Genomic DNA, 122,991 nt, shown 5'->3' on the forward strand with positions numbered 1-122,991 from the left:
TTGAGACACTGGGCGCGACACAGGTATTCCAGATTTTTGTGGTCCGTGTAGACGATTATTGGGTGCTGGGCCCCCTCCAGCCATTGACGCCACTCCTCGAAAGCTAATTTGATGGCTAGTAATTCTTTGACCCCAATGCTGTAATTCCTTTCTGCGGGAGAAAACTTACGTGGGAAATATGAGCATGGCAGGGATTTACCATTCTTAGAAAGTTGGGTAAGAACGGCTCCGACCGCCACGTCGGAGGCGTCGACCTCCACAATGAATTGGCCCTGAGGATCCGGGTGTCGGAGGCAGGTATCATGTAGGAATGCCTTCTTGAGATCCTGGAAGGCCTGTACGGCGGCAGGCGTCCATCTCCTGGCGTCGGCACCCTTCCTGGTAAGGGCCGTTAACGGGGCTACCAGACTGGAATAGTGCGGGATAAATTGGTGGTAGAAATTGGCGAAACCCAGGAAGCATTGTAGCGCCTTAACTCCCACCGGTTGCAGCCAGTTCTTGATGGCAGCGACCTTCTCGGGGTCCATATGGAAACCTGTGGAGGAGACAATGTACCCTAGGAAGGGTAGTGATTCTTGTTCAAATTGGCATTTTTCCAATTTGGCATAAAGCTGATTCTCCCTCAGTTTCTGGAGTACTCGACGAACGTGTTGACGGTGTGACTCAAGGTCCCGAGAGTATATCAGCACATCGTCAAGGTAGACTATCACCGAGGTATGCAGCATGTCTCGGAGTACCTCATTCATGAGGTTCTGGAACACAGCTGGGGCATTACAGAGACCGAATGGCATGATGAGGTACTCATAATGACCGTCTCTCGTGTTGAAGGTGGTCTTCCACTCGTCCCCAGGACGGATTCTTACCAGATTATAAGCCCCTCTGAGGTCCAGCTTTGTAAATACTTTGGCTCCTTGAAGGCGGTCCAGAAGTTCGGGAATCAAAGGAAGTGGGTAGCAATCACGTCGTGTAATGCGATTCAGGCCCCGGTAATCGATACAGGGTCGAAGAGACCCATCCTTCTTCCCCACAAAGAAGAACTCGGCCCCGGCTAGTGAATTCGAAGGCCTGATGAACCCTCGCTCCAGGTTTTCCTTGATATACGCGGACATGGCCTGGGTCTCTGGAAGGGACAGTGGGTATACTCATCCGCGGGGTGGCGTGGTGCCCGGAAGCAGATTGATCGCGCAGTCAAAGGGCCGATGTTCAGGGAGTAATTCGGCTTTCTCCTTGGAGAAGACATCTCGGAAGGCATGTTACTGCGGAGGCACTGCTAGAGGGGCCGCTAAGAGTGGAAGCGTGGGTTGAGGATGAGCAGGGAGACACTGACGGAAGCAGGTGGGGCCCCAGGATGTGATCTGGAGGGAGTCCCAATTTATCACAGATGAGTGTTTCCTCAGTCAAGGCAGGCCTAGGATGACAGGATGAATGGATTTCTCTAGGATGAGGAATGAGATCTCCTCAGTATGGAGAACACCGACCTGGAGCGTAAGAGGGCGAGTCCGGGTGGAGATTGTCCCCGGGAGTGGGGTCCCTTGAATAGAGGATACTCGTATGGGTGGATCCTGGGGCTGGCTCTGAAGTTGAAGTTGCTGTACTAGGTCTCGGAGGATAAAATTCCCCCCGGCCCCGGAGTCAAGCAGGGCTAAGGTGTCGAAACCTCCCCCCAGGAGGCGCAGTGTTACCAGAACGGTACATGGGGAGTTAGAAGTGGTATTGCCTAGAATCAACTCCCCGCTAGACTCTAGGTTCGGGCGTTTCCCGGGCACTCGGTGCAACGGACCAGGAAGTGCCCCTTACCGCCACAGTAGAGACACAGGCCCTGGGAGCGACGCTGTCTCCGCTCCTCTTGGGAAATAGGACCTCGACCCAACTGCATGGGTTCTTCGCCCTGAGAGTTAGGCGGAGCAGGAGGAGGCGGCCCGATACGAGGAGGTGTGGTCCTGGGGCCGGTATGTCCCTGCGTGGATCTCCTTTCCCGAAAACGACGCTGAATGCGACGGTCCACCCGGCCAGCCAAATCAATAAGTTCGTTGAGATCGTCCGGAAGATCTTGGGCCACCAATTCATCTTGGAGTCATGGAGAGAGCCCTTCCAGGAATATACCGTGCAGACTATCGGCTCTTCAACCCAATTCAGTGGCAAGGGTCTGAAATTCCACGGCATACTCCTCCAAGGGGCGGTTCCCCTGCCGTAGCTGAAGTAGCTCAGACGCAGCCGTGGAAGCACGGGATGGCTCGTCGAAGACTCTTCGGAAAGACTTGACAAACTGAACCAGATTGGCCAAACGAGGATCCTGGCGTTCCCAGAGAGACGAGGCCCAAGCCAAGGGCTTCCCATCCAAAAGGGAAATAATGTAACTCGTCTTGACATGGTCGGTGGAAAACTGAGCGGCCAGCAGGTTGAAGCGAATATAGCACTGGTTGAGGAAACCTCGACATGACTTTGCATCCCCGGAATACTGCGAAGGAGCAGGCATCTGTACAGGAACGGGCGGTCCGGAATCGGGCCCAGGTGTTGGAGCCGAAGGACTGGCGGCAGGTGCCCCCTCGACACGGTCCGCTAATCTTTGTACTGTCGTCATCAGGGTGTCGAGGCAATTCTGTTGCTGCTGTAGCCTCTGGGCAATGCCCGGGACGGCTTTCAGACCTGCGAGATCCGCCGGGTCCATGGCCTTGCAACCTGTTACGGGTGTGGACCCTTGGGCCAGTCGGAACAGGGGATGGAGCGCTGTGGAGGACCACAGCAAGCATCCCAACCGGGAGGCGGCTCGGCAGACTTGGGGAAGGCTTGGGCACTGGAACGAGGTGGAGTCCTATGCGACCAAGGACTCAGCAGCAGGAAGGAGGACGGACAACGTCGGGCCCTGGAGACAGAAGAGTCTTCACCCTGGAGACTGGTACTCCCCCGAGAGGAGCCCGTAGGAGTCTGGCCGCTGGGACTTTTGGAGATTCACCATGGAAGCCGGAGCCCCCCCAAGAGGAGCCCGTAGGGGCCCGGCCGCTGGGACTTAGGCGAATCTTCGCGGCCGGCGAACACCAGGAACCAAGGAACAACGAAGGTCAAAGAAGGGGTCCAGGGATGAAGCCGAGTCGAAAGCCAGGAGTCAGAGGAGCAGCCAAGCCAGGGGATGAGACAAGAGACGGAGTCGTGGATGGAGCCGGGTCAGAACCAGAAGTCAAAAGTAGATACCAGAACCAAGGGATGAGACAAAGGACAAGTCAGGAGTCAAGCCAGGTCGAAGACGAAGAGCAATCCAAGGAACGCAGCAACTAGCAGTCAGGAAACCTGAGGAACCTCGTTGCAAGGCAAGGGAAGGCTCCAGCTGCAGAGCTTAAATAGCCCTGCAGCGTCTGACGTCATCCGCAGGCAGGTTAGAGTTTTCCCGCGCTGGCCCCTTTAAATCTGGAGCCCTAGCGCGCGCGTGCGTGGCTAGGGGGCGTGGCCAGCCGCGGGAGGACGCCGGCTTCTCCTCCGGAGCAGGAGCGCCCCGTCTGAGGCCTGTGCAGGCCCGACCGTGTTGGAGGCGGCCCGATCCCGACTTGAGGGCGAGTGGCGGTCCTGGGTCCGACCCGGGATCGCAACAAGATCTTCCATTCAGCAGCTGATTTGAAATATTCTTTTATTAATATGTTTATGATATTATGATATATGTATTTATTATATTTCTTGATTTTATTGTTTAATGGCTAAGGATTGATGATGGTTCTGTTTTTCCATTGTTGTACTGCATACAGAGTATAACTTGTTGTGGTTTCCAGTTCAGTTTTTGTCTGCATGTTTCTATTATACTTTATGGTTTCTATTTTTCTGTATTTGGTGAGGGTCTGGCTGAGTTCTGCATATGTGACCAAGGAAATTAGCATGGAGGAATCTAGAGCAGCTTGGTTTGTTCTGTTTACCTAATAGAAGGTGTATTGGTCTTTTAGGGCCTGGTGCAATATTTGTGGTGTTGCCTTTTCATAGGAAAACTTGATACTTTTTTAGTGCTGGAAGTTAGTGCTGTTTCGGTGTGGTACATTTGTTATATTTTAATTGTAATTTACTCATGGCTTTCTGAAGATGCCCACACCTATCATGCATTACAATAACCCTAATGCCATATCAGTTTCAAGTGTCTTTTTTCAGGCTTTTCTGGATGATAACATAGTAGTACATGTAAATATAATATACATGTTTTGATATTTTACCTCAGAATACTGTATTTTGAATATTCTGTTTCATGTAAAATCTGTTATAAATGCATAATTCTTAACTGTGTGTGTGAAGGGGGAGCAGTCCCAAGAGTATAAGGTTTGCTTAGGGCACCTAATATTCTTGCACTGGCCATGGGTTCCAGGGGAGGGGGTGAAGACCTGGAGGGTGGTGGGAGAGGTGACAGGTTTTTAAAGTTTCGGTGGCTGGAAGTAGGTGGGCCTTTTTTGGTGGTCCCTGAGACAGTGATTTAACGAAAGCGGGGGGACAGGGGGGAGCAGCACAATAATTGCACACGGCAGCCAAAAAGCTAGCACCAGCCCCAATCTCACCACCCATAAACTTTAGGCCTTGCCACTGTTTTTCTCCTCCAGCAGCTGGCCAAACACAGACCTCATTTCCCTGCATAGCATTCAGCATCAATATGGCCCCCTTCCCATTGCCGCCCAGCAGACATTCTATGTGTCTGCACAGCCCCATATATATCAGTACATCCCCTCTATATGAAAGGGTGGGCACTGTGATTTAATGAGGCCTCAATGGCATGTGAAGGCCCAGGAAGAAATTGACAAATTCACATAAAAATATTTTTCTTTAAGAACATAAGAACATAAGAAATTGCCATGCTGGGTCAGACCAAGGGTCCATCAAGCCCAGCATCCTGTTTCCAACAAAGGCCAAAACCAGGCCACAAGAACCTGGCAATTACCCAAACACTAAGAAGATCCCATGCTACTGATGCAATTAACAGCAGTGGCTATTCCCTAAGTAAACTTGATTAATAGCCATTAATGGACTTCTCCTCCAAGAACTTATCCAAACCTTTTTTGAACCCAGCTACACTAACTGCACTAACCACATCCTCTGGCAACAAATTCCAGAGCTTTATTGTACGTTGAGTGAAAAAGAATTTTCTCTGATTAGTCTTAAATGTGCTGCTTGCTAACTTCATGGAATGCCCCCTAGTCCTTCTATTATTCGAAAGTGAAAATAACCGAGTCACATCTACTCGTTCAAGACCTCTCATGATCTTAAAGACCTCTATCATATCCCCCCTCAGCCGTCTCTTCTCCAAGCTGAACAGCCCTAATCTCTTCAGCCTTTCCTCATAGGGAAGTTGTTCCATCCCCTTTATCATTTTGGTTGCCCTTCTCTGTACCTTCTCCATCGCAACTATATCTTTTTTGAGATGCGGCGACCAGAATTGTACACAGTATTCAAGGTGTGGTCTCACCATGGAGCGATATAGAGGCATTATGACATTTTCCGTTCTATTAACCATTCCCTTCCTAATAATTCCTAACATTCTATTTGCTTTTTTGACTGCTGCAGCACACTGAGCTGACGATTTTAAAGTATTAGCCACTATGATGCCTAGATCTTTTTCCTGGGTGGTAGCTCCTAATATGGAACCTAGCATCGTGTAACTACAGCAACGGTTATTTTTCCCTATATGCAACACCTTGCACTTGTCCACATTAAATTTCATCTGCCATTTGGATGCCCAATCTTCAAGTCTTGCAAGGTCCTCCTGCAATGTATCACAGTCTGCTTGTGATTTAACTACTCTGAATAATTTTGTATCATCTGCAAATTTGATAACCTCACTCGTCGTATTCCTTTCCAGATCATTTATATATATATTGAAAAGCACCGGTCCAAGTACAGATCCCTGAGGCACTCCACTGTTTACCCTTTTCCACTGAGAAAATTGACCATTTAATCCTACTCTCTGTTTCCTGTCTTTTAACCAGCTTGTAATCCACGAAAGGACATCGCCTCCTATCCCATGACTTTTTAGTTTTCATAGAAGCCTCTCATGAGGGACTTTGTCAAACGCCTTCTGAAAATCCAAATACACTACATCTACCGGTTCACCTTTATCCACATGTTTATTAACCCCTTCAAAAAAATGAAGCAGATTTGTTAGGCAAGACTTCCCTTTGGTAAATCCATGTTGACTATGTTCCATTAAATCATGTCTTTCTATATGCTTTACAATTTTGTTCTTGAGAATAGTTTCCACTATTTTTCCCGGCACTGAAGTCAGGCTCACTGGTCTATAGTTACCTGGATCACCCCTGGAGCCTTTTTTAAATATTGGGGTTACATTGGCCACCCTCCAGTCTTCAGGTACAATGGATGATTTTAATGATAGGTTACAAATTTTAACTAATAGATCAGAAATTTCATTTTTGAGTTCCTTCAGGACCCTAGGATGCATACCATCCGGTCCAGGTGATTTGCTACTCTTTAGTTTGTCAATCTGGCCTACTACATCTTCCAGGTTCACAGTGATTTCGTTCAGTTCGTCTGACTCATCACCCCTGAAAACCAACTCCGGAACTGGTATCTCCCCAACATCCTCATTTGTAAACACGGAGGCAAAGAATTAATTTAGTCTTTCTGCAATGGCCTTATCTTCCCTAAGAGCCCCTTTAACCCCTCTATCATCTAATGGTCCAACCGACTCCCTCACAGGTTTCTTGCTTTGGATATATTTTAAAAAGTTTTTATTATGAGTTTTTGCCTCTATGGCCAATTTCATTTCAAATTCTCTCCGCCTGTCTTATCAATCTTTTGCACTTAGCTTGACAATGCTTATGTTTTATCCTATTTTCTTCAGATGGATCCTTCTTCCAGTTTTTGAAGGATTTTTTTTGGCTAAAATAGCCTCTTTCACCTCACCTTTTAACCATGACGGTAATCGTTTTTCCTTCCGTCCACCTTTCTTAATGTGCGGAATACATATGGACTGCACCTCTAGGATTGTATTTTTAAACAATGTCCATGCCTGTTGAACACTTTTAACCTTTGCAGCTGCACCTTTCAGTTTTTTCTAACTATTTTTCTCATTTTATCAAAGTTTCCCTTTTTAAAATTTAGTGTTAGAGCTGCAGATTTACTTATTGTCCCCCTTCCAGTTATTAGTTTAAATCTGATCATGTTATGATCACTGTTGCCAAGTGGCCCCACCACAGTTACTTCTCTCACCAAATCTTGCATTCCACTAAGAATTAAATCTAAAATAGCTCCCTCTCTTGTTGGTTCCTGAACCAATTGCTCCATGAAGCAATCTCCCCCCCCCCCCCCCCCAAACACTAGAAGTGGTGCCCTCCTGAATTCCCCTTTTGTGTTTGTATGCTCGTGATGTTCTTTAAGTATTGTTAAGGGAAGTTGGGGAAGGGCGCAAATGACAGCATTGGCTCCCTGATGATGGAGATCCACCGGGGAGGGGACACAAATAGTGCCTGGGGGCGGCTGAAACCTTACTTAATCCGTCACTGAATTCAGCTCAAATCTGAACAATAGATTCTTTTAGTAAAGAGATCGACTGAAAATACAGATCTTTTTTTTTCCCAGATGGGGAGAAAATTTGCAGGGTTTTCCACACCAGCAACATTTTTTTTTTTTCACAGAGGTTTCCTCCCAACCGCAGACAAAGCTCGCTGACCCTGATGAATTATTTTTGAGTTGCGATCATGTGTTGTTTGCCGTCACTGAGCTGCCAAAGGAGGAAGTGCAGCTTGTTTTCTTTCATTTTCTCGTGCCCAGTGAGATGCACGGAGCCAGCAACAAAATGACAAAAACTTCATGAGGGAGCCCTGAACGCTACTCTGGCCTTCGGCATGGCAGCCCTTCAGTGGGACCCATCCAAAAATGACTCCCTGCCTCCCACCCTGACTCCGGCTGTGCCTCCTTACGTGACGCTGGGCTTGACCGCCGTGTACACCGTCTTCTATTTACTGCTGTTCCTCTTCGTTTACGTCCAGCTTTGGCTGGTCCTGCACCACAAGCACAAGAGGTTCAGCTACCAGACGGTCTTTCTGTTCCTGTGCCTGCTCTGGGCTTCTCTCCGGGCCGTGCTCTTCTCCTTTTACTTCAGGAACTTTGTGGCAGCAAATTCCCTCGGCCCCTTTGCCTTCTGGCTTCTTTACTGCTGCCCGGTGTGTCTCCAGTTTTTCACACTGACCCTGATGAATCTTTACTTCACTCAGGTAAGTGAAAGGTACTTCACTTTTGTCTCTGGTGAGATAAAACTATAGAAAACTGCTCAAAGAAATACAAACGCTAACATTCAGCCTCTTACAGCATCATGTGTAACTGAACTATTTTAACCTTGTAAAAATTAGATATGCAAAAGTGAAGCATGCAGCTTTTTTTTTTTTTCTTTGCACAGGTGACTTGTTTCAAAAAATGTTTAGCACAAAATTCCAGAAGACATTCTGTACATAACCTATCTCATCACCTACCCCCAATCCCTCTCAGGCACAGATATTCTACCCCCTCCCTCCTCTCTCAACCTCTAGCTCTTCCTCTCCCTAATAGCCAAACCTCTCATCCTCCCAGAGCCTCTTCACATGCCCCAGCTGATCCCCCGCCCAGCCATACCCTCTCTCATCATCAGTGGGTCCTGGCCAGCAGGAGTAGGAAAGCATCATTGCTTCAGGCCACTTCATCCTCCTCTGCCACCCAGGGCCCAGCTAGTACTTTGAACTACCTTAGGTGCTGTGTGGTTCAAAATGGCAAGCAGACCCTAAGTGGTAAAGGAGTGGTAAAGGGTGTGGCTTGAGACTCTGCCGCTTTCCTGCTCCTTTTGCTAGCCTGGATCAGCGGCAAGTGAGGTAAAATATTTACTAGTGAAGGGATCAGTCTTCGGCCCAGAGGGATGGGCCACACAGGACTGCCTCAGTCTTTCCTCCTCCTAGGTCCCAATCTAAGTGAACGCTCCACATTACCCTGCGGGGCTTGGCGGGGAGATGCCCAAAATGTTTGCTCACGGAACCAATCTTAAGGAGAGAACATCCTTGATTTGAAGACTTCAAGGGGCAGCAGAGCATGTACAGCTTCAATGATGCGGTAATCCAAGGTTAGGAAACAGAGTTAAGTAGCGTGTGAATGGTAGTAGCTGATTTTTATTGAACCTGATAGGGAGCCAATGAAGGGCTTGAAATACTGGAGTGATATGATCATGAAGAAGTGTATTTGTTAACAAATGGGCGGCAGAGTTTTGAATTATCTGTAATGGATGAGTTACATATGTGGAGAGACCAGTGAAAAGAGTATTACAGTAGTCAAGGCCAGAAAATAACGGAGATTGAAGCGCCGTGCGAAATTCAGGAGGCTCTAGAAGAGGTTTCAGGTGTCTTAACAGCCGGAGTCTGAAAGCAATCCACAATGAAATGAAGTGGTACAGTTGTGGTAAATCAAAGGCCTTTCAGGGTTATCTGATTTACAGCCAGAGCATCCTTTCTTTACCACTTCATTTGCTAGTTCATTTCAATGTTATTAATTTTTTTTATTTAGGTGAGAGAATAGTAGTAAATCAGTTGTGCACTGCATGAACACAAAGTAATGGATTGCCCTGTAGGGTACAGTCTGAACCACTCTGGGAAGTGACACCTTATTTAATCCTCGGTACACAAGAGCCGGAATAATAATACGGCCACACTCTGAATAAAAAGTATAGGATGAAGTTGTCATGGTGTGTGATCGTGTGGCCTCGTTAGGCCATTTAGAGCAGTGATTCCCAAGCCTATTGGGGAACCTCTAGCCAGTGGGTTTTTTTTTATAATTTAACTTTTATTGTTCAACATAGAAATAATACAATATTTCAGGCTACAATAATTGCCCAACTGTAGCAAAGTGAAGTAACATCAGCTAGCTATGTGACAATAAAACTAATGATTATAAAAGTCAAAGTATCAAATTCTGTGTGAGTTTTTAATCAATGTATACCTCCCCTTACCCCCCTCCCCCACCCCCACCCCCCTCTTCGGTTATTCTGCAAAGTGCATCGTGTAACTATGATTACAATAAAGATTATAGGGAGTAAATAAAGATCTTGAGATGTTGCTGTTGGTGCCTTGGTGGCGGTTGTGGACCCTTGGCCTAGGTTGGTGTTGACGCTACCCACAAGGGCTGGCCCCTATGGGTCACCAAATCCAGGAGGCGAGAAGGGGCCAGCTGGAGCTTCGCCACTACCAGCCCTCGTTCCCCACAGGTTGAGCCCTTGGGTACCGGGGCCAGCTGGTCTTAGGAGGGGCCCCTGAGGAGACGCCGGAAGGCAGGACAAGGTCCAATTCAGAGGTCCAAGGCAGGCAGCAAGCAAATGAGGTGATGGCCAGTCCAAAGGTCGAGGGCAGGCGGCAAGCAGGCGAGGTGATGTCCGATCCAAGAGTTAAAGCCAGGGAGCTCCATCCGAAGGGTAACAAGAACAGGAAGGCAGGAAGGCAGGAACAGGTACTGGATGGCAGGAACAGGTACTGGAAGGCAGGGGAGCGCTCTGGAACAATGCTACAAACCCACAAGGATACCGCAGGAGAGAGACTCGTTGCCAAGTCGTCAGGGCTCCGATTCGATGGGCCTATATAGGCCTGGTTGGTGACGTCAACCGTTGGAGCCCGTGGGGGTTTTCCCACCAGTGGCCCTTTAAATCCCGGCTTTGGGCACGTACGTAGCGACAGCCCGTGTAGGGCCAGCAGCCGGCGGCGTTCCTCATGCCGGCGAGAACAGAGAGGCCTCGGCAGCAAGGAGAGTGGGGAGTGCTGTGCCGGAAGACAGGCTGCCACAGGCTGGAGGTGGAAAGCCAGCGGAGGGGAGGCGGAGGAGCCGCAGAGCAGGGGGACGCCGACCCAGAACCGTCGCGGTGAGTGTAACAGTTGCATACAAAGCATAACACAACATAACCGGGGCAAATTCCCACTTAGTCCTAGAGAGCGCATAAGGGTTGGAGAATGACAAAAGTGATGGAATGCTACAAGAATGCCCCAAATAAAAAGCAAAAAGGAAACACCAAATACAAAGCAAGAAGGATTCTGAGGGGAAAGTAGTGGCCATTGGCTCAGAACTGAGAATACTCTCTTCAAATGAGTAGGGTTACTGCCAAAAGTATAGAGTTATCCCGATTTCCAGTGTGAGTAGGGCATCCAAATCGTTTCATGAGATGCTAATTTATCATTACGAAGGGCTGTGCGTTTACTCATATAATATACCCTGTCCAATCTAGACTGTACAGCGCTAATGGAGGGGACTTCCGGTCTACGCCACCAAAAAGCTATTTCGCATCTGGCAGAGGAAATTACTTGTTGAGCCCAGTGTTGAGGGGGGGGGGGGATGGACCCTGATCAGGGAATATATTAAGTAAGCAGATTCTAGGGTCCCCTAGGGACCCTAAGACGAATAACTAAGTGATTAAAGTCAAGAACTGCTTCCCATAAGTGCGCAATGCTCGGACATTCCCACCACTGATGAAAGTAGGTTCCTATGGCCCCCACACCCTTTCCAGCAAAGGTTGGTACCGCCCCCTTGTATCCTGTTCAAGCGCATGGGAGTAAAGTACCATCTATACAGTACTTTATAACTGGGGGGGGTTTTATCGCCGAGGAGGCAGAAATTCTGCCGGTAGTGGTAAAGAATTGTTCCTAATCACTATCCTCAAATTGCTCTCCAATGTCTCGTTCCCAAGCTATTTGGAAGGACATTTTTCCCCGTGGTGCCCCCTTAATGAGAGCCATGATTTTGGAGATGGGTTTAGCAATCTTATCTGCATGGGAGCAATAGTTTTCAAAGAGGAATTTACCCCACTCTAGTTCCGTTCCTGTTTGTGCTGTGGAAAAGAAATGGAGGATCTGGTTTTATGCGAATACATCCTTACTAGATAAAGGATAGGTGTGTTGTAAAGCAGTGAAAGGGATCCATTTCTGACCATCCCATAATTGCTCCCACTTGTATAAATCTCTCTCATGCCAGCGTTGTATCATCCCTGGATCCACGCCTGGAGGGAAGGAAGTATCAAACAAAAAAGGATGTTAGGTAGAAGGCACTTTTAGCACCAGTTGGCTGGGAGCGCCATTTACCCCACACATTTCAAACCAGTCGAGAGTAAGGGGATAAACCTGTATTGTCCAACTTCCCTCTTTGCCAGGCTCTAATATGTAGAGGTGGGCCCCCAGCGCCTGAGGAAATTATTCTGACCCAAGGTTTTAAGACCCCCCGGGAATGCCACTGAATAAGCACGCTAAGCTGCGAGGTGCCAAAGTACCATGCCAGATTTGGCACCTGGAGGCCCCCCTTAGTCTTATCCTGATACAGAGTTAAGTGAGCTACCCTGGGGGGGCCTGCACTTCCAGATGAACCTGAATAGCTTTCGTTGCCACAGCGATAAGAGGGCTTCGGGGACTTGCACTGGTAAGGGCTGAAAAAAATAATAGAGGCGGGGTAGAATATTCATTTTAACTATAGCTATCCTCCCAAACCATGAAAAGTCCTCTCGGTCCCAGCGGTCTAGGTCTTTTTGGACAGCAAGAAAGAGGGGATCATAGTTCAGTCAGAAGAGATCAGGACCCTATGGTCCAATCTTCACCCCCAGATATTTTACCCAGTCTTTGGCTGCCCGAAATGGTAAGGTAGGTCTTATCGCCTCAAAGCATTCAGGTAGCATAGGGATATTTAAGAGTTCTGACTTGTTCTCATTTACGTTGAAGCCAGAGACTTTGCTAAAAGCCTGCATCTCCTGCAACAAGGTCTGAAGGGAGGGACCCGGGTCAGTCACTGTGAATAGGAGGTTGTCTGCGAACATGGAAAGTTTATAAGTGAAGGGCCCCACCTGCAACCCTCTGATCAGGGGATTAGAGGCAGTGGGGTTTTTAAGATATCTGCCATGAATATGTAGTCCCCCCTGCTTCACCGGTTAACAGGGCCTAGGGGAAGACGAGGGCGTGCTGGGGTCAGACTGCCACCCTTACTCCTTGGGTACTTTCCTGAAGGGGGAGGGGGAGAGTCAAGGCTCTAGGCCTAGAGGGTCTCTGCTTCTTACAGTAAGAAAACACAAGTCACACAGCTGTGGTTCAAAAATAATTCTTTTGCTGGTTAACTTGGTTGCTGATGAAAATTCACAGTGGCTGCACTTTGGAATAATGTAATTCCATACAGAAAGGAAACTCCAATAACTCACAGATGCAGTTACTGATCTGCATTTCTTGACAGTAGGTACTCTTGAAAAAGACCTACCCTGGGCTCTTCCCCTGGATGATAACATAGAAACATAGAAATGACGGCAGAAAAAGACCAATCGGCCCATCCAGTCTGCCCAGCAAGCTCCCACACTTATTTCCCCATACTTATCTGTTTCACCGACCACCTGCACTGATACCTGCAATCTGGATGTAGATTCCTTCCCAGAAGGAAGCCAGAAATTCTGCCTGCTACTTCAGATGAGTCTCTATTGACAAATTCTTTCAACAGCAACTCTTTGCATAGATTTCCCAGTCTGGCAGTCCTCAAGCTCACTTCAACTAGAAATCCACACTTCTAAACACTTTGGTAATCTCCTGTGGAGTATGAGGAATGCTGCACGAACACCCCTCTTCCTTTGGGTTACCTCTTGGTCCTTTCCATTTTCAAGATCCTTTGGATCCCAAGAAAATCTCCCAAGTCCTGGGGTGTGGGCAGCCCACCCTTGGATCCTAGCTGGCTTCTTAGGACAGGAGATGGAGGAAGTGGAACACGAGCCAAAGTAGAATCATGAGTTTTATTAAACACGCAGTCTCTGAAAAACACTTCCCACTGGGAAATGTCAGGGAAAACTACATGTTCCTACTTTCTCTGACATCATACCTCCAGTGACTGAAGAGTCTGATGTATATAGTAAGGGACACTTCCTCTTCATCCAGCCAGACCAGTTCAAACGCATGGATTATGTGCTCCAACCGCAGATGGAGGCAAAGAGTAACAGGCCTGCTGATGTCACCGTACATAGGGTCCTGTGCTGCCCTCAACCTGACAGTGTTCTCTGTCTCCAGCAGATGGAAGGAGAGCATGACCCATGTTCTGAGATGAGGCCTAGGTAGGCTTTTTTTTAAAAGGAGTGGACTGGAAGGGCAGCTCCTGCAGTGAAAGCTTTGTTCTCCCTCCCCCAATTGAGCATGGCCTTAGTCCAGGGGGCTTCGAAGGATTTGGTTTGGGCTCCATGTTTCATTCTGTATTGCCCTGTTTTCTCCCATCCTCCCCCCCCCCCCCCCCAACCTCTTTCCTCTCTTCTCTGACTGGACCTCCTCAAAACAGAAAAAAGAAAGGAAAGAAACCTTGGTTGGTTTCTGTGATTTTTTCCTCTGCCTTGTTAATTTTCATTAAAATTTAAAAAAAAAAGCAAACTTTCTGCATAGGATGGTGTTTCCTTTCAGGAGGTTCAGTGTTGGTCAGCAGTCTTCAGACAGCATGAAAGTGAGTTAAAAAATAAATACGTAAAAAAGTAAGCTTCTCTTTTTCACATTCTGGGAGTTTGTTTTGTTTTACATGGTGAAGGGGATATGTCTTCTCCAATAGAGGAAAGTCCACACTCTACGCATTGTGCAGTACAGAGGCAGATGGTGGGAGGAGGTTTAATGAGTCATGGCTGTGGAGAGAGAGAGCAATTCGGAGAGCAAAGAAGATATCTGCTCCAAAGTGGAACCATTCCAGTGGGGCTGGCAGGGCCGGTGCAAGGGTATTAGACACCCTAGGCAAACCTTCTGCCCACCTCCCCCCCACCCTGCCCCAGTCCAGGCCCCAGCTTCATCCCAACCTGACAGGCCCCCCTCTCTTGCACACACTCTTAGGTTCCTTGTCTCATTCCCACATGCGCTCTTACACAGGCTTCCTCCCTTTCTCTCACTAATACCATTGCTGTCTCGTACACATACAGTCCCTCTCACTCACACACATACAAACAAGAGGCGCCATTCATGGCCCGCCAAGACTCTGCTTCTCTCGTCTGCGAGCAGGATGGGTGCTGCTCGCGGTCCGCCGAGTCTGCTGCTCATGGCCCGCTGAGTCTCTACTCCTCTCTGCCGCTCATGGCTCGCTGAGTCTCTACTCCTCTTGGCTGTGAGTGGGATGGGCTCCGCTTGTGGCTCCACATGACTGCTCTTTGCTGCCCCCTAATGGCTGGCACCCTAGGTGACTGCCTAATTCGCCTATTGGGACGCGCTGGCCCTGGGGGCTGGTAGTGCAGTTGGTTCCCACCGGCAGTTGGTCAGGTCTAGCAGCCATTTTGTATGCGTGACAAGAGGTTTGAACTAGGACCTCCACCCTGGGATCCCGTGGTGCAGGAACCTATGGCCTGTTCTTCTAGGACCATATTAGCAGCTGGCTTTTATATTGGCAGTTTACTCTCCTTGATGTCTGTCTTTGCAGCCTGTCAGCATTTCCTCACATCTTTTAAGATATCTGCAATAGGCGTTCTCTTTGGGCAGAATACTGCCTCAGTTCCTTATCCTGGGATTTCAGGTGTTAAGAGGATGAGCAGGTAGGTCAATAAAAAAAAGTCCTTTAAATCAGGGATTCTCTCTGGCTCTAAGTGGCTTAAATGATAGTTCCAAAGGGGGAGAGTTGGAAGATGTAGAGTGTTTGCCCCTGAAAGGAAAGCCAGCTCTGTTGGAGTCAGACTGTTTCGTGAAGAAGAGCTGTTCTCCGTAATTTTCCATTCCTTGCAGGTGCAAAACATTTCTGGGGGAACAACTGAAGAAGGTCCCAACACCTCAGAAGATCCAATTTTTACTAATATTTTGTAGCCAGTGAGTGTTTTCCATTGCTTGAATCAGTCAAGGATTTTTTGGTTGTTTTGGAATGGCATTCTCCTGAAGTCAGTTTTAAAGGAGTTTGCTTGCTGAAAAAAAAAAAAAGGTGAGATTGCCTCCCCTTATCTCCCAAGAAGCAGAAAACAAATTTTCCTGAGGTGAATGCATTGGCAGTTCTCAAGCAGGTCTTTGAGACAGCTAGTATGTCTCTTCAGGTGGCAGGGAATAATTGTACTGTGACTGAAGCTAGTTTGTGCCTGTCTTATCCTATGCAGAAGGCTTTCCAGGTAAGCAGCTTTTCAAAATGGAGAAGGCAGCCCAACTGGAATGGGAGACAGCCTTTGAGTGGATGCATCTTTGCTTAGTTCACACCTTGGCTAGGAGCATGGCTTCTAGTATAGTGGCCAGACATTTGTGTGAATGCAGAGTTGGTCTGTGCATTCAACTTCTATGATTCCACCGACCAAGCTTCAAGTGCAGGCTTCTGCCTTGTTTGGTGAGGAGCTATAGAAGAAGGTCACAGCCTGGGGAGAATCTAAAATTCCCAGGCTCGCAGAGAATGAACAGCAAGGATCATCCAATCATTTGCTTTGTAAAAGCCTATGGAATGTCAAAGGTCTGGGTCATTTGGTAGATTTCAGTCCTTTTGAAGTTATAAGAGAGGGAAATGTTGAGAGTCTGGGAACTGCAGCACCTCAAGAAGCTCCCAAAGAAGGCGTAGGGATCCAGTCTTTGAAGCAAAGGTTAAATGGCCGGTTATCAGAATTTCTCTAGATATGGGCCCAGATTACGACAGATGCAAGCCAACACAATTTTGAGGGTTCTTTACTTCAGAATGGGGAAATATATAAGAGTTATGGAGACCTCTAGATCTGTTATAGTACAGTTACTTAGTGATTCATATATTTAATTCCTGCCTCACACCCTAGCATGTCAGTTTAAGCTCTTTTACTGTGCACCATGGTTTGAAGGAAGCATATCAGCGTATTTCCTTTTGAGAAGGCCTTCAGAATTTTCTCCATTTCTAGTGCTTGGGTTTTATTTTCAGTTTCGGGTCCTTCCTTTTGGTTGACCACCGCCCCTGGGACTTTCTTACATTGAGAGGGTCTCTTAATTTATCCTTATCTGGACGATTGGTTAGTCAGGTCAAAGTCAGCCCATGAGAATAAGGTTTAGTTGATCTGGGGCTAAATTGAGGCCTAGTGTGTTTGACAGTATAGAAGACTCAGAGGCTGCAAGCACAGTTGTGTTCCTTGAGTGCACCAGAAGATCTTCCATATGGAGATATCTTCAGGTGCTGAGGTCCATGGCAGTGGCTTTGTTGCTGGTTCAGTGGGCAAGAGTTCTCATGAGGCCCTTGCAGAAAGCCCTGATTCCAAGTGAGATCTTTAGTCACAAAACTATGCAATCAAATTTCAGTCCCAGATCAGGCAGAGGAGCAGGTTTCAGTTGGTGATTTATTTCCATGAATTGGAGAAGGAAGTAGATCTGGAGTCTCCTCTTAGATTGGAGAGCGCATTGTCACAGTCTTTTTTTTTTTTTTTGCAGGAAAATTGATCAGCAGTAGAAGCCAGGTGGCCAATCTAGTTGTTAACCAGAGCAGATCGGTTGGTGCTGCTCCATTTGGCGCTGGTTCTTCAAAATCAGTCTGTTTTTTGTCAGATAGAGCTATGGTAGTGGTGTATGTGATTCATCATGAAGATGCCAAGAGCTCTCAGGTGTCAGTATAGAAGATAATCACCTGTAACTTGGGAGGAGAAATGCCTAAGAATACTATTGGCATCTTACATACCTGGGGTAGAGAAGGCTCAAATGAGCTGTCTTAGCCACTTCATTCTGGACCTGGGCAGTGGGAACTGTCAGAAAAGGCCTTTCATCACATTGAGATGTGATGTGGGGAGCCAGTGTTGGGCCTAATGGCATTTCACAAGAATGTAGAAAGATTCTACAGCAGAAGAAGAGAAAAAGGGTTGTCTAGGCTGGATGCCTTAGTTTAGTATTAGCCAAAGTAGTAACTACTTTGTAGTTCATTCGTGGCCTCTTATAGATGGTCTCCTGCAGAAGATTTCTGATGTTTGATGGTAGGTAGCTCAAGTAGTGCCCAATTGATCAAAGTGGCCTTGGTATGCAGTTCCATTTCAGCTGTTGGATGAGAGTTCCCTCCCTCTACGCCAGAATTCAGGTCTCCTGAAGCAGGGTCTGATGTTTCATGGGATTCCAATTTGATTCTGTCTTGTGGCCTGGCCCCTGAGAAGTATTGTTTTACCAAGAGAGAATATTCTCGAGAGTTGGTGGATACCTTGTTGCCTTCTTGGGAAGGTTCAGGGTTTTAAGATCGGTGCATTGATAAGCAGGATTTTTCCTACAGAGAATTTGATCCCTTCCATTTGGCAGTTTTTTTTGCAAGGAAGTTGGATAACGTTCTAGCTCTTAATTACTTGAAAGTGAAAATAGTAGTAATTGTTGTTCCAGGGATTTTGTTAAGGGCACTCTTTTAGCCTCTCATCCAGAGTTTTTTTCATTCTCTGGAATGCATGAAACACATAGAATACCAGTAAAAGAACTGGTCTTATCTTGGAATTTGAATGTGGTGATATTTCTGGGGTACTTTTGAGCCCTTTAAATAAGGTTTTTCTGGCTGAGTTGCTAATAGCGATCTACTCAGTCAGGCAACTTTTTGAACTATAAGTTAATTTAATGTCTTGGTCTTTCAAAAGAGATGGTACAGATTTGTACAAATTCGGCATTCCTTCCGAAGGTGATTTGTTTTTTCACTTTAGTTCAGTAGAATATCTTTCTTCTTTTTGTAAAGAGTTGTGTGTGGAAATGTATTGACTGCTCCATTCTTTGGATGTGTGTTCTATTGTGGAATTAAGGTCATGAATAATTTTAGGGGATCAGATCATTTCTTTGTCCTCTATGCAGGGTCATTTAAGAGGGATGTGGCTATGAAAGCTTCATTGGTGTCCTGATTCAAAGAAGTCATAAGATCGACCTACATAGTTAGAGGATTACCATTCCCAAACAGGAAAAGTGGGTCAAGCTTTGATTGGTTTCACAACTGAAGAGTTAAAAAGAGGTAACCTGGTCTTCCTTGTATTCTTTTGCAATACTTTATCGTCTTGATGTTTGAACCAGAGAGGAAGCATCCTGTGGGTTAGAGGTTTTCAGAGGAGGTGTGGCAATGTCTCCACCCACTTGAGGTATAGCTTGGATACATCCCATGTGTTTGGACAGGTCTAGCTGGATGAAGAGGAAAGAGAAATTGAATTCTTACTTGATAATTTCCTTTCCTTAAGTCCAGGACCCTCCCTTATCTGCCAGATGTGTATGTTGTGGTTATTTCTTTTGAGAAAGTGTATATATAATTTTAATCAGTGGATAAGGTATTACTCTATTTGGTTTATCCTAATTGTATTGTTTTATTGGTATGTTCATTTGTTATTCCCCCTGGGAAATACCCTGGTATGGAGGAGGAGTGGGGAGCTTGTTTTTAAAAGTATGTTATTCTTAGCTTGTTACAGGTTGCTGGTAGGCTGAGGGCAGCATGGGAGCCTATATAAGATAACATCAGCAAGCCTGTTACCTCCGCCTACATCTGCTGGTTGTTGGACATAACCCATGGATCTGAACTGGTCTGGCTGGACTCAAGAAAAAGAAAATTTGTCAGGAAGGAACTTCGGTAATTTCTTCTTTGACAACCTTCCAAATATGCATATGGGAGATTTACGTGCACTGCCTCCTTTGCATGCAAATTTATCTCTAGCATATTCATTGTGGATTTTCTGGAAACCCTACTGACTGGGGGTCTTGCATGAAGAGCATGAGAGCCACACTGCTTTGGAGGATAGACTCCTTCAGGTGAAGGCTGAGACTAGCATAGGCTGGTAAGAGGAAGCTAGCACTGCAACTGTAAGGCTGTAACTAGGGCTGCCAGTGGTGGCTGGACTATTCCTGGAGGTCCATGATATAATGACTTTAGGGACTGGCTTTATTGAAACTAATTTATTAAAGAGAGAGCAGCTCATCTGCAGTTGGCAAGTTCCAAAGCATGAGTCAGATTTGACATGCAATATTTACACACATAAACACAAAAATATCAAAAAATCACTAATAATTCTGTAAGCAAAATATTGTGTCTGCCATGATAGTTTACTTGAATATGTAAAAAAAAAAAAAAAGTTGTAGATGAGACTACATCTGTGACAAACTTTCAAGAGCTATCCTTCCTGATGATGAGAGTATCACTCTCGAAAGCTGGTCATACATGCATTAATGTTGGCTAGGGGGTCCCCAAGCTACAGACCATGGATTGCATCCTGCCCCCAGAACAATTTCATTTGTCCCACTAAACACTGCCCTCTCACAGCTGAATCAGCCCTCCATGTGGCAGGGGAAGAAGCAGGACATGCTGGCAGGGTCCCCAACCCTTGCCAGGAGAAGAGAAGTCCTGTGAGATGGGAGGGACAACCTCCACTACCCCCAGCATGCCGCACGTCATTTAAAAAGTTTGGGGACTCCCGACTTAGGCCAACAAAAAGATGTCACCTACAGCTTGTTTGACCCTTATTTGTAAATAGCAATTCTGCAAATCTTATTTCTAAAAGAATAATGGACTTTCCTTTAACTATTTAATAACTGCTAATGGGCTGTGTATAGTAGTTCTTTTTCCTTTGAGTTAAGGAAATTAAAACTAAGAGAAAATCCTATTGTTTCTTTCTGTATGTTCCCCTCATATGAAGACTAGAATACTATACTATATATTATTTATTTTTCTCTGTTATATTTCTTCATTTTTATATTATTTATTTATTTATATTTGTATTTATTTATTTATAAATATTTATAAATATTTATTTATTTATTTACATTGCAGACATGTGATATCTAATTCCTTAATAAACTGTTCATATATTGGATATAATTTTATATTGTGCTAATAAAAAGAAAATGTAAAGGAAAAAAACAGTATATAATTGCAAAACAGCTGATTCTCCAGAGTGCATTCATTAGACTAGAAACAAATGTAAGTGTATTTTACCATTTAAAAGTAGGGTCTCTCTCAAGGGCAGTGTCTCCAAATGGTTTGACTAGCACATACCATGAAGGGAATGAGCATTACTCTTAAGTACAATCTTAAAGGCAAATTTTCAAAAGTTGCACTTGTAAAACATAGCACTCATATATGTACAATAGCATATACATGATTATATGCTATGTTAGAATCCTTAACATACATGAATAAATCAGGGTCCGTGAGTAAATAAATCAGGGTCCGTGAGTAAATTTCCACATGTAAAAAAGGAGTGGGCCAGTGGCGGCCCAGGGAGGGGCCAGTCAACATTTACACGCGTAAATTGCTATTTTATAAGCAATTCACGCAGGTAAATTTTGCACCTTACTTGTGTATACTTACACCTTCTCAATATCTGCAGAAAGTGATCGTTAACAAATTGGAAGTGAAAAAAATGACTGAGTAGGGGGTCTGGGTGAAATGGGGAGACTTCAGGCTGAAAAGCCAGGAGGGTCTTCATTAGCTGCAGATGGACTGGGTGAACTGGTAGACTAATTGGTAAAATTGGTTAGTTCAATGCCGCCCGCATGTTAGAAAGTGTCCCAATTTACACATGTAAAAGCCGACTTATGAGGGTCAGTAAATGCATCTAATTTACACGCGTTAAATCTATTCACATATCACTTTAAAATTTGACTTAAAGATATGTGGGTACACCAGATTTGTATGTAACCCCATCCCGGTGTCCCTGACCTGCACGGAGGGGGCCATAAAAATATTTGTAAGTTCTTTGGGACAGGAACCCTGAGTAGCTCTTCTCTTCCCAGGAGGGCTGGGGGGTAGAAAGGCGTCCTTTCAGGTCCCAATGCAGGGGTGGCTAACTTCCTCTTGTTTATCCCTGGAAGAGGGGGTCACTTCTCTTTCTGTGGGCTTTGTGCCTAAATAAAGACGCCCGAGTCACTGGGTTAGTGTCCAGACTTAAATTTACTGTATAAGATAAGTTGCAAATGGCACAATAAATATTTTACAGAGTCACAGTCTTTCTCTGGTTACAATTCCTTAATCCTTTATCTGTGCAGGAGTCTTTTCCAGTAGGCAAGGAAACTTTCCATCTGTCTGGATTTAGAGGATGGCAGTCCCAGTGGGCAGGGCAGCTCTTAGATGGTTGGAAAACCCCTTCCAAGCTGGCCAAAACCTGTCCTTGCACAGAGAGCAAAAATCTCTCTCTCTCTCCTCATGGGCTTTTGAAGATTCCAGTTGTACATAGTTTTTACTCACAGCTAGCTGGGTTTTCTTTCTGTTTCCTCGAGAGGGATCCTGGATGGAGCTGCTGCTCCACAGGTCCGCTGGTATGTAGGAAGAGGAGCAGAAAACACTTCCTCCCAGATGTTCAAAAAAAATAACTTTTGGTTCCCAGAGAGGAAATTGCACCGAAGTTGTTCCTCCACCCCTTCAGGGGCAGGTCTTCCCTATCCCTGGGCGTCCCAGATACAATTTTTATTTAAAATATTTATTGCCTGCACTTCCCATGTTCAGAGCAGGGTACAAAAAAAACAAACAACTTTGCGAGAAAAGTACAGAAGTGGCGCCCTCAACCTACCCTCAACAGGTAGGGCAAAAATATAACTAAGGTCAAAATTTCTAACCTTCCTCCTGAACTGCAAACGTATACTGCCCCCCGAGCCCGTGATGGAGTTCTGTTATAAAACCTCTGAGTGGGACGTCCATTCCTGCACTCTCAAGGGGAAGGATTGAACACAAATGTATCCTCCCCTAATTCTCTCTCTCTCTCTAACTGCACTGACACTCTTTCCCAGGGCTTACTGGTAATCCAAAAACGGGCCTGGGTTACAAGCTAAATTCCGACATATCCGGCTAAGTAACACCTTTGTTGCTACTTAGATGGACAAATTCAAACTTATTTGGCTAAGTATATATATATACTAGCCGTTAAGCCCGTAACAACGGGCTACATTTAAAAAAAAAATTTTCGGTCCATTTCCTTCTCACTCCCTCCCCCTCATTCTCCCTCCTCCCTCTAGTCTCCCTCTCCCCCTTCTCCCCTCCCTCTCCCCCTCTATTCTCCCTCCCTCTCCTCTTCCCTTCCCCCCTCCCCCCTCTATTCTCCCTCCCTCTCCTCTTCCCCCTCCCCCTCTATTCTCCTCCTTCTCCTCTTCCTCTCCCCTTCCCCCCTCCCCTCTTCCTCCCCCTCCCCTTCCTTCCCCTCCCCTTTCTCCTCCCTCTCCCCTTCCCCTCACTCTCTCCTCTCCCCCTCCCCTTCCCCCTCACTCTCTCCCTCCCTTCCCCTCACTCTCTCCTCTCCCCCTCCCCTTCCCCTCACTCTCTCCTCCCCCTCCCCTTCCCTCTCTCCTCCCCTCCCTCTCTCCTCCCCCCTCCCCTTCCCTCACTCTCTCCTCCCCCTCCCCTTCCCTCTCTCCTCCCCTTCCCTCACTCCCTCCTCCCTCCTCCCCTTCCCCTCACTCTCTCCTCTCCCCCTCCCCTTCCCCTCACTCTCTCCCTCCCCTTCCCCTCACTCTCTCCTCTCCCCCTCCCCTTCCCCTCACTCTCTCCTCTCCCCCTCCCCTTCCCCTCACTCTCTCCTCCCCCTCCCCTTCCCTCTCTCCTCCCCTTCCCCTCACTCCTCCCCCCCTCCCCTTCCCCTTCCCCTCACTCTCTCCTCCCTCTCCTCAGTCACTCCCCCTCTCTCAATCCCCTCCCCTTTCAGATCATCCACAACCGGCAGACGGAAGATCTCCGGGGGGGGGCTCCCTCCCGCGCGCGCGGTGCCGCTACTGCTCCTCCCACTCCTGCTCCTTGCCGCCGCCGCTCCTGCGGCCCCAGCGCCATTTTTTTTCATCGCTGCCACCGCTACTGCTCCTCCCACTCCTGCTTCTCGCCGCCGCCGCTCCTGCTCCTCGCCGCCGCCGCTCCTGCAGCCCCAGTGCCATTTTTTTTTCGGGCACGCTCGGCTCTGACCGACGTGCTCGCCCGCGCATGCGCGGTAGAACTGCTCTCTACTGCGCATTTGCGGGCCGTCGGTCAGAGCCCATTTATAAGGTAGATTTATGTGTATGCAATGAATTAAATACCCGTTAATCAGTGCTCGAGCAAATCATTTAGTGTAAATATTCATATATAAATTCCTAAATATACTTTATTATAGTAGTTTTATTTTTTACTTACTATAGAACGGATGAATTCTACATCAAACCACCAAGCTGAACAACTATTGTTCTAAGACTCTCTCACCACTCACACTAACCATTATACCTTGAAGCTCACACTCATTCAACACTTTAAAATGATTAAAAACAATCACTAGCTGCCTATTGTTCAGAAACACATCAGACTCATCAGAACAAACCTGAAAAACCTTTTTCACAAGCCTCAGCATAGGCTTGCCTTCAGCCTGGTCAAAGGTTTCTTCAGGGGGAGCTCATGCAGAAACAATTATAAACAGGTCACCATGACCTTTATATTGTGATATACTGCATATCATTCCATTTCAGGTACAGTACTGAATGCTGTTAATGTCCAGCCAGTAATAAATCTTGCATTTGTTCACTAGAAACAGCTTGAATAAAGAAATCTCAATTTCCTTGAAGAGAGCACATTGCAGCTGCTACTTAGTTCTATAGTGAGCCGTGTTTTTCTTTTTAACTTAATGTCATAAAGAACATTGCTGCATTTTGTACCTCCACTAAGAGATTGCTGTAATATTTCTAATCCCCAAGGTTTTGATATAGCTCGTTTCACTTCTTTGACTCAATGCCATAAAGAATTTTGCTGTATTTTGTACATCCACTGAGGCGGTGCTTCTCAACCAGTGTGTCACCAAGCACCAGCAGGTGTGTCGCAGCTTCCCTGTGTTCCGCTGCTCCGGTTGCACTTCCCTCCCTCTCCTCCATTGCAGTAGATGCAGACATTCTTTCATTAACCCTGCTGCCATTCCGTCCGGGCAGGAACGGCAGCAGAGTTAGTGGAAGCTAGAAACATTAGCGGGATGGCCCTTTCTTCTTCCTGCCCCCCATGGCCTGGAAGAGGAAGTGATATTGTGGGAACGAGCAGTGACTCCCAGAAGCCAGGAGACATGACCTAGACTGACTCCAGCCTTTCTTAAAACATAATCTTTATTCATAACTTCAATCATATATACAACAGTATACTGCCTTTATCTTCAGACAGTGTACTCTCTCTATTCACAGTTTGTACTGCTTCGACTCAGCTCAGTGTTTGGACAGTGATACGTTACAGGAGCTGACTTCCTCCTGGAGATCCGGGCGTGGTCTGGTTATCCCAACCTGGATCCCAGCTCTTATTCCATAGTCTCTGGTTATGCCCTCTGAGCCCCACCTGCCCCGCAGGATCCTGTCCTTAGAGCATACTCTCCTTAGTGGATTTAAGATGGACCAGGCATCTAGCCTGGTCCTGCACAGTTACATAAGCAAACTGCCTCACATACTCCTCCCCTCAGCTTGCTTCCATCAGGCCAAGTGTCCCTTCTCCTTCCTGGATTCCATCCAGGAGAGTCCAAGACATCCCATTCCCCTTCCTCTGGCTTCCCACCAGGTACGCTTGCGAACGGGGAGCTAGTGACATGCTTACCCCATCTCTTAGGGTTACCCTAGACAGTGTCACAACCACCAACCAGTGTGTGTCTTGCGCAGTGCACATCTCCAGTCCTTTAACTCAGTCTTTGCTGGCTCTGGGTTCGAATTCCAACCTGGCAGAGCTTTATGGACAGACTGGGGAACCATCAGTGCTGGTTCCTCTATAACCAGCTGCACCCACTTCCTGGTATCTGGTATATCTGATGTAGAGCCCCTACTTAGCTGCTTTGTATCCTCAGTTGATGGAGTCTCCACAGCGCCATCCTCTGGGCTCTCTGTGGACTCTTCCTCCAGGTTCTCCACAGCGCCTCCTTCCGAGTTCTCCACAGTTTCCCTCATCTGTAAACTCTGCAGTGCCTCCCTTTGGGCTCTCTGCAGTTTCCACCTCTGTACACTCTGGCCACTTGCCCACGTGGTTGCTGGCTGCTCTTCAGCCTCACTCACTGGGGTCTCCACAGCGCCACCCTCAGGGCTTTACATGGCATCTCTCGCCTGCCTTTCTGTGCCCTCTCTCTGGGCCTCTCACAGGAATTGTCTCTGGACTCCCAGTAGTGTTTGGGCACCCTACAAAGTCTTCCTCGAGACCTCGGGTAGCACCAATGTCCATCTTCTCACTACTACCTGGGCAGTCTGTGTTGCCCTCTCAATGGCTCTCTGTGACCCCTCTCTCAGGGTTCTTCTCGGCCCCCTTCTTGGGGTTTCTTATGGGAATAGACTCTGGACTTCTGATAGTTTTTGGGCACCCTGCAGGGTCTTCCTCAGGATCATCTGTAGCACCATTCTCTGGCCAACTGGTGTTGCAACCCTCTGGCCACTCTGTAGTGCCCCCTTCTGGGCACTCTTTGTGGCCACTTCTTGACAAGGCCATGAGGCTCCACTCCATATAGAAGTTGACCATGGCCAGTGTGCTTCCTGGTTCCGTTTTACTCAGCCCATGTCTGCTGACTCCTTGCAAGGTTCTCTTGTAACTTCCTATCTCCCTCCTGGAGATTCTGAATCAGTACTTGCCAGCTTCCTTCAGTTATGCTCTCAGACTGCTGCATTCTGCTGCTGCAATACCCTGGCTGCTCCACTCCAGATTGTCTCGTGGCTGCACACCTTCCCTGCAGAGAGGTTTGCTTGCTGGAAGAGGGCGCCAACCTGTTTCCATTCACCACACTCGCAGCCCACTCTGCAGCTTTTCCAGGGCCATACCTTGTTCAGTACATTCCTGCTGCACCAGTGTTCCTTCCTCTTTTTTCAAGGCAAAAATAGGTTAAAAAAAAAAAAAAAAGCCTGCATAACCAGCAATAACTAAATCAATTTTAATTCCCTATCTCCCTCCAGCCAGGCTTCTCCTGTTAGCGGGTACAACCGTATCACTTCCTGGTTGCCCCTGTAACTAAGCCCACTCACAGTTTCTTCTCTACCTGAAACTTTTAAACTTTTTTTTTTCTTCAATGCAGCTTCTAAACCACACCTTTTCACAGCGTTAGCCCCTGCAGCTGATGGGATTTTTCATTCTTGGGCCACAGAGGCTAGAGGAGGAGGCTACTGCAGCTGCCATTTGTGCTGGGGAGGAGAGGGGGTCGTGATTGAGAGCAAGCCAGAAGGAGAGGGAGCATTTGTGTGTGATTGAGAGCATGAATGTAAGTAAGAGAGAGCATGGTTGTGCAAGTGTGATTGATAGTATGTGCCTAAGTGAGAGAGCATGTGTACTATTAAGAGAGAGAGAGAGCGTGTGTATGATTGAGAGCATTTGTGTAAGAGAGAGAGAGCATATGTGTTATTGAGAGAGACTAGTCAGGGAGGTGACTGGTGTGTGTGTGTGTAAGAGAGAGACTGGTCAAGGAGGTGACTGGTATATGTAAGGAAGACAGACTGGTCAGGGAAGAGACTGGTGTGTATGTGAGAGGGACAGACTGGTTGGGGAGGTGACTGGTGTGTGTGTGAGAGAGAAAGACTAGTCAGGGTGGTGACTGGTTGTGTGAGAAAGAGAGAGACTGGTTGAGGAGGTCACTGGTGTGTGAGAGACAGAGACTGGTTGTGAGGTCTAATTGGCGAGTGTGTGTGTGTGTGTATGTGTGAGAGACAGGTCATGGGCACTAAGAAGGAGGAATGTGAGGACAGAGCCACTGCTGCTTCTGGTATATGCTATTGTCCTGCAAGGAAAAAGAGTAGGAGAGTTGCTAGAAAGGGCAAAAAAGGTGACTTTTTAAATGTATTTTTCTTGATTGACTCTCATTTTAATTATTGGATATTATGTGATGTGTCTGCTGTTTTGAAATATTTTATTAGTATTTGGAGATTTTTCAATAATTTTTATGAGTTTTTAATTGTTGGATGTTATTTTGTTCATCAGCTGTTTTGAAACATGTATTAATATAGTTTTACAATTATTTCTGTATGGGAGTCTATAGCATCTTGGCTTGTTCTGTTTTCCTAATAGGAGGTGTATTGGTGTTTAGGGCTTGGTTTAATATTTATAGTGCTGCCTTTTCATAGAGAGGGTTGTTACTGTTTGAGTGTGTTCCATAATACAGGTGTAACTTTGTGCGGATTAGTTTGTGTGCATTATTGCAGGCCCTGGGACTATGTTAGGTGATATATTTCTTTCTCTATTTTTCCAGTTTTACACTGTATGCAGAGTGGCTTTTTTGGTTTTCCATTCTAGTTTGTCTCCATATTTGTAATTTGTGATTTTTCTGTATTGGGTGAAGGTTGGTTCTGTGTGTGTGACTGAGGTGAGATATTTTATAGCATGTAGGCATTTGTATCAGTCTTATTTGTTGTATTTGATCTTCCCAGGTGATAAGAAATACCAGATGTCATAGCCTTTGATGTTCCCAGAGATACCAGATGTTCCTTGGGGCCATCCCAGTTCTTTGTTGCTAGAATGTCTCAGGGATGCAGGGAACTAATGGTATTAGTGTCATGCCTTTGTACAATCCCTGCATTCAAATCACATGCAATATATTGATTCATACTCATCAATCAATAGAGTCTGTTCTGATCCATAGCTTATTCGCAGTACAAAGTCTTCTGGAGATCTGTCTATAGCCAAATAAGTCTAAAAGCATAACTTATCTGGCTGTCTTTTACCTGTATCTTTTGCCTGTATAACCTTGCCCTTGTTCTGTACCTAGATCCTCTTCTGTTTAGATATTCCTAGCCTGCCCTGCCTTTGTCTTGTCTCTTTCCCTGTGCTCCTCGTCTTGTCCTTGCCTTGTTTTAGGTCTTTCTTGTGTGGGTGTATTCTGTGTCTTGTCTTGTCCTATCCTGTCTAGACCTTACTGTGGCCCCCTTGGTTGTGTGTTTCCTAGCTATGCTTCTGTCCTGTCTGGACCTCTCAGTGGCCCTTCTGCTCCCAGTGGCCCTTCTGTTTCCTGTGGATCTTCCAGTGGTCTTTCTGTTCCCTGTGGGTCTCCCAATGACCCGCCTGTGTCCTTTCTAGATCTCCCGGGTCTAACTCACCTATGTATTTCTTGCTCTGTGCACTGTTTTGGTTTTGCCCTATCTTTGTTCTCCTCACTGACTTGCTGCTGCACTACTTTTTCCTGTAAGTACCCTATTCCTGACCCAGTGCCCTGCTGTCCAGAAGATCTGCCAGCCACCAGCACCTGAAGGGAAAGCAGCTGGTCAGGCAGAAGATCTATGCTGGGCCTGACCACTGCAGAAGACCACAGGCCTGACCAGCCTGCTCTTGACTCCTCCTCCCTTCTGCTTGGGGGTATCCCCAAAGCAGCCCCTTTGGCTGTGATACCTATAAAAATGCATACTTGGACATCATACTTTTAAATATTACTTTGTTTCATATATACATATATATACACACACACATGTATCTAGGCATCATAGTGGATAATACATTGCAATCATTGGCTCAGTGTGCTGCAGCAGTCAAAAAGCAAACACAATGTTAGGGAATGGTGAATAAAACAGAAAATGTCATAATGCCTCTGTATTGCTCCATGGTGAGACCGCACCTGGAATACTGTGTACATTTCTGGTCGCCACATCTCAAAAAAGATATAGTTGCACTGGAGAAGGTACAGAGAAGGGTGACCAGAAAGGGGATGGAACAGCTCCCCTGTGAGGAAAGGCTAAAGAAGTTAGAGCTGTTGAGCTTGGAGAAGAGATGGATGAAGGGGGATATGATAAAGGTCTTTAAAATCATGAGAGGTCTAGGACTGGTAGATGTAAATCGGATATTTACATTTTCGGATAATAGAAGGACTAGGAGACACTCCATGAAGTTAGAAAGTAGCATATTTAAAAATAATCAAAGAAAATTATTTTTCATTCAGTGCACAATTTAACTCTGGAATTTGTTGCCAGAGGATGTGGTTAGTGCAGTTAGTATAGCTGGGTTTAAAAAAGGATTGGATAAGTTATTGGAGGAGAAGTCCATTACCTGCTATTAATCAAGTTGACTTAGAAAATAGCCACTTCTATTACTGGCATCAGTAGCATGGGATCTACTTAGTATTTGGGTACTTGCCAGGTATTTGTAGCCTGGATTGGCCACTGTTAGAAACAGGATGCTGGGCTTGATGGACCCCTGGTCTGACCCAGTTTAGCAATTTTTTATGTTCTGGCAGTATTTTACCACCAGGGATTCGCAAAGCCAAATACTGCCATTTTCTGAATTCCGAGGTATTTCCCTCTGAGAAAAACACCGCAGCTTAGTAAATGAACCACTTAGATTGTAAACCCTCTGGGGATAGGGAAATACCTACAGTAATTGAATGTAACTTGCCTTCAGCTACCAATGAAACGAAGTGAGCTAAATAAATAAATAAGTGTAGGATGTTCAATTGTGGGTTTTTAGAGGATTGTTCTGGTCGGGGTGACGGGGTGGGAGCATAATGATTTGGATTTAATATCAAATTCTTAGAGGTGCAGGGGCCTATGAGCCTGAAAACTAACTGGGAAGGGGGATGCAAGGTTGAAGGTTCCACAAAGGCACCTAATACTCTTGCATTAACCCTGCCAAAAGCACAAGGCCCACGTAGGCCAGAAGAAGGGAGACTGAGGTGTGCTAGCATCGACCAGTGTGGGCCAGAAGAAGACAGAGGTGTGCCTGTGTCAGCGTGCATGGTCCGGAAAATGTTAAAGGTGCCCATTTGTCAGCCCCGGCGGGCCAGAAGAAGGTAGAGGTGTGATTTCCTTGGCTTGAGTGGGCTAGAAGAAGGAGGCTGCTGTCCTGTCAGCCAGTGCAGAAGAGGAAAGCTGCAGCAGTAGGCCAGCAGCATCAGATTAACAGAGAAGGTTGGAGAGTGCTGGGGTCGGGGAGGAGAAGGAGTGCGACACTCAGTATGGAAAAAATAAAAACGGCCCATTCTTAAAAGTTTGCTAAAGGCCTCTTAAGTGGTTCAAGCAGTCCTGCCAGCGCTTTACAGGTACACTTAAGAGACAGTCCTTGCTCCAGGGACCTTACAGTCTCATCAAGACAGACAGACAGACGTTTGGAGAGACTGAGGGGAAAACATTTGGAAACTAATTTCCAATATCATGTGCAACTCAGCACATACATGCAGAAGTAGGTGCTCCTAAAATCACGTATGTATCTTGTAAACTGTACAGAAGGAGCCACGAAGTTTATAATATACCGTGTGTGCATACCAGAAGAATGTGTGTATATTTCAGTATGCTCAAATGTGTTTATTATGTAGGGATCTGCATAGTTTGTACACCTATTTTATAAAAGTATGTGCATATATTTTACATGCAAAATAATTGTAATGTATGTGTGTGTATACTAGCCCTCAGTTTATGCATGAAGGCAGAGCTTATTTTATAAAGTAGGCACTTATCTTGCATATGAAAAAACGTATGTGTACATATACTTTCAAATATCAATTTGGCCAAAACTCAAGCAGCTGACCCAGACCTTCACCAGTTCACCCACACCCTTCAGTGCTTACTCCAGGACCTCCTCCCCTGCAGACAAAGATGAAGTCAAATTTAATTTCCATGATTTAATTATTAGTTTAAAAACATGTGTGCTTAATGCATGCAGGTACTCTGCTTGTAAACTATGTGAGTGTGCCTGTGTTTTCTGATCTCGTCCCAGCATGCCCTCAAAATGCTCTTTTCCTCTGCTCATATTTTTCCATGTGGCACTGGAAGTACACATGTCCTTGTGGCCTCCGGAAAATCCACTTGGCCCACACAAAGGCTACCTATATGCAAATATTGTTATGAACCCTCCTGTAGTTGTGCTTCGGGAGGCTCCGTACCTCTTCCTGGAGGCCGCTCCGAAGCCGGGGTCTCACCTACGAACTATCCAGGATTGCTTCAGGGCCTGGGAGGCCTCAATGTTCTTGGGGCCTACCTGAGGCTTGCTTGTGTCTGCATGGACTTCCAGGTTCGGGCCATGCCCTTCTCCTAGGGCCGGCCCGCAGCACTCCTCCTTAGTTAAAGGGCCAGCTAGGTGTGGGCCTTCTGAACTTCTCCCAGGGAGTCGCCTGTCTGCAGCCCTATAAAAGTACTTCAACTTCCAGTCAGCGTGGCCTGGCATCGGAGTTACTTCGTCTCTGGAAGCTCCTGCTGTCCAGTGCTCCGACAGACCTTTGTCTTCTTCGTGGAGCTCCTCGTCTCGTCTGTGTCTAGAACCATGTCTTCATTGCCTGAGGTCCCTGTCCAGGTGTCCTGGTGTTTCAGCTCCTGATGTCTCGCTTCCTGATGTGTTATCCCTCCTTGGTGTTCGTGCTTGCTCCGGAGCCTTCTGTTCTGCCGGCTGTGGATCTCCGGGTGATGCAGCTTCGTCATGGGAGATGCCGGTAGTGGACTGGTGTCCTGTGCTCCTGAGCCATCTTGTCCTGCCAGCCCTTGTGGAGCTCCAGATGACTTCTGGTTCTGCCGTCGAAGTTCTGCCTTGGCTGGATTCTTCTCTGCGCTCATCCCGCTCTCCGTGTGGTCCGTGACCAGCCTCCTTGGGTTGTGTAGGGCGCGTAGTGGGACAGGGTGGTCCGCGACCAGCCCATTGGGTCCGCCGTGACGGTGGGCTGTGTAGGGCGCCCTGAGAGACAGTGCCAATGTCTTCCTTCCCAGCTTCTCGTCTTGTCTGGACTTCGTCAAGTTCCTCGTCTCGTCCTGGATGCCATTGCATTCGCCCTGGTGTCATGTCTTCGCTTCAGCCTTCGTCTGTGATGCCGTCGCATCAACCTTGGTCTCATGTCTTCGAGTCAAGGCCTCCGTCTGCCCTCGTCCTCAGGCCGGCCTGCTGCTCCATGCCGATTCAAGCGGCAGGTCCGAAAGGGCTCGGAACAGTTGGAGGACCGTTCCCCTATCAACATCATCTGTTGGCTCTGGGAGCTTGCAGGCCTGGCAGAGGGTAAGACCGTGTTCTGCCATGCTGGGACATGCCGTCAACCCTCGGTTCGGCCCTGGATCCGTCTGGGGTCGGGCTGAGGCCCAAGGGCACACTAAACACCCCCCGTTTCTAACAAATATGCTGATTTATATGTGCACAGACCCCACATACATCTTTCAAAATTCACCCCTTAAAGGCTGAAAAGTGGATTAATAGATGCTGTTTAATTGAAGGCAGGGAGGGACCTTTTTATCTCACTAGTAGGCACTCCCATGAAGAAACAAAAAGAATCCTACCAAAAACACACTCAGCATGTATATAGTTCACCTCCTACTGATAAAACAGAAAAGGCTGGATTGCTAAAACTCCCAACACAGCTACATGTTAGAAGTGCATCTCACCTCAGTCACACACACAGAAGACAAACTGTTACTCACCAAACATGGACGTAGGGACCATAAATAAGATGTAGAGATCTGCAGACAAAAACGGAACTCTTCATTGCTTTGCCATCCATTCCATTCTCACCCCTCCCCTCCTGTTCCTGCAGCTGCCTGGGAGGAAAGGGGAGGGGTTGCATTGGGGTGCAGTGTAGCTCTTCTCCACCCTGCCTGCTCCAGCCTCATTCTTCTCCCCTCCTGTTCCCTTGAACCATAGGGTTAGGGCCAAAGCATGGGAATAAAGCTGAAAGTTCAGATCCAGCCAGAGTGTAGACACTCAGGGGAGTACAGAAAGGCGCACAGTTTTACCCGCAGTTGTGGGTGCCTTTTCTGCCAGTAAACCTTACTTATAATGTAGCAAGGAGTTTTATCTGCAGAAACTGTGCAGGTAAAATTGTGCGTTTGTCTTAGTGCCCTCGCATGCAAATGAGAGCTTTAGCTATTCCCTCGGACAGGGTGATACAATATCGGCGTGCATAAAACAGGCGCTCAAGATTGAGTGCCCGCTCTCCTATCTCATGTCAATCCACCTCTCCTGGGTGCCCAATTTAATATTTAAATGAGCTGCTGTGGTAAAAAGGAGGCGCTAGGAGAAACTGTGCATCCCTAGCACCTCCTTGGCAGCGAGTACGCAGGAGAGGTAGCTGTCAGTGCGTGTTAGGAAAACAGACGCTTGTTAATTGGGCGTCCATTTTCCTAACTTGACCACGGCGACTTTTTTTTTAAATTTTTTTCCCTTACTTTTTTTTTGGTTCCTCTGACTTAATATCGCCATGATATTAAGTCGGAGGAACTACAGAAAAGCAGTATTTTCTGCTTTTCTGTAACTTTAGGGGCTCCTCAAGAATTAGCGCCTGCTCCAGGGCAAGCATTAATTTTTTAGAGTAAAAATGTGCATGTCGGGCGCACATTTTTTTTTTTTGCATAGGTGAGAAATAGCTAATAGTTTCATCTGTTATGGCCCCGGTCGCCGCGTTGGCAACCGGGTCCTTACCTCCTCAGCGGGGTCCGGGGTCCTGCCGCGGGATCCGGGGCCGGCCTGGCCGCATGGCGATGGTCTTGCCTCGTGGGAGACGCCGAGTCCCGCAGATGACTCCTCCCCCGGAGGGGAACGCGCGCGCGCGAGGGCCGGCCTTTTGACAGTCCAGCACCCGGATGTGCTGAACCGCCCCCTGGATGATGTCAGCACAGGCGGGGGATTTAAGTCGGCTCCAGCCCTTCCTGCTTTGCCTTGCAACGAGGTCACTTCTGTGAGTTAGTTGCTGTTCCAGGTTCTCCTGTTCCTGCTTGCCAGTTTCAGCGTTCCTGTTCTGATTCCTGCTGCTTGCCTTGACCACGGATTGACTTTCGCTTCTGATTCCTGCTGCCTGCCTTGACCACGGATTGACTCTCGCTTCTGATTCCTGCTGCCTGCCTTGACCACGGATTGACTCCCGCTTCTGATTCCTGCTGCCTGCCTTGACCACGGATTGACTCTCGCTTCTGATTCCAGCTGCCTGCCTTGATCACGGTCTGTCTTCACCTTTTCTCCTGCCTTCACTCCTGTTCCAGTTCCGGTCCGGGTTTCCTTCCACGCCAGCCTCTCTCCTAAGTCCCAGCGGTCCGGGTCCCTATGGGCTCCTCCTGGGGGGACCTCGGACTTCCAGGGCGAAGTCACCTAAGTCCTAGCGACCCGGGCGTTCACAGCTCCTCTGGGAGCGTCACGGGTTTCCAGGCGAAGAGCTTTCCACGGCTGTGCGTGTCTGCCTCCCGACCGCCTCCCAACGACGGTCGGCCTAAGGATCCACTTCCGGATTACAACATTCATCAACATGAATTTACATGTGATTCATGCTATTAGCTATGAGCTAATGGTTTGAACGCACATTTTGGACGCACTAATCCCCTTATTGCATAAGGGGTTTTAGACACGCATCCAAACGCGTGTAAAGCCGTGTGTTCATTTGAGCGCACTATATTGCATCGATCTGTCAGTGCAGAAAGTTGTGCTGGAATAGCTCCCATTTTCCTAGCACTGGAAATTTTACTCCTGGTCAGAGGTGGAGTAAACTTTCCAATGCTAGGAAAATGTCAGAAGTTTCTCTATGGCTTCTGTCAGGCTGTGCAAGCGGATCAGGCTCCTGGGCTTCTCTTTCACTACTGTCTTCACTAGAAGAGAGAATTTTCTGCAGCCCAAGTCAGTAAAGCACACTCCCCTTACACCTCCTCCCCCTGCTCATTTCTCTCAGTGCATCAGCCCATGCCAGATGGAAAACAACGAGTCCCCTCTCACAGCAGGAGGCCAGAGGAGGAAGAGGAGACAAAAAAGTTGCTCCATTTCCCGATTAGTGAGGCTGAAAGGCAAACTGAAACTGACTAATGTCTTGTCCAAAACACAAGAGGGCTTCGGCAGCAGATTCGCCTTTAAGAGGAGTTGAAGAAGGGTTGTCTTCTCTTAAAGGTAGAGGGCAGTGGCAGCGGCAATGGCAGATTTACTTCCCAGCGACACCCGACTACCTCTTAGCGCTCCCATCCCAAAATGTGCGTTCATCCTGTGTTGAGCATGCATTTTGCAGTCTGTGCCTTTTTTTTTTTTAAACACCTGATGCATTTGCACAATATTAACCTACTGTATTGGGAGTTAAAAAAAAAATTAACTTGTGTGTTAAAACTGTGCGCTGAAATCCAGTGCCCAGGTTCTTAACGCATAGGTTATTGCATTGGCCTGAAATTGAGACATACCTTTTAAAAGAAAAACATAAAACATATGTCACTCCTGGGTGAGATAAGTCCTGGTTGCTGGACCCAAAGATACACAGTCAAAGATTTGACAAGCTCTTTGGACAAATGTTATTTTTGTCACCACTGGGAATTGTGTAAAACAGATTTTGTGAACTATTCTCAAAATTGCAGGAGTCGCTACAAAGTAAAATGCCCCAGTATACCAAAATATGGTACTTTTCATACCATTAATGCTGTAATCTACTGCCTTGCTAGATAGTGCTTTTAACCTTGGTTTATCCTCTTTGACTCCAAAGTGTTTTGTTTCTGGACTTGTCTGCCAGTCTTCCAGGCTTCATTAGTAAGTCCAGAACCGCAGGTCTAAAGTTCTGTGTAAAACTCTATCATATAACTTCAAGGACTGCGTACATTGAGTAGAAGATGTAAGAGGTGTGGCCACACTGTTGACTTTTTTTTTAAATTTAGAATTAAAAACAGTAGAGTTCTTAATACTGTTGTCACTCACTGTTTGGCTTTGCTGGGTGTTGTCCTGAGTATTCTCACTCCTGATTTCACTTGTGTACATTTAACTTGATGATTGCCTGAAAACCACCAGCCTCTAGCCTGATTCATAGGCTTTTCTCTGAGGGGAGGGTGAGATTACAGAATGCATGGATGATCTTTCCTGAGCTCTGTATATTGCTTCAGATTAGATACGGTACCAGGAAATTACCTGCATGAACCAACAGAATGTTTTCCAGACTGTTATTTATACATATCAGCTGATATGACAAAGCAGTGCCAGAAAAACATTGAAAAACAATCTAAGGCATAAAAGTTCATGATAGACTTTACATTACAAGTAATCACATGCGTGCTTATTTTTTTGTTGTTTTTTGTTAAAGAAAGAATTTTACTGGTGTTGATCAGCTGTCTCAAAATTGCCCTCCCTCAATGTGAACTAAAAAAACGAGTACTGGTCAACAATGCACAGAACAGACTTTTAGTCACGATGGGAATAGACATTGCTGGGGCAATGTTCTAAGTCATGGGTAGAAAAGTAAGCATGTAGGTTGCATGTTCAACTCTCTGCACATATTTTTCTGTTACGCCTGCCGGTCGCAGACAGCTGTGACCTCTTATGCTCACCTCTTCCCTGCTCCAGCATGTCTAGGAAGAATGGCGGTCTCTCCCAGCCCTCGCCGACCTCTCTGGCGTTCCCGGGACAGAGTGAGTGCTGCCAACTGCCATCATGGATCCGGAGTTACCTGGGCGCGCGCGCAAGGGCCTCATTTGAACCCGTGATGGCAGGAACCTTGGGGGCGTCCCCGCCCGATGACGTCAACCCACTAGTGTATTTAATCTAACCAGCCCTTTCCTTCCTTGAGTTAGCAAGGAGTTCTGTCTTGCTGAATCCTCCATTCTCTTGGACTTCCTGTTCCTGATTCGGTCTTGGCATCTGGACGCTCTGAGTACCCGCTTCTCGGGGGCTCCCCTGCGTTCCCGGCTATCCGCTCCTCTGAGGGCCTTCCTGCCTAACTACTACTAGATCTGCTTCTCAGATCTCTATCTCTCTCCAGGAACCATCTACTGTGAGTATTTCTACTGACTTCTGCTTTACTGACTGCATTGTCAATTCCACATGGCTTACCTCGACCCTCGAGCCACTACCGCATTTCTTCAGTGGAAGTCATTCAGCTTTCCTGCTCTACAGAATATCTTCACACCATCTACAGGAGCCACTTCCAGGTTCCGGCATCACTACCAGTTCTTCAACATCTACTGTACAGACATCCTTGGCATGCCCTGTTCCGTGGGCCACTACCGTATCTGTATTCCTGAAGCTGCTACACCCATCAGAGGGGATCCCCGGCATACCCTACTTCGCGGGCCACTACCGGATCTTCTCAACTGGTCTCACTCTTGGTAATTCCCATTGCCCAAGACTGTACTGCTATATCTCCATTTCTGTGGCCATTAACTTTTCCTTCCAATATAATAAAGTCTCCACTTCTAGCTGTGTCCTACGCCATTGAGACTACGCCTGCTGACAGTGAGGCTAACAGGGCTCCGCCCTGTGGGCGGAGACATCGCTCATCTCAGCCCAGGGTTCACATCCTTCCTTAAAATTAACATTTTCTATCACAATTCTTCCCGCAGAAAAAGCAAGAACTGTCTCCTTGAGAACTGGTGCAATGGCCCAATTAGTCTGCCCAGCAATTTGCTTATGGTACTCTGTCACTCCATGCAGGTTACCCCATGTGTTCTGTTAAGGATAGTAGAATAACCCTGGAGAGAATTTTAAGCAAGGGGGGGGGTTGAGATAAGGGAGCTAAAAGCACTGTTACAAATGACAAAGAAAGCTGCTGGAGACCCTATGATATCTATGTGTGCAGACAGGAAGGAAGACAAAGTCGAGAAGCAGGGGAAAAGCATAAGAAATAATGGTCTCTGAAATGGATAGGTAACAGAGCCATGATGGTGACCAGGATAGACGAGATCCCCCTGTTGAGATAGAGAGATTCACAACATTATTTAGTCTTGAAGGAAACTTTAGGTTTTAATGGAATGTCAAGAAGGATGAGAAATATAACTCAGATGATGAGGAAGTAGAATATAGAAGACATCCCCCTATATCTTAATGGAGAATATTGAATTAAAACAAGTAGCTGATCAGGTCAGTGGCTTGGCATTGAATCTGCAGGGAAAGTGAGCTTAAAGGGTAGGCATGAAGGCCTGGAAAAGAGTTAAAATCTGGGCATTGTTTGGAGTCCCACTAATTGGTATCTCTATGGCTTAGGGCTGAAAGGCGCAGTCTGTGCTGTAATATGTAGTTCAAAGGAGGATCCAGGCATATGTGATGAGGAAATGACTAGCAATCAGTATATCCCATAGAAAGTATATTGGTTAGAGCCATGATTGTGAGCTCTGAATTCTACAGGATATGGACAAAAGGACAGCAAGAGAACTACAAGTCGTAAAGCTTTCCTTTGAGTACCCATGAGCAATGGTACGGGAAATAGTATACTAGATTATCAGAATCTATTATCTATGAGCATGACTGGAACTATAAAACACCTAGTTTATCAGGTCCTAACAATAACTAGGCGATGATGGACTGTAGATTCCAACATACTCTGTACTGACAAGGTGTGCATAGAAGGAGTCTCAAGATGACACAATATGGGAGACATGGGAATTAGTAGGGGGTAGGAAGGTAGACGTGATACCACATTAGGGAGAATATGCTACTCTCATTATAGCAAGTGACAAGGAGCATTCTTCTCAGGAATGAGTAGTGGGGATTTTGCTGGATACATGAGCAAACAGTTAACTGTGTGAGTTAATTGATGGCATAGAAACTTTGCGCAGCCAGAAACAGTTGGGAGATGGAGAGGAGTTATTTATTTATTTATTTATTTATTTATTTATTTATTTATTTATTTAAAAGCTCTTCTATACCGTCGTTAAGTTAGATAACCATCACAACGGTTTACAGCAAGGCACGATAATGAATAAAGTAAGTGGTATAGATTACAATTAATCATGTGCCATCATAGTGCGGTAACAATTCACTTCAATAAAATATGTGAGTACATTAAGTTTGTCTGTAGGGAGCATAGTAGACGGAAAGAATTTAACTTTAATGTGCATTTGTAGGTTACAAATAACAATTTCTAGTTTGGTGCATCCTAATCAATCAGTTGTTTTTTTCCTTCTCTTTATCTTTATAAAAAGCTTGTTTAAATAGCCAGGTTTTCAGATTGGATTTGAATATTTTGAAGTTTCTCTGCAGTCTTATTTCGAGTGGCATGGTGTTCCATAGCACAGGGCCAGCCAGTGATAGTGCTCTCTCCCTAACTTGTGTGAGGCGTGCTGTTTTGACAGAGGGAACAGTTAGTAGAGCCTTATTAGCAGATCTTAGGTTTCTTTGTGGGACGTGTACGCGCAGTGCTGTGTTGAGCCAGTCAGCTTTTTCATCATGGATTAGTTTGTGTATTATTATGTATTCAATTGGGAGCCAGTGTAGATCGGCAAGCGTTCCTGTAATGTGATCATTCTTTTTTTTGCCAGTCAAAATTCTAGCAGCTGAATTTTATAATATTTGTAGTGGCCGAATTGTGGATTGTGGCAGTCCTAAAAGTAGGGAGTTGCAGTAGTCTGTACTTGCGAATATCATTGCCTGCAAAACTGTGCGGAAATTGTTTAGTGTTAGTAGAGGTTTAAGTCGTCTCAGGATCATTAGTTTCGCATATCCTTCCTTTATTTTCAAGGAGATGTGTTGTTTCATGTTTAGCTCAGGGTCAATTATTACTCCTAGTTAGCCAGCCAGAGACATTTAAGGGAAAATATCAAAGGAGAAAAAGAAAAACAGTAGTGCCATTTTAAGAAAAAGGGAGCAGAGGACAAGATACAGCCCTAAATTATAGTCCAAAGGAGACATGTCCTAAATCTAGCCAGGAAAAAGAAAATGAAGACCAGGAGATTTAACATTAATGGGTGAGCCCAAGTAAGGCTAATTAATGGCTTATTTAGAAACAAAAGTTTCTCTTTGGGGGAGGGAAGATTGTCACAGCAGTAGGTTAGGTGAGCATTTTGCTTTGGTCTTTAGCAGTTTGATAGTAGAGCTTCGGAAAGGGCATTTTGGTTGCTGCATGGAGTTTATGCCAACCTGATTTGAACACCTTATCTGGGTGCTTTAAAAATGAATTGGCATGCCTGGACCCTCCACCTAACTTAGAATCACTGATCTCCCTCTGCATCAAAATCAACCAGTCACAAGAGAATAGAGAAGTTTCCCAGGGATCTGGAGAGTAAGTTTCCCCATGCAGCTCATCCAACCCACACTCTCCCCACCTCCTCCTCCCTCCAGTTACAATGATAATTGATTGAGTAAAGCAGCATCTCTCAGTCATAAAAAAAATGAGAGATTTACAGAAGGCCTCTACCTTTACTGTGAGCAATGAATCAGTTGCTTAAGGAGACTAGAAAATTGAAAACCCTACTCAGCAAGAAATGAGTAATCCCAGCTGTAGTGGAGGGCCTCAGGTTGGGATATGAGACTAAAGATCCTCTCCATATACTAGGCACAACCATCTTGCATCTGTTGATCCCAGTCTGTCTCACATGAGAAGACCAAGAATTAAAGACAATGGCAATGATAGATTCTGGAGCCTTCTCCTGCTTTACTGATGTGATGTTCACACCGTAGTAAAAGGTATCCATAAGACAGAAAAGGAAAATGATCCTAGAAGAGTCTGTAGATGACTCAACATTATCCTTAGGCCCAGTAACTCTTGAGTGTGATCTCCTAATCATGACTATCATACAGAACCATCAAGAAACAAACAATTCAACCTAATTCAGATCTCACATTTCCTGATTATTTTGGGACCAGCCTGACTGGAATACCATAATCCATCAGTTGACTGGATATAATGGCAAATTATCTCAAAAAGAAGAAAACAAGGAAAGAAGTCATGATGGCAAAAGCTCAGGTGCCAGAAAAAAATAGCTAAAGAATTAAAAGCAAGGTGGCCAGACTTTTTTCAGGTATGTCAGCAGAAGGAGGAAGACCAAAGGTGGAATTATAAGAATGAAAGGAAAAGAGAAAAAATATATGGATGAGTGAGGAAAAAGCTGAAGTGATAAACAAATACTTCAGTGTTCAGTGAAGAAGGGAATAGAGAAGGGCTGATGTTGGCTGGCAAAGGTACATATGGAAGTGAGGAAGATATCATACCATTTACAAAGGAAGCTGGGTGGAACTAGCAAAACTGAGGGTGGACAAAGCCATGGAACCTATTGTTCTGGCAGGTTTACTGAAATATCAGCACCCTTTGTCTTGTAACAAAGAAAATGTTACTCTTCACAATGAATATCAGCAGCTTTTTAATAAATTGAAAAAAAGAGTTTTACAATAAACAATTAAGAAATTCATTGAACAGACCAAAGGAATTGTTCTTAAGGTAAAAAATCTAACTAACTTCCCAAATTCAGCTTCTGCCAAAATAGAGATTAGTTATGAAGAATTAGGAACTTTTTGTGTATCTAAGACTGACACTTTACTGCAAAACGTAGATATTTCTTTGTCTACCACTAGAAAAAGTACTGCTATCTGTACCATTTCCAAATCTTGGCATAGTTTTGAATTGCCATCAGTAATAGAAATTGAAAAGCTGTTGTTTCAATTAAAATCATCTTATTGTGCTCTTGATCCATGTTCAGTATGATTATTAATTTTGGGCAAAGACCATTTCCTGAGACCTATTACTATGATAATCCGCAAATCACCAAATGAAGGAAGTTTTGTCCTGAGGCTTTTAAAAAAGCCATTGTGCGTCCAGTTTTAAAACTTGAGCCTCTTCTGAAGAATGGCCGTACAAGTTACAGGCCCATTTCCAATCTGCCATCAATCACTAAAAGTTTAGAAAAGGTAAGTGCTTCACCAGCTAATTGAATTTCTGGATGAGCATAATATTCTAAACTCACATCAAAGCGGATTTCGAAAAGGACACAGCACAAAGACCTTATTGGTCTCTGTCTCTGATTAACTACTTCGTACTATAGAAACTATAAAAGCAGTTATAGCTATTTTTTAGACATCAGTGCCTCTTTCATCACTGTTAACCATCAGTGATTGTTATTGTGGTTGCAGGAAATTGGTATAAATGGTGAAGTTCTTTCATGGTTTTCTTTTTATGTATTATCAAGGAAGTTTCATGTTAGAAGCATCCAGGGGTATTCTTCATGGTTTGATTTCATTTGTGGTGTGCCTGAAGGATGGGTACTAGCCACAAAAATGTTTAATATTTACATCAGTCCTTTGACAGAAACCCTAGAGAAATATGCCCCATTTTACAAAATCTATGCAAACGATATACAGCTGTTTTTTCCATCTCAAAAAGATGTCTCAGTTACTTTACATTCAATCAATGAATGTTTGCGACAAATAAAGTGCTGGATTTCTTCCAACAGTTATTTTTGAATTTGAAGAAAACCGAGTCTGTGTGGATCTCCTATCCATCTCCTCTTGAGATGTGTACAGGGTTATCAATTGGTGGTCCTTATGTTCTCTCTGTCAACTCAGTACAGAATTTAGGTTTTCACTTAGATGCTAATTTATGCTGTTCTTCACATGTACGTAAATTATTACAAACGGGATTCTATAAATTGCATCTTTTGAGGAAATTCTGATACATTTTATCACGAGAAAATTTTAGAATCGTGATTCAAACCTATTTATTTTCTGTACTGGATTATGGGAACTCTCTGCTTATTGGTTTGCCAAAATGCTATTTAAAATTCCTTCAGCTTTTGCTGAATGCCTCTGTGTGGCTTATTTGTCCTGTGCAACAATATGACCATATATCTCCAATAATGGCCCAACTACACTGATTGCCTATAGAACATATAAAGTAAAGTTTAAGATTTCAGTCCTAGTCTTTAAGACTGTTACAGGTAATTGTCCTTTGTATCTATCTGATATGATAGTTTGTTATCAACCAATTCGTAAAAAGTTCTCAGGATGATGTCCTGTTATCTGTATTGTCATTGAAAGAGAATCGGCTTGCAAAAAACAGGATCACATGCCTTCTCTGTTATTGGTCCCATAATCTGGAAGTCATTGCCTAGTTTATTGAGATCTACTCTTGAAATTAGAACTGTTTCACAAGCCACTAAAGGCTCATCTATTTGTGGAAGCTTTTGGTGACCTGATGTCATAGATGATCTTCTCCCGATGTAATATCTAATTGTTGATCTGGTTTTATTATTTTCCTTATTGTTTTATATGCTGCTTTTAATGTCTACATTTGTGAAATTTGTTGCCTAATGTTTTACTGTAAACCACCTAGTAAAATTTTTGGATTAAGCGTTATAGAAACATTTTAAAATAAAATAAATAAATAAAGATATCTTCAATAGATGGGTATGGTCCTGTGGGACTGGAGAAAGGCACTTGTTGTCCCTCTTCATAATAGTGGCAACAGTAACAAGGCTTGGAAAATGCAGGCCAATTAATCTGATCTTTTTGGTGGGAAAATTAATGGAGACTTTACTGAAGAAAAGAAGAATGAAGTATCTCTACAAGCTAGCAGGTTGCAGGATCCAGGGCAGCATCGTTTTTTTTACTAGAGATTATGTCAAATCTGATTAATTTTTTTCTATTACAGAATTAAGGCATGCAGTAGAAGTGGTTTACTTGGATTTCATCAAAACTTTTAATACTTTCCCCACATAGGAGGCTCATGAATAAACTGAGCATCCAGGGTGTGGTTCCAAACATGGTGGACTGGATTAGAATGAGTTGAGTGATTGATGACAGCTGATAGTGGTAAATGGAATTCACTCTGAGAAGAGAAATATGATTAGTAGAATGCCTCAGAGATTGGTTCTGGGGCTGATTCTATATAGTATCTTTGTGAGTACCATTATGGAAGGGTTATAAGTAGTCCTGGGGGATTTACGCAGAATTCCCCCCCTGCACAGAATTGCCAAATTCTGCGCTGAAAATAGCAGATGAGACGCCGGCATGCCGCGAACGGAGCGCGTGAAGACGAAGGCCCGCATGTGCCAAGGGGTGCGCTCCAATCGCGGAGAAGATGAAGGCCCAGGCGTGCCCTTTGCGGTGAAAATGGAAGGCCCCCGTGTGCCACGAACGGAGTGTGCTCCGCTTGCGGCAAAGATAAAGGCCCCGGTGAGAGAGAATGTGTGTGTGTGAGAGGAGAGGGATGTGAGAAAGGGGAGGGGGTATGAGAGCGGGGAGGGTGAGAGAGAGCATAGGAGATAAGAGAGGGGGGAATGCTTGAGTGTGGGTGCCAGAAAGAGGGAGCCTATATGAGGAGATTATGAAGGATTGTGTATGTGTGAGAGAGATTGGGAGCTCGTGTGTATGAAAAAGGGATCGTGTGTATGTGAGGGTGCTAGCCTGTGTGAAAGGATTGTGTATGTGTGAGACAGAGCCTGTGTGTAGGGATGCGTGAGAGAGAGACATAGGTAGCCTGTGTGAGGATGTATGTGTGAGAGAGAGAGGGAGCTTGTGTGGGTGTGTATGCAAGAGAGAGGGCCCTGTATGGGGGATGTGTGTGTGCGAGAGAGTGAGGGAATCTGTATGAGGGTGTGTGTAACTGTGTATGTGTACTAGAGAGAGGGAGCATGTGCGTGAGAGAGGGAGGGACAGAGGGAGCCTGTGTGAGAGGCAGTACTGAGAATGGGGTCAAGCTCTGGGACAGGCGATAGAGTGGAAGGGGTTAAGCCTAGAGGTGGAGGGGAGAGATACTGGCAGGTGGAGGAGTTTGGGCCTGAGAGGGGAACGTGGCCAAGGGAGTAGGGAGAGCGAGTGGATTTCTAGGGATATTCTGCTCAAAATATTTAAAATTCTGCATCTTTTTTTTCTGTATTAATTTAAAATGTTATTACTTAAAGACTTTCATGTAAATTGTGTTATTTTGATCAATATAAAGTTTGCAGAATAAGTTTTTGTGCGCATAATTTTAATTTTTTTTGCGCAGAATTCCCCCAGGAGTAGTTATAAGGAAGTTTTCCTTTTGACAGATGATACAAAGACCTGTAACATGCTGGACACCTCTGAGAGTACACAAAAGCAATCTAAAAATTTTGAAGAATGGTCAAATTCTTGGCAGTTCAGATTCAATGCAAAAAAGTGCAAAATCATGCACTGGAGTGCAGAAATCTGAGGAAGCAGCTGACCAGGAGAGAGACTAATGATAGTATTTAATGAACTCAAGGACAAAACAGTGTGATACCTTTGTGGCCAGAGATAGAAAGATGCTGACATGCATAGGGAGAGGCATAACCAGTAGAAAAAAGGTGATAATCCCTCTGTATAGGTCATTAGTGAGGCCTTATCTGGAATACTGTGTTTGGTCCTGGAAAACATATCTCAAGAAAGGATAGAGAAATGTAACCAAAATGGTGTGGGGTTGCACCAAAGACCATATGAGAAGAGACTGAAGGACTTAATTAGGTATACCCTAGGGCAGGGGTGGGCAAGTCCAGTCCTCGAGGGCTGCAAACCAGTCGGGTTTTCAGGATACCCCTAATGAATATGCATGAAATAGATTTGCATACAACTGAGGCAGTGTGTATGCAGGTCTCTCTCATGCATATTCATTAAGGATATCCTGAAAACCCGACTGGTTTGCAGCCCTCGAGGACCGGAATTGCCCACCCTGCCCTAGGGGAAGAGAGAGGAGAGACAAAGGGATATGATAGAGACATTTAAATACCTTAAAGTATTAATAGTGCACAAGAAAAATATTTTTAATGGAAGGAATCAATAGAACTAGAGGTCATTAGGGATGTGCTAGGAAAACTTTTTTTTTTCCATTTTTTTAATTCCATTGGGTTTTTTTCCCCCATGAATTTAGTTTTGTTTACTGTTTATTTCATTTTCTAAAGTTTGCAAAAATGAAATAAACATTAAAAAAAAAACAAACAGAATTAAAAAAAAGAAATGGGGCCTACCAAGGCCTCCCTAAAGCCCATCCCTCCCACCCAAAAAAAATGTCAGGGCCAGGATCCTACCCGGCCCCAACTTACCTGATCTGGGGGGAATATGATGTCAAGGCCTAGGCCGAGGCTGAAGCTTAGCCTTGCATAGGTCTAGGTCCCGAAAGGATGACACAATCCTGGTCCTGATGCTGGAGCCTAGGCCGGATGCTGGGGCCTCGGCCATGACCTCCGGCATCAAGACAGGGCCCGGGCCGAGGCTCAGGCACCAGGACCCATCCTCCAGATTGGTGTTGGGACCTGACCTCTGGGCTGTGGCGTTGGAACCACGACATAGGCAATAAGTGGGGACTGGGAAATTTCCTGCAAAAGTTTTCCAGGTTTGGGGCCTGGCATTGGGACTGAATCTCCAGGCTGTGCCCCAGACAAATCCCCAGCATTGAGACCGGGCCACCAGGCTAGGCCCTGGCGTTGGGCCTGAGCCTAGGTGTCATGGCTGGCCCATGGCATTGGAACCAAGATGGATATAGTAAGTGGAGACCGTGAAGTTTCTTGACCCCTGGAAAACTTTTCCAAGTCTGGGCCTTTGCTCAAGTCTTAGCTAAGGCCTTGGTGTCGGGCTCAGTCCTAGGCCAAGACCCCAGCATTCCACAGACGTAGGCCGCAGCCTCTGTGTCAGGTCTGGGCCTATGCCTTGATGAAGCCCTAGTTGTGGTCCCCTAGGCGAGACCCTGGTCTTCAAGGGAGTAGACTCAGGAACAACATTAGGAAATATTTTGTCACAGAAAGAGTGGTAGATGCCTGAAGGAGGTGGTAGAGACAAAAACAATAATAGAATTTTAAAAAGCATGGGATAAACAGAGGATTCCCAGGGACAAGAGGTCAATAATGAAGTATTGGGATAATGTGATGGAGTGGCAGTTCAGCCCAAAACAGCAGTAGTATGTGCTTACAAAAAAGGCATTGGGGTAGCATGCATGGAACAGTAGCTGCAATCCTAAACACTACTAGTAGTAGTATGATTGTTTCAAGTCTCCAAAAAAGCATGGGGTTAACATGCACACAGCAGTAGCATCAGAACTTCAAGAAAGAATTGGGGTTAGGCCATCACTAAACAGATTTTGGACATGATTGAGATAGAAATGAGAAGGCGTTGAGAGGTTGGATGGAAGACATGGTTAGGGGTGGAGGAGTTGGTGGTGATTGCATTTGGAAATTTATATATTTACCTACCCAACTGGGTAGACAAAATGGATTACTTTGGTCTTTATCTGCCATTGTTTACTATGTTACTATGCATCTATATTCTTCTACCCCTACTGCCTCATCAAACCAGAATGGGCATACACACTTGCAGAGGAGCACATCACTACAGCTAGGTTCTAGGACTTCCAGAAAAATGTAAGTTCAGTGATGTAATCCACAAGGTAACCATTGATCTACCTCTGCATTATCGCATAGGATCTAGGATTGCCTAGTTGACGGAATATAGGATTGCCTAGTTGACCTCCAGTCAGGAGCGCAAGTCCCATTCAGGAGAATATACTTCCTGTCACAGCTAGAAAAGACATTATGGGATTATCTAAGAGAGAAATTGGACCTTCAACTTTACCAGCAGAAGCCCCCTTTTTTCTCTCTCAAAGAAAGATAGTTCCTTACATCCATGCATGGAATACAGAGTACTGAATTCAATTTCCATCCAAAAAGGCATCTTCACTCCCTCATTAATGAATTGTTCAAGCATCTTTGTGAAGTGCAGATACTGAGAAAATTTGATTTACGCAGAGCGTATAATCTGATCTGTACATATCCGGCTAACTTTGCTTTGCGGACAGCGACTGAATATGGACTATATTTTGGGGTCTTGAGATTGTATCTGGGTTGTCCTTCTCTCTCGTCTCCTCATTCCTCCTGGACTGGGCATCCGCCTTGCTATCATGTTGGCCTGGTTGGTATGTTAATATAAAATTGAGGCAAGAAATGGGCTAGTCTGAGGTACAAATAACATGCCATCTATAGAAACTCCAGATGTTTATGATCCAAGAATATTGGCACTGGAAAGTATTCTCCTTCAGGAGGTGACACTCTCTTAACACAAGTAATTCTTCATTCTAGATATGATGATTCTTTTCTGTTGGGATTAGAAGGCCCTGGGGTGTAGGAGGTTTTTCAGAGGTTCCTTTGCCCTGGTCATGGACTGGCAAGGCTGGACTCAGGGAGCATCCCTAGGATTGAAGCTGGTTTTCTGCCTAACCAACTCCCTCCCCCACAGGTTGAGCCTTTGGTTCTGGGGGCTGTTAGGACTTTTCTTCTGTGGGACATCAGGGTGGCGAGGCAGGGCTGGGCATAGAGCACCGGCTGGGACTGGATACAGAATACGGGTTGGGGCTGGGCACAGAACACAAACTAGGGACTGGATACAGAGTCAGGCAAGGACAGGAACTAGTCAGGGACCAAACAAGGACAGGACTAGATAGGGACTGGACAAGGACAAGGCTGAACAAGTACTGGACAAGGTAACAGGAAACAAGAAAGCCCCGAGCAGGCCACAAAACAGTGCAGGAGACGAGTAGGCCACAAGGCAAGGCAGAATAGCAAGGAAAGAGTGGGCAGGTGAGAGAGCAGAGGTAACTCAATGAAGAGGCACTGGACAGGCTATGATAATTAGGGCTGAGACTCGTGCGTAGTCACTAGTGTAATCAGCTCTGCAATAAAATCTATACTCTGAAGCTTCAGAACAGGAAGAAAATCCAGAAACCTCTGTAGCTAGTAAACTAACTCAAATTATTTTTGTTGTTATTTTTTAATATATATGTTCTATCAAGCTTTTCAAATATGAGAAATTAAAATAATTTATCACTTTACTTTGTCATGCTGTTTTCAGTTGAATACACAAGGAGCTACACACGATAAAATGTCTATATAAATACCCATATACCTAGGGCTTAATTTGTGGGGGAATGGCCTGGAACATAGTTCCACACTTCTTTCAGATTTAAGAGGCAGAGCAGCAGGGGTGTTCTGCTCCCGGCCCTTCCACCCGAGCAGCCTGCAGGGAAGAAGAGGAGAGGAGTGAACCTGGAGCACATAGAGAAGGGAACAGCCACTCTACTCCTTTATCCAGCTCCCCACTTCCTGTTGGCCCTCTCCCCTCCTGTTCTGAAGAGAACAGGAGGGAAGTTTGAGATCCTGAAGCAGACTCTGCAGAGCCATGAACAAGCACAAAAAAAAAAAAAGTTTTGAAATAGCACAAGTTGGAAACTTGTGAGCAGCAATGCCAATTGTCAAGACTTCAACCCTGGCCTTCATGAACAGCATTACTGCTCACAAGTTTCAATCTTGTGCTAAATTAATTCGACCACTCTTTGTGCCTGTTACCTAGAGCTTAATTTCTGATGGAATGCCCCAGAACAGCGTTCTGCCACCTTTTTCCAGGACCAAAGGAAACAGAGTAGAGCTAGCAGTCTATATCAATATCGGTGCTGGCTCTCCAATTGCAGCAAGGATCATTCATGGCCTCCCAGCCCCTAGAAGACACAGAGCAGAGAGTGCTGGAACTGCTTATCCTGAGATGGGGGCAGCCACTTGGCCTTGATTTTTGTATGAGTTCCAAGCACAACTGAGGAGCTATGAGGGAGAATGGCCAAGCTCGAAGACATTGCCTGGCAGCCCCACTGCTTCTGCTGCTACTGGTGTTTTGGTTTACTGGCTTCACTGCTGCGTATCATGTTTGTTTCCTGGCCTCTGTGGTCTCTGCCCTTGGTGAGCACACTGGAGGGAGGGGAAGGGGCAGGAGACTAAGGGGATTGGGGGGGGGGGGGAAGTTAATGATCAAAGGGAGGAAAGGGAGACCGAGTTTTGGGTCAGGGACAAATGAGGGGGATATATGGGGAGGCAAGAGAGTGAGTGGGGTTTGGAGAGAGGAATGAGGAATGTGGGAGGGTAAAAGAATGAGTGAGAAGATCGATGAGGCTGTGAGTTCTAAGGAGGAGAGAATGAGCGAGGGGATCAAAAGTACTTCAGGGTGAGAGTGAGGGGACTGGAGGGATTAAGGTGTGAGTGAAATGATCAGAGTTGGGGGAGGGGGGGGCAGTCTGTGAGTTAGGTGATCGAAGGGTCAGGAAATGAGTGAATGAGAGGAGAGGGTGAAAGAGGAGAGGATGCAGTGCTGCTCCCTTCCCTTCTCTCTGAGAAGGCCACACTTGAATTTTAGTCCCTCCCCTTAGCCTGAGGAGGCTGAGGAAAGCAGGCAGTATATGCTAATCTGCTCTCACCTCAAAAGCAGAGGAGAGCCCGCTGATTCTGGCTCCGATAGGAGGCTTGTGACTTACTGGTTAAGGAGAGAAAGGAGAGAGGTTGATGAGAGGGTCATTTTTTATTTTAATTCATATTTTATTACTTTTTCACAAAGTATTATTAACATACTTCGCCAGGAAAAATAAGACATGTATTATACAAATGAAATTAAGGAAATACTAATGATATTTAGCAACCAATACAGACATACATATTCTTGTATTCGAGGATAATAACATATGACTCCTAGCCAGGAATGTAAAGGAGTTCTAAATTTAACTAATCAGACAAGAAAAACTGGCCTGGCGTGCGATGTCAGTTATTTTCTTTAGATTGACTTATTAGCCTACTTTGATGGAATTAGTCACATTTCTGGCATACAAAAAGGACTTGAGTTGTTCTGCAGCTGAAAACATAAATCTCTCATCTTTTCGGCCTACTAAACAGCAACATGGGTATTTAAGGACAAAAGTATATCCTAATGCCTGAACTTGAGGCCTAAAACTCAAAAATTCCTTTCTTCTAACCTGGGTCGGCCTTGACAAATCTGGAAAGATGTTTACTGCCTTGCCGTGAAATTCTATTCCCAAATTTAGGAAATAATTTCGCATTACCTTGCTAACATCTCCTTCAGAAATGAAGGAGACTCGTAAGGTATCTCTATCTAATATTTCAACAGCAGAACTTTCAATGAATTGGGTTAGTTTTCCAGGGCCTCCATGCGATTTTCTCCAGTTTTTTATATTTTTTTAAGGATCTTGTCAGAAAAAAAGCTTTATTAACTAGCGGCATTTGACAATCATCAAACTTTAAACATTCAAGAAAATACTTTTTCAATGTGCTTTGGGTATTCTCTCCCAAAGCTCTAGGGAAATTAGTCAACCTCAAATTCAAATGTCTAGAGTAGTTCTCAAGATACTCCAATCTTTTTGACTGAGTTCCAATATCCTTAATGAGATTCACATTTACTGTTTGAACTTGTGAAACTTTGCAATCCAAGTCTGTTAGCTTTTTGCCCCCATTTCATTTATTTGTCCTCCCAGGTTTTGATTGGTAGTCAGCATTTCGTTATCCAGCTTGTTATATTTTGTCTCACAAACATTTACCAGTTTCCCAGTTGTGACCATCAAGTCCCATAGGGTATCCAGTGTGACTACTGCCAGCTTAGGAGGTGGTACAAATAACTCACCCCTTGCCAAGGCAGTTTGAGGTCTTCCAAGCTTCCAGCGTTTGGATTTCCCGTAGCCTGGTTTCCTCCTCTACGGAACAGACTGCGGATATCGATGTACTCGATCCCTCCGGTCTTTCAGGCCCCGCTGTTTCCGTCGGGCTGGAGAAGAGCTGTACTGTAGGCACGGTCTCGCTCCCTCTGCGTCCCCCTCCCTTCGGGTACATGGGATCATCTCCCTGCGTCACCTCGAGAGACCTCACCATAGGAGGCTTGCAATCAAGGGGGGCTAAAAGTAGTACCCCCTTGGCGGCGATAGAGCTCCTTCTCCATGTGTGGGAGTGGGGAGGGGTAAGAGTTGGTGGCACCTGCACCACTAGGGGATTCATGGGAGGGGGGGAGCTGGGAATGGAAGACCAGGATTCCCAGGGCAGAGAGGAGGAGGAGGAGGGTAGAGACTCTCTACCCTTTTCCTGTAATCCTCCATTTCCAGTCTCTGCAGTGCTTAAACCTCAGCCATCCTTTGCCCACCAGTGCTCATCAGGCAAAGAACAGCTGGGGGTTGAGCACTGGTGGGGGCAGGGGATGGCAGATCACCGGGATAAAGAGAGAGAGACTGTATTCACGTGTGTGTGTGTGTGTTTGGGAGAGAGCTCACATCAGGCCCTGGCCCCTGGCCCCCACTCACTCACACAGGTCACACCTGGCCCTTCTCTGCTCCACAGTTTCACTTCCTTTCTGTCTACAAATTAAGCCCCGCATATCCTTCTTCAATCACCCAGCTAACATAATCATTTTATCACCGTATCTCTACAGTCAGAAAATACCGAATGGGATTAATTTAGTCTATCCTCCATACATTTCCTGATTATTGCCACACATTTATAATCATGACCATGATCTTTATCTATTGTAATCTTTTTTTTTTTTTCCCATTGAAACTATATCCCATACTCTGCTGAGACAAATTATTCAAACCTGGGCAAGCAGGGATTCTTCACTTTGCTGCTATTAAAATTCTCACAGCCAGTAGCAAGGCTTTCAATAATTTATCATCCGTGAATAAATTCCCCTCACTGGCAGTTCCAGAAAAAATACTTTTGGAATAAATGAAAGCTCCTTGGAGGTAATGCGGACAGTTTTTAAAGGGTTTAAGTTCCCAATTTTGGGGGAGTTAAGCTTCTAAATTGGCCCTTATCAGAGCTGAGAGTCTAAATTTAGGCTCCTAGTTTCATTAGGCACCTAATATAGGGGTCTCTGTCTAAGCAAATCAGAGGAAGAAATACATTTAGGCCCCTAAGTTTTAGGATCATGCATTTAAGTGAATTTTCAGCCAAGTTTGACTGAAAATAGACACTTAAACAGGGAGCCTAAATTTAAGGGCTCAGCTTTTTTTTTTAAATATTGGCCTCAATCTGTTTAAACTTAATTTTAATTTTTTTTCCAGAATTCTTGCAACACTAGGCAGGACTACCACCACATATGGATATAGAAATAGTGACCACAACATATATTTGTCAGAATATGGAAGGTTGCAAATAGATCAAGAACATGAAACCCTACAACCTACTTCAGGATTGCACAAACAGGGGAGGGCTGCCGGGAACGAGCTTCCAGGGGTCAGTAAATGTCATACCGCGGGGGAAGGGGCATGCGGCTGCTGGTGGACCCGATCCCATTGGCCGCCGAAAAACAGAGAGGCCGTGCAGCCGCCAGTGAAGCTTATCCCACCGTCAGCTGAGCAGAGCAGGATGCCCCATCTGTGCAGGCCCGAGGTATTACAATTCGCAAAGGTAGAAGTTTCTCCATGCTGATCTCGCGATGCTTGAGATCAGCATGGAGGAAGTGCTAGTCCCGCCGGTTTTTTAATATCGCAGGGCCTGCACAAAGAAGGAGGCAGCAGAACGGGCTTCTGTGCCAGAACCAGTGACGAGCGATCGGCTCCTTCTCAACAGCCATGCAGCGGCAGTGACTGCAGTAGCAGGAATGAGAGAGGCTCCAAGGCTGCCGGCAAAACAAAGAGAGGGGGCCTGCCTTCAGCGTGTGTATGTGTATGAAAGGGAGCTTGTATGTGTGTGTGTGTGTGAGAGAATGGGTGCCTGCCTGGGGGTGTATGTGTGTGAGAGAGAGAATGAGTGCCTGCCTGGGGGTCTGTGTGTGTGTATGTAAGTGAGCGAGAATGAGTGCCTGCCTGGGGGTCTGTGTGTGTGTGATAGAGAGAGAATGTGCCTGCCTGGAGGTGTGTGTATGTGTGTGTGTGTGAGAGAGAGAGAGAGAGAGAATGAGTGCCTGACTGGGGGTCTGTGTGCGTAAGTGAGAGAGAGAGAGAATGAGTGCCTGCCTGGGGGTCTGTGTGTGTGTGTGTGGGTGTGTGTGTGTGAGAGAGAGAGAGAGAGAGAATGTGTCTGCCTGGGGGTCTGTGTGTGTGAGAGAAAGAGAACACGTGCCTGTCTGTGGGTCTATGCATGTGTGTGAGAGAGAATGGGTGCCTGCCTGGGCATTGGTCTGTGTGTATGTGTGTGTGAATGAGAATGAATGGGTGCCTGCCTGGGGTTTGTGTGTTTATTAGGGAATATGGGGGAGTAAGTGCTTTTGTGAGCACAGGAAAGGGAGAGGGACTTATAGCCTCTGTATGAAAGTGTGTGGGTATGTATGATAACATGTATGTAGTTTATGTATGAGAGAGAATGAACATGCAAGTATGTGTGGGAACGAGAGAGGATAAAGTTTGGGTGTCCCCCTAGCCCCATTATCCTCAATAATCTCAAGGTGACTGGAAATCAAGTTCCTAGCTATGGACAGCAGGGGCTTTTTTTTATCCTCATTAGTTTTAATTATTGGGTGTTATTTGGTATGTGTGCTGCTTTGAAATATTTTATTGGTGCTTGAGAAATTAAAAAAAACCGATTATGACTTTAATAGATGTTCTAATTGTCAGAAGTTTTGAAATATGTATTCTTTTATTAGTATGATTCTACTATTAAAATTGATGCTTTATGTTTTTTAATTTCATTGTTTTATGAGGAATGGTGGGGGGGGTTTCCATTGATACACTGTAGATAGATTCTGGCTTCTTAGAGTTTCCATTTCAGTTTTTGTCTGCATATTGCGGTTCTAATTTGTGATCCTTTATTCTATATTTGGTGAGGATCTGTCTCTGCTCTGTGCGTGTGATCAAGGTAAGAGATTTTGCTAGTGTGTAGTGTTTGTGTAGGGATCTATAGAAATCAGGTTTGGTTTGTTTCCTCAGTAGGTGCTGTATTGGTATTCTGGGACTCAGTGTAATATTTACCTGTGCTGCTTTGTCACAGGTAGGGTTCTTGTTTGAGTTCTGGTGTTACTCCTGTTACGTAATAAGTTTTCAGTATAGATTTTGAGTGTCTTTTTTGTAGGGTTTTGTATTAGTTCACAATGTGTCTGGCAGTGGAAAGAGTTTGTGCTGCTGTTACTGTGAGGTGCCTGTCTGGATATAGTATGGTATCTGCCTCTCTTTGTGATTGTGTATATCTGATTGCTCCTATCAGCAACCTGAAGAAAATCAAAACTGGAATTTTGACCTTCTGGCTGGCAGCGGGATTGCCTGTTATTTGGCAAATGGTTCAACAGCAGATTGGTTGGTAAGAAACTTTGACACACACACACTCACACACACACACACACACACACGATGTAACCCAACTTTGGTGGGTGGGGATCCAACAAATTGTATGGATGAAAGAGGGGAGGGGAGCCTAAGCTCAAAAGGTTTGCTCACCCCTGCACTATTTTGTAACTAACATCAATACTGTGTAAGACAGAGCAATCCTAATAGGCACTTCCAGTCAGTTATAACCTTCCTTTGTCTTATAGCTAAACATCAGTCTTACTATGAGAACTTTGATGATGAGTTTGCTCTATGCAGTCCCATATTTGAACTTTTTTGGATTTTGTATTGCAAATAAAAATATCGAGAAGGCTTAGCTGGTTATGGTGAGCCTCGCAGCTTGACGTCCCTGAAATACCCTGACATGGGTCCGTGTTTCGAGATCTGCATCAGGGGGGGGGGGTCCCTCCACATGCTATATCTGGCTGCAATAATATCGTTCTTCATCACACATTGTTTGACTGCATCTTACCCTGGTCTAGTGCATGCCCTAGCCACCTTCTGCCTTGTGCCTGCCTCCCCCCTCGTCGTGCTGCCCCCACCCAGTCACGCCTCCCCCCCCCCCCCCCCCCCCATTAGGGGGCATAAGCCATGTAGGGCCACGAGTGGCAGCACCAAAGAGGAGTGGAGATTCGGCAATCTCCACTCCTCTTTGCCGCCGTTCAGAGCCCCACATGGCTTGCACCCCCTAATGGTCGGCACCCTAGGCCCAGGCCTAGGGTGCCTACTGCATCCTTCCGGTCCTGGTCTTGAATTCAGCTCCCACTTTATTTGTAAACATTTTTTATTGTTTTAGTATAATAACAGACAACAGAACAAAGGTGTTGTGACACTTAAACACCCGTGGGCAATTACAGAAAAAGATTAATTTATATTTCTCTTCTAGCTTCCTAAGCTTCCAAGTTCACAGTCCTCGTTGTAATGTAACTTTGTTTTTTTTTCTTCCTTTATCTAGTTATTTTACCCCTGTTCGATGTAAACCGTCCTGATATGGTATTTAACCATGAAGGTCGGTATAGAAAAATGTTAAATTAAATAAATAAATTAATTGACACATGGCGCACCACTCCCATGCAACTCCCCCCTCCCCCTTCCTCCCCAAAACCACACTACGTCAGTCAATCAGTCCATATTGTGTGCTGTAGCTGTATTAGGACGGCAGCAAAGAACCAGTTCCTCTGTCCAACGGAACCTAGAAACTAGAAACAATGAAACAAAACACAAAGCCTCTATCAGCAACATATCCATGCAAATCCAACACCACACAAAGTACCTTAAAATAAACTGAGCGCTTACTTTGACAAGTGTCCTGACTCATTTTGTCGCCAAACCGGAGTAAGCCCAGTTAGAGCCTTACTTTTATACTGTTATCCACAAAAGCAACTTGTCAATGAAAAATAGTTAATTTGATTAAATAATAGAATACCGTTCGATTTCCAAATTTAATCCCCGATAAAATATCCAAAATTGTTCTCGTAAAGTGAGGCGTGCTTCTTGATCACCCCCTCATAGTAATTCTAAAATCTGTTCAACAATGCCCCATTTCAACTCATTGAAAGAGTGATTGTGTTCAAGACAGTGCGACACTATGGGAGCCTGTAACTTCCCCGTAAACAAGCAGCTTTTGTGCTCTGCTAATCTAATCTTGAGCTTTCTTTTTGTGCGACATATGTACAGTTTTTTGCATGGATAAATAATGAAGTAAACCCTAATGTTTCTACCCCAAGAAAAGGCCGTCGTAGGTGGTGAAGAAAAAACCTACGATGGCCTTTTCTCGGGGTAGAAACATTAGGGTGCTGTGTAGTGCAATCCTTTCTCCCGGCTTCTCCCATTCGTCAAGTAATTGGGTCAGTGGGGCATAATCCTTGTGGAGACTGGAATTATTGTATACAAGCAGTGGTGGGAGAGAGTTGGCAAGCATCATCTACCCACAAAGTCATCCACCTGCGAACCGCTACTAATTACTCTTCATCTTTTGTGATTTACGTCATGAGTTTCATGTTGATATAGAAACATGGAGTAAATGTTCAAAGAGCCACAAGTGGCTAAAATATCCAGTTAAGCTGGTTTATTTTTTTAGGATAATTTTCAACCATAGCCTAGCCAGCTAGATTATGTCTGAAAATGATCCTAAACTAATTTAGCCAGCTGGCTGCTGTGTGGTGTACTGAAAATTTGTAATATCTCTTTCCCGCCTGAGAATCCATCCTGTAATTACTTTTAGGTGGGTAGATTCTTTACTTAAAAGTCTGGTCTCTCCCTCTTTCCTACTCCCCATCTCCAAAAATATGAAATCTCATGGCAGCCTCCCAACCCCTTCCCAATTGCCCAGTTTTCAAATAGAGGACTCCCTAATCCCCCCCTCCAACCTGCCAGATATTCTGTTAAAGAGGTCCCACCTTAATAGCCCCTCCGATTCCCCTCCTGAGCCCCAAAGTGAAGTCAAGCCCTCCCCATATCCCCCTACCTACCACACCTCCAGAATCTGTATTTAGGTTGCCATACTAGGGTGTCTGCCTTCAACAGCAGAAGGGACATGGAAAGTAACTGTGGCTCGCTGCTGAATGTTGCCGCCTACCGGTTTTACATGCTGAAGCCCTGGTAGGCACTAGGCAGCATCATACAGCAGTGACCCTGCAGTGCCGGCAGGGTGGCTTTTGTGTCTCTTCTGATAGTGAAGATGGGAACCGTCCAGAATCTAGAGGTTTGGTGGGTGGGAGGGGGGGAGGGAGGGCCCTGATGATCACTTTGAGACTTGGAAGAGGGAATCATGGGAGTTGTCCAGGGAGGGCATCTTCGTTTAGAGGTTGGGAAGGAAGAGGGTTGCGGGGGCTGTTACAGGGGACACAAGAATTGCCATAGGCGTGCAAGGGAGGCAAGTGTATCCCTGGAAAAAAATCCTGCTTCCCAGTGCTGGCACAGGCCTGCTGGCTCTATCATGCCCCTTCTCCGTTAATGCTCTCCTCTCTTGGTGTATCGACCTCAGTTGGCAGGAGAGCAGTGCCATCAACCAAGTATTTCTAACCCAGGGCCTCTCTTTCCTGTGCAGTTCAATCAGCTGTTTGAACTAAATGTTTTGTGTACAGAGAATCATGTGGTTCCCGCAGCTAATCTGTGAACCATGCAGCGGGGGAGAGAGGCCATAGCAGCAGGAGGAGCAACGTTAGAAGTGCCAGGCTGCCTAGGCTGCTTTCCTGCAGACTGGGGCCACAAGCCATGGCGTGGGGAGAAAGTGGGAGCCCATCCAAGAGGCAGGAAGAACAAGATGGGAGAAGCTTGAAGCTCGGAGGGGAGGAGGAGATCAGGGATTTGGGGACTGGGTGAGAGAATGGGGATTTGGATGGGAGAGCAGGGACAATAGGAATTTTTTGGGTACTCAGGTGGGAACTCGGAACAGCAGGGACTAGCAGGGACTAGGGAGTTGCATGAGGGACTCTGGAGAGCAAGAACTTAGGGATGGGGGAAATGTGGACTTAAGAGATTGAGTGGGGTCTCGGGAGAGCAGGGACTTGAGAATTGGGTTGGGAGTCAGGAGAGCAGAGACTCAGTGATTGGGGGGAAAGTGGGGACTTGAAGACTGTGTGGGGGGTTATGAAGAATGGGAACTCAATGATGCAAGGAGCAGAGCTTGGGTGGGACTATGGAGAGTGGAAACTCAGGGGGTTGGGTGGGACAGCAGGAACTCAGAGAATGGATAGGGACTCGAGATCGGGGGCTGGAAGACTGGGGGAGGAGAGAGGAAGAACTCGGGACTGAGAGACTGGGCTAGGGAGGGTGGGAACTTGGAGATTTGGTGGGGGTCTTTGGAGAATGGGGACTTGGGGATGGGAGAACAGGGGCTTGAGAAAGTGGTGACTGGGATTGGGTGGGGGAGAATGGGAACTAAGAGACTAGGTGGGGGCTTAAAGTGCCCAGGCCATATCACAAAGACTTGTTTGATCATCTTTCTTTTAGTCCAGCACAGTTCATTTTTACATAAATACAACACAAACTGATGTTCTCCTGATGTGAAATTAAATTTTGACAAACTTTTCTTTTTTTTGTGTGTTATGGCAGGTGATTTTCAAAGCCAAGTCCAAGTATTCTCCAGAACTGCTTAAATACAGGTAAGAGTTGGTTGTGTGTGCGTATTATATTCCTCATCTCTTGCTGTAAGTGCAAAACATAGGCGTGCGCAGCAGCTAGCGTACACTGAAATCATATGCAAGAGGAGGTGGTGAGCAGACTTCCTAAGGAAGGAACTCTGCTGGGGCAGCCGATGGACATATTTACCTGTCTGTCTGTCTGTCTGTCTGTCTGACTACCTACCTGGCACAACATAGAGCGGTTCAGCATCAAACATTGTACACGTCTTCTTTCCGCTTACGAGCCTGCTGCCATGCTGTGCAACCAACTGGTGCCAGGAGGGAGAACAGGAGAGAGAAAGAACAGGGACCCAGAAGGTAAGATGAACATAGGAAGGGGGGAAATATTAAGTCTGTGGGCAAAGGGAAAGGGACTTATTTCTTCTTACAGCCCCAATTCCTGAACCTCTGTCAGAAGCTCTGGCCCTGGGAGATAACCGGATATGAACCTGACACAATGGGGGGGGGGGGGGGGGGGTTTGCTTGGGAACCAGGAGACAGGATATAGAAAAGGAGCTGCAAACGCTGCCTGGCAATACTTCTGCAGTGGAGGTCGAGGAAGCGGAAGCCTCATTACCAGCTCTCTTTCCTTACCATCCCGTGTTACGCTGCCTCCGAGGAGCGCAGACTTGGACGCTCAATCAGATGATTCTCGGCTCACGTTTTGCAGGAAGGCCACCCTGTAGCCCCCGCCTGTCAGTTGTTGTTACTGAACACATTTTCCCAATGCACGTGAAATGTTTGTCACACGTTTCTCTCGTGCCAGGGCCACTCATATTTTGCGCAGCTATTTCCCTCACGCCAGTCAAGTATTACTTGCGGCACGTGACGTGTTACTGCGAAAGCAACGTTAATGACAGCACATCGCAGCTCCATTTTTAGCCTGCTTTATTCTGTTTGGCAACCAGCTTGCTGGTCCTGGTGAGCCTGGATAATGTCTCTTACGTCTCTTCTCAGGGCTTGTGTGTCAGTTTGCAGAGAGATCCCACACAGCAAAATTAGCCATCTTATCGACTAACAAGACTTTGCTGTCACATGCAAAACTGCTTACATTTAGATGATTCTATGTGATGTTTTTATTTGGGATTTTATAACAAGTTTAATATATGTTATTCTACTGTGTGTTAAAACGTGACCAAAGGAACACCCTGAGCGATTTTTTTTTTTTTTTTTTAAATCTGGAAAGGGTGATTCACAAGTATTTTAAAATAAATGTAACCAGCTGGATGCAGGATTGCTGTCTGCGTGTCTGGGGTGGCCTGGCTAACTCCTGAGCCCGCCCCTGGAGCAGTATCTTTTATGCTGAACTAAAGTTGTCCACCGTGGGGGTCAGTTTTTACAGGGTTTTTGGTGATCAACTTTGGTAGGTAGGAACCTAAAGTTTGCCTGAAAATCTGCTTGAATTTAGGGGCATAATTTTTGACAGTTGATCTGCTCGTGAATTTAGGGTGGCAAATTTAACCAGTCAATGATGGTTAAACCTTTTGAAAATTTACCCCTTGGTAATTGCGGAAGGAAGGACTTTGTACTGGCTCTTCCTTTGGTCACGATTTCCCCCTTCAGATAGATTCAGGAAATGGAGCAAGATCAGAATGAAGTTTGGGATAAAGAGGAGGGCCTTCTCTCACCCTTGTTGGGGGTGGGTGGGGAGGATAAGTGTATTCTCTTGGCGTTATCCCTTACCTTGGCAATGAGCGGACGTGAGAGCTGTACAAGAGACAGGAATTGCGTAGCAGATGAGCACTGACTAAGGAGTGATGGAAGCAATTAAAATACAAGAAGAATGCCTTCATCAATCACACCACTGGATTTAGTAGCCAGGCCTCACACTTCTGTGACCCACCTTGGTTTCTGCCTTAGACATCAGCATGAACAAGAAAGCAAAAATTTAGATGAGATATGATGTAGCCTTTAAGAACACAGCATGATAGAGTACAACATGGTCCAGTGAGCTATAATATACTTTATTTTGCATTTACGTCATTAGCTTTAATATTGTGTGACTTCATCTTGCTTCCTATTATTATTCTTAATATATGTTTTCCTATCTGGAAAGCTTGCCTCCAGCTCTTCAGCAGAGTAACCTGTTGCTCACATGCTCTGGGTCACTTGGGGAGAAAATGAAGGCAGATCCTTTGATTCCTCCAGGGACCCATGGTCCTGAAAATAAATTTCTGCATTTCTGAAATGCTGTTTTATGATTAGGAGAACTCACTGCAAATATAGGAGCCAATTCACTAAAACTTCATGGCACTTTTACAGGCATAAATGTCCATTTAATATAACCAACTCTGCTCTGTTCACGAAGACAGTAATTTTAAAATGAGCATGCATGCGCCTATACATGTGCACACTGGTGTGCAGGCGACGATGCGCTTAAATTTTAAATCATGCTCACAAGTTCTGCATGTATGTTTTAAAATACACCAACCATGCTTTAGTATGCTCCTAATTTTAAGAGGTTACTTGAGCAAATCTAGTGCGCATATCTTCCATAGGGATTTGTTGGATTTATGCGCACATGTACATGGATTTTAAAAAATGCTTGTGTGAGGCACATTCCCAATTTTCCGGTTAGTCCACCAGTTTGTCCTGTTAATATGGAGGTCTTTCAGACCCCTGTGGGTCTTCATTCTGCATGCCACCTCGCTGACCCAAACCCCTCATGCTATTCTGTAAGCCCTAAAACTCGAGCTCTACAGACTTGTTCCTCATCAGGAACAGCGGTAAGGCTACACAGATATCTAGCCTATGTGTGCTGTGGTTTTCATTTTTAAAATATGGAGTTGCACATGTAAGTGCCCTGGAGTGCGTGTGCTCCATCCCTTTTCCGCCCTCTTATTTCTCATGTGTGCACACGTCATATGCGCCTAATCTGCGGCTTTTTAAAATCTGCGTTGCTTGTGTGCGGCCCACATACGCGTCTATGTGGGCATTTTTTGTGCAAGCAATGATTTTAAAATCAACCTCTTAGACCACTGGTTCCCAACCTCAGGTCTGTGAACCCCCCAGGGGTTCACGAGACCAGCACAGGGAGTCCGCCAGAAGGGATATAAGAAAGATAAGCTGAGCTGCCGCCACAGGCTAGGAGAGTCAAAGTGTGGCCTATTGCTGCCCTGGAAACTTTATATTGCTGCAGATCAGGAGGAGGAGCGACAGAGGGAGGACTGTTCGTGCCTATTAGAAACTAGGGATGTGCATTCGTTTTTCACGAATTAGACAATTTCAACCGAAAAATTTGGTTTTCGGGTTAGTGCGCACTAACAGGAGTTAGTGCTCCCTAACTTTAAAATGTTAGCATGCACTATCGGGAGTTAGCGTGCACTCACTCCATTAGTGCGCACTAACCTGAAAATCGGGGCCCCCCGAAAAAAAATAAAGCCCGAACTGCGGGAAAAACTAAAATTCCTGCGGCGGGCCGAAAACGAAGCCCGAACCGAATCCTTTTACCGCTGCACATCTCTATTAGAAACCTCGAAACGCATTGCTGCATGACCACTGGAGGTAGGTAAGAGGCAACTCATTGCAACCCTTGAGGATCAAAAATCCCAGTGCTGCATGGTGAGGATGTGGGGAAGAGGGGAACAGGGGGGCCAATTGCAGCACTGCTGCAGCACCCTGAGGAGAGCCGGAGAAAGCAAGCCGATCACAGCGGCGAGAAGCATTTCCTGCTCTGCCATGGGCCTGACAGAGAGGAGCGGAGAGCTGCATAAAAAAAAAAGGGGAGTGGAATGACTGAGAGGAAGAAAAGGAAACGGAACTGGGGTCGACGGTCTGAGAGGAAAGACAAAAAAAAAGGAGAAGGAATGAGATGGGAGGAAAAGGAAGGGAGGGAGACAGGACTCCACGACTGGCCTGCTTAAGGGGAGGACGAGTAGATGGCTGCCTATCAAGGGAGAGAATGGGGGAGAGAAAGAGAGGATCCCCAGGAATTATAATGGACCAGAGGGCCAGAGAACCACCATGCTCTAGGAGGGAAGCGGGGAGAGATAACATAGTCAGGTGTGGATTATAACATTAATCACAAAAGTAATTTAGGGGGACAGACAGACAGACATGGAGCTCTCATAAACCTTCTTCCCAGTGAAAAGCAGGCTATTGTTTTGCTTTTTCTAGACACTAAATAATTTTGTGATGATTTTTTTTCTGAATGTATTTTAAAGAATTATAAAAGAAAATAATACAGTATAAAAGAAAAGCAGGCTAAAAGGGGGTCAATTTTCAGGGAGGCCAAGTTTCAAAACTTTTTACCATTTGAAAACTACTACTCCCTGCCAGTGAGGGTAAAAGCCCCTGCGTTGGGAACAGCATACAGACTTTTACCTGCAGGGGAAAAGGGAGCAGGGACAGGTTGGGGGAGGGAAAGTACATGCAGGGATTTAATTTGAAATCCTTACGCACACTTTCACAAATCAGGTGCAAAGTGCACAGGTTTCCCCCCCACCAGCCCAGATTTTCAAAAGGAAATTCCACGGGCAGTTTCCCTTTGAAAATTAGATTGCAGGCCTGCAGGTATCAGCACAGATTTTCTTCCAGGTTGCACAAAGTTGCCAACCTGGAAGTTTTTAAAACTTGCTTCCTTTTTCCCATTGCAGCTTGAGTGAAAGGTGGCGCCACTGTTGGCTTCAACCTTAAATTATGAGGACGGGTTTCAAATAGCTTTGGAAATTTCCCTGCCTATGTTTTCAGTTTAGGTCAGTCAGCATTATTTACCATTAAGTTATAAGCATTATGAATGATTCTGGAGTGCAAATCATTATTTCTTTTGTTATACTGTGCAAAAATTAAAAAAAAAAAAACAAGTGCGTGGGGGTCCGCAAAAACTTTTGAGGCCAAAAAGGGGGATCCACTTTCCCTGAAGGGTTGGGACCCCCCCATCTTAGGGTGTTACAAGGTTTTTTCACTGCATGAATGGCATTTAATGTGCCTGTGTCAAAATGTTCTGCACCTGCATATGTTAGTGAGAAATTGTGCAAACGTGCAACTGTTTGTGCCATGCGAATTAGTGTGTGGTTCACGAATGCACACAGACTATGTGGGTGTTTTTCAGTGGGAAACATTACGCCACCTCAGGATCTCACATTTCAGGGGGAAAGACCACGTTCTTTGTCTTGCTTTGTATTTTCCATGTCAAAATTGTGCTAGTTGATCCCTTCAGGAATGTGTGTGTCTTTACACCATTTGTTTTTCATATTTATTATCTGCAAAATATTCAGCATTATAATTCTAAAAATATGAGCTAATTCTAAAAGCCTCTTTGCTTTTCTGATTTCAGATTACCTCTCTACCTGGTCTTCCTCTTTGTTAGCCTGGTCTTCCTGGTGGTGAATTTCACCTGTGCAATACTAGTGCGACTGGATCCTTCACAGACTAAAGTCATTGTTTCTGTCAGAGTTGCTATTAATGACACATTATTTGTTCTGTGTGCCATATCACTCTCCATTTGTCTATATAAGATCTCAAAAATGTCTCTGGCAAATATTTACTTGGAGTCCAAGGTAAATAAAACTTATATTTGTAATATAACATTTTGTTCTTCAAACAGGAACTATTTAAGTGGCTAGTAACAGTGAAATCGGGCAAAGATATGCTTTCAACAAGTCTCATATGACCTTCCTTATTTGTGTAAGATTCTAATGGATTGCTCTCATTGATAATAAGTTGAAATCTTCTGCTCAGTGTGCAGCAGCAGCCAAGAAAGCAAATAGAATGCTAGGAATTATTAGGAAAGGAATGGAGAATAAAACAGAGAATATCATAATACCTCTGTATTGGCCCATGGTGAGACCTCATCTTGGGTATTGTGTGCAGTTCTGACCACCACATCTCAAAAAAGATCTAGCAGAATTAGAAAAGGTACAGAGAAGGGTGACCAAAATGATAGAGAGGTTGGAACAATTCCCCTATGAGACAGGCCAAAGAGGTTAGGATTCTTCAGCCTGGAAAAGAGAGGGCTGAGGAGAGATATGATAGAGGTCTATAATATAATGAGTGGAATGGAAAGAATAAATGTAGTCAGTTGTTTACTCTTTCAAAGAGTACAAAGAGTAGGGGACACACAATGATGTTACTAGGCGATACATTTAAAATTAATAAGAGAAATTATTTTTTTTTAGTCAACACATAATTAAGCTCTGGAATTCATTGCCAGAGGATGTGGTGAAAGCTACATTTAAAAAAAGGTTTTGACAAGTTTCTGGAGGAAAAGACCTTAAACCATTATTAAGGTGGAATTGAAGAAATCCACTTCTTATCCACGGGATCAACAGTATAGAATCTATCTACTTCTTGGGATACCCACCAGAAAGGGTTTACAGGCCCAGAATCAGGTTTTTTAGGTTCTCTGATGAGCAAATGTTCATTAGCTATAAATGTGACAAATTAGTTTACCTCCCTGCCCATTGTTAAAGGGATTTAGCAGCTTCAACACCGAGAAGTCATGCCTTGCTTATGGATTTAAGACACACTGCTTTAGGTTTCCTAGCCACAGGCGGCTTCCAGACCACTGACAAAGTGACACCACAGGGATTAGCCAAGCAGCCTTTTCTCATGGTATTCAGCAGTATATTGATGCTTTTCTCAATATAGAGATGATCTAATCAATATCTCTTTTTTACCGGGGAAGCAGCACATTAGCAATAAACCATGAGAGACCTAGATGATATTTCCAATTTCCCTTCAGTCCTGGAGCAACCGACTGCACTCACTTTTCAGGTGGGCTGCCAGCTGTAACTGAGAACAGGAACAAGACATCCTTCTACTTCAACATGCAGGTGGAGGGCAACGGGAAAGGCTCCTTTATCGAAGGGATAAGTATTCTGACGTATGCAATGATTCCTTAATTCATGCTATTATTTGATTAGCTAATCCTCCCAAACCTGACTCTGGACCTGTAAACCCTTCTGTTAGATTTCTTCTGCTGGCTCAGACTTCTTTGCCACAAATGGGTCAACATTCACACACAAGAACTTGTGAGTGCAGAAAAAAAGCATCAAAGCACCACAAAGCCGACTATTAAAAGACAAACTGTGTTTTCCTTCATCCTTTTAAATGGCTTTTTAAAAAATTGTTTACAGGCAAATCTGCCTCCTGTAAAGAAAACTTTTGATAAGCCACAACTTGTCATTTTAAGGAACCAAAATGAGTGTCTCTGATCATATATATGCAGCAAGATGTTTTAAATTGTTACAAAACTCTCAAATGATTGCTTGCAAAGACCTGGAAAAAAGTATGGAAAAATGATCTAGGGTAAAACACACCAATTTCCTGATTGTAGCTTCTTTACTTATTTAAAACTTTTCTATACCGACATTCAAGGAAAATATCACATCGGTTTACATAGAACAGGGGAAACCATTAACTAAGGAAATGCGAAGTTACATAAAACAGAAAGGATCTGAACTGGGAGAAAGAGCTGAAGAAGCAGTGTCTGGTACCAGGAAAGATACGGTAGCCAAAATGTACAGTAGTATAACAACTATAACAATATATGGCAATTATATACAATATGTACAGAATATATCATAGAGCGGTGGCTGGAATATAGTCATATCCATAGAAGGAGTGGACGGGAGGGGGGGGGGAAGCGAAGATCTAGGGTCTGCGAGATTAGGTGAAGCCCCTACCTTCTTGTCAAAATGAATAAGAATTTCATTATTGACAAGCATATCCCAAACTTTTATCTTTATTGCACACTGGGCATTTTGGACCCCCACTATACACTTTAAAATTGGGGTGATGAAGTCAAACAAATCTTGGTCCTGCCACTCTTCAGTTGGAATCTTTTCTCTATTGTCTTTACTGTCCCAATTCTCAATCTTTTTGGGACAGTCTGGATGGTAAACTCTGAGGGTAACATCTCATTTCAAATTTTGATACTGAAATCTTTTGGTTTTAAAAACCATCTGTCCACTCCTAACAAAAAGTTAATGGCTATGTACCTTTTGATTGTTTTAAAAATGATTCTCAGCATTGTAATGCGTTCAATATTCATTTTTGATGGAATATTATTTTGTAGGGAGGGCAACATTTACCCGGGTAACTAGGCTGACTGAGAATTTCCCCCCTCTATATGTGGCTAAATGTACAAATGTTGTGCCACGAAATTCCTACTTTTACCCACACTAAGTAGAGGCCTTTCCGGGGCAGAGTTAGGATGGGGAATGGCAGCAACATCTTTGGATTTTCAAAACTACATGTTTTGGCTGTAGTAACAGAAGGTACAAATCTCTGGGGGGGGGGGGTACTTTTTCCTTAGCAATTTTCAAAGGGAAAGTACATGCATACTTTTTTCTTTTTTTTTTTTTTTAAAACTGGTGCAGAATACCTGCCTACACCATTTTGAAAATTGTCCCCATGATGTATAAATATGAAGTTAAGAACACTGACAGAAAAAATATAAACAGAGGTGTGCATGGGAATAAGTTTAGTCGATCACATTTTTGTTTTGTTTCCTTAGAGATGCAGGTAAAACGTCCATAAAGACATACTCAAGATGCATAAAATCAATTCTTTATTTGCAAGTACGGTTTTATGCACATAAAAAATGTACATGCATCATCCCTGTATAACAATGGTACATCTCATTTGGCACTCAGTTGATGTGTATACAAATTTATTTCACTGATATGAACTGCATTGTTACTGGGTTAACATACTGTATATTTCTTTTTCCTCTTGTGCTGCAGTGTATCACTGTTGGTGTTGTATGTTATTTTTTCTTTTCTGTTGATTTGCTCTTTTTGTTTACCATGATGTGCTTTTCTATTTATTTTATATATTTCTTGGTCTAAAAAATATACCCTTGACACCCACATTCAATGATAAAGTATACCCTTTCAGATAAAAGCTAATGTCTTTCTGATGATGACATATGACTTTCAGGTGATTCTGATTAGTTCGGTGATTCAAAATCTTCTTTTTCATGTTCAGTTGCTGTATTGTAAAATGTGGCGCTATCAGAAGGTGACATCATAAGGCAGTGCCTTATTGTGCCAGATAATGATTTTAGCTTCCCCCAAGTTCTGCATTCTATCACAGTTACCTCTTGAAAAGGAAGGCCATTTTTAAAAGCAGGAGATATTCAACATTTTTCTAGCCATTACTTTCTTCATAAAGGTGCTAAAGTGAGCTTTAAACATTTGTTTTTAGGGTTCATCTCTCTGCCAGGTGACAGCTATCGGCGTGACTGTCATACTGCTTTACACATCTAGAGCTTGTTACAACCTGGTCATCTTATCGATGTCTCAAGAAGCACGTATCCATTCATTTGATTATGACTGGTATAATGTATCAGATCAGGTAAGTATCATTCCCCCCATTTCTAGAAATGAAGCCTTTATTTGCATGCACTGTACCTGTACACTCTGGTAGTTGAGGTACAAAACTGAATAAGAAACCTGGTGTATGGTGTTAAGTAGACTTCGAGGCCTATTTAGGAAATGTGTTAGTGCTAACATAAGTGTTAATGTGCTTTTAAATACATGCAATGCACATTAAACACATTCAAATTGTGCTACATTTAAATGAGCTGGTTAGCATATTTTTTGCATTTATCAGTTTATTTAACATTAACACATTTCTCAACATTAACACAGTTTGGGTTAAATATTTAAATGTCCACCAAACTCTAAAAATCTTAAAACCTCAGTACCCAGCATTTACACTTTTCAAATAGACAAACAGCCAAGCCTTCATACTCTTACAAAAACTTTAAAAAAATCTATTATAGCCCACAAGTCCTTTGGAATAGAATTCCACATATTTAGGACCCAAGAAAGAAAAAGCCTTCTTCCTGGTTTTCATTAAATATACCTCGTTTGGTGGAAGAATAGCCAGGAGGTGGTTTTAGGATGAACAAAGATTTCTTGTGGGATTGTAAACCATGAGTGTAGTGCTCAGATAATGTGGGCCATTACAATTTAGAACCTTCATAGCAATGCTCAGAATTTTAAATTGAGCTCTGAAAAGCACTGGAAGCCAATGGAGAGATTTCAATGCAAGTGAATTATGATCATATAATCGCAGACCAAAAAGAGCGCAAGCAGCCTTATTCTGTACATACTGTGAAATGCAGATGATTACCTGTAAACCCACATATAAATTGCAGTAGTCCAGGTGGCTTGTGATCATTGCATGGATCACTGTAACCAGGCTGACGATAGATATGGACCAGAGGTCTGTAAATAGAGCAGAATGATGTATCTAGGGGTAGGATGGTAACTGAAGATGGCACATGGCACATGGTAACTGAAGATGGCAAGTGTGCACCAACACACTGGGTGTGTTGGTGCACACCCAGATACATGCCCTTTTTATAACTTGCACGCACATATGTGCGCGTATTATAAAATAGTCTAACCACGCTCATATATGCACCCAGTTTTAAGTGGGCGCTCGCCTATGCGCATAAATCCCACCTCTACCACATAAGTCAGGAAATTTTAAAAGGGGTGCATGTCAACATCATTGCCAATTTCACCAGTTCGTCCACCATTTCCTCCAGTTAAAGCTAGGTCCTCCAAAACCCCCTGTCTTGGTAGTCTGCACTCTCCCAGTTACCCTAGATCCTTAAATCACCTCAGGTATTACATCTTCTCCATAACAGAAGTAAACTTACTTGCCACTGGACTTGGGTGCATGCCCAGGAGCGTATTTACTGTGATGAGCAGCATGAGAATGAGTCCTTGTTGCTGTGGCGTCGTTCACACAGCCCCATAGGTGAACCTATGAGGCTTAAGCCAACAGCTGGTGAATGCACCCTGAAGTGGGACAGACTGGAGCTTTGCCTATACCTGCCGTCTATCCTGCAGGTTGAGCCCTTTGGTTCTGGTGGCTAGCAGGACTTAGGTGGGTCCTTAGCGTGGTGGAAAGAGCAAGAGTCCAGAGGCACGCCAGGGTCAGGACAGGCAGTAGATTGGAGAGACTGGGAACAGACCATTGGCTGGGGCAGACAGCGGGCAAGCGTAGACAAGGTACAATGCAAGAGGTCAGGTCCAGGAGATCAGGCCAAGGATGGACGAAGACACACAGGAGACCATGGACGAGACAGCTGGGCAGGGCAAAGCTATACAAGATAGGCTGGGCAAGGCAAAGCTGGACGAGGCAGGAATAATCAGGAACGAAGGAGCAACCTGCATTGCTCAAAATAGGAGACCCATTGCTGAGGCAAGGCTTTGGTGCACGACTGGGCCTTATATACCCAGCCACGTGATATCATCAGGAGGTGCTGGCAGCCCAGATTCCTGCCACAAGCTCTTTAAATGCTGTTGCGGTGCATGCTGTCACGTGCCTAGGGATAGCCCACAGGGGATGAGAGAGGATGTCACACTGGTGGTTTCCTGCTGCAGGAGAAGTGCATGGCAGCTTCCAGGCCACAATAAGAGTCAAGGCGTCATGGAGGTAAGTGATGCCAGTTGCGGGCAGGTCCTACGACCGGCGAACATAACGGTGCCCCCCCTTCAAAGCCCCCTCCCCATCCTTTTGAAACATCGGTGGAAGTAATATTTGGAGGTTTGAAGCAAGTTCCCAGGAGTTTTCTTCAGGACTAAAATTCTTCCATGCAATGAGGTGCTGGATTTGGTTCCTGACCTTCCGTGAGTCCAAGATCTCCTCAACTTCCTACTATGTGTCTTCCTCCACCATGACTTCAATGGCCTTAAAGGGTGGTCTGGATGGCCAAGATAAGATTACTGGTTTCAGCAAGGATCCATAGATCATGTCATGAATTCAGAGAGTCATGGATAACTTGAGTTTGTAGGCTTCTGGCCCCACCTGCCACACAATAGGAAATGGTCCCACAAATCTTGGGGCAAACTTTGGCAAAGGCATTTTAAAGCATAAGTTTTTTTGTACCAAGCCAAACTAGGTTTCGAGGCTGGAGTGGGGGGTGCCAGGCAGTCTTTCTTGTGTGCCTGTCTCTTGGAATGTTCTGCCACTTGTTCCAGGCAATGGTGCATTTTCTGCCACAGGTCTTGGAATTCACGTCACTTTAAATTGGCTGCAGGGCAGATGACAGAGACTGGGACAGGCTTGGTGTACAAGGATGATGGCCAAATGCCATATGAAAAGGTGAGGACCCAGTCGAGATGCTGACATGATTATTGTGGCAGAACTCTGTCCATGAGAGTAGGGATGCCCAGTTGTCCTGGCTTTGGTTTACATAGGCTCATAGGAAAGCCTTGAGAGTCTGATTTGTGTGCTCAGTTTGCCTAGTTCTCTGGGGGTGATAGGATGAAGTAATATCCAAAGGTAATTGCAAACGTCTTGCACAGGCTTTTCCAGAAGAGGGCTGTAAACTACCCTTCAGTCCGAAAGGATGTGGAGAGGGAGCCCATGCAGACAAATGATGTGCTGGACAAAGAAATTGGTCAATTCATAGTAGCATAGTAATGATGGCAGAAAAAGACCAAATGGGCCATCCAGCCTGCCCGGCAAGTTTCATATGATAGTGACTGCCACTCCGTGCAGGTTATCCCCAAGCCTTATGTAGCGGACCCTACAGTGATGCTACCAGTAACATCTGGATGAGCCCTTAGTTCAGCTAGTAGGTTAGTGTAGGGGAAGGTTCCATTCAAAGGCAGCCCCTCCCTTTGAGGGATCTGGAATGGCCATCCCCCTGAAAGTGTATTTAGAAGCTCTCCACAGTGAGCTTGAGAAGCAGTCCCTTTAAGTTTGCTGAGAGTGAGGAGGTAAAGAGGAGTTTTGGTTTTTGTTGTTTTGTAGGCCCAGTCAGTAAAAGCAGGCTAGCCCAGCCGGTGGGCCTGACCAGGGTTGGCAGGGTTTCCTTCCAGTCTACTCACTAGCTGGTTGGGATATCCCTCTGGGTTGTGTTTGAGGACTTCTGAGATTTTTCATGGTAGGAGCCTTGTGAGACATCTGGGCCTTTCTTGGGCACAGGGTTTGGAGAACTCTATATCTGGGATGCCCAGGGATAGGGAAGACCTCCCCTAGAGGTGGTGACCCTCTACAAGGAACAACTCCGGTGTTATCAGTTTTTTGGGGAAGAAAGCATTTTGTTAGAAGATCCAGGAGGAAATTGGCTACCCCTTACTTCCTGTCAGAAGAACGAGAACTGTTTGTTTCAAAAAGGATCTCTTCCATCCAGGATCCAGAGAGAATACTAAAGAGACTGTGTCACAACAAAGAGATCCAGAAGATCTGCTAACTATGAGTAAAGGAAGGCAACGTGTCTGGGAACACCCATTTGGTGTTTCTTCACCCTGGGGAGAGAAAGGGAGAATTTACTCTCTGTGCCATAGACTATTTTGCAAGTTATTGGTTTTCCAAGGGATTTTGCCCAGCTTAAAAGACTCTGCCCATCCAAGAGAGTGAAAGTTTTCCTTTTTTCCCCCAATACAAGTGTGTCCTGCACAGATAGAGGAAAGAGACTATGAAGAAGTTATTACTACTAAACATTTTCATAGCCTACACAACATACACAGTACTGTACAAACATGCAAAAAGACAGTCCCTTCTCAATAGAACTTACAATTCAGATGCTGAAGGGAGGCCAGGGAGAGCCATGAAATGGGCCACCTTAGAAAATTGATCCACCACTACTCATACAGTAGGGTTGCCATTTGAGAGGGGAAGGTCAGTGACAGTCAGTGGCCAAGTGGGACCAGGGTTCCTTGGGAGCTGGCAGCGGTTGTAACATTCCCCATGGCACTCGTGGGACAGGAATCTAAGTATCGCTTCACTTTGGTCATCATCTGAGGCCACCATTAATGATGGGAAATTAACTCCAAGGTTTGGTTGATGCCAGGGTGACCTGCTAGGTGGGAGGCATGGGCTCACTGAAGAACTTTCTGACATAGACGTTGAGGAATGACAGTCTTCCCAGGTAGCACTATCACTGCAGCAGCAACCATGATCCTTGTGGGGTTGATGAAAGGCTGTGGGGGCTCCAAGGACCCTACCAGATCAAAAGAACAAGAGAGGACATCGGCTTGATGGTTTTTTTCTGCTGGATGGTATCGGAACTCGAAGTTAAACTGGTTGAAAAATAGTGATCAGCGGGCTTATCTGGTTTTCAGTCATTGAGATTGCACCAAGTGTTCCAGATTTTTGTGGTCTGTGTAGATAGTCACAGGGTCCCCTTCCAAGAGATGTTGCCATTCCTCCAAGGCCAGCTTTACTGCTAGCAACTCACAATCTCCAAAGGTGTGATTTCTCTTTGTTGCAGTAAACTTTTCTTAGAGAAATAGGAGCAGGTCACAAGGGTTCCATGGTTGTTATGTTGTAAAAGGACAGCCCCCACCTCAAGGATAGAGGCATCTACCTCCAGTATAAATGGCTTGAAAGAATCTGGATGATTCAGGCATGGATTATGGGTGAATTCCTCCTTGAGTCGCAGGAAATACTGAATGGCACTGTTACTCTAATTCTTGGTATCTGATCCCTTTCTGTTAAGAGTGGTGAGGGGTGCAGCTAATGTGGAGTACCCATGAATGACTTGCTGGTAATAGTTTGCAAATCTGAGGAAGTGCTGCAGGGCCTTCAGGCCCACAGATTGGGGCCAATCCAGGATGGCTTTTAATTTCTCTGGGTACATCCACAGGCCTTACTGGGAAATAATGTATCCAAGGAAAGGGAGTTCCTCTTGTTCAAAGGTACATTTTTCTAACTTTGCATAAAGGTGGTACTCACGGAGCCTCTAGAGAACTTGCTTTACATGATCTTGATGTTCCTGCAAAGACTGGGAAAGCCAGGATATAATCCAGATATACCACCACATGGGAGTAAAGAAGATCCCAAAAAATCTTGTTGACCATAAACTGAAAGACCATGGGGGCGTTGCATAACTCAAAGGGCATCACCAAGTACTCATAGGGGCGGATTTTCAAAGGGTTACGCGTGTAACCCTTTAAAACCCCTCCCGCGCGCGCCAAGCCTATTTTGCATAGGCTCGGCGACGTGCGCAAGCCCCGGGATGCACGTATGTCCCGGGGCTTGAAAAAGGGGGCGGGGAGTGGGCGGGGCAGGGCCGGAGCCTCCAGGCACAGCGTTCATTTGCTGCTGTGCCTGAGATCGCGGGCCGGCCATTGGCCAGTGTGTGTAACCTACACCTGCCGGGAGGCAGGCGCAACTTAGAAGTTAAAGGTAAGAGGAGGGTTTTAGGTAGGGCTGGGGGGCGGGTTAGGGAGGGGAAGGGAGGGGAAGGTGGGGGGGGGGCGGCGGAAGGAAAGTTCCCTCCGAGGCTGCTTCAATTTCAGAGCGGCCTCGGAGGGAACGGAGGAAGGCTGTGCGGCTCAGCGCGCGCAAGGTGCACAAGTGTGCACCCTCTTGCGCGCGCATGTTATAAAATTGGGCGTAGATTTGTGCGCGCTGGGTTGCATGCATAAATCTACGCCCATGCGTATGTTTTAATATCTGGCCCATAGTGTATATTTCTGGTGTTAAAGGCAGTCTTTCATTCATCGCCTGCTCGGATTCTAATTAAGTTGTATGCCCCTCGCAGGTCAAGCTTGGTATTATTTGCACTCTTCTGAGACGGTCAAAGAGTTCAGTGATTAGTGGGAGAGGGTATTGATTCTTCTTGGTAATTATGTTGAGCCCACGTTAATCAATACAAGGGCAGAGCAAACCATCCTTTTTTACCACAAAAAGGAAGCCAGCCCCAGCAGGCAACAAGGAGGGGTGAATAAACCCCCTATTTAGATTTTATTTAATATATTTGGACTTGGCCTCTGTTTCAGGTGCAGAGAGTGGGTAGTCTCTACCCTTTGGCGGTATCTTCCCTGGAACCAAGTCAATGACACAGTCGTAGGGACAATGCGGTGGCAGGACCTCTGCCTGCTGTTTGCTAAAGACATCCATATACTCTAGGTAATGCGCTGGCAGGCCTCTTAGCTCCGGGCTGACTGTTCAGACTAGGTGCACAACAGGTGAGACTTTAGAGAGACACTGCTCCTGGCAGTGAGAACTCTTACAGGTGACCTATAGGGTACTCTAATTGATGTGGGGCTGGTGCAACATGAACCAAGGTAGGCCTAATATGACAGCGTTGACTGCTTTTGGAAGCACGCACAAGCTAATGTGTTCTCTGTGTAGGAGGTTGTATGCATAGCGAGCAGAACTCATCCGGATAAGGACTCTCCATGAACAGAAGAAATGGTGAGTGCAGTATCCAAAAGAACAGTCTGGATTCCATACTGATGCCCAAGTATTTGTGAATAAAGCTGCCTCCAGGGCCGGTATCAAGAAAGGTTTGTGTCTTCCTGAATGAGAGATGTACTGGTACTAGAATTTGTGGAAAGGAACAAGCTTGACCTAGTATGGCCTCTACCACCAGGCCACTATTGAAGATGTGTGGTGAGGCTCATCAAAAGTCATGCAAAATTCTCACAGGAAGCTGTTCAGATCCCCTAGGAGCAGGTCATCTCTCTCCCAAAGGGGTGAAGTCCAGGCTTGGGCGGGACCATCCAATAGGGACATGATACTTGTAAAACTTGACCCGATTGAATAGAAACAAGAGTGCCTGTAGTTCAAATTGCATCTAGCATTAGTTCAAAAAGCCTCTACATTTAGTGGAATCTGTCACACCTCACAGGCAGATGAAGTGTAGGAGTAGCAAGCCTCAGCAAACTTTGATGAGTGGCATGAGAGTGAGCCCTTGTTACTGTGGTGTAGTTGACACAGCCTCATAGGCGAATCTACAAGGCATATGCCAACAGCTGGCAAACACACCCTAAAGCCGGGACAGACTAGAGCTTCTTCTATACCAGCTGCCTCATACACAGGTTGAGCCCTTGGGTTCTGCTGGCTGGCAGGACTTAGGTGGGTCACTAGAGTCATGGAGAGAGAGTCCAGAAGCATGCTGGGTCAGGAGGGCAGCAGACTGGAGAGACTGGGAACCGGTCAATGGTTGGGGCAGGAGGCAGGCAAGCAAGGACAGGGTATAATGCAAGAGGTCAGGGCCAGGTGGAAAGCAAGTGTGGTCAGGTTCAATGCAAGAAGTCAGGTCTAGGTGGCAGGCAATTGTGCTAAGGTTCAAAGCAAGAGGTCATGTCCAAGAGACCAGGCTAAGGATGGACGAAGACACACAGGAGACACTGAACTAGACAGCTGGGCAGGGCAATGCAAGGCTGGATGAAACAGAAACAATCAGGAAGGCAGGAGCAATGCACAGCACACTGCTCAAGGCAGGATACCCGTTGCTGAGGCAAGGCTTTGGTGCACAGCTGGGCCTTATATACCCAGCTGCTTGATCGCATCAGGAGGCACTGGCAGCCTGGGTTCTCGCTGTGGGCCCTTTCAAAGATGGCACAGTGAGTGCACACCTAGGGATAAGCCCACAGGGGAGGAGAGATGGCGTCACGCTTCAGCTTCCAGGCTGCAGTAAGAGCCAGGGCATCATGAGGGTGAGTGATGCCAGTCATGGGCGGGTACCACAACTGGCAAATGTAACATTTACGTGCACATTTCTTGGCCACACCCTGAAATGCCTATGCCCCACCCAGTCCCCGCTCATTTTTTAAAAACTTTATGTGCACACATTGGGAGATATGTGCATATCTATTCAGCTTTTAAAATTTGGTCAGCATGCATGAACCTCACTTGTGCGCACATCTTCCAATTGATACATGCACCAGGCTTTTAAAATTCACCTCTATGCTTTTACCTGAGGCAAAGGAGGGTGAAGTGACTTGCTCAAGGTCATAAGGAGCAGCAGTGGGATTTGAACCCTGTCTTCCCTTGGTTGTAGCCCACTGCTTGAACTACTAAGTTTACTCTTCCAGTTCCAACTTCTGACCAAACATAGCTGCAAGAAGCAGGTGCAGACCATCTTAGGGATATGATTCTGATACGTCAGCTCAGTGTCCACCAAGAATTCAGATCTCCTTTTGCAATAGTGACTCCCAACCTTCACAATAGACCCATGGCAGGGTTGACAGACTGGATGGCCTCTTAATGCACATTAGCTTTAATGCCACTCTTAACGCAAAAAATCTAACTACACCCCAGAGACGTAATTAAGTATCTATGTTAAAATTGTGTATTAGTGCAGTTTTAATGTGTGCAACTAGCAGTGGCTTTTAAAGCATGAACCACTAAAAGCTTATGCCCTATAGTGAACTGTGCATTAACATGCATTATTAACACGTTTTTATAAATAGGCCCCTTCATCAGACAATACGACAGTTAACGGGTAATTTCTGCTCAGGCGAGAAAGTAAAAGGCACTTCAGGGGCAGTAGAGTCATAGAAAGGTAATCAGGATCCAGAAAACGGCATACATAATTTATATATTTCCAACTTAATGAATAATAGCTCCCCCTGCCAATATGGAGATCCTGCAATCCAAATAGCATACCTGTTTATTGTTCTTTATGCCAACACTATCCAGTATAAACCAAAATCCATTTAAGAAGCAAAAAAATTAAGTAATCACATACTAAAATTCCAGTTTGAATGTAGAAAAATCAACATGCCCTTTAAGGCTCTAGATTTATTGAAATTTGACCTGGACCAAAATATATTTGCAGAGACATCTGGGTAGTTTAATGACTAAAAAATATTCACATTCAAAGTACAAAAAATAGGGCAACAAAAGTGTTGCACATCTGATCTTTGCATGAATCTATGTTTTACATGGTTTCAGGTTCTGCCCTTTTTCTCAGCTGTCATATGCCTTTTTTTTTTCTTCTTCAATAGCACACACTTCCTCCTCATCTTATCTTACAACAAATGTATCCCTTTCAATTAGATCATGCACATCTGGATGAAAGGATGGAGAGAAGTTACTGATCATGCTCCACTTTCTGACAATTGCATGCACTATGACATGAAGTAAAAAAATAAATAAATTGCAGAATAGAAAAGTGCACAGGAAATGGGGTTGAAGGAATGCCCACTGGCGTAATGAGCAACTCTGCAGTCTCTTTTTTCCCCTTGAGGTAACGTGGGTCAACATGTACCTACCAGTCCACAATCACCTGAGCATGCTGTTACGAGAGCTGGAAGTTCTGGCAAAGGCACAGTAGGACTTGAACAGAAGAGCGAGGCCACTTCATCATTAGCTTTCACCACTACCCCGTTCAGCCCACTCAACCAAATTCCATTCTTGAATAACTCTTTTTATACTTTACCTTTCTTTCTTCTATTTTGTATCATGTGACAGAAAGTCCCTGTTGATCTTTTGTCTTTGGTACTCCCCAAAGATGAAACCCCTTTACCGTGTACTACTTGGAGTATGGAAAATTCTCACATCACTTACTTTAAGTACTGTTTTATTATGGGCGCGGTTTTCATTAAGCCACATAGCAGCAAGATAGACGGGAACCTTTGGAATTGCGTAACTCTAGCAAATGTTCTCTTTGAAAATTCACTAAAGTTATGATGAATCTGGGCTACAATGTGCCATGGAGCAGAAAATCAAAGTTTTCGCAGGCTTTACCAGGAGTTAGAGCCTCAAGCATAGTCCAGACAATGAAACAAATTTTTCAGGAGCTATAGGTCCCTTTGGATCACCTATCAGTTAAACTTTGTCAATTGCATGATTGACAGCTAAATACCCCCCTCCCCCAAATGCACAAAATGCATAAATTTAGCCAGTCAAAGAAATGGGGGTTCTTGGGATGGGTTTAGAGGGCCAGATGAGAGGAAAGGGGGGAAGGCCCTTCAGATAATTTGTTGAATGAATTTCTCAGGGGGTGGAAGGGAGGAGAGGGAAAGTGACCTTAGAGACCCTAGTTTTTATTAATTTTTTAAAATTCGGCATCTCCCCTCTGCCCTCCCCCGCCGCAGCATTTCCCTTTCTCCTTGCATTGTTTCCTTTCTCTCATCTGCCGCCTTCATCCTCATGTGCCAGCGATGTGATGCTGGGCTATTTAATTTGAGCTCCCTTCAATGATACACTGGCTCAGGCTGCACTTGCTTCTCCTGGTGAAGCAGCAGCAGCAAACTCAGATAGGAGCAGGGCCGGTGCGAGGGGCTCAGCGGCCCTAGGCAAGCCATCGTGCTGAGTGCTTGTCTCCTGCCATCTTTCTCTCGTGGGCCTTCCTGATTGGAAGGGGGGAGAGCGGAAGCTGTGCACGCGTGCGCATGCAAACAGCGGCTTGCACCTCTTTCTTTCAGCTGCCGGCATCCCCGTGGCCTCTCCGGCTGCCACTGGCTCGTCGCCTCCCCCTAGATGGCAAAAGAGCGGAGTGGCCTCAGTCACCGGTGGGAGGGAGAGGGAGGGAAGTGGGCGAGACTCAGGCACCAGAGCCGGCACAAGGGAGAAAGAGAATGACCCCGGGTAGCAGAAGAAGAGGGAAAAGAGTGGAGGGGCCTCAGTCACAGGTGAGTTGGAGAGCAGCTGGTAAAGATCAGTCACCTGAACTGGAGGAAGGGAGAGCGGTGATTGCAGGGAGGGGCGCTTCGGACCAGGTTCAGTTATCAGAGCCAGCGGGAGAGAGGCACCGAAGCAGGGGAGGCAGGAGCCAGGCTATGTCGGTGATGGCACGGGGTGAGCGGAAAGGCACAGGGCAGCAGATCTCCATGGCTCTTGTTGCTGTGGCTGCTGCCCCTGGGTCCCTAGGTTGTGGTCTAGTTCGCCTAGTACTTCCACCGGCCCTGGGTTGCAGCAGGATGGGGACTGGGTGCTATCCACTGATGCGCTAGCCTAGCCCCTTCCGATGATGTAATCTTTTGATTTTGACACGTCGGCCTGGTTCCCGCCAATGATGTGATCTCTATCAATTTGTGCATGCGCTCTAATGATGTGTCAGAATGGGCCTCACTGTACTAGTTGTTCTGTTTGGGGCAAAAGTAGGCGAGCTGAAAAATTGTGTTCAACAGGCCAGGCATAGCCCATGGCTGTAAGTAGGAACCTCTTAACTAACTGATTAGAGTTAGGAGAATTTTCAGCAAGAACATAAGATCATAAGAACATGCCAAACTGGGTCAGACCAAGGGTCCATCAGGCCCAACATCCTGTTTCCAACAGTGTCCAATCCAGGCCATAAGAACCTGGCAAGTCCCCAAAAACTAAGTCTATTCCAGGTTACCGTTGCTAGTAATAGCAGTGGCTATTTTCTAAGTCAACTTAATTAATAGCAGTTAATGGACTTCTCCTCCAAGAACTTATCCAATCCTTTTTTAAACACAGCTATACTAACTGCATTAACCACATCCTCTGGCAACAAATTCCAGAGTTTAATTGTGCATTGAGTAAAGAAGAACTTTCTTCGATTAGTTTTAAATGTGCCACATGCTAACTTCATGGAGTGCCCCTAGTCTTTCTATTATCTGAAAGACTAAATAACTGATTCACATCTACCCGTTCTAGACCTCTCATGATTTTAAACACCTCTATTATATCCCCCCTCAGCCGACTCTTCTCCAAGCTGAAAAGTCCTAACCTCTTTAGTCTTTCCTCATAGGGGAGCTGTTCCATTCCCTTTATCATTTTGGTAGCTCTTCTGTGTACCTTCTCCATTGCAATTATATCTTTTTTGAGATGCGGCGACCAGAATTGTACACAGAATTCAAGGTGGGGTCTCACCATGGAGCGATACAGAGGCATTATGACATTTTCCGTTTTATTCACCATTCCCTTTCTAATAATTCCCAACATTCTATTTGCTTTTTTCACTGCCGCAGCACACTGAACCGACAATTTCAATGTATTATCCACTATGACGCCTAGATCTCTTTCTTAGGTGGTAGCACCTAATATGGAACCTAACATTGTGTAACTATAGAATGGGTTATTTTTCCCTATATGCATCACCTTGCACTTATCCACATTAAATTTCATCTGCCATTTAGATGCCCAATTTTCCAGTCTCACAAGGTCTTCCTGCAATTTATCACAATCTGCTTGTGATTTAACTACTCTGAACAATTTTGTATCATCTGCAAATTTGATTACCTCACTCGTCGTATTTCTTTCCAGATCATTTATAAATATATTGAAAGTAAGGGTCCCAATATAGATCCCTGAGGCAGACAGAGGAGAATTCCCAGCACTACATGACCAATTTTACTGAGTAATCTTGGAAGACTAGAATTTTAGTGTTGTGCTTCAAAGATTTCTCAGAGCAGAATGCCTGTAAAACCTCCGTCTTCTAGCCAAAATTCAAGATGTGAGCTATCACCACTCGGGGCCATTCAGCTTGTTCTTTCCGAATTCCAAGACAGTAGGCACATTCAATATGCAATGGGCCACGAGATTGAGGGAGGCCTATTTCCATCGGTAACCATGATTCCAGAAAGAAAGGCAGCTCGGAATCCAGAATTGATTCCGGGAGGCCAATGAATCGCAGATTATTGCCCCTCGATCTGTTCTCGAGATCAGAGTATTACAGCTGGTGAGGCCTAAGAACATAAGAAATTGCCATACTGGGTCAGACCTAGGGTCCCATTAAGCCCAACATCCTGTTTTCAACAGTGGCCACTCCAGGTTACAAGTACCTGGCAAGTACCCAAACACTAAGCAGATTCCATGCTACTGATGCCAGTAATAGCAGTGGCTATTCTCTAAGACATCTTGATTAATAGCATTTCATGGACTTCTCCTCCATTAACTTTTCTAAACCCAGCTACACTAACACATCCTCTGGCAACAAATTCCAGAGCTTAATTGTGTGTAGAGGGGAAAAGAATTTTCTCCGATTACTTTTAAATGTGCTACTTGCTAACTTCATGAAGTGCCCCTTAGTCCTATTATCCAAAAGAGTAAATAACAGATTCACATTTACCCATTCTAGACTTCTCATGGTTTTAAAGACCTCTATCATATCCCCCCTCAGCCGTCTCTTCTCCAAGCTGAACAGCCCTAACCTTTTTAGCCTTTCCTCGCTGGGGAGCTGTTCCATCTCTTTATCATTTTGGTTGCCCTTCTCTGTACCTTCTCCATCGCAACTATGTCTTTTTTGAGATGTGGTGACCAGAATTGTACATAGACGTTCTTCTTGCCTGTGGACCAATGCCTTCAAAGCAATCAGTTCCTCTGACATTCTATGTATGGCGTCTTGATTGTCAGAAACCCTCTGTTCCACATCTGAGAATTTGACTTTGAAACTTTGAATTTGAACCTCTGATCCACAAAGTCGAATTTGACTTTGAAACTTCCTCCAGTTTGTCAGCGATATTTTTAAATTCTGGCTGCAGAGCCAACTTGAGGTCAGTAGCCACCGAACCAGGTAGGACCTCCTTCTCTGGGGTTGCATGGCAATCCGCCATTTTGCCTTCACTGGGCTTTATACTTTCTCTGTCCTTATCCTTCTTAACCACTCATGCAGATATGCCAAAAAACAAAAAAATCCCGTGAGTGAATAATCAGGAATTCCACCAAAGCTAATCCGAATTTGTGCAGTTATAGGCGCAGATGGGGGAAGATTCGGTGGGCCAGAGACCAGAGCAAAGTAACCTTCATCCCACCTCGCTCACAGCACCACGTGATCCCCCCCCCCCCCCCCAAGATTTTTAATTGACAAATTGTATGCATCTGTACTGAATGCATTTCCAAAGAATTATGCATCAGAGCCTGTCAGAAATATTGCTGGACTTCCTTGCAGGATGGCAACAGGCAATAGATACTTCACAAAAATGTCAAATTTTATTTATAAAAATAAATCTATCGGTGATTCAACTGCTAAACATGTGAAAACAGGATGGCAAGCCAATAGTTATCAAAAATATTGTATTTTGTAATAAACACAATGAGGGAAAATCTTCAACAGGATTTTGGGAGTAGACTGGTTTTTAAAGGGTCTATTTGCCTAACTTTGGGCCGGACTTTCTCTACCATTCTGTCTCTATCGAAAAAAAAAAAGAAAAGCTTAGTCAATCAGGCTTTTTAGAAGTTAGTCCCTTACATTGGCCCTTTTGAAAATTTACTAGGGCTGAGTTTCTAAATTTAGATGCCTACCTTCACTAGGCCCCTAAATTTAGAAGCCTAAAGAGCAAGTGTCACCGGGGGTGAAGTCAGAGCTGGAAAAAAGAGGCACACTAGCAGGGCCGGCTCTGGGGCTTTTAAGGGGGAGGACTCTCTGTGGCTAACATTTGCCGAGCTGCCTCTACTGTGTCAGGACCACAATCAACAGCCGGCACACCAGCTAACCAGCACAAAGGGTGATGCCAGTAGTGCCTCTCATCTCCCAGCACCTTGGGTGACCGCCCAGCTCACCCTACCCAGAGGCTGGTTCTGAGCACCAGCTACCTAACTTAGACTCCTAAATCTGGGCAAATGATTTGCAGGTCTGAATTTGGGGACCTGAGTTTTAGGCTCCAACGTGTAGGTGAATTTAAAGCTCAAAACATAGGCTCCTATGTTCGGTTGAAATTAGGAAGGGCCAGATTCATTAAGGCTTTTCTCCCTTTTTGTGTCTATGGGAAAAACCTTTAGTGAATCAGGTACTTAGGTTCTGAAATTTAGGAGCTCAGCTTTTTTTGAATATCAGCCTCTAAGTGGTTAAAATTATCCCCTTTGAAAATTTAAATTTAGGTGGCCAAAAAGTAGGCAACCACACTTAGGGATTCCAATAGTAGGCTTTAGTCAAGGCAGCCTGATTTTTAGCACTTAGACAAGTTAATTCAGTTGAAAACCTGGGCACCAAGGTTTGGCCTAAAATATGCTTAACTCAGTCAAAATCTGCCCATGTAAATTAGATGCCCTAGCCCTTTCTGGAAATTGATCCCAATGTGCTTAATATAATTTTAAACAATGGTCTAATACATATTAAATAAATACATCTAATTTCTGGCTTTTGGTACTTCAAAGCAGATTACATTCAGGTCTTGAAGGTACTTCCCTGTCCCTAGACAGCTCAAGGTCTAAGGCCTAGATTCATCATTTCGCTATAATTATAGCGAAATGATTGCTTGCGAAAGGAAAAGGGGCATGGGCAGGCAAATGAGCAGCCGGCCGCATCACAGCACACGGCATTGCGTTATCATAATCTACGATATCGCACTCGCTAGTCATTTTCACCCCCGTAGCACCCCGGGAAAAACTGTAGCTATTCCCCATGAAATTGTCTGCGATAGTTTATCGCACATAGGGGCGGATTTTAAATGCCCTGCGCGCGTAAATCCGGCCGGATTTATGCGCGCCTATTTTGCATAGGCCACCGGCGCTCGCAGAGCCCCGGGACACGCGTAAGTCCCGGGGCTTTGTAAAAGGGGCGTGTCAGGAGGCGTGCCCGGAGCGACATGGTGTTTTGGGGGCGTGTCGCGCGTGACGCAGCGTTTCGGGGGCGGCGACGCGGGCGTGGTTTCGTCCCGGGGGTGTTCCAGGGGCGTGGCCGCGGCCTCCAGACCAGCCCCGGGACCGGAATACGGAGCGGGGCTGCAGGCCAGCGCGCGCAAAGTTACGCCTGCTGAAAGCAGGCGTAACTTTGCCGACAAAGGTAGGGGGGGTTTAGATAGGGGCGGGGTGGGTGGGTGGGTTAGGTAGGGGAAGGGAAGGGAAGGTGCGGGGGAGGGTGAAGGAAAGTTCCCTCCGAGGCCGCTCCGATTTCGGAGCGGCCTCGGAGGGAACAGGCAGCGCGCACTGGGCTCGGTGCGCGCAGGTTGCACAAATGTGCACCCCCTTGCGCTCGCCGACCCCGGATTTTATAGGCTACGCGCGTATCTTATAAAATCCAGCATACTTTTGTTCGCGCCTGGTGCGCAAACAAAAGTACGCGATCGTGCAAATTTTTAAAATCTACCCCATAGTGCTGGCAGCCCCTAATCTCCATCAACCCCGCCCAAACTCCTCCCTGTTGAATAATATATTTTTAATTTGTGTTCGCGATTCGCAATAGGCCATTATCGTGTGCGTTATGGCGTTATCGCATGCGATAACGGCCTATCGTAAAATGATGAATGAGCCTGTATAAGTTTGTACCTGAGGCAATGGAGAGTGAAGTAACTTACCCAAGATCACTTGGAGCAACAATGGGATTTGAACCCTGGTTTTCCTGGTTTAAAACCTGTTGCTGTAACCACTAACCAGTAGAATATTCCTCCGTACCATTCTCTCTCTCCATCCATCCATCTTCCCTTCAACCGGAAGAAGAAAAGAGCTTCTGGCCACATTTGCCTTCTAGCTGGGCTCCCTCTGGTGGTTTGAAAATGTGGTGCAGGCACAGTGCAAAGGAAAAACAATAGCAGTAAAGAAAATTCATGCTTACATCATCTTGGAAGGTTAAAATGTGTGCCTTACCTCACAAGAAGGCAAAAGGGCCTGAACCCTGGATCCCCACTGTCATGAGGGCACTGGGAATTTAAATTTCATGCTCAACAGATCAACATACAGAATAGCTATTATTTATTGAGCAATACACATCCAATATAAATAATTTTAAAACAAAAGCTTTAGTAATGCAAAATGAATGAAATGCCCATCAGATTTTAGAAAAAATTATTTTAGCCAACCATTACTTCAAAGCAGAGAAGGAGCAAAGTTTCCAGGGCCTCCAGAGACTCGGCCCAGTGTCATGGGTGGTCACTGAAGGGCATTACCCCCTCATCCCCCCTCCTCTCGCACAGTCTTTTCTCTTCCTCCTCGCCAGCCAGCAAGCGGAGAGTGACTCTTCGCTCCGTCTCCGTCTCCTACGCTGGCCAGATTAAACCTGGTGGTTTGTCATACCCCACAGTCTCTCAAGGACTCGCCTGTACTATGCTTTCAAACCACCAGAGTGAACGCAGCCAACCCTTCTGATTGAAGGGAAGGGGGAAGATGACTGGAGAGAGAAAGAATCTTGGGTGAGGTGGAAAGAGATCACTTTAGAGTTGGGGAAGAAAAGTTGGTGTGGACTCCATCACTCATTTATCCAAGTAATCAACCTGACCTGTGATGTAAAGTTCAAGTTTGAAGATTGCCTTCTCTTATCTCCTCAAATGTAACATTCTGAGATGTAGGCAGATGTCTGCCCACTTCCATTGTTCCAGTGCTCCCAAGCTAGACACAGGATGGCTAGACAATTGTGGCAACCCCAATGTTATTATATTCAGGGGCCAGATTTTATAACATGCGCGCGCAACTGTGCGCGCGCATGTTATAAAATCCGGGGTCGGCGTGCGCAAGGGGTTGCACACTTGTGCACCTTGCGCTCGCTGAGCCCCGATGGCTTTTCCTGTTCCCTCCGAGGCCGCTCCGAAATCGGAGCGGCCTCGGAGGGAACTTTGCTTCCGTCCCCCCACTTCCCTTCCCCTCCCTAAACCCCCCCAACCTTTGTTCCGTAAGTTGCGCCTGCCTCCAGGCAGGCGTACGTTGCGCAATCCCTCGGCACGGCCGCTGTGCCGGAGGCCTAGGTCCCGCCCCCACCCCGCCCCTTTCACAAAGCCCCAGGACATACGCACATCGCCAGGCTTTTAAAATCTGCCCCTCAGTGTTTCTTCTATCTGACTTAGAGCACACTGCCTCTGTGTGGACAACTCCAAAAGCAGTTCCCATGACCACCAAGACTTCATGATCTAACGTCTCCTCTGCACTAACTTCAGTCCAATTCTTCTTTGTACAGTGAGGAGCCTGCCACACTATTGAGATTCATCACAGAAGGTGGGAATGGAGAGTGTTTGTTGCTCCAGACTCAGTGATATTTTCAAGCTCAGGCAGGCCAAAGCAGCACCTTCATTGCCCAAGGACCCATTGGGGCATACAGAGGCAGCCACCAACCAGATAGCAAAAAAGTGCTCATAATTCTGAAAGGCAAGGAAGAGTAAGAGAAGAAAATTTCTCACCTTGCCTTTCCTTTTCCCCGTAGTCAGGAAAAAAACCAAACCAGAATATCAATAGAAGAAGCAATATGAATGGGGGAAAATCAGACTCTAAATGGAAGCTCAGCCTAGCATCAGTCATTCTGCAAGGCTATCTTGGATCACTCCAGAAGTCACTTTTGATACTAACAAAGAAGAGTACTGAAGCAGGATTAAGAATCGGTATCCTTTCAGTGGCGCAATGCACTTTTCTTTTGCTCTCTATTTACTTTTAAGGTCAGTGCTGCATTCATGGACTATTATTTGAATATTATTTGAATATTAAATCTGCACACCTTAGACAAATACGAGAGAGGGCACTATCTATTGCAGGATCAAAGCTGTGGAACTCATTACCATCCCAACTAAGAATGCAGCAGGAAAAAAATAAATTTAAAGCAGAACTTAAAACTTGGTTATTCCATGCGGCTTACAATGGAGATGAGAAATAGATATGCATGTAACTGTATAATCACAGGTAGCTTAGTGTTTTTAACCTTAAATAATACTGGAAGTATGTTTTATGCTTTTAGTATTTATTGGTTTAATATTTATGGCTTCTGATATTATTTTAGTATGTCCCTACATCTTTTAAATTTTATCTTCTGTTATTTTAATTGCTTGTAATTTCTTTTATTGTATTTTATTGTTATGTTAACCAATGTGAAGGCTACGCTGAGACAATGGTATATAAGCAATAATAAACCTTAAACCTTATATGCAAAATTGGAGCAATAAATCCATGTATGATGAAATAGTAGTAAATTAATGCTTTCTGTTACGGATTATAGTACAGTTTTGTCTGGTAATGTACCTGTGAGGGATGAGGTGTTTCCCCATTTACCCAACAGTAGCAGTGATTGTGAAAGTACTACATAAATGCCACTTAGATTCAGCTCATGCCTTTTCATTGGTAGCTCAAGGCAATTTCCATTCAGGTACTTCCTTGTCCCCAGAGGATTTACAGTCTAAGGGCCTAATTTACTAAGTCTTTTCTCCCATTCTGTATCTATAGGGAAAAATGCTTACTAAATGAAGCCCTAAGGGTGATATGACTTGCCCAAGCTCACAAGGAGTGGCAGTGGGATTTGAACCCTGCCTTCGATGCTTCAGAGCCCACTGCTCTAACCTGAAGGCTGCTCCTCCACTTCGCCAAGGCACCACACAATGAGACAAAACAGTGTGAATGAATTTCATGTTACTTGGGGGTTTTTTCCCATGCAGATTTCAAGACCCTGGCTTCGCTCTTAGTTATGTCATGCCTTTTCTCTTTGCTTTCCCCCAACAGGCTGACTTGAAATGTAAACTGGGAGATGCTGGATACATTGTATTTGGCATAATCCTTTTTGTATGGGAGCTCCTGCCCACCAGCTCTGTGGTGTACTTCTTCCGTGTTCGAAACCCTGTGCGTGATCTGGTGAGTACGATATAGTGAAAGTAGCTTAAGGCTCCAGGAAGCAGAAGAAAGTCAATTCCCTTCATCCCTTCCAATTCTTGGCCAGTTAGGATTAAACAAAGGAATAACAGCACTATCGGACTTTTTAGTAGCTGAAACATTGTATCCAAATTTTTGCAGTCATGCACATTTAACCTGAACTTGGTAGTATGTCCCAGTTAGAGAGAGATGGGGCTTAAATAGTCAAACAGATATAGTGGACCTTGGTAGTGAAACTCCACTGTGGAAAGGATGACCAGATCTCTGGTTTATGGCTCATGCTGAAGGAGAGTTGGTCCTAAATACCTCCTTATATGCTCATTTTCATTCAAACCACAGCTTGGGCTCAAGTTTTTGAATCCCATTCTTTTTAGTCACTTGACCTTCCTAAATAACTATTCACAACTGACTCCTAAGTTTGTTGAAAATTGTTCATATGTATGTGTGTATTGTGCATACATATTATTCTTTTGAGGGTTACATCCATATTCGCAACACACTAGACCATGGCACCATCAAGTGGAGTGAGTCCCACATGTCTGCTTTCCAGTGCTGTATTATATTTTGATTGTCTTGATTACAGGTATTTTTTTTTTCCATTTGCCCTTTTTTATAATCTGAACTTGTAAGTATTTTGAAGCATGCTTTAATTAATATGAAAATTATTAGTTTTGGTTACTATAACTTGCCAGCTAATTTTTAATGTGTTGTGGAGGTTGAAGACTACCAACCAGATCTGTGTAAGTTTGTTTCTAGGAAATTGGAATTTGACATGCCTTTTGCCTGTTGTCATTTTGTAGAGAAGACAAATAATGTTTCTTTGAGGTTCTATTAAAAAAAAAAAATAGACTGCCATTGTGTTTGGAAATGCATTTTTATATACATATAAAATATGCTATTTAAAAGGACATGGATGTTTGTGATCATTCTAGTAAAGGCTTAACACATAACATTTTGAAAATTAGCTTCTTTCTTGACTGGATGTATAAAGTGTAAATGGGAGCGTTTGCAGCACCAAGTCCAGGTACTGAAAAGTAGTGACTGAAAATGCTCTTCAATTTCAAGTGTGTTTATTGTTTTCTGCAGATAAGCAGGTTGAATTAGCCATGAATTCTGGGGATCGTCCTTTAGATGGCGGAGCTCCTCAAAGCACACAGAGCTGAGCTCTATGTGTCTGCCCGTGTATATAACTACATGGCTCCCGGTCTGCTTCCGTCATTGGCTTTCCGCGCTGCATGGTGCACGCAGAGTCTCCTCTGTCCTTACTTGGAAGGAATTTGCTGAAGGAAGAACATGACACCCTGGTCAACTCCAAGGATCTTAGTGACTCTGTCGCTTCCCAAGGCCATGGGCCTGGATTAATGCCAGGCAGAAGATAGGCCATGGACCCAGCTTCCCTGCTCCAGTTCCAGCAACCCGAACTTAGAGTCTCCTTGAATGGAGGAGTGAAGAACCTGCATGGAGCAGAATCAACCCTCCTGAATGATTAGGCTGGGCGATGGATCAATCCTGCCCCAGGCCCCTCACTGGGTTCCCCGAGAACAGGGATGGAGAAGCTTCTCGGAGGAACTTCCTGAGGTCCCTCCCGACCCTGCTTTTGGCAGGGGGTAGGACTGCTGCAGCAGCCCTGGATCTATTCTGGGGCCTGGACTTGTTACACCAAGCCAGACCTGGAGGCACGCTATGGAAGCGGAAGCCAGGAACCCAGCATAGCGGCTGGAATCAGCAGATGACTGGCCCCTCCTAACCCGTTGCTGTGGAGGGGAAGGGGCATAAGAAGCATCAAGAGCAACAACTTTCCTCCCGGCCCCTGATCAGGCTACCCGAGAGCAGGGACTGGGAGGCCCTCCTTGGAGGAGCTCTCAGCATCGGGGAATTGCTTCTATCGAGTGGCTGGTGTGTTGTAATTATCAATGAAGGCGCCATTGAGGCGGGCGCACTAAGACTGACGCATTGATGCTGTCACGCTGAAACGCATCGGGGCTGATGCAATAAGGCCAATTCATCGATGCCAGCGCACTGACGCCTGCAGGTTGACGCAGCCATATCAAGGCCAGTGTGCCAAAACCGGGCGCACAGATGCTACCATATTGAAGCCAACATGCGCCAAGGATGGAGTGTTAAAACTAGAATCCACACAGGCAGGACTGCAGCATCGATGCTGGTGCACAGAGACCAGCGTATTGAAATTGATGGGTGAAGCTGAAGTCGACACATCAAGCCAGCATGCTGAAATCTACGCACCAATGATGAGGCATCAACACTGGCGGATCAAGCTCCCAGCAAGATGCGGAGACCAGTGGCCTTCTACATTGCTGCCGGGAACGGAGTAGCCTGGGTACGTTCCCAAGGGATCTGATATACTACCCAGGAACATTAGGCGCAATGGAGGAATCATGCCATGGAATGACTGGTTAATGCCTGCGTGGCACGTAGATCCAGATACGGGTATCCAGCCATGTCAGGGACACCGGCTTGTCGGGCCACTTTCTGAGCAAACAATAGAGCCACCCTCAGCCAGCTCCCAGAGGGCGTTCACTAAAGGATGGGTGGAAGACGGTACGAGTGGGCTCTCAATAGGGGGGGAGGCCTGACTCGATTATTTAATTGGAGCTACCTCTCAGGGAATCTCCAAGCGGAAGTTCTGTGTTATGACTCCACCAGAGGGGCACTTCTTTGCCTCAGAGGCCCTCTTGAGGTCATAGGCAACAGCCATGGACATCCTGGCCACACCAAGAGGAGGCAGTTGCTCTCAGGATGTCTTGATTCCTCTGCACAATCTGAAGTGGTGCACTGGTAAAGACTGGGTTCAGAAACTACGTGTACCCCCACGCGGAGGTCGCTAAGTATCCGGGAGACCTTACAGGGCGTGCATGCCAGGGGGAATGCTGAAGGTGAATGCGGCACTCATCTGGGTGCCTTCAGCCCTTGAGGCCAGATCATTGCTGTTGCCCAGCTAGCAACCCCCCCCCCCAAAGGAGCGGCCTGCAGGGGAGGGAGAAAGACCTAAGTCAGTTTCTACTTAATTAAGTAGAAGGTGGCAGTACAGGGCTGCAGTTGACTGCGTGGTATACGCCCAATGGAGACCCCAAGATCCTGCAAAGCAGTAGCCTTGGCCTAAAACCTCTACATGCCCTGACAGTGCCCGCACTTCCTCGTTTTTGGGAGTACAGAAGACCATCAAGCGCTGGTTTAAAACCTATCGCTATGGGGAAGTCGGGATGATTCTCTCCAACCCATTCTGACTACTAGTAACCCAAGGTCGGGGGTATGAGCTGATTCTCAGAACTTCATTCTCGTCGTCTGCAGTCGCAGCTGGTAGCATATTTATTTATTTATTTATTTAAAAACTCTTCTATACCGTCATTTGGTTAGATAACCATCACAATGGGTTACAGTAAGGCACGATAATAAAAAATGGGTGGTATAGATTACAACTTGAACATGTGCCATCATAGTACGGTAACAATTTAATATAATAAACTATATGTGTAAGTTAATCTTGAATATTAGGAACATATTAAACGGATTGTATTTAACATTAATATGCATTTGTATGTTATAAGTAACAACTTCTAGTTTGGTGCATTTTTATCAATCAGCTGCTTTTCTCTTTATCTTTATAAAAAGCTTGTTTAAAGAGCCAGGTTTTCAGATTTGTTTTGAAAATTTTCAAATTCCTCTGCAGTCTTTATTTATTTATTTATTTATTTCTAACTTTTTCTATACCGAAGTTCAGGTAACAGAGTTACTTATCACTCTGGTTTACATTGCAACAGATATAAATATTAAACAATGACAACAAGTGTCTTACAGAGAACAGGGAAAGAACAACTTGGATAACATAACTGGGAACAAGAACATTACAAGAACATTAATGCGAAACAAGCCATGGAGAGGGAGAATAGCTATTGGTGTCTACAGTTAGTGGGAGTTGAAGAGTACTTAGTAAGTTATGGGAATGCTAGACTGAATAGCCATGTCTTAAGTCTTTTTTTGAATGTGCTGTGGTAGTGTATCAACCTTAGTTCCGGAGGAAGAAGATTCCACTGTTTAATTCGAGAGGCATGGAGTTCCATAACACAGGTGCAGCCAGTGATAGTGCTCTTTCCCTTACTTGCATGAGGCGTGCTGTTTTATCAGAGGGGACAGTTAGTAGAGCCTTATTAGCAGATCTCAGGTTTCTTTGCGGGACATGTACGCGTAGTGCAGTGTTAGGCCAGTCAGCTTTTTCGTTGTGGATTAGTTTATGAATTATACAAAAAGCCTTATATTGTATTCTTTGTTCGATTGGAAGCCAGTGTAGTTCGGCGAATGTTCCTGTAATGTGGTCACTCTTTTTTTTGCCAGTCAATATTCTGGCAGCTGAGTTTTGTAATATTTGCAGTGGCCACATTGTAGATTGAGGTAGTCCTAATAGTAGGAAATTACAGTAATCAGTGCTTGCGAATATCAGTGCCTGTAAGACTGTGCGGAAATTATTTGTTAGTAGAGGTTTTAGTCTTTTCAGGATCATTAGTTTCGCATATCCTTCTTTTATTTTTAATGAGATGTGTTGTTTCATTCATGTCAACCATGTGGAACCACTGATTAAACCCCCTTCAAGACTCAGCAAGAAGGCTAGGAGTACCCACAATATTATCACTGTTAGCGGGACCATGTACTGTTTTGAATCTCCGGATGGGAGACGGTGGTCTGGACTTATGTTCACATATTCAACCACTGCTTACACTCATGGTACATTCACAGTCAGTCAAGAGCATCATGTCCAGTCCCTGGCGCAACTTTGGGCTCTTGTCATTCAGAGCATCCACAAAACACAAAGAGATACAGGAAACCCTTCTCTGCAGCAACAAGATGCAGTTGCACTAGGTCTATTCTTTGGCATAGGAACATAAGAAATTGCCATGCTGGGTCAGACCAAGGGTCCATCAAGCCCAGCATCCTGTTTCAAGAGAGGCCAAACCAGGCCACAAGAACCTGGCAGTTACCCAAATACCAAGAAGATCCCATGCTACTGATGCAATTAATAACAGTGGCTATTCCCTAAGTAAACTTGATTAATAGCAGTTCATGGACTTCTCCTCCAAGAACTTATCCACATCACAGCCTAGAGACCACTTGTGCACAAGGCTGCAGATGGATTGAGGACAATAGAGCTTGAACATATGACCTGCATCTCATGCCATAGGAAACAATACGCCAAGAACAAGTGGAAAAGGTAACAATGAAGATTTCACCCTCTGACATCAATAGGAATGCCCCTTAACAGTTAATCCAGTGGAACATCTCGAAGATGATTCTTCGAGTGGAATCAGAAGAACTCAGAGATAGATGCTCTTCATAACCGAAGGAGGACAGTCAGGCTCATAGATGAACCATCAAAATGAAAAGATATATAAGGAGAAATAAGAGTGGGGGGGGGCACTAATATATCCCAGCAGACTCACCCCGCAATGATAAGAAATGCAGGAGTAGATGGTACCAGCTTCACCTCAGGAGGCTGCAGTGATCTCATTAACAAAGGGGTACTTTTTGAACCACCTGTCAACCTGAACTCGACTGTTGTGGGACAAGTTCCCTTCAATCTCATGTGCTCCATTCTTTGCCATTCGGGGTGGAAAGTGAAAGGATGTATGTAAGACTTACTATGTCCAATCCAATCCAGGACGTCCTGGTTTCCTCCAGTAGGAGGAATTACCAAGCCAAGTGGGCCAGGTATTTAGGGTGGTGCGGAGAACACAAGGAGTATCCTTCTCCTGCCCCCGGGAACGTCTTTGGATTACCTTCACTCGTTGTAACAGGCAGGTCCAGCAACAGTATCTGATGGAGTACATGTCACCACTATTGCAGTTTATCACTTCCCTTGAAGTTCCCTGGTGTCATGCCATCAGTTTATGAAGGGCATTCCTTCACTGTGGAATTTGAACTCCCCCTGGAACAGCTGACGCTACCGACCTTTAAACCCAGGAACAGTAGCCATATGGAATATCTCTCCTGGAAAGAGTGCTCCCTAGTCTCCCTAACGTCAATAAGGAGAGTCAGGGTACGGGAAGCGCTAGTTTATTCTCACCATATTGATGAATCTCACCATGATAAAGTGGCATCAAGATCGCCCGTTGTTCCTTTTGAAGGCATATCAGCGTTCCACCTTAACCAAACAATCATCCATTTTGAATACGCATAAATCCAGGGGTAAAGACATCTTCACACATTGGGCGGTAAGAGTGCCTTGACTTATTGCAGGGAAAGTACATATTCAGAGTCTAATCTTCTCAGCTTTCGTGCCCTTTAAACCAAGTGATACTGATCTGTCAGTCTCCAGGAGAGCCATATCATATGGGATTCTCAATGCATCCTGTTCTAACAAGAGCTGAGACCTCAACGACATCACCAAAGGCTCACGGAGTCAGAGCGATGGCAGTATCCATCAGCCACTTAACAGTACTACCTATTCCGTTCAAATGTAGAATGGCCATGTGGTCATCACTGCATACTTTTACCTCACATTTCTGCTTTCACCAGCAGATAGCCATGGATGCAGCAGTGGACCGGGCCATTCCTTGGGAAGAAGCATCCAATAGAGACTGTCTACAAGGATGTGACAGGTTGAGCGCACCCTCTAATAACCGGAACGGATTACCATCATTTCCAGAGACCAAGGGGTGAACAACCTGCTAGCTAGGGACGCCCCAAAATTCATGGCTAATTCAACCTGTTTATCTGCGGAAAAAAGCAAGTTTGCTTACCGTAAACAGTGTTTTCCATGAATAGCAGGGTGAATTAGCCATGCTAATACGCCCACCTCCCCGGACAGTCTCCACACTATGCAATGCAGGCTTGGGTAACAGAGTGAAGCAAACCAGGAACCACGTGGTTATATACACAGGCAGGCACATAGAGTCAGCTCTGTGTGCTTTGAGGAGCTCTGCCACCTAGAGGACCGGAGGATGATCCCCAGAATTCATGGCTAATTCACCCTGCTGTCCATGGAAAACACCGTTTACGGTAAGCAACATTGCTTTTTTGTACATATCAGGCTTGTGTGTCCAACTGTTGGAAAAAGTAGTCCAGTATGGCACTAGAAACCTGCTGGAACTTCATAGCAGAAAGGAAGGTGGGGTATTGATTAAAAAGGAGGAAAGGGCAAAGGATGGGGGTCATTCTTTTGCAATCCTATTTTCTTAAAAAGCGTAAATCAATCGAGGTCTCTATCACCAGAATAATTTCTCTTGATGTCATTACACTTTTGACTTGAGCCATCTAACTTCAGTTATTGATAGCTGTCTAGTGTCAAGGTTGTCCCAGGCAAGGGGTATCACTTAAAAGTATAGAAAAGCAACAACCATTATGAATAATCAAGCTGTTCATTTGTGGGGGTGGGGGGACTTTGTGCAGACCAACACAGGGATGATACCCAGTCATGGATTTGGGCATAGGTCTTATTTCTTCGACAACCCTCGACGGTACGACAGTGATGATGATCTGTCCTGGAACATTGCACCTCAAAGTATACAAGGCAGGTAAGAGGCATGAAGATTATCATAATGTCAATGTGGGAAGGGAAGGGAAGCTGGTCAGACCTACTTCTGCTCCAAGCTGGAATAAATCTGTTCCGGGTAGAGGTCTTGGGGAGGCAAATAAAAGCTGCAGGTGAGTCGCCAATTTCAGGATCCTTCGAAATAAGTTTTGGAAAGTTTTTGAAGTCACACCAAAGAGTGACAGCAAATATTCAGAAAAAACCTAATAATTGGCTGCTATTCGCCTCTTGGACATCAGAACCCTTAGTAAAGATGAGGAAGGATGGCAGTGATTACCCTTAGCTTTATTTTAGTGGCTCCGACTGATTTACATTCAATGGCCAAATAATTGCTGCATCTGTGGATTAGTGTCCACATATCTGTTATTACATGACATGACGCTACTGGATTGGATTTATGGATAGAATTATTTTATGAGCTAAATTTTTCAGGGACATAGTCAGGGACTACACAGATAAAATGAGGTTAGATATGTAAAATGGCTGAATCTGCCTAAGCGAATTATCAGCTGAGTATAAGTACATGTATACTTATGATCATATTAAAAAGGGGTTCCCTAGGGGAGGGAGAGAGAGGGACACAACTTGGTCAGGGAACAGAAGTACATGAATACATTTAATTTTGGAGACGACTTCAAAAACATGCATACTTTTTACACACACAACTGCCCTATCTTCAAACATACAGCATTCAGGTCATGTGTGTCTGAAGTTCAAGTTAGCTTGTGTGGACTGAAATGTACATGAGTGCTTCGTCCATTATACTGCTTATTGAAAATATATCCATATACTAATCTAAAAATTGCATTACAGGAACATTATGCATCTCAAATAATGGAACAAAAATAGGGAAATTCTGAGTAATGGGTGTGCCAGCTTCCATATCCAAGAATCTATTAGTAATGCTAAAACATCACAAATGGTTTTTCTATGCCATCATCCTGGAGGTCACATCCAGAGAAGGGCTACTACAAATCCAAATATATATGTTACTGATAGAAGGAAGTGCAAAAGTGGCATTGTGAGATTCAAAGGTGAAGGGAAGGAATATTCAGAGGCTGAGGAGGAAAAAGCTAAATTGCTTAAATATTTCTGTTCATTGTTCACTGTGGAAGGGCCTGGAACAAGATCACATAAAAACAAGATTTTAAGAAGAGTTTGTTCGTGAGGAGATAACTAAACAAAGTAGATAAGGCGATGGGGGCAGGATGGGATACGTCCAAGGCTACTAAGGAAACTTAGAGATGTCCTGGCAGCTCCACTGGCCTACCTTTTCATTGCTTCTTTAGAGTCTGGAGTAGTTCTAGAGAACTGGAAAAGGGTGGATGTGGTTCCTATTCATAAAAGTTGAAGTAAGGAGGAGGCTAGGAACTATAGACCAGTTAGTCTCACCTCTTTCTTAAGCAAATTAATATAATTGCTGCTAAAACAGAGGATAGTGCAATTTTTGGAATCCAATGGATTGCAAGATCTGAGGCAGCATGGTTTTACCAGAGGTAAATCTTTTCAGACAAATCTGATCAATTTCTTTGATTGGGTGATCAGAGAGTTGGATCAAGGGAGAGTGCTAGAGGCAGTGTACTTGGATTTCAGTAAGGCTTTTGACACGGTTCCGCACAAGACTTATAAAAAAATTGTGCACCTTTAGTATGGATCCTAGAGTGACTGACTGGATTAGAAATTGGCTGAGTGGGAAGCAATAAAGGGTAGTAGTAAATGGAATTTTTTCTGAGGAAGGGGCTGTTACTAGTGGTGTGTCTCAGGAATCGGTCCTTGGACCGGTTCTTTTCAACATTTTTGCGAGCAATATAACAGAAGGGTTGACGGGAAAGTTTGTCTTTTTGCAGATTATACCAAAATCCGTAACAGGGTGGACAGCCAGGAAGGAGTGGAACACATGAGGAGGGATCTAGTTCGAGGAATGGTTTAAGGTCTGGCAGCTAAGATTTAATGCTAAAAAAATACAGAGTAATGCATTTAGGATGCAAAAACCCAAGGGAAAGGTACAGTACTGGAGGTGAAAATTTTCTAAGCAAAAAGGAAGAGTGGGATCTGGGGGGTAGTTTTATCTGATGATTTTAATGTGGCCAAAAGCGTGGAGAAACAGATGGTAAAAGCCAGAAAGATGCTTGGCTGCACAGGGAGAGGAGTGGTCAGCAGAAAATGGGAGGTGATAATGCACCTGTTTAGGTCCCTGGTGAGACCTCACTTGAAATACTGTGTACCATTCTGGAGACCACATCTTCAAAAGGATATAAAGTGGATGGAGTCTGTCCAGAGGGTGGCTACTAAAATGGTCAGTGGTCTTCGTTCTAAAGCATATGGGGATAGACAAAGATGTATTCCCTAGAGGAAAGGCAAGATAGGGGAGAAATGCTAGAGACATTTAAACATCTCAAAGGTTTCCATGCACAGGAGGTAAGATTTTTTTCAATGGAAAGGAAGCTCCAGGATGAGGGGTCATGAGATGAAGTTGAAAAGGGGTAGGCTCTTAAGTAATCGTAGGAAATATTTCTTTACAGAGAGGGTGGTGGATGTGTAGAACAGCCTCCTAGGGGAAGTGATGGCGACAAAAACATCGTCTGAATTCAAGAAAGCATGGGATAAATACAGGGTATCTATAAGGAAGTGATGAGAATTATAATGCTAAATTAGTTGGATGGATGGACAGACTGGATGGGCCATACTGTCTTTTTCTATTGTCATGTTTTCTAAAAATAAAAATGCATACATGCATCTCTCTTATGGAGTAATTTTTCAACACTCAAACATTTATGTCCTGGAAGAAATGGGGGCACATTTCCTATGATAGAGCAATTCCAGTATAAATAATGCAAAATAAGTAGACATTTTGCATTGGAATGGAAGATCCAGGACAAGGTATCATATGAGACTAGAAAGGAATGAACTCAGAATTAATGGAAGGACTAGAGAAGGCTATAATAGATCTGGTACTAATAAACTGAAATAGTGTCACTAATCTGATGGTATAATAAAATTTAGGGTACATTGATCACTGAACAATGTGGTTTAATACTATTCTGAACTGAACCAAATAATAGTAGGACAACAGTTCTAGACTTCAGGATGGATGACTTCAAACTGATAAGTGATTGATTGTATAGAGCAAGGGTAGGCAACTCTGGTCCTTGAGTGCCTGGTTTTCAGGACAACTGCAATGAATATTTTTCTGTCTCCGCTATATGTTCCCTATGTGCAATGAAAGATAAACCACAGCTTTTCTCGCAGATAGAAGAGGCCACTTCTTCATCTCCAAACTTTATTAACAGGTAAAACAATTAACAGAGTCTTACTGTGCAGAAACTGAAGATAACAGAGACCAATGCAGTCTAGGCCACTGAAATAAAGACAAGTAAAATAAGGATTATTTTGCAAGGCTGGCCAGATTGACTGATGATGCACACGAACTGACCAGAGGCAGTATTACCAGATTTTAAACAGATTTGGTTTGTAGCCCAGAGACAGACACATTATAGACTAAAATTAGCCCAACGAATCCCGGAAAAGAGAGGTCCCAAGCTCAAAAGTTGTCCAATCTTCAAAAGATGAAATAAAGGCTAATATAAATGGTATTTTCAATAATCATTTTATTTCTGATGTATTAAAACATACAGTGTATTTACAAAGAGAGAAAGACAGGGAAGGAAGATGAGAGAAAGCAACAAAAAAGCAACAGCGGCTCAAAGGTCCCAATATAATACCTCCCACCAAGAACACAACCACAATATTCCTTCCCAATTTTTTCCCTCCGCACGGTGCACTCATCAATCTCCTCTGCCCTCTGCTGCACTTCCCCCAACCTTTTACCTAAACCCACTATCTCTGCCCCCAATCTATTTCTCTTCCCCTGTACCACACTCATAAGAACATGCCATACTGGGTCAGACCAAGGGTCCATCAAGCCCAGCATCCTGTTTCCAACAGTGGCCAATCCAGGCCATAAGAACCTGGCAAGTACCCAAAAACTAAAGTCTGTTCCATGTTACTGTTGCTAGTAATAGCAGTGGCTATTTTCTAAGTCAACTCAATTAATAGCAGGTAATGGACTTCTCCTCCAGGAACTTATCCAATCCTTTTTTAAACACAGCTATACTAACTGCACTAACCACATCCCCTGGCAACAAATTCCAGAGTTTAATTGTGCGTTGAGTAAAAGAGAACTTTCTCCGATTAGTTTTAAATGTGCCCCATGCTAACTTCATGGAGTGCCCCCTAGTCTTTCTATTATCCGAAAGAATAAATAACCGATTCACATTTACCCGTTCTAGACCTCTCATGATTTTAAACACCTCTATCATATCCCCCCTCAGTCGTCTCTTCTCCAAGCTGAAAAGTCCTAACCTCTTTAGTCTTTCCTCACAGGGGAGCTGTTCCATTCCCCTTATCATTTTGGTTGCCCTTCCCTTCCTGTCCCCCCTCCCCCAATTCAATCTCCTCTCTGCTTTTCACCCCCTACTCCCCTTCCTGCCACAATCCCCTCTCTGCATTGCACTATCATCCCCCCACCTGATCCCCTCTTTCTTTGCCCAATTGCCATGATGCTTAACATCCTTTCTCCCCCCTTGTCCCTCACCTACCCCTACAGTGTTATTCTGTCTCTTTCCCCCCACCAAAAGGATAATCCCCAGGCACCACTAGGCTAGAAAAAAGGAAAATAAAATCCCTCCCCTTTAGTCTCACTCTTACCTCCTGAGAGGGTCTGTAGATCTCGGTTTCTGTTTCCCAGGCAGCATCTGGGTTAGGGAGCTTCAGCAGGGTGAAGCAGTGAGGTCAGCAGCTTCTTGTTCCAGGCCAAGATTGAGGAAGTGTTCAGTGGTAACTGCAGCTTCAGCAGGTTTGGGGATGTGGGTGGGCAGGCAAGCAAGGCTGTTTTTCCCCCAAGCAACACCAATCAGGCAGCGAGCAGCTTCAGATGACTTTATTGGTAATTAAAGGGGAAGAAAAGAAAGGGGAAAAAAATTACAAAATAGCAGTAGGGTAATATTACAAGGTTATATCTCAGGTTTTTGTAGGCAAATAAAATTGTGAGCTTGAGAGAAATCTCTCATGGCCTAACACTCCTCATACTCTCTTTACGGGAATTTGCATAGATCGATTGCACAGCTCCTATTCAAGCCATCTTGTCTTGTAGGTTTTGTGTTTTTTGGGGGGTAATACTTTGACCATTAAATCCTAACATTTCATGAAAATCCAATTTCTTTGGAAAAATAAAAGCTATAAATGAGACCACCTCCTAATGATGCCTGTTTACCCTGGGTAGAACCTCTTGCCTGGAGTCAATTGTATTTAGTAATACTGCTTGCAAGAAAATTTAAAAGTGATACCAGCAAAAGAACAAGCTATAAAAGTAGATTTTTTGAGTATAGTGGAACAAACAGAGGCACACAGTGGGGCCAATGCAATAAAGTTGCGTAGAAAGCCGGCACTGAACAGTCAGCGCCCGGTCTCTTAACACACCGATAAACCCCTTGGTTTTCCTTACTGGCAGACAGCCACAAAAACCGATGCAGATAAACCCGGCATCGAGTTTTGTGACTACCGTTCGCGGGTAAGGAAAACAGACGTTGGTTTCCCTTACCGCTGGAAGGCTGTCACGAAAAGCAATGCCGATGGACTCAGCATCGGTTTTCCTTACCCGCGAACAGTAGTCACGAAAACCGACGCCGGGTTTATCGGCGTCAGTTTTCGTGGCTATCCGCCGGTAAGGAAAATGGATGCCGATAAACTCTGCATCTGTTTTCGTGAAGGGCCCGAGTGTCATTTATTTTTTTCTTTTGTTTCTTTTATTTTTCCTTCCTACTTAATATCACAACGATAATACGTAGGAGGCAGTACAGAAAAGCAGTTTTTTCTGCTTTTCTATACTCTTATTTTGTTGCACACAGCTATTAATGCCAGCTCCAGGCAGGCATTAATAGTTGACAGTAAAATGTGTGTCCAAGACGCACATGGTTTTTTTTTTTGCATCGGGAGTGAATGCCTAATAGCCTCATTCACATTCATTTGCATGTGATGAGCGCTATTAGATTCACTCTACGTTGAATATGCGCTAATCCCCTTATTGCATTAGGGGATTGATTAGCGCCTATTCTACCCACATCTGGCTGAGCTCACCGTATTGCATCGACCCCAGTGTGATACAAGAGCTCTCCCTCTACCTGACCGCATGCAGCTTCCTCTTCTGCATTCTGCTAGAGCAAGTCGCCTTCTACTGTTCCTGCACCTCTGATTGCCTGCTGCCACAATGGGTCATAACTCTGTGACCACTGGCACAGTTCACTGCTGACTGTGCTGCCCGTTGCAAAGAAAATAAAAAGAGGCCTCAACACACAATTAAGCTCTGGAATTTGTTGCCAGAGGATGTGGTTAGTGCAGTTAGTATAGCTGGGTTTAAAAAAGGTTTGGATAAGTTCTTGGAGGAGAAGTCCATTAACTGCTATTAATCAAGCTGAATAGGGATTAACCACTGCTATTACTGGCATTAGTGGTATGGGATCTACTTATGTTTGGGTACTTGTAACCTGGATTGGCCACTGTTGGAAACAGGATGCTGGGCTTAATTGACCCTTGGTCTGACCCAGTATGGCAATTTCATATGTTCTTAGGCCTCGCCAGCAGCAGTACTCAACCATTCAGTTGCCCATCCCAATCTACACAAATACATTTTTCCTACACAGTGGGAAAAAAAAAGTAGCCCAGTTGGACATGCAATTGCCCAATCTGACAGCACTGAGCAGAGGTGACTGAAAACAGAGGCAAAAACTCCCAGGCACCCTTGCTTCCAAGTGAGAGGTTAACCCTTTAGAGCTAGCTGCACTGAACACAGAAGAAGCATTGAACAGTTGGCAGTGTAACAGAAACAAGAAACTTTGAGCAGAATAAAGCATGAACAGCATTAGGAACAGAAACAGACTGCTGTGGAAGCAGAACAGTGAATAAAAAGAAACATACCCATAGAGACAGGACAATTGCCAGGTTCTTGTGGCCTAGTTTTGGCCTCTGTTGGAAACAGGATGATGGGCATGAGGGACCCTTGGTCTGACCCAGCATGGCAATTTCTTATGTTCTTATGCACGAGATAAATTTACATGCACTGCTTCTATTGTATGCAAATATATGCCATGCATATGCATTGTGGATATCTTGAAAACCAGACTTGTTGTGGCACTCGAGGACCGGAGTTGCTTATCCCTAGTATAAAGGAATCCTTGTCAGGAATTGAAAATCTGAAAGGTACAAAAGAACTACTAACAATAAGAGTATAGTGAGAGCAACAAATCTCTGTATGAGATAAGTCAACAAGGGAAAGAGAAAAAAAAAAGAGAGACCAATATGGCTGTCTAAAGAAGCAGCAGAAATAGTAAGAGCATAACAGCTAGCATTTACCAAGTACAAAACACTCCAAGAGCACAAAGACAGGTAGAATTATTAGGAAAAACAAAGGGAGACAAGAAAGGCTGTCAGAAAGACAAAGGCCCAAACAGAGGAGAATATTTTCCAATCAATAAAAGGAGATAAAACCCATAATCACAGACTGAAAGCTGCCTTGCCCCCATCATATTACAGGATGGCAGATAAAGACCAAAATGATCCATCCAGTCTGACCAGTAAGTTTTTGAGGCTAGTAACTGCCACTCCGTGCAGGTTACCTCCATGCGAAAATGTAAATTTTAGATGTAGCATTTCCATTCTCTAGCCTTTTTTGAATTCCATTATCTTTTTTTTTTTTTTTTACTTCACCACCTGTTCCAGGAAGGAATTCCATTCATCCACCACCTTTTCTGTCGTATTTCCTGACATTGTCCCTGAATCTTCCCCCTTGGAAGTTTTACGACTTCCTTTCCATCAGAAGAGATTTGATTTTTGTGCATCATTAATTTCTTTCAGGCATTTGAAAGTCTGTAGCATATCTTCCCTGTCTCTCCTCTAGGGTACACATATTTAGGTCCTTTAGTCTCACCATTTTGGTTGCCTCCCTCTGGATTACATCAATAAGGATAAGGACAGAATGGAAGTAACTCCATCCTTGGGTACGAATTGCACTCCCATGGGGCCATAAAAGAATTTTACTGCTGACTCTTTGGGGCTGGAACCACAGGCTAGCTTGAACACAGTCTCTTACTTCCAGGGCCTGGCTTCTTTGTTGGGTGGAGGTGGGGCCAGTGCTAGCTTTTTTGCTGCTCTGTGCAAACAATTATTGTGCTGTCCCTCATCCCCCCACTTTCATTCAGTCTCTGTCTTGGGCCTCAAAAAAAAGAAAGAAAGCCCAGCACCTCTCCCACCCCTTCCAGGTTTTCACCCCCTCCCCTGGAACTCAAGGCCAGTGCAAGAATATTAGGTGCCCTAAGCAAACCTTATACTCTTGGTTCCTCTCCCCCTCCACACACACAGTTAAGAATTATGCATTTATAACACATTTTACATGAAATAGAATATTCAAAGTACAGTCTTCTGAGGTAAAATATCAAAACATATATATTATATGGTGTCAATTAGAAAAGCCTGCAAAAAAGACACTTGAAACTGATATGACATTAGGGTTATTGTAATGTGCGATAGGTGTGGGCATCTTCAGAAAGCCATGAGTAAATTACAATTAAAATATAACAAACCTCCCACACCAATACAGCACTAACTGCTAGCACTTAAAAAGTAACAAGCTTACCTATGAAAAGGTAATACTGCAAATACTGCATCAGGCCCTAAAAGACCAATACACCTTCTATTAGGAAAACAGAACAAACCAAGCTACTATAGATTCCTACACGCTAGTTTCCTCAGTCACATATGCAGAACACAGCCAGACCCTCACCAAATACAGAAAAATAGAAACCATAAAGTATAATAGAAACATGCAGGCAAAACCTGAACTGAAAACCACTACAAGTTATACTCTGTATGCAGTTCAACAATGGAAAAGCAGAACCATCATCAATCCTCAGCCATCAAACAACAAAGACAAGAAATATAATAAATACATATATCATAATATCATAAACATACTAATAAAAGAATATTTCAAAACAGCTGATGAATGGAAGATTGTATAATTAAAAATTCATATATAATTTGTTTTAAAATTTCCCAAACATTTATTTAGGCAATATTTCAAAACAGCAAACACCACAACCACCCAAAAATTAAAACTAATAGGGATAAAATAATTCCCACTCTCCATACCTGGGAGCTTTTGATTGCCAGCCATTCAGATTGATATGGAATAGTGGGAGAGAGATGCACAAAGTCTCATATATATATATATATATATATATATATATACATACATACATACATACACACACACACACATTCTCTCTCTCTCATAAACACACATATGCACATTCAGACACTCACACCAAGGTCTCTCTCGGCTGCCCGGGGTCCTCCTCTTCTTCAGTTCCGCCTAAGGGCAGTTGAGAACTGCCTCGTGGCCTTTTTTCTTCTGGCCATGCAGTTGTTTGAGAACCGCCAGGTGGCCACGCATCTCTCTGATCTCGGCCATGCGGTGGGTTGGAAACTGCCGGGCAGCCCTGCAGCTCCCCCACATCTCAGCTGTGTGGCAGGTTGGGAACTGCCGGGCAGCCCCGGAACCACTGGACAGCTTCGTGGCATTGGCTTCTTCAGGTTTGTGGGCGGCGGCCTCTTTCTCATCTCAGTGGCACCTTGGATTGCAGTCCGGTGGCGGCGGCGGCATTCTTTTTATTTTGGTTGCCTGCCCCGTGGCCCCTGTGCCTCCCAGGCCAGCTCCCTGTGCAAGTAAGTGCAAGCTATGCACAATGGATTGTGCCAGCCCTGGGAGGAGGGTAAGGTTTTCTTTTCAAGGCCTAGAATGCTAGAGGTGGTGATCTTTTTATTATACTCTTGTCCCTGGAGAGGGGTACTTTTCCTCATTGTGTGTGCTGTAAGTGCCAAATATCACAATGGAGCTACTGGTTTAGTGTCCAAAATTAAAGCCTTTACTGATAGAAAGTTCAGATAAGATATGGCACAAAACTTAGTCCTCAGCACCACAAAAGTCCTTTTTTTTTTCTTTTATTACAGTTCTTCCTTTCTATCTGTGCACCCTCCAGGTGGCTAACTGGAGTTCCCAGGTTGGCAGGGTATTCTTTAGTTGGGCAGGAAAACCCCTTCAAAAAGTAGTAAAAAGGTAAAATTACTGTCGCTCTACATAAGAGTCCCAGAACCTCTCTCTCCTCAGGGTGAAGACTCCTGATAGGTGTCCTCAATAGTCTCAAGTTGATCTTCAGTGCTTTCTATATCTCAGACGAATCCCGGGTGGGAGGGATCCACTCTGGATCAAGCAGCTTCAGTTGTTCCTACTGATGGGTAAGGAAGAGGGGCAGCCAAACACTTCCTCCCAGACCTTCTTAAAACAATTAATTCTTTCACAAAACTGAAGTAAAAAAAAAAAACCAATCCGTGGAACATCCTGGCACTGGGTCACCATCTTCTTCTTTCTTCATGGAGAGTGTAGAGGGGCAGCCCCCAACTCAGAGTTCCCTGTGCCCTGAATCCAACTGGAACCCAGGGTTTCTCCAGGCTTCCTACAAATTAAAGTCTTTCAAAAGTCCAAAATATCTCGGGATACAAACCCTACTCACCAAGGAGTGGATAAGCAGGGCATATCCATGACCTAACTCATATACTCCTAACTGGTGTTGCTGGAGTCCTCATAGCAGGCCCAAAAATCCAAACTTAGAAAGAGCTCCAACACACCTCCTAAACCTCCAAAAAATAACTCACACTGCCCTCTGAGCTCCCAGAAGAGAGCTGCTTAGAAAATCTCCTAAAGGGGATGGGCCTTTCCAGCACCCTCAAAAGGGAGGAGCTGCACAGAATGGTGCCTCCCCTATTCACTAACCTGTACTGTTCCTCTCTGAGCTAAGTAAGAGTTCACCCAGGGCTAAATGGTAATGCACCTGGAGGGGCCATTACATTGAGATGGGGTCTCTAGAACTGAACCACATCAAGGACCTGTACAGGGGCATTATCACATTCTTTTTTCTTCTGGTTATGCCTCTCTCTGTGCAGGCCAGCAACCATCTGGCCTTAGCCATTGACGTGTCTCGTTGCTTTGCTGCCTTGAGCTCATCGGATACTATCACCCTAAGGTCTCTCAGTCATTTGCCCCCATCATATTACAGCTCCTTTGGATTTCTGCATCCCAAATGCATGACCCCGCACTTCTTGGCATCGAATCCCAAGTGCCAAGCTCTCAACCACTCCTCAAGAGTAGCATTGGGCTCTGCTCCCTGTATATCCTGAATATTTTTTTTCAGGCCATTACAGCTATCTTTTAAAAAGTTTCAAAATGCACTGAATAGCAGCTGAATATTTCTTATGACAGGAAAAGTTTGCTTTATGAACACTGTTCATTTTCTGAAACCCTAACCTCCTGGAGGGACGGATGGGGTTGCCAACTGGCTTAAATGTTTTTTGCATGACAGGTCGATTCAGTCCTGGTTTTATCCTCTTACATGCATGGATGTGTAGTTTTGTATTTCTTAGGAAAGTCAGCTGAGAAGTCAGAATTACATAGCCATGCATGCAACAGATAAACCTTGAACTGCATCAAACTGTCCAGAAAAGATGGCGCCAATTAGTCACACTAGCCAATAGCAAATAGCCACCATTGTGAATATTAATAAGACAGTGTTGTTGGCCAAGTAATGTATCTTTTTCAAAGGGCAGAGGCTAGGTCCACTCATCTAAACATATGGAAAATAAAGCATCACATACTCTGCAATCAGATAAAATAAATGTCTTCCTTGAAAATATCTTTGTGAAGTTGTTTTTTACAACTTGAATGAACTTTAATGTAATGTTGCCAAGTAAAGCATAAAAGACCATATATGAAACATTTAAACACTCCAAGAGGTAAGATTTTCTTGAATGTAAGGCCAGCCAATGTGAGCAAGATAATGGTAATTTATTGTCTCTTTTTTCTTCCTGTTATTTTCCTGTGTTCCTTTTAGTGAGAGCAAATGCTTTTGTTCTGAAACTTTTGTTCCCTGTTTCAGTTGTACTACTGCTGTGTGTAAAGATTATTTTGACTAAATACCGTACATTGAAGAAAAGATTGAATTAACTGCCAGCGTAGTTGACAGTTGGCTTAATTTGTGTATTTCACCCCGATTTTAGCTTTGTTCCTGAATGCAACAATGGGGGAACCCAGGCTAACAGTTTCACGGCCTATATTGGATCGGTCCAGGAAGATTCCGCATTGCTTCCATATGCACCAACTCCTATATAACTGGAATAAGTTGCAGTATTACTGGACTTCATGTATAGCGCTTACCAGTTCTTCTTGAAGAAAAGAACAGCAATAACGCCGTTTCGCTGGGCACCATGTACTACAAACATCCTACATGTAATGTAAACATAGCTTATAAGCCATGGGCTTGAACTGAGGCATGTGGTATAAAGTGCAGCTTTGCCCACATATTGAATTGCATAACTGCTCTGCTTCCTGATGAAAAATGCTGGTATTACACACTAGTGGATGCCAGCTCGCTTCAAACAGTGATTGATTGTTTTGGAAGTGTTGGGCAAGGGCAGACTTCAGAGAATGTTTTTTTTTTTTCATATGCAATATCTTGCACAGGAATATTTTTAAAAGGTAGCAATGCACTTCACAATGTGTAGTGTCCTATAATTTATAGTATGTAAATAGATTTAACATAATGGGTTGCCAATAGGATAAAAGTTTTTTTTCTTACTGAATTATGAGTAAAGGGAGGTGTTTCCATAATGCAGGTGTAGCCAATTCCAGTCCTCAAGAGCCATAAACAGCCCTGGTTTTCATGATCTCCAGAATGAATATGTACGAGAGAAATTTTCATGCACATCAATTATTTGCAAATATATCTCATGCATATTCATTGTGGATAGCCTGAAAACCAGGCCCATTTGAGACTCTTGAGGACCAGAGATGGACATTCATGGAATAAGCAAACAGTAAAAATCAGTCCCACATACAGGACCTGATTCACTAAGCCTTTTCTTCCATTCTGTGTCTATGGGTAAAAAACTGAGAAGCCATATGTACTATGAATTTTTTTTCCATACATATGATGGAGGTCTTTCTAATAAAGCCATTAAAAATTGGTAAATAACTGTTTGCTTGATGATTTTAAACCACAGTACATCGTAGTATCCACCATGCTAATGCGATATAGATCAAGGCAATATTACAATGACCATATTAAATCAAACATGGCCACTTTAACGCAGCTATGATCTGTGCAGTCGCCTGCAGCCCATACTAATTGTCCCAGAGATATGTCCCTAGTAAGCTTTGCTACAAGGGATCTAGCATGAATAGAGAGGATGACTTTCTGCTCCACCCTCCAGGAGTTTTCTGATTTCCTTGAGTGAATGCTCCTTTCACACGTGAGACAAGGCGATCCCTGCACCTCCATCCCACATCCCAGGACAGGGAAGCAGCAGGAGGAGGAGGAAGAAAGAAGGCTGCTTGCCTCTGCTGCTTCATTGGTCCTTGCCTGAATGACAGCTTTGCCATTTCATTGTTTGACCCGCTGCATGCATGTGCAGGGCCTACTACAAAGCAATGGGACAGGAGCAAGGCAGGTCACTCTTGGATCCTCTCACTTCTCTGATACTGGGAAAGGGCTGGATGGAGGTAGAGGCTCCTTGACCTTGGAAGGAGGCGGAGGCCCAGCACATTGCCTTCCTCAACAAGCCAACTCACCTGGCACACTACACCTTCAAATGTATAGCTACATTTACCTAGCCAACAGTGCGCTCCGGTAGAGCGCACTGTTAACCAGCATTTGGACGCGCGTTTGACGCGCTAGCTTTACCCCTTATTCAGTAAGGGGTAATAGCGTGTCGAAAACGCGCGTCCAAACCCCCGCCCCCCCCCCCGAGACTAATAACGCCTGCAACATGCAAATGCATGTTGATGGCCCTATTAGTCATTCCCGCGCAATACAGTAAGTAAAATGTGCAGCCAAGCCACGCATTTTACTTTAAGAAATTAGCGCCTACCTTTGGGTAGGCGTTAATTTCTGCCGGCGTTAATTTCTACACTGCTTTTCTGTGTACCCTCCGACTTAATATCATGGCGATATTGTTGGAGGTCCCAAAAGTTAAAAAAAAGTTAAAAATAAAAAAAAAATGTAAAATCAGCCTGCGGCTCGCGGGTTGAAAACCGGACACTCAATTTTGCCGGCGTCTGGTTTCCGAACCTGTGGCTGTCAGCGGGCTCGAGAACCATCGCCGGCAAAATTGAGCGTCGGCTGTCAAACCCGCTGACAGCCACCGCTCCTGTTCAAAAAGAGGTGCTAGGGACTCGCTAGTGTCCCTAGCGCCTCTTTTTACCGCAGGCCCTAATTTAGATATTTTGTTTTACTGTATCGTGCACACAGGACACTAGCCTGTGCTCTCCCGCGAACTTTACTGTATCGGCCTGATGGTAAATTGAACTCAGCTTGGTAAATTCCATGGTAATGAAGAATGAGCATGTGATAAAATGCTGCCACCCTCTAAAGTGGTTTTGGAGTTTTATCAGTGTCTGCAGAATATGCTTAACTGGGAGTTGCTGAGGGCTAGAAAAAGTACGGGCAGAGGCCTGGATAGAACCAGCAGAATGGACTCTTTTTTTTGAAGCCAAGTCCTTACAGTTTTGAAGTCCACATACCTTGCTCAAACATTTTATTACTCATAGGGCAGTCTGGAGCCTGGTAAAAATCTCTGACTTCAACATTCAGAAAGGTACTAGGGACATTATCACATAGGTTATATTTCTGTAACAACATAAGGAGATTTGAATGGAAGCGGGGTAGGATTAAGGATATATTTTTTTCCAGTACTTCTTAGTACTCAAATATCCCCCACCCTTTCATGCCTATAATTCTTCCTCTTAGCTTTGTAAGGCCACATGGTTCCCAACATTAAATTCAGAGTGAAACAATCTCACAGATTGTAATCCTTTCTTCTGGTTTTCTAAGTCCAGTCTAGGTAATCCACCATGTCTAGGGCTATACACCCTCTGGGGGTTCCAACTAGTGGTAAAGGGATCAGGGGGGCCTGTAGCACTCCCTTTCCACAACCATTTGACACTCTGGAAAAACAGCACGGAATTGTTTCACCTGTCTGTAAACCCCAGACCAAAACGATTGCCATAACAGGAGATCTAGAGTATTAGAAACCTCTAGACATCCAGCTAATAGGTTATTGTTTGAGGTGTTTAATTCTTCTTTATGAAAACCTTAAAGGACGATTTCTCCTCTCCTTTCATCCACCCCTGTTCTATACAACAGATCAGCCCATGTCAGAAGTAAGAGGGTACCAACTTCTGATTTCTATTCATTTTGATTCTGTCCCTTAACATCGATTTTGTAAATAACTCTCAATAATGGATCCTTTTGTTGTTCTTTACCTAAGGGGTAGATTTTTAAATAAATGGACGCGGCTATTTTATAACACGTGCATCATAAAATACGATATCCGCGTGTGCATGTGCGAGCGGGTGGCATCATCCATGTGCGGGGGGGGGGGGGGAGGGGAAATTTTAAACGTCAACATGCTGTGACACAAGTAGGGTTTCCCCAGTTCCCTATATCCCTACCTAACCTTCCTGCTCTTTCCCCTCTCTTCTCCTCCCCGACCCCTAACCCTTTTCTAGCCATAATAATTTTTGTTGTTTTTTACACTGCTAATGGGGCTGTCCTGGCCCGCCCTCCACCCCTCTCCTAGACCCCTCGCCCCTTCTGAGAGGCTTGGCACATCAGTGCATACCGGGGTTTATGTGCACGGCCAGGCCCGTTGAAAATGCACGCAGTGTGCGTAAGACCCGGCCATGAGTGTAAACTCCGAACTTTATCACGTAGCCCTTTGAAAATTTACTTCAAAATGGGGAAACTTCAACAGAAACTCTTCCTACTTCTGCACCCTCTTGCTCCTCACCCTCCATTTCTTTTGACTTCTGGATTTGAGACTTCCCTGAGACTCCAACCACTTCCTTTTGTTGCGCGTCCCATCTGTGCTCAGCTCGCGCACGGGCCTGCTCACCTTCCCAACTCCTCGCAGGTCCCAAGTTGGCCTCTCCCGCGGTTGCAGCTAGCTCCTCAAGGCCTCGACGTTCCGCGGCAGCGGTTGCCGGGCCTTCCTCAACGTACCGGGCCTCACGTCGGAGCTCGGCGTCCTCCGTGGCATTGGCCCCGCCCCTAGGCACACGGAACACCCAGCCTCTTAAAGGGCCAGGGGCGGGACTAGGCTCTGCGGCGCGCCCTGATTGAGCACAGTATATCAGGAAGTTCCTGCCTGCACTTCCTTGCCTTGGCAATCGGGTCGACACAATGTGTGTACACTAGTCTGCCTCAGTGTCTCATCGCTTGTTCCAGTGTCCATCTGTTCCAGCATCCCCTCAGTTAGTACCTCTTGGACTGACTCTCTGGTACTGACCTCTGCCTGTTCCTTGACTACGCTGATCACTGCCCAGATACTGACCTCTGCCTGTTCCTTGACTATGCTGATCGCTGCCCGGATACTGACCTCTGTCTGTTCCTTGACCACATCTGACCTCTGGAACCTGACCCCTGCTTTGGCTGACTACTCTCAGACTGACCTTTGGAACTTGACCTCTGCTTTGGCTAACTACTCTCAGACTGACCTTTGGAACTTTACCTTCGCTACCACTGACCACGCTTCCTTGAGCCTGGCCCTGCTCCTAGCCTTGTCATCGCAGACACTGTTCTGGCCTTCCTTGATTCCCCAGGCCTCCAGTCTCAACATCGACCGCGCACCCTTGATCTTGGTGGGCACACCTCTCCACTTCTTTTCCGGGAGACCCTGTGAAGCCCACCTAAGTCCAAGCGGCCTGGGTCCCCAAGGGCTCCACCCGGGGGGACCTTGGGCTTCCAGTGGTGAAGCTCCAGCTAGCTTCTGTCTCCTCCTGTGCTCCGCCCCCTGGTGGCAGTGCTTCCTGGGCCCGACCAGGGAGCCACTCCTCACTGCCTCAGGACAAGGATCCACCTCCAGGCGCAACACCTTTCCTTCAAAGGGGAAGATTTCCCCCAGTTCCTGTCCTTTGTTTTCCTTTCCCATCCTTGGCACCCTAGTAAAGACTGTCTCCTGCTCTTTCCAAAACCCCCTCAAATCTGGCTAATCTCTATCCAACCACATTGGATATGACAGATTCTCTACCACCTCAACCCTTATCCATCTTTCCTTTCCATTCACTTTTAAATCACACCCATACACTCATGTAGTTCTTAATTTCCCCATGTACACACTTCAAGCATATCATGTCCCTCCTATTTTGCACCCCCCCCCCCCCCCCCAGCAAGGGCTGTTTAATCAGGGTCTGGCTACTATCCAAATCCACAATAGCTTTTATTTTAAATTTCCCCACCTCTACTGCCACTTTAGGGCCTTGTATTAACCCTTTTTTCTCCTCCATAAACCTCACCCCATATTGTTTTCCCCAAACTACAATCCATGTGGGGGTTGTCCCTTTGAAAATGATCGTTCCCCCCCCCCCATAGGCACACATGTGCCCTTTTTGAACCTGAAAGGTTCCTGCTTTCACTATTTTAATGACTTTCAGTTGACTTTTTCCCCTTGTACCGTCTCCTTTCTTTGAGGAACCCCCACATAACATCAACTCTAAAATGTATATACCCCCTTCCCCATCTCATCCTGCAGCCAATCCATCCCCTTCCCCTGACGTTTGTTCAGTATCCATAAACCTCTTGGCTAATGTCACCATCTCTGCTAATGTATTAGCCACCTGCCTCACGATCCAGTCCCTCATCTGTGGGGATGTTATAATTATTCACTTTTCTATCACCACGACTCCGCTACCCCCCCCCCAACTTGACTTTGCCTCTGGCTTTATTCACTTCCAACAAGCGTCCTTCAACTGCTCTGCCATTACCTTTGGATGGACAAAAAGAGAAAATTCTAAAGCCCTGAACCTTCTCCTATAATATTCGGGTGATAAATCCAGTCTGTCCAGAATAGCCTCTTTTACTACTCTATAATTATGTGCCTGGTCATTGTATAATGCTCTATAGGCCGCTTGAGCTTCCCCCATCAAATAAGGAACCAATCTTCTCACCTAATGTGATACTGGCCAGGTCTTCACCTCTGCCACCCCTTTTGAAAGTCACAAAATCTTCTGCGCTCATCTTTAACAGTTTTGTTTCAATTTTTGGGTGTCCCATCATCCCCCTTGCTTCCTTGTGCACCACCATCAGTTACTTACCTCTTGGCCAAAGGGTGATGGACTGTTGGAGTAGCTGTTTGGTCAACTGAATCTGAGCCTCCACGTGTTGCTGCTGAGTCGCTATGTGTCTCAGAATCTGTTGATTCCGTTGGTGTTGTTGCTGTTACTCTTTGGAAAGCCAAGCAAGAATTACTCTGAATCCATCTTCCCTCTGTTCTCGACAAATTAGAAAATGGCACTCAAATGCGATTCTATTTTTTTTTTTTCCTTTTAGACCAAGGCCCCTAACATCCATCTTTAGCCACTCAGCAATTTGCCTTCCTTGGTATCCTTAAAGGAGGCAGCCTAGATGCTCTTACCTCCTACCTTCTTGTTCAGTACCTTAGAAGAGGGCTGCATCTTCTTGGTCTGTCCACTAGCTTCTTATAATAAAGGTACCACCACCAGTCTCTGGTCTTACAAAGATTTACATCCCCCAGTATCCTCAACTTAGAAGGCTTAGGCACTCTTACCTTATACCTTCTTGTTCCAGCCTGGCCAGGTGGTTTGTATCTCCTCCATCTGGTTTCTGTCTCCCTTTCAGCTTCAGCTCCCCACCATGATTCCACCTTTCTGAAATTGGCATCACGCTTCCACTGCTGCCTTCCAAACTCTGACAAGCTCCATTCCCGTGTTCCGTCTCCTGCTCTGCCAGATAATTCCCTGCTGAAGCCACTAAAAGAAGTATTCTGAGCAACACCTCCCTTCCCCCACCCCAGCACTCCTAATACTCAAACATCCCCCCCTTATGCCTTAAGGGAAATCGATAATGCTTCCTCTTAGCTTTGTAAGAGCACAGTTCCCAATATTCGATTCAGAGTGAAAAACTCACACAGGCCGATGCAATACGGTCACGGTAAAACTGTGCATCCAAACTGGACGCTCATTTTCCTAACCCATGCACAGCCACTTCTCCTGAGCGCCCGATGCTGGGGAGACGCTAAGGACACAATTTCCCCTAGCGCCCCCTTTTTAACACAGCGATTCATTTGCCTATTGTATCATGCACTCAGGAGAGGTGGATGGGCGCGAGTAATTGAACATCAGTTTTCTTAACCTGACTGCTGGCAAGACTTTTTTTTTCCCTCCCCCTTACTCCTAACTTTTGTAATTTTTGTCCCCTTTACAGATTGTGTTCACCACCTTGTTTCTTTTTTCGGTTCCTCTGACTTAATATTGCCATATTAAGTCAGAGGAACTAAAGAAAAGCAGTATTTTCTGCTTTTCTGTTAACTTTAGGGGCTCCTCAAGACTTAATGCCTGCTCCAAGGCAGGCGTTAATAATTTTACACAAGTGGATAATAGCCGATAGCCTCATCAACATGAATTTAGATATGAGTACTACTAGCTGCACGTGTTTTGGGCGCTAACCCCCTTATTGCATAAGGGGTTTAGGGACGTGACTAGTTAGCCTGTGCGCTAGACTCAGCACATGATATTGCATCGGCTTGACAGTTTGAAGTCCTTTTTCCTGGTTTTCTGTATCCAAGACGTTTCCAGCATTCAATCCAAAGAGAAACAAACAGGACCACTGCTAGCATTTTTGCTGCCCTATGTGAAAAATTGCAGTGCTGTACCCCCCCCCCCCCCCCCATATATTTTGGGGTTTTTTTTTTTTTTTTTAACACAAAATTTTTATTTTCCCCAATAACCAACACACTATAGAAACTGTCTCACGCTCTGTCCCCAGGCCACTTTATGACCCCGAGAAAACCCCCGCTCTCTCTAGTAATCCAAACTGTCAAAACTGACTCACCCCCTAAATCTATTTTACCTCATCCACAGGTCTAAAATTTCTAAATTGTGCAGGAATGATCTCCAGGTGTTCCTGCCCCACATAAAATTGGTGACAGCTAGGCCCTGTAACCAGCACCAGTTTGTTGTATAGAAAAACATGCACAGCTGTGGTGCCACACAGAAAACCCTGAAGAAAAACAAAACAAAACCCTGACAGTTCGAACCCATATGATATTAGGCCTATTGTAATCCATGTTAGGTGTAGGTTTGGCCCTTGGACAGCCTTGAGTGAACTGAATGACAGCAATTTAGTAAAATTCTCATACCAAAATATTACCAACTGCAAGCACTCAACCAGGAACAAACTAATCTATGAAAAGACAAATATTACCCCAGGCCCTAAAACACATCCAGTCTGCTCTAAGTTCCTACTTAGAAAGTACATGCTAGCAGAATTCCTCACCTCCCTTGCACATGTGAGACCATAAAACACAAATAGATGTGCAGACAGAAACTGAACTGGAAACTGCAACAAGCTAGACTCTATATGCAATGAAGAAATGGAAAAACAGAACTTCAGTCCTCATAAATCATCAAAACAAAATCAAGAAATACAAATTGATCATAAACCATACTGATAAAAAGAATCTTGCCAAACAGATGGCAAACAGAATAACATCCAGTAATTAAGAACTATTATTATACATTTTAAAAATTTCTAAACAGCAATAAAATATTTCAAAAATAGCAGACACAAACATCCAATAATTAAAACAAGACAGGAAAAGTAAACTGCTTCCCATACCTGAAAACTTTTGATTTCCAGTCACCCAGAGCTTGTCATGAATTAGTGGAGGCGGCACAAATCTTTTACCCCCCGCCTCCCCCAGGCGGGCACCCATTCACGCACACACACATCCCCCCCAGGCAGGCACCCATTCACGTACACTCATATCCCCCCCCCTCCCCACACATATCCCTCTCAGGCAGATGCCCATTCAATCATACACAAACATCTCTCCCAGGCAGGCTCCCAGTCACACATGCACACCCAGGCTCTCATTCACAACTCACACTCATTCAAGGCAGGCAGGGTTCACGGACCTCTCTTCCCCCCCCCCCACTACTGCTGCAACCCGGAGAACAGCATGCATTGTAGACGGTAGAATTCCTTTCTGCACTCCTCATGCCAGCTGGCCCCTACGGTATTTAATACTCAGGAGGTTAGCACTTCCTATATGTTCATCTCTTGATGCAGCTCTCATCTTCAGGTGGCATATGGTGCGGGTCTTTCCATTCTTCTGCTGCCAGTGGGATGGGGTCTACCAGCGGCCACATGGGCCTCTCCTCTTTTCCGCTGCCGGTAGGATGGAGTCCACCAGCAGCCGCAAGGGCCTTTAGCTGCTCCGTTTGGTAGGCTCCTTCCACCACAGCTGCCACCCTCCCGGGTGTGCCGCCCCAAGCAATTGTATAGTTTGCACATCCGGTAGCACCAGGCCTGGAAACAAACTCACTAAAACTCCTCTCTCTCTCTCTCTCTACCTCCCTGAGTCAGCACACCTATTGCACATTAACTAGTGTGCTAAGAATCCCTGCCCACCCTCACATGGGACTGCAACCCCAAGGCCTTCTCCCGTCAGTCTGCAACACTACCTTTTAGCCTTAGGCATCCTGAAAATTGTAGTTCTTATCAGCGGCCATCTTTCCTCCTTTGAGGACAATCTAACTCATCACTATGGACAAATATGAAACTGTGGCAGCTAAAAATATTATTGGACAATTCCATGAAATTCGGAAACCCATGGATCATTATTGTATCCCAGGTGCTGTGCTTGCCACCTTTTTCTAAGCAGACTGTATAACATGGCAGTAGTACCCTCCCAGATGAGTTAATGTTATGGTCACCAACTAGAAATTGTATTAATAAAAACTTCATGTGAATTCAATATAAAATATACACCCAAGAAAGAAGGATTTTTCGCAGTGTTTCCTGTTCTTCCCTGACGTGTGCAGATACATATTCCTGGCCTGCCAATGGGCTGCTTTCCTCATTTGGACTGTTTTGAAAGGAAACGTTTACTGTGGTAATGTTTACTTTTGTTTTGTGTCAATTGTATTAACTTATAGGGTCATTCATCAAAATGCGTTATGGCGTTAACAGACGACGGCATAACGCATGGGATATTTATGTTACTGCATGGTACGAATGCAAATTTTTGGAAGGGGAGGGGTTTGGGCGGGATTAATGAAAATGAGGAGCAATACTGCATGTTTTTAACACCGGAAATAACTACACCTTTTTTCTAGGCATTAAGCTGTGCGATACACCTGAAAAACAATTTGTGATAAATATTGCAAATTGCATTTCGGACATTTCTGGGCTTGGGGAGGGAGAGAGGGACAGAGAGAGACTCTCTGGAGGCCTGCACAGCATTCAACTATTTATATCACTATAGGAGGGGCCAGCTAATAGTTCGAGGTGAGGTGTTGGTGGTGGTTTAGGGGCCAGTTTTACATGCAGAATGTGATGTAAGAACAGCACAGTACACCTCGTTGAAGATCTGACATCATTTGAAGTGAGGAAAGTCTCATAAAGTTGAGATTTCTACTGTGTTCTCTCACCCTAGCTTGATGGACTTTATAACAGGGTACTATCAAGCTAGAGTGAGAGAACACAGTAGAAATCTCAACTTTGTGAGATGTTCCTCACTCCAAATGATGTCAAATCTTCACAGAGGTGTACCGTGCTGTTTGCACGTCTCACTCTGCATGTAAAACTGGCCCCTAAACCAGCACTAAAACCTCACCCCAAGCTATTAGCTGGCCCACCTATAGTTATATAAATAGTTAACAACTGTGAAGGCCTTATAAAGAGTCTCTCTCTACACCATTACCTGTTTACCGCACCCCACAATACACTACCTAGGCGAAGCGCTGTTAGTACATGGTGCGGTAATTCTAAAACTACCATAAACACACACCCCTTTTTTTTTTTTTTACCCTGGGCATTATCCATGCGATATTATAGCATTTAGATGAATCTAGGGGTTAGTTTGCCTCTTTCCCTTTTGCAATAAATTGTTCCAGTCTTGGTTGTTTCCAATCCATTCCTTCTTTTTTTCCATTATTCCTTTCATTTCTCCATTTTAGCTTTTCCTCTTCTTGTCCATGGTTTCTCCTTGCTTTCCTTCTCTCTCTCTTCCTCTTCACTCTCTCCACTCGTGTTCTCCCATATGCATCTCCATTTCTCTTCCCTCCTCATCATGCTTTTGTCACCATCTCTCTCCCTCTCCCACCATCTATTTATTTATTTTATCAAATTAGCTAATTGCCTAACCACAGAGGCTCAAGGCAATGTACATAAAATATACCAAAATCAGAAAGTTACATTAAGCAGCTTATATCACCTAATCAATTCCTTTTCTTTTTGACAAAACCTCGACAACAATATCTCCAAAGGATAGCCATATGTTTAATGTTCTTAAAGAGTAATTTTATGTTTTTGTTTTTTAGAAGTGTAATTTAATGATGTATATGATTTTTGTTTACTTTTTTAACTATGTATGTTATATTTTCTAAACTGCTTAGCCGGACAGGTCTCTGCCCAATTTTGCAGTGTATAAATCCTTTTAAATAAATAAAAATAAATAAAATAAATAAGTATAGAAAAATTACATAAATGTCCCTGCACAATGATGAATTTAAAAACTTGCACTTCTTAGATAAGTAAGCTAAAATAAAGCAATTCATAAAATAACTCATATCCCCTCCTCCCCAATAATAAATAGTGCTTCAGAAATTATACCAAAATAAATATAGTCTCTTGACTGTATGTCTGCTGCCCCTCCATCCTTACTCCCGGCCTTTCTTTGTACTGCTATTCACCCATCATTTGTGGGAAGACACCACGACACTTTTAGCAATGGACTGTGCTCAGCAACTGCTGCTGGAGATACAGGATGTGATCGGCCAGGCCCCCCACCTTGACTGCTCCCTCGATGCGGCAGCCTCCTCCCTGCATGGGCGCCGGGCTGCACGGCTACAGCGGCGTCTCTCTCCAGGCCTGCGTCAGGACCTCCCTTGATACGCATGTGCGGGAGGCCCCGCCTCTTAAAGGGGCCGCGGTGGGAGAGTCAAGCCGGCCCCGGATGAGGACGTCTCTACAGAGGGGTAATTTAAACCCCATAGCTGCTTTTCTTCTTCGCCTTTGCAAGACTTCCCTCTGTTGCTCCTGGGCTGTGCTTCCTGTGCTTTGGTGCAGTGTCTCCGTGCCTCCAGTGTCTCAGTGTTCCTGTCCTCAGCATTCTTCTGTTCTGTGACCGTCTGTTAGTCTCCCCAGGTAGTACCTTTGGACTGTCTCTCTGGTACTGACCTCGGCCTGTCTCTTAACCTCTCTGTTTGCTGCCCATCCTGACCTGCGTCTTCGCTTCGCCTCTTCGCTGCCTGCCCCAGACCTTCTGCCTGGACTCCACGCTGTCTCTTTGTGTAGGCCAGTTCTTAACTCGCTGGGTGAACGCTCCAAGAACCCGCTCCTCGGGGGCTCTTCCGCGTTCATAGGCTATCTGCTCCTTGGAGGGCCGTCCTGCTTGATTCCTCGGAACCAGTCCTTGTGAGTCCTCCTCTCGCCTATGCCACCTCCTGGAGATGAGTCATACTGAGGGGATCCCTCGGCAGTCTTCACCTCTCGCTCCAGCTCAAGGGTCCACAGCGACAACAGCTACAGCTTGGTCTGTCTGTGTTTAATGCAGAGCTGGATGTACACAAGAAATTGCCATACTGGGTCAGAGTCCATCAAGCCCAGCATCCTGTTTCCAACAGTGGCCAATCTAGGATACAAGAACCTGGCAAGTACCCAAATATTAAATAGATCCCATGCTCTAATGCCAGTAATAAGCAGTGGCTATTCACCAAGTCAACATGATTAATAGTTTATAGACTTCTCAAGGAACTTGTCTAAACCTTTTTTTAAATTCAACTACGCTAAATGCAATGAACTCCAGAGATTGTGTGTTGAGTGAAAAATAATTTTCTCTGATCAAATGTGCTACGCGCTAACTTCATGAGGTGCTCCCTAGTCCTAGTATTATCTCTAAATAACAGATTCATATTTACCCATTCTAATCCTCTTATAATTTTATAGATTTCTAACATTTATTTATTAGCTTTTATATACCGACATTCGTGGGTACATCATGCCAGTTTACAATATAAATGAAGGAGGAAAATACAAAAAACCAGAGTGGGGGGAGGGGTGCAGCTAGGAAGAGAGAAGGGGCGAGGGAAGAGAGGGAAAAAAGGAAGAGGAGAATAGGAACAGTACCTGATGGGAAAACAGCCAAAGAACATAATATGTAACATTGCAAATTATACACTCAAAAAGGGACTGTGGATAACCTTATATATACATTGTGGATAACCTTATACACTATATATAAATCATACACTCCAAAAAGCACTATATACGACAATATACATTATCTTTAACTAGTACATACAGAAGACACTATATATAGAAACATAGAAATGACGGCAGAAGAAGACCAAACGGCCCATCCAGTCTGCCCAGCAAGCTTCGCACTTTTTTTTTTCTCATACTTATCTGTTTCTCTTGGCTCTTAGTAACCTTTTGGTTCTATTTCCCTTCCACCCCCACCATTAATGTAGAGAGCAGTGTTGGAACTGCATCTAAGTGAAATATCTAGCTTAATTAGTTAGGGGTAGTAACCGCCGCAATAAGCAAGCTACACCCATGCGTATTTGTTTACCCAGACTATGTAATTCAGTCCTTGTTGGTTGTTGTCTGTATATAGATCCACTTTTCTTCATTCCCCCTGCCGTTGAAGCAGAGAGTTATGCTGAATATGCGTGAAGAATCGGTCTTCCTCCCCTGCCGTTGAAGCAGAGAGCTATGTTGGATATGCGTGAAGTTTCGGTCTTTCTCCCTTGCCGTTGAAGCAGAGAGCTATGCTGGATATGCGTGATGTTTCGGTCTTTCTCCCTTGCCGCTGAAGCAGAGAGCTATGCTGGATATGCATTGAAAGTGAAGTATCAGGATTATTTGGTTTGGGGTGTAATATATGTAATATATTGTAATATATGACATTACAAAATATTCGTTCAGAAAGGCAACTATATATAGTCTAGCAGGGGTTGCTATTGGGAAGGTAGGGTTTAATGACAGGGGAAAGGGGTATATAAAGGGGTATAAAAGGTGGTATATAAGGAGGTGCAGAGATATGAGAGACAAATTGGAGTACAATTAAAGGAATAAAGGGGAAGGCTTTAAGTATGGTAACGACAGGGCTCTTTCTCTGAAGGAGTAGAGGGAGCAGGGGGACTATGTAGGATCAGCATCAGGGTAGGCCATTTTAAAGGGCCATGTTTTAACCCCTGTTTTGAATTTCCGAATGCATGGTTCTTGTCGGAGCTCAAGTGGCATAGTGTTCCAGAGGGAGGGGCCTACAATGGATAGGGCTCTTTCTCTGGTGGAAGTGTGGTGAGCACATTTAAGGGAAGAGGTGTAGAGGGTTCCTGAGAGTGCGGTTCTAGTAGGACGATTGGAGGAGCAGAATCGAAGCGCATCCTCAAGCCAGGAGTTATTGTGGTTGTGCAGGGAGTTGTGAATAATGGTGACGGTTTTGTATCTGATGCGGGAGGAGATGGGAAGCCAATGGAGTTCCTTAAGAATAGGAGTGATATGGTCGGCTTTACGTGTATTTGTAAGGATTCTTGCCATAGCATTCTGTAACATTTGCAGGGGTCTAATAGTAGAGTAGGGGAGGCCTAGAAGTAAGGAATTGCAGTAATCCATTTATGATAGCATTGTCGCTTGCAGGAC

General features: G+C 44.9%; 1 protein-coding gene across 4 annotated transcripts; it reads left to right on the forward strand.

The window, feature by feature from the left end:
* Positions 1–7,516: 7,516 nt before the first annotated feature.
* GPR137B (G protein-coupled receptor 137B) lies at positions 7,517–109,291 on the forward strand. 4 transcript variants are annotated; one of them, XM_029594104.1, is made up of 7 exons: positions 7,545–8,189; positions 59,447–59,496; positions 64,790–65,012; positions 68,665–68,814; positions 88,477–88,605; positions 96,022–96,142; positions 108,326–109,291. In XM_029594104.1, the coding sequence occupies exons 1-7, from the start codon at positions 7,821–7,823 to the stop codon at positions 108,493–108,495; spliced, it is 1,212 nt and encodes a 403-aa protein (XP_029449964.1). In that variant the 5' UTR covers positions 7,545–7,820; the 3' UTR covers positions 108,496–109,291. The 4 variants fall into 4 exon arrangements, with proteins under 4 accessions (XP_029449966.1, XP_029449967.1, XP_029449964.1 ...); XM_029594105.1 differs by having other exon boundaries at positions 7,554–8,189; positions 96,022–96,146; XM_029594106.1 differs by lacking the exons at positions 96,022–96,142; positions 108,326–109,291 and adding an exon at positions 87,197–87,425 and having other exon boundaries at positions 7,517–8,189.
* Positions 109,292–122,991: the final 13,700 nt, after the last annotated feature.

This window comes from Rhinatrema bivittatum, chromosome 3, assembly GCF_901001135.1.
Source record: "Rhinatrema bivittatum chromosome 3, aRhiBiv1.1, whole genome shotgun sequence".
NCBI lineage: Eukaryota > Metazoa > Chordata > Amphibia > Gymnophiona > Rhinatrematidae > Rhinatrema > Rhinatrema bivittatum.

Coding starts and splice junctions, on each gene's coding strand:
- GPR137B (XM_029594104.1), top strand. CDS start 7,821: ATGGCAGCCCTTCAGTGGGACCCATCCAAAAATGACTCCCTGCCTCCC. Junction 8,190..59,446: donor TGAATCTTTACTTCACTCAG/GTAAGTGAAAGG, acceptor GTGTTATGGCAG/GTGATTTTCAAAGCCAAGTC. Junction 96,143..108,325: donor TGCACCTCAAAGTATACAAG/GCAGGTAAGAGG, acceptor CCCCGATTTTAG/CTTTGTTCCTGAATGCAACA.